This window comes from Myotis lucifugus, unplaced genomic scaffold (assembly GCF_000147115.1).
Source record: "Myotis lucifugus unplaced genomic scaffold, Myoluc2.0 scaffold_40, whole genome shotgun sequence".
Classification (NCBI taxonomy): Eukaryota; Metazoa; Chordata; class Mammalia; order Chiroptera; family Vespertilionidae; genus Myotis; species Myotis lucifugus.
This window is the reverse complement of record NW_005871088.1, coordinates 408428-551512: the sequence shown is the minus strand read 5'-3', so window position 1 is coordinate 551512 and position 143085 is coordinate 408428. Positions and strand designations below refer to the sequence as shown.

At 46.8% G+C, this 143085-nt stretch overlaps 4 protein-coding genes and 2 pseudogenes across 17 annotated transcripts in view; 2 read left to right on the top strand and 4 right to left on the bottom strand.

Moving 5' to 3' along the window:
- Positions 1–2861, bottom strand: part of HCFC1 (host cell factor C1) — a 24823-nt gene extending 21962 nt beyond the window's left edge. For 5 of the 7 annotated variants that reach the window (XM_014454861.2, XM_014454859.2, XM_014454860.2 and 2 more), the window contains exon 1: positions 1504–1696. In XM_014454861.2, the coding sequence (XP_014310347.1) occupies positions 1504–1696 (193 nt within the window). Of the gene's footprint in view, positions 1–1503 lie in introns of all 7 variants that reach the window. The other 2 variants (XM_023752998.1, XM_006087672.3) reach the window with 2 other exon arrangements.
- A 721-nt stretch (positions 2862–3582) lies between these two features.
- Positions 3583–9484, top strand: TMEM187 (transmembrane protein 187). 2 transcript variants are annotated; one of them, XM_006087671.3, is made up of 2 exons: positions 3583–3719; positions 8193–9484. In XM_006087671.3, the coding sequence occupies exon 2, from the start codon at positions 8439–8441 to the stop codon at positions 9237–9239; it is 801 nt and encodes a 266-aa protein (XP_006087733.1). In that variant the 5' UTR covers positions 3583–3719; positions 8193–8438; the 3' UTR covers positions 9240–9484. The 2 variants fall into 2 exon arrangements, with proteins under 2 accessions (XP_006087733.1, XP_014310368.1); XM_014454882.2 differs by lacking the exon at positions 3583–3719 and adding an exon at positions 7794–8015.
- Positions 9485–44748: 35264 nt separating this feature from the next.
- IRAK1 (interleukin 1 receptor associated kinase 1) lies at positions 44749–54739 on the bottom strand. 5 transcript variants are annotated; one of them, XM_006087670.3, is made up of 14 exons: positions 54550–54739; positions 54277–54444; positions 54041–54172; positions 53819–53922; positions 53460–53648; positions 53181–53245; positions 52898–53012; positions 51682–51800; positions 50979–51186; positions 50282–50347; positions 48432–48668; positions 46896–47316; positions 46250–46393; positions 44749–45856 (listed from the first exon to the last, which is right to left on the bottom strand). In XM_006087670.3, exons 1-14 carry the CDS (start codon positions 54683–54685, stop codon positions 45795–45797), a joined length of 2166 nt encoding a protein of 721 aa, XP_006087732.1. In that variant the 5' UTR covers positions 54686–54739; the 3' UTR covers positions 44749–45794. The 5 variants fall into 5 exon arrangements, with proteins under 5 accessions (XP_006087732.1, XP_014310357.1, XP_014310356.1 ...); XM_014454871.2 differs by having other exon boundaries at positions 51682–51767; XM_014454870.2 differs by having other exon boundaries at positions 53460–53645.
- A 4177-nt stretch (positions 54740–58916) lies between these two features.
- On the bottom strand, positions 58917–124640 carry MECP2 (methyl-CpG binding protein 2). Of its 3 annotated transcripts, XM_006087668.3 has the most exons (4): positions 124492–124640; positions 119650–119773; positions 70224–70568; positions 58925–68618 (listed from the first exon to the last, which is right to left on the bottom strand). In XM_006087668.3, exons 2-4 carry the CDS (start codon positions 119673–119675, stop codon positions 67532–67534), a joined length of 1458 nt encoding a protein of 485 aa, XP_006087730.1. In that variant the 5' UTR covers positions 119676–119773; positions 124492–124640; the 3' UTR covers positions 58925–67531. The 3 variants fall into 3 exon arrangements, with proteins under 3 accessions (XP_006087731.1, XP_006087730.1, XP_023608777.1); XM_006087669.3 differs by lacking the exons at positions 119650–119773; positions 124492–124640 and adding an exon at positions 88697–88950 and having other exon boundaries at positions 58917–68618; XM_023753009.1 differs by lacking the exon at positions 119650–119773.
- A 2312-nt stretch (positions 124641–126952) lies between these two features.
- Positions 126953–127625, bottom strand: LOC102425115 (annotated as a pseudogene).
- Positions 127624–130555, top strand: LOC102424795 (annotated as a pseudogene).
- The last annotated feature ends 12530 nt before the right edge of the window (positions 130556–143085 follow it).

Here is a 143085-nt window from a genome sequence, read left to right as displayed (position 1 = left end):
AAGCACCCAACCAAGAACCCAGCTCTAACCGTTGCCACTCCAACTTCTCCCTCCGGCTGCCAGCTCTCCACCCCAGGGCAACCTCAAAGCTGGAGGGGGCGCCACAACTCAAGGACCCTATACTTCTAGAGCCTGGGGGGAGGATGGATCTGGAGCACAAGGAGTTTTGCTAGATATGATAGCAAGACGAAAAGAGCTGGTAGATGGCCCTGGCCATGTCCCACCGGAACCCATCTACCTTCGGCTGCAGAGGGGAGCTCCCTAAAAGATATTGTCTGACGTAGGGGAGGGGGGCTTTCCCCTGCCCATCCAAGCCTTGGTCCCTCAGGCTCTCACCCAGAACACAACAGACACAGGCCCAATGTTCCCAGTGACAACGCCTCAAGCCCCTCCTTACGAGCAAGGGGAGGTGCTACGGGCCAGCAGCCATTCAACAGCCCACTCAGAATGAGGCAATAGGTGTGCAAACCAGGCCAAGTGGCCACCGTGGGGAGGGGGCTGCAGGAGGATGCAGCCAGGCCCTAGAGACCCAGCAAGGACACCAGGCAAAAGGCTGAAAGCCAGCCACAGGCCAGCATACCCAAAGACAGAAAAGAAGCCCAGTCCAGTGTTCTTTCGGCCACCCAATCCCGCACTCCCCCCCCCCCCCCCATAAAACTAGGCCTTGGGTTTGGGGGAAGCATGAACATGGGCAGGTAACCTCTTTCAACCTCAGGAAGAGGAGAGTCAGGTAAGGGACCACCTGAGCCCGCTGCGGGATCACTGGAATTCATCTTACATCGGAGGATCAAGAAAACCGGCAATTTGAAGACAAACATTGCAGAAGTGAATGCCAAGAGGGAGGCGGCAATGCTGCCTGATCTGTGGTTCCCCAAGGCTCCTGCACCATCTCAGGGAGGTTACCCACCAAACACACAAGCCCCCCACCCCCGCCCAAATCGGGATTAGGCTGCTGGACTATGCCCCTTTTCTCGAGACAGAACTCATCTGTAATCTAGAAGTTGTCATCTCTCCCGAATGAGCACTAGGGATGAATAGCTGAGCAGGCGCAGGAGGAAGGAGGGAGGGAAGGAGGGGGTGGGAATCAGCCTGCACCAAAGGGACGCATCCGCCAGCCCGCTCGCCCGGGTAACGGTGTATGTCTGAAGTCACCACCGCTGGCGACGCCCCCGCACCAGCCGGACTAGACGGTTCCTCTTCAATAATGAAAGCACCCCTCAAACACAGGAATCAGGGGGTGTAAGAACGGGGGAAAGAGCAGAGAAACGAGGCAGAGCAAAGGGTTGTGGAGGGAAGAAAGCAGGATCAGTGTGAAAGGAGAGGAATGGGAGAAGGGGGAGAAAAAGGAGGGGAAGAGAGAGAAGAGAGGTGTGGAAAAGGAAGGAAGTGATGGATGGAGGGAAGGAGAGGAGATGAAGGGAGGGAAAAGGAGGGAAAAGGAGGGAAAGGGAATAGATGGAAGGAGGGAAAGATCCCAGGACCGGGCGGGCTTTTTGCACTCACCCGTGTTGTACACGTGCAGTTCATCCACTATCCCCTCGTTGCCACCGCCGAACACCACGATGAGCTCCTTGATGGCCACGGCGCGGTGGCCGTGACGGGGTCGGGGCACTGGACCCGACCAGCCTACCACTCGCTTCCAGCGGGGCTGCAGGAGCACCGCTGCAGAGTTGGCGGGCGACACGGCCGAAGCCATAATTCCGGGAAAGGGCGCGATGGGGAAAAGTCACAGAGCGGGAAAGGAGCCCCCCAATACCTCCCACACACCCCCTTTCGTCTAAGGCAGCTCTCACGGAAAAGCAGTTCCTCACACAGCGGTGGACGGCTCCATGGAGGCCGCCATCTTAACTATCCTCCTTCCCTTCGGCTCTTTTCCTTCTTCTCTTTCACCCCGACTCTTAAAGAGCGTCCCGAAACAGTAGAGCGGCTAGGCCCGAGAAGCTTGAGGCATACGAGTCCAGCCGCTCTGACTACTTGCCCGGGAGCTCCTGCTTATAAGCTCGGGCGGGAGGACCTGGGAGCCGCCATCTTGAGCCGCCTCTCTCTCCTCCCTTCCTCAGTCGTAGCCCACACCCGCCGGAAATGGCGGAGCCCCGGCCCGGTTCCCACACCCCCCAAGTCCCCCGCACTGGCCGGCTTCCGGGGCGGGTGGATAGGAGCCACAAGCGCCGCGGTTGTCCCAGTCCCGCCGGTGCTCAGACCACAATTGTGGGAGCCGCCATCTTGAGACCGTCCCGTTTCCCCGCCCAGCGCTTAGTGCAGCCGCCGCTCCCAAAACAGTCTCGACACTCGTAAGGAATAGAGGCGCGCCGGAGGCCAGTGGAGCAAGCTCGAATTCTCGGGGATTGCTCAGAGGCTTGCGCCGTACGGCTTGTGAGGTCTTGAACCTCTCTCCTCAGTTCGCCTCAGCTGCTCAGGCTGCGCCTGCCGCCCTGGGAGCCGCCATCTTGAGATTAGCTCCCCCTTCTCCCCTATTCTCTTCTTCCTGGGTCAGTTCTTCCACTGCAAACAAAACGCAAGGCAGCGTCCGATCCTCGATTCCCACCTTATGACTCCTTCCCACAGGAGCCGCTTCAAAAGCCAGAGTTAGGCCCTGAAGTGACAACTGTACGGCATGAGGAGCGGTAACGGCAGGGTGCTCATGCCTCCTCCCTGGGAGCCGCCATCTTGTGTGAAGAAGTAACAACTAAACATGGCGGCTGCGACGGTCGGGCGAGGGGGCGGGGTCGGATGACGTCACTGCTCCCCCTCCCGCCTTCGCTCCGTTTCGCCTCTGGCTTTGCCTCTTAAAGGAGCCCCCGCGCTGCCCTGAGGCGAGGGTCTGGGGTCGCTGCGCGCTTATCTCGGGCTTAGGCTGCGCCCGGGTCAGGCGCAGGCGCGCCCATCCCCGCGGTACCCCTCCGTGCTCCTCCACGCCTCCGCCGTGGGAGCCGCCATCTTGCCACTTCCCCTCGCCCGGCTGTCCGCGGGCGTCAATAGCGACTTTCAGCACAAAACAAAGATGGCGGCTGCGGCATCTAGGGAATACCCGGATGAGAATGCTTCTGACGAGCTTGGCCCCGCCCCCCTTGGGAACTGTTCCCCGAGCCCTTGTAGGGACACACGCCCGAGGAATTGCCTTTATTTAACAGTGGGGACAAGACATTGGTTGCTGAGGGTAGCTGACGGAGACATTAGAGTCTCGCCTCGAGGCAGGCAGCGAACGTTTCGCCGCTCCGTACACCCAGCGTCCGCCGAAAAGGCAGCTCGAGCCCCATGCCGGGGGAGCTGGAGGCGGGGCGAGAGTGGGCGGTGACGCAGCCGGCTCCCAGGCTCCCAGGCCCGCCAGCTCCGCCCCCAGGAGCCGCCGCCGCTGCCGCTCGCTCCCCAACTAAATGAGCCGGGCCGCGCGCCAGGGCGCCGCTGCGCGCTGAGCAGCTCCCGGCCCAGCCGGCTGCAGGGCGGGCAGCCTGGCTGGCGGCGTTCGAGCCGAACGAGCGGGAGGGCGGGCGGGCGCGGGAGAGCTCAGTGCAGCCTCGCGTCACCTCGCGTCACCCCGCCCCGCCTGCTTCCCAGAGCGCCGCGCCCCGCCCCGCGCGCAGGCGCAAGCCCGCTTTTCGGGTCCGCCCTTTTTTTGAGATTTGAATTTCCCCCAGCAAAGTGAGGGAGACAAAGTACCCGGATGGTGATCGCTGGCCTTTTCGCGCCAGTACTGTGAGTTCTCACCACAACCTTGAGAGGTGGGTACTGACGTCGCCCCCCGGGTTCCAAATCCGTTACAAATCTTGCAAGAGGCCGCCTGGGTGTTGCACTGTCATGCTCACTGCTAGACTCAGGCTGTAGTGCAGGGGTCCTGCACAGGTGTCTGGGAACTTGCAGTGACAATAGATGATTTTTTCCACTTTCATCTTTATTTCCTCTTTATTTTCACCAGCCTCTAGCCGAAATTTGGCCTTTCCCGCAATTATGAATATAGGCCGCAGAGCATAAGAGCATTAGGCAGGTGACTGTCACCAATGAAAATGACAGAGCAGTCATTTCATATCTCATAGCTTTTGTTGTAGATATCCTGAAATTAAATGACAAGACATACTGGCAGGCAGAATAACTACTTTGAAATTACTGTAGTTATTCAATCTGCCTGGAGATCCTGGAATTTAACCTATTGGTAAAGAAGGACCCTATCTCACATTTTCAAAAATATTTTAGTGATTGTCTTTTAACATTCATTTTTTGTCCTAATCCTGTTTTTCTTTATACATTTGGAAGCATTTGTTTGAGAAAGGCCAAAGAGGCCTCACCTGTGTGGCGGTGCTACCAACTGCCCTAAATGACCTTGGCCATTCACCTCCCCTCTGGGGCCCTGAGTCCCTCCCCTGTGAAATAAGGAAGCCGAGCTGCTGGTTCCCAGGGGCCCTGCCCACACTCAGCGATTCTCTCCCCAGAGTTCAGGAAGCCCTGTGGTTGCTCCAGGCTCCTTGGGCCTTCTGGTGGTTCAGAGGGATCTCACCTTTTTTGGGGGTGTCCCACATTGCAGCCCTCGGGCTGGCGTCACCTTATCTGCAGAAAGGCAGCAAGGGTGATTAGGGTAGTCAGGAGCACAGGCAGCAGTTGTCAAATGCTACAGGCCAAAGAAGCCATCACTGAGACAGGTGATAGTTAGTGGCTTCTACTTAAATGCATATCACCCCAGGAAGCAGGAGAATGAATCTAAGGAACACGTGTTAGCCCCTTAGCCAGGAGATTGTCATGCTTTGCAGGACCCCCCAGAAGACCCCCAGAACAGGGAGCCGATGCTGGGGATCCTTCAGCCTTTGTGTGCCAGGCCCTGGGGGAATCTGTGAAGAACTGAGTGTCCTGTCACAAGGGTCATGGCAGTTGGAGGGTACAGAGAAGCTGGGCCATAACGCACCCAGCAGTGGTCTTCCTGATGGACTTGGGAATTTGGTTTGATGACATGTCACTTTCAGCTTGCACAAGGACTCAGGTGGACTCTGCCAGGTTGGCCCGAGAGAAGTCACTTTCCACCTCCTTCCTGGACCTCCTTCTCTATCAAATTGACAGTGTTTGACTCCTGTCCCTGGCTCTCCTCCATGCTGGCTGGCAGACAGGACGGTCAGGCTAGTTCGCGCTACATGGGGCCCTTAAGGCCTGACACTTCACACCAGGGAGCCAGGCCCCAGATGGGTGCAGGGAGGGACTTAGCTCCCGTCCCAGCCAGAATCGGGAGTGCTGAATGAAGAAGTGCCTGAGCCCGGCCGGTGTGGCTCAGTGGTTGAACGTTGACCTATCAGGGTTCGATTCCTGGTGAGGATACATGCCCAGGTTGCAGGCTCGATCTCCAGTGGGGGGTGTGCAAGGGGCAGCTGATTGATGATTCTCTCTCATCACTGATGTTTCCCTCTCTCTCTCCCTCTTCCTCCCTCTCTGAAATCAATAGATATATACTTTTTAAAAAAAGAAGTGCCTGAGCGAAGTTGGGGGTGTGAGCAGGCCAGGTGAGGTGCAGGAGGGAAGGAGCACCAGTCTCGTTCCAGCTGCAGGACAGACTGGGCCTAGAAAGCTCTCAGGGCTACATGGGGATGGCATTCTGATGTCTGGCCAAGACATTGGGTTGGGATTGTATGTGGAGTGATGAGCCAGGCACTGAAGGGTGTTGAGCAGGGGCTGACATGATCCGATTCAGGGGTATTTGAGGAAGATGCTGGGGACTGCTGTATGCAGACCACGTTAGTAGCCACCATCCTAAAAGTGGGAATCCCAGGGCAGGGGTGTCCAGGAGGCTCCTTAGCCAACAGTGCCACATGCTGAGATGGAGACTTGTGGTCCGCCAGGAGATGCAGAGTGAGGGTGAGGGCTTCCATTCACTTGTGGAAATGCTAGGCCGCATGGTCCTCCTTCAGAGAAGATCCCCAAGGCAGGACAAACAGGAGCAAGAAAGCTCAGCATGAGGCCCCCCAGGTCCCTCCCCAGAGCATGCAGGTGGGCCCCCCGGCCTGGCTGAGAAGTGAAGTGGCAAATAGGACCAATGAAAGAGTAAGGGGGAAAAGGAAAGGTGCTGGCTTGGTGCTTGAATTGAACTGAAATTGAGTGGGTCTTCACTAAGCACCGAAGAGAGAGCAAAGAATCAGCCCCTGTCCTACCCTTTCAGGGCCTAAACTGCAGGAAGGAGGATATATATTGTATCTGAAAAATAAATGGTGCTAAGCGGTCTGCATATATAACAACTCGCCTAATTTACACAAGGACTCTGCGGAGGTACTGGTACAGCCATGGGCAAACTACGGCCCGCGGGAGGACCAGAATGGTTAAGGAAAAAAAAAAAAAAAAAGACTGTACCCTTTTATGTAATGATGTTTACTTTGAATTTATATTAGTTCACACAAACACTCCATCCATGCTTTTGTTCCGGCCCTCCGGTCCAGTTTAAGAACCCATTGTGGCCCTCGAGTCAAAAAGTTTGCCCACCCCTGTACTGGTAGCATCCCCATTCTACAGGTATGCAAACTGAGGACCAGAATGGTTAAGGCCCAAGGTCACACACACAGTTAGCAGGTGGGGGATACAGACCTCTTTTCCATGCCTGTCTGCCTGCCTGTCTGCTGTCTTGGCTTTGAGTCATTTTTAGAGCACTGAACCTCTTCTTTCTTCCTTAATACATTTTTAGGCTACTAGGCCAATTCACCCGCAGCTGGCCCCAAAGCAGTTGACAGTCAATGAAAAGTCCACATTGTTTTTAAATTGTTTGCCTGCTAGCCCTCACCAAGGAGCTCAGTTGGTTAGAGCATCTTCCCCGTATGCTGAGGTTGAGGATTGGATCTTAGGATACACAAGAACCAACCAATGGGGAAGCAGGGGCAGGCTGAAGGGGACCAATGGGGGGGGGGCAGAGGGGGACATATTTAATACTTTCAACAATAAAGGTTTTTTAAAAGGAAAAAAAGAATCAACCAATGGCCTGACAGGCGTGGCTCCATGGTTGAATGTCAACCTATGAATCAGGATGTCACAGTTCGATTCCCAGTCAGGACACATGCCCGAGTTGTGGGCTTGATCCCCAGTGGTGGACATGCAGGAGGGAGCCTATCAATGATTCTGTCTTGTCATTGATGTTTCTATCTCTCTCCCTCTTCCTTCCTCTCTGAAATCAATAAAAATATATATTTTTTAAAAACAACCAATGAATGCATAAATAAGTGGAACAACAAATCAATGTTTCTCTCTCCCTTCCTCTCTCTAAAATCAATAAAAAATCAGTAAATAAATTATTTGCCTCTGTGATTGCAGGAAATGGAAAGTTGTATTGTGGGACAAGGAAAGAGGGTGATTTGTGGGCGAGTATAGCAACTCTGGGGAGGGCAGAAAGGTGAGCCAGGGTAGCAGGCCTGGAGGAGATATCCCTGTGCTGCCTGGCCTCACACCCAAGAAACAGAGGAGGCATGCTCATACTCGCCGCCTGCCTCCTCCAGCACCACACCATCTTGCCTGGGATTCCAGAGCTTAGACCACAGCTAATGGTCTCTTGTTCAGCTGGGTATTTGGCTAAAAGGGTTTGGGGGCTAGCCTGGAAACTTCCATATATATAACGTCTCGGAAGTGGGAAAACCCATTCTGAGTTGTAAGAACAGATCTAGGGATGTTGGTGTCTCTAAATACAGTGGCTCTAAGGGAACTAGGGCAAGGAGCAGGATTTTTTTAAAAAATATATTTTTATTGGTTTCAGAGAGGAAGGGAGAGGGAGAGAGAGAGAGAGAACCATCAATGATGAGAGAGAATCATTGATTAGCTGCCTCCTGCACGCCCCCTACTGGGGATCAAGCCCACAACCCGGGCATGTGCCCTTGACCGGAATCGAACCTGGGATCCTTCAGTCCATAGGCCGACACTCTATCCACTGAGCCAAACCAGCTAGGGCAGGAGCAGGATTTTTATAGTCCACAGATGAGAGAAGAACAGCATAGTTGTCAAGAGGCACAAAATGCCTTGGCAAAAGAAGATTCTAGAAGCCATGTGTAAGAAGGTGACATACTAGTACTGTAAGTATCATTTTCACTTTTACTTGTTTTATGGTGTGTGTGTATGTGTGTTTTTTGTGTTTGTTTTTTTTTTTCTAATGAAAACTGTTGGTGGATCCTGAGGCTGAGAGTCGGCAAGATGGAGGCTCTTCTTTGGATGGTTTTCTTTCTAACCACACTCTTTTTCTAACCACAAAGGAAAAAGGCAGAACGGTCCTCCGCGTGTGCCAGCCAATCAGCGGGACCCCCGCCTCCCCCGGCCTGCCACCGCCACTCCAGGGCAAGGTTGTAGCATCTGCGTCGGAAATCACGGGACGTCTTCCTGCTGGCTCAGCTGGGAGGCCCAGGAGTATTTTGCAAAAGCTGTTTATCTGAATTCTGAAAGGACAGTGAAGGCTGCCACTCTCTGAAGCTCTCTGCCCCAAGTCACAACTAGGCTTCCAGATGAATCCCAAGTCAGAGCAGGCCCTCTGCCACGTGGCCGTGGCCAGCTGCCTCTGCGTGGCCACCGTCTACATGGGCGTTTTTGAAAGCGTCTTTGTGGAAGTGGGCTATGAGCACTATGCAGAAGCCCCGGTAGCCGGCCTCCCCGCCTTCCTAGCCATGCCCTTCAACTCGCTCATTAACGTGGCCTACGTGCTCCTGGGAGTGCACTGGCTACGGAGAAATGTCAGTGCCCTGGGGCACCCCAGTGAGGTGCAGCGGGCTCGTTACCTGAAGGATGTCTTCGCGGGCATGGCTATGGTCTACGGCCCCGTGCAGTGGCTGCGGATTGGGCTGCAGACGCACCCGGCTGCTGTGCTGGACCAGTGGTTCACCTTGCCCATCTTTGCGTGGCCCGTGGCGTGGTGCCTCTACCTAGACAGGGGCTGGGAGCCCGGCCTGCTCCTCGCCATCGAGTGCCTCTCGCTGTCCAGTTATGGCCTTGCTCTGCTGCATCCCCGTGGGTTTGAGGTCGCCCTGGGTGTGCACATTGCTGCTGCCATGAGCCAGGCCCTGCGTGTCCACAGGCGCCACGGCAGCAGGTGCTCAGGGGTGTACTTGGTTCTGGGAGTGCTCTCCTGCCTGGGCTTTGTGGTCCTCAAGCTGTGTGACCATCAACTGGCCCGGTGGCATCTCTTCCAGCGGCTCACAGGCCATTTCTGGTCCAAAGTCTGTGATGTGCTTCAGTTCCACTTTGCATTCTTATTTCTGACCAATTTAAACACTTGCCGGCGACTCCCTCCTGAGGGGAAGATACAGTAAAGTGTGGAAAGAGGCTACGGACAGCCGCTGGCCCCAATGTCAGAATGGATGATCAGATGACATTTTGTCTTCAGTATTAAATTTCCTGGGCATGATAAGATATGATTATTACATGGGAGAATGTCCTTTCCTTCGAAGTTATGGGCTTCAATATTTAGGCGTGAAATGTTATTCCCTATTGCACTATCCTTGTAACTGCTCTGTAATTTGAAATTGTTCAAAATAAAATGTTGGGCACCCAGCCAGTGTGGCTCAGTGGTTGAGTGTTGACCTATGAACCAGGAGGTCACGGTTTGATTCCCGGTCAGGGCGCATGCCCGGGTTTCGGGCTCGATCCCCAGTGTGGGGCGTGCAGAAGGCAGCTGATCAATGATTCTCTCATCATTGATGTTTCTATCTCTTTTTCTATCTCTTTCTCCCCCTCCCTTCCTCTCTGATATGAATAAAAATATATTTAAAAAATAAAATAGCCCTAGCTGGTTTGGCTCAGTGGATAGAGCGTCTGCCTGTGGACTGAAGGGTCCCAGGTTCAATTCTGGTCAAGGGCACATGCCCCGGTTGTGGGCTCAATCCCCAGTAGGGGGCATGCAGGAGGCAGCCGATCATTGATTCTCTCTCATCATTGATGTTTCTATCTCTCCCTCTCCCTTGCTCTCTGATACCAATAAACATATATTTTAAAATTAAAAAATAAAATAGATAAATAAAATGTTGTGGATAATGACCCCCAAGAAATTCCTGATGCTTGCATTTGGAGAGAATGGTTGTTTGCAATGACTTCAGGATGTGGGTTACAGTGTGGGCTGGTGACAGTGGGGTAGGGTAGGCCAGGCAGCGGAGTTACCCGAGAGTGTCCCCAAGAGGTGAGGGTCAGGGAGAGTGAGTCACATGAAATACATGCCCAGCAGATTGATAGGGAAATCAGAAGGCCAGAGCACTAACTCACTGTGACATCTTAACTGCCAAGCTAACAGCAGGTCACATGGAAGCCACGTTACTCCGTAGCTTTTGTGGAACAAGGCAGGGTGCGGTGTGTTTAGATGAGGAAACACACAAATGTTAAAAGTGGAATTCTCAACAGAATGTTGCTTGGTGGGTCCACCCTCAGCCAGGGTGTGTCTTAGATGTCCTGAGAGCAGCGATTTTCAACCTTTTTCATCTCATGACATACATAAAGTAATTACTAAAAATCAGCACACCCCAAAATATATATATTTTTTGCCAATTTGACAAAATAGGTAGAATTTTTGATTCATTCACACCGGGCAGCTATTGTAGTGGCTGTTGTCATTTTTTAACTTGACAATGTAAGGGAAAAGCGGTCAGTGCCTCTGACAAAATAGTTTTAAAAATTATTACGGGCCCTAACCAGTTTGGCTCAGTGGATAGAGCGTCGGCCTGCGGACTGAAGGGTCCCAGGTTCGATTCCGGTCAAGGGCATGTACCTTGGTTGCGGGCACATCCCCAATAGGGGTGTGCAGGAGGCAGCTGATCGATGTTTCTCTCTCATCAATGTTTCTAACTCTCTATCCTTCTCCCTTCCTCTCTGTAAGAAAATCAATAAAATATATTTAAAAAAATTATTACGGGCCCAGCCGGCATGGCTCAGTGGTTGAACATCACCCTATGAACCAGGAGGTCACAAGTCAATTCCAGGTCAGGGCACATGCCCGGGTTGCAGGCTCGATCCCCAGTGTGAGGTGAGCAGGAGGCAGCTGATCCATGATTCTCTCTCATCATTGATGTTTCTATCTCTCCCTTTCCCTTCCTCTCTGAAGTCAATCAAAATATATTTTTTAAAAAGGTGAGGGCAGAGAAAGGATGCCCTGTCCCTGCCAAATGGCATCTCAGGACTGGTCATCCATGTGCTATTAGCTCAGTGCTCCCTGAGGCTTCTCTCCCTAGAGCCCCTCAGGTTGGCATGCGGACTGTTGCTATGACTACCGAGATGCTTTTGAAACTGAGTACTTGGGCCCGATGATCTCTCCTCGCTGGGCACATCTAAAACGGGTGGTGGGTCTCAACCAAGCTGTCACCTGAAAGAACCCAGCAGGTGCGAGCCTATGAGGGCTGCCTCTGCTTGGGTGCCAGCCAACCAGCCTCCACCCCACCCCAAAGGCCTGGGCAAATGGTCGGCCCGGCGCAGGACTTGGGAGCCCCAAGGCAAGGCATGCCAGCAGGTGAAGAGCAGGGGCAGCATTTGTTTGGGGAAACAGCCTTATTCCATTACAGTTGTCTCGAAAGCTCTCTGTGCCCTAGAAGAGGAAAAAGATCGTGGGCGTCTCCAGAGAGGTTGCCCTTATCTCAAAGAGGCCAGAGGGAGGGAGAGAGGATGTGCTTCCTTGGGTGGCTCAGTTAGAGATGAGGGTGGAGGAATGATGGGGGCGGGCTGTTCACCTAGCATCTGGGGGATTTCCCTCCTTTTGCTATTTCTCTCTCCGTCGCTGTTTCCTTGACTGGCAGAGTGGATCCACTGAGAATTGTTGGGACTTTGCAGCATAGTGTTGCTCATTCCACACGTTTGAAGCACAAGCACCAATGACTTCTTTTATTTCTACCAATACTTAATAAATGACCCTGAGAACCTCCTGGTTTTCATTCCACGCCTGTGTCAGGCTGGGTCCCCACAGGAAACAGGTGGTAGGCTCAGATTAGGGTGATCGAGGACGGTTTCAGGGAGAACTAGAGCACCACTGTGCCAGGGCGGGGCTGGGGGTGGGGGTGGGGGTGGGGGAGCCGCGGCGGGACTTCACCACTCGGCCTGGAGAGAACCCGGGGAAGGTGCCCTCCACCCAAAGGTCTTGCGGAAGAGACACCTGGAGCAGGCCGAGACCTCCAGAGGCCCAGCCCACTCTCCTGCAGGGGGCTCCCATCCAAGGTTGTCAGATGAAATGCAGGACGATGAATAATGTTCTAGTACCAGTATGTCTAAAATATCACATGAGCCCTAGCCGGTTTGGCTAAGTGGATAGAGTGTCAGCCTGCAGACTGAAGGTTCAGTTCTGGTCAAAGCCACATGCCTGGGTTGCGGGCTTGATCCCCAGTGTGGGGTGTGCAGGAGGCAGCCGATCAATGATTCTCTCTCATCATTGGTGTTTCTATTTTCCTCTCCCTTCCTCCCTGAAATCAATAAGAAAATATATATGTATAAAAAAACACACAAAATATCACATGAGATGCCCTGGCCGGTTTGGCTCAGTGGATAGTGTCAGACCTTCGACTGAAGGGTCCTGGGTTCGATTCTGGTCAAGGGCACGTAACTCAGTTGCAGGTTAGATCCCAGGCCCTGGGCAGGGTGTGTTGGGGAGGCAACCAATCGATGTGTCTCTCTCACATCAATGTTTCTCTCTGTCTCTTCCCCTCCCTTCCACTCTCTCTAAAAATCAATGGGAAAATATCCTCGGGTGAGGATTAACAAAACAAAAATATAAATAAACAAAATGTCTATCACATGAGATGTGCTTACCTTGAAAAATCCTTCATTGTTATCTGAAATTCAGATTGAACTGGGAATGTGTTTCTATTTGCTAAGTCAGATAACCCTCCATTGAACTGACCCAATTAAAGCCAGAGGCCTGGAACTTTCTCTTTCAGCCCCGTTTTTTTTATCAGTGCTTCTCAAAAAGTGTGGTCAGCATTAACCATGCAGCATCCTGATCCCCTCCAGCCTTGGATTCTGGGGCTGGGACCACAGACCGCCTTAGCCCTGCCCCCAGGGTTCCAGGGTGCCAGCAACGTTTGAGAGGCTGAAGGAAGAAGGCTGGTGGCTGTGCCCCCACCCGGCTGTGCTCTAAGAAGTCCTTCTTCTTGCCCCTCCCTGTTCCTTTATCCGTTGTTGTCACTATCATCATCTCCATCTTACACTCCCCACCACCCCTCAGCACAGCTGAGAAGCCAATAGGTACCAAACGGGCCCTCTCCCCACGTTTGGCCTAACGGTTTAGAGGTTCCAAAGCTGGGAGGAATCTTAGAAACCATCTGCGCCAACCCCCACATTTCACAGAAACTGAAACTCTAGAAGTTCGTCTTGCCTGCAAGTTGCAACACTGAGTATGAGAAACCCAGGCATCCCCTCCCGGCCCAAAGCCCTGTCCTGTCCACCTCTGTTGCTCTGCCTCTCCCTTGGCAGACCAGGGCCCGGAGATGTGCCCCCCAGTGAACCTAGTTGTGTTGGTTTTGCTCTGATTGTGTAGGTAACACAGGCTCATGGTGGGGGCGGGGGAGACAACGAGCCCCCTGGGAGGACTGTCAGGAATCTGGTGGCTCCACGACGGGGCATGTCTTCCCATGCACTTGCTCTCCCCACTCCACGGTGTTGGGCGCAGACGCTGCTCCAGGCCCCAGTGGGCTTCCGTGATGCCCCGACTACTTCACCCTGTCCTCCTCCAGCACACTGATTCCCTGCTAGATAATGCCCAGGTGCTCCCCAGCCAGTTTAGCTCAGTGGCTACAGCGTCAGCCCGTGGACTAAAAGGTCTTGGGTTCGATTCCCGTCAAGGACACATATCTCGGTTGCAGGCTGGGTCTCCTGCCTCAAGTCGGGGCACATACAGGAAGCAAGCAATCGATGTGTCTCTCTCACATCAATGTTTCTCTCTGTGTGTCTCTCCCCCTCCCTTCCACTGTCTCTAAAAAAAATCAATGAAAAAATATCCTCGGGTGAGGATGAACAAAAAATAAAAAGAAAAGAAAAAGAAAGTGCACAGGTGCCCCTCTGCACCCTGGAGCTCGTCTTTCTCTGGGTCAGTCTCAGGAGTGCGATTGAAGGGCACAGGGGCCCTGGCTGGTGTGGCTCAATTGGTTGGGCGTGGTCCTGTGCAACGAAAGGTTGCCGGCTGGATTCCCAGGCAGAGCACATGCCCACGTTTCAGGCTCCATCCCTGGTGGGAGGTGTGCAGGAGGCAGTCAATTGATGTTTCACGCTCACATGGATTTCTCTCCCTCCCTCTCCCTTTCTCTCTCTCTCTCTAAAAATCAATTTTTAAAAAGGGCACATGGGTTGCTTTTCCCACTGACCCTCATGATTCACATTTCTACCAGGGATGAGAGAAGACTCCCCGGGCCCCCACCCACCAGCAGGTGTTAGCTTTTTCATTTTGTGCCAATCTGATGGGAGTGAAACGAGATCTCATTGTGACTAAATCGTGCCTTCTCCACACACGTGCACATACACATTCACACACGTGCACTCACACGTGCACAACTTGGTGCTTGTGCATTTGTCTATTAGAAGTTTGTGTTTGTTCTGGAAGGTGCTTGTTTATATCCTTTGTGCAGAAGCCATTTTTATATTGTAAATATTAACCAGTCATCTGTCATACAGATGATAAATATGTTTTCTTAATCTATGGTTTGTCTTTTGGCTTTGTGGGTATCCTAAAGCAACGTGCTTGAAGACTGATGTAGTCACATAAGTCTATATGTCTTTTCTTCTTGTTTGTGTTAATCCTCACCTGCAGATATTTTCTCCATTGATTTTTTAGAGTAGAAGGGAGGGAGGGAGAGATAGAGAGAAACATCGACGTGAGAGAGAAAAGCCAATAGGTTGCCTCCTGCACAGGCCCCAACTGAGGCCAGGGATTGAACCTGCAACCCAGGTACATGCCCTTGATCAGGAATCAAACCCAAGACCCTTCCATGCCAGGGCGGCTGACACTAACCACTGAACAACACCACCAGGGCTTCTGGGTTTCTAGTCTTGCTTCTGGGTTTCTAGTCTTGCTTAAAACAGTTTTCTCATTGTCTAGATTTTACTTGTCTACACATTAGCCAGCTTTGTCAAATCTTAACATCTATAGCTGCTTCAGATCTTTTCATGATAACATTTTAATTATAAAAATATTGCCTCAGTTGCTTGGATGTCGTCCCGTGCACCAAAAGGTTGCTGGTTCAATTCCCAGTCAGAGCACATGCCCAGGTTGCAGCCCAGGTTGCAGGTTTGATCCCCAGTTGGGGTGCGTGCAGGAGGCAGCTGATCCTGTCGATGTCTCTCTCTCTCTCTCTCTTCCTCTCTCTCTCTCAAAACCAATTTTTAAAAAATTAAAAATATTAAAGACAATAATTATAAAAAACTAGTTAAAATTTACATCTATAATAATAAAAGCGTAATATGGTAATTAGACCGGATGACCTTCCAGACAAAGCTGGGGCTGGGGGAGAAGCCTGGGTCCCGGGTGCCTGCTGGCGGCCAGGGGGAAGTCCGGGTCCTGGGTGCCAGAGGGAAGCTGGTGCTGGCAGCTGGGGGAAGGAAGGCCTACTCTTGCACTAATTTTGTGCATCAGGCCTCTAGTTTAGAAACAAAACAGAGCAGCTGTCCTCGTTGTCAGCATGGTGGTTTGCCGAAGCTAGTTCACTGGCACACTTGTGATCATGTTTTGAGGAGGAAATTCGCAAACCCTGTGTGAGATGTTTCCTTGCACCGCAGAGAACAATGGATATTTTGTTTGTCTGCAGTTCAAGTTGGGCACATCCAACAGGCAAAGCACTTCCCTCTCACCTGTAAGGTCTCCATGAGTAAGAAATCTTTGGATAAATATCAACTAAGTGACCTGTGTCCTCAAGCGAGCCCCCAAATAGTCATGTGATCAGGGTAACCTCTTCCCCTGCTAAGTGGAGGCTTGGGGCCCATTTTTCTCAGCTCTAATATGTTTGTGCAATCCCCATGCCCGTGGCTAAGACAAGCAGGCTTCATCCTAGGTGCCCCTTGAGTCCCTGCTGCCTCTCTGGGAAGTGACTGGTGGCTGTTGGGCCGCATGGGCAGGCAGAGGATTGGCTGGTTGCCAGGGCCCGCTGTGAGTCCCGAGAGCTCCGTTGCAGCTTGGGCCACGGCAGCACAGCAGGTCCTTCTAACCATTTTCATGCTTTTCTAGCCTTTTTTTTTTTCCTGTTTCCCGCCTTTCGCTTTGATCTTTGCCTTCTGCTTCTCTTTAGAACTGCTGACTTCTGGTTTTACTTCTGCCTCTTCTTTCGCCGCCCCGCCCCGACTTCCACTGGGGCCCCCACCGGGGTGTCTGTCCCGCCACCTCTCAGCCAGCACAGGCCTCTTCCTCTGAAAGACACGAAACCTAACAGATTGAGCTGCAGTCCCCTCCCTGCCCTCCTGCCCCAGAGTTACAGCATCCAGAGTTGGGTGTATCTGACTCCCCTGCATGCTCTCATGCCTTTTTAAAAAAATACGTATTTTATTGATTTTCAGAGAGAGGGGAAGGGAGAGGGATAGAGAGAGAGAAACATCATCAATCGGCTGCCTCCTGCATGCCCCTACTGGGGATCGAGCCTGCAACCTCAGGCATGTGCCCTGACCGGGAATCAAACCAGTAACCTCCTGTTCCTGGGTCACAGCTCAACCACTGAGCCACACTGGCCGGGCTCTCATGCCTTTCTAATGAGTGGGCATATGCATCAGCCATATATACTACTGTTTTGCATGTGTTGTAACTTTCTATAAATGCACACGGTCCAGATCCTTCTCCCACTGGCTGCGGGATCTGATTGGTGAGCATTTTCCCCGGGTCTCCCGGGGTGCCCCTCTGGAGAGCGCCTCCTTTGGTGCTTGTTGTCCATGCCTCCCCTATGTGTGAGCACTTGGCAAGGGAATGTGCTTGCGTGCGGCACAGCTACACTTCAACTTGACTGGAAGCTGCCAAAGTGGTTGCTGAAATTACTGCCCACCTGAGCTTCCATGGTGCCATGGCCTTGCCAGTACTTGGTACTGTGAGGATCTACTGTCTGTCTATCTGATGGGGAATGAAGTAGAATTTCATTTCCTTCTTGTTTGCCTTTCCTGGTTTAAAAGTGAGGGTGCCTATGCCCTAGCTGGTTTTTCTCAGTGGATAGAGTGTTGGCCTGTGGACTGAAGGGTCCTGGGTTCGATTCCAGTCAAGGGCACATGCCCTGGTTGTGGGCTTGATCCCCGATGGGGGGCGTGCAGGAGGCAGCCGATCCATGATTCTCTCATCATTGATGTTTCTATCTCTCTCTCCCTCTCCCTTCCTCTCTGAAATCAATATATATATATATATATATATATATATATATATATATATATCTAGAGGGGCCTGGTGCACAAAAATTTGTGCACTTGGGGGGGGGTCCCTCAGCCCAGCCTGTGCCCATTCACAGTCCAGGACCCCTTAGGGGATATTCACCTGTCAACTTAGGCCCACTCCCCGGGGGATCAGGCCTAAGCTTGCAGTCAGACATCCTTCTGGCAGCCAGGGAGCCCTCAGGGGATGTCTGACTAAAGGCTTAGGCCCCCAAGGGATCGGGTCTAAACCGTTAGTTGGACATTCTTAGTGCTGCCACGGAGGTGGGAGAGGCTCCTGCCACCACCACTGTGCTGGCCAGCCATGAGCCAGCTTCTGGCTGAGTGGCACTCCCCATATGGAAGTGCACTGACCACCAGGGGGCAGCTCCTGCATTGAGCATCTGCCCCCTGGTGGCCAGTTCGCATCATAGCAACCGGTCATTCTGCTGTTCATTCAATGTGCATATTAGCCTTTTATTATTATTATATAGGATATCCCTATTTCCCCCTTTTGCCCCCTCTACCCAGCTCTTGCCCCCCACTTCTCTCTGGCCATCACCATACTGTTGTCTGTGTCCATGGGTTGTGCATATATTTTCTTAGGCTAATCCCTTCTTTAAATTCACTTCTTTAAATTTTTATTTTCAGATAAGTGCTTATAACTGCACTATTATATATTTTCTATTATATCATTTAGAATTAAGATATTTTTAAATTGAACCCTTGTAAATTTTAGCACAATTTAATAAATTATGCTAGAAGCAATTAGATTTTTCATGTAATGCATACACATTTCAATTAATATTTATTAATTTTTAATTTTTTAATATTTTAATTTGAAATAATCTCATACATGTAAAAAAACTATAAAATACTACAGCATATTATATGTACCCTTCACCCAATTTCTTAGGTGTTAATAATTTAAACATAACCATTATACAACTAACAAAGTTTGGAATATATTTTTCTTATAATCTCTTTAACGTTACTTAATCCATTTACTTTGTTTTTGTTAATCTTCACCCAAGGATATTTTTCCATTGAATTTTAGAGAGAGTCAAGGGAAAGGGAGAGACACATTGATTGGTTGCCTCCTGCACGTGCTCTGATAGGGACTGGGGATCAAGCCAGCAACTGAGGTACATGCCCTTGACTGGAATCGAACCTGGGACCCTTCAGTCCACGGGCTAATGCTCTATCCACTAAGCAAAACAGGCTGCAGCTTAATTCATTTACTTTTAATCTATATGTGTCTTTATATTTAAAGTGGGTTTTGTTTTTGATTCACCCTCATAATCTGTCTTTTAATTGGTGCATTTATGCCACTGACTTTCAGAGTGCTTTACTGATAGAGTTACTGCCATATCAGGCAGCTGCTGGGGCTTCTGGGGCAGGCCTGCCTTGCTGCCTGGACCCGCTGATGGGGTCCCGGGCGGCCGGCCTGCCCTGGATGGTGGCACTCTGGCCGTTCGCGCTGTCCCACCCTGCCTGCAGTATGCAAATTAGCCACCATCTTTGTTGGCGGTTAATTTGCATATCACACTGATTAGCCAATGGGAGGCGTAGCGAAGGTATGGTCAATTACCATGTTTGTCTATTATTCGATAGGATAGATATATATATATATATATATATATATATATATATATATATATAAAGTGAGGTTGCCTAAAAAAAGAAATAAACAGATTTACCATACTATCAAGGAATTCCACTCCTGGGTACATACCCAAAAAATGGAAGCAGGGGTTCTAAGAGATCTGTACACTCATGTACATAGCAGTATTATTTGCATTAGCCAAAAGGCCCATCGACAGAAAATGGATGGACAAAACAGGCTTAAAAGGAAGGAAATTCTGCCCTAGTCAGTTTGGCTTAGAGGATAGAGCACCCACCCATGGACTGAAGGGTCCTGGGTTAGGTTCTGGTCAAGGGCAAGTACCTTGGCCGGGCAGCCACATTTTTTTAAAGTCAACACTGATCTCTGGCCCGACAGGTGTGGCTCAGTGGTTGAGCGTCAATCTATGAACCAGGAAGTCATGGTTCAATTCCCGGTCAGGGCACATACCTTGGTTGTGGGCTCGATCCCCAGTGTGGGGCATGTAGGAGGCAGCCGATCAATGATTCTCTCTCATCATGGGTGTTCTATCTCTCTCCCTCTCCCTTCCGCTCTGAAATCAATAAAAATATATTTTAAAAAGAAAACAAAAAACAACCCAGAAAACAGTAACATTGATCTCTGCAATTCAGCAGGCCAGAGGCCTCGAGTGAGTTTCATAAGCTCTTCGTGCCTCAGTTTCCTCTCTCTTTCCCGGTACCTCTCCCCTGTGGTGTGGGTGGGTGTGAGGATTAGGCGGGGTAACCCATAAAGGCAGGTCATGCTCTTCATATAATAAGGTGTCAACTCTTCCCAGCCCCGCGCTGCATTATGGAGGAGGAGACACACCGTTTTGGGGACGAGCTAACCATGACTGAGGACTTACTGTCGAGGAAAGCAAGTTTAGAGAAGTTGAATGTGCTTCAAGTTCACTGAAGGTAGGAAGTGGCCAAGGTGGCCCTGGCCACTTCCCTCCCTTGCTCTTGGCTGCTACTTTGTTGTTTGTAACTGGAGCCCTCGCCACCCCGACTTGGGATCCAGCTTTCATTTTGAAATACATTTTAAAAATTGAGATATAGCCCTGGCTGGTTTGGCTCAGTGGATAGAGCGCCGGCCTGCGGACTGAAGGGTCCCAGGTTCGATTCCAGTCAAGGGTACCTGCCTGGGTTGTGGGCTCGATCCCCAGTAGGGGGTATGCAGGAGGCAACCGATCAATGATTCTCTCTCATCATTGATGTTTCTATCTCTCTCTCCCTCTCCCTTCCTCTCTGAAATCAATAAAAATACATTAAAAAAAGATAAAAAATTGAGATATAAATTACATAGCACAGTTTTACCCTGTTAAAGTGTACATTTCAGTAGATGTTAGTACATTCACAGGGCCGGGCCTCCTTCATCGCTACCTAATTCCAGAACATCTTCCTCAACCCAAAAAGAAACCCTGGGCCCATAAGCATTCAGTCCCCATCCCCCTCCCTGCAGCTCCTGGCACCCACTGATCCACTTTTCAAAAAAAATAGACTTTTAATTGATTGCAGAGAGGAAGGGAGAAGGAGAAAGATACAAACATCAATGATGAGAAAGAATCATTGATCAGCTGCCTCCTGCATGCCCCCTACTGGGGACGGAGCCCACAACCCAGGCATGTGCCCTGACCAGGAATCGAATCCTGACCTCCTGGTTCATAGACTGATGCCCAACCACGGGCCACACTGGCCTGGCTTGATTTTTTATTATAACCATTCTAGTGGGTATGAAGATGCTATCTTATTATGGTTTGAAAGTACATTCTTCATTTTCAAAAGTCTCTCATCAGGAATGCAATAGCACTTGCACTTGGATGTGTCACGGGTCAAGTGTACACATGGGAGGCCACTGTGCCCCACTCTTAGCTTCTCAGCTTCCGCAGAGAGCGCCCTGCCCTTGCCAGGCAAGCCGTTCAGAAATGTTTACCATCTGAAATTCTTCATTTTTGCTATTCAGATGGAGAAGACTGGTCATACCCAGTGCTGATTGTTCTTTATATTGTACAAAGCAAACAGATGGAGGAGCTGAGCCTGTGACACTGAAAACAACAAGCTGAGCCAGCCCCACTAGAAGCTTCTGCGGGGGCGGGGGGGGGGCAGACATAGCAAACAGATACCACCTCTGAGAGGACATCAGGTCAGGGAACTGTCAGAAGTGACAGAGATGCCCTAGCTGGTTTGGCTCAGTGGATAGAGCATCAGCCTGCGGACTGAAGGGTCCCAGGTTCAATTTCGGTCAAGGGCACATGCCGTCTTGATCCCCAGTAGGGGGCCGTGCAGGAGGCAGCCAATCAATGATTCTCTCTCATCATGGATGTTTCTCTCTCTCCCCCTTTCCCTTCCTCTCTGAGATGAATAAAAATATATTTAAAAAAAGAAGTGACAGAGATTGTCATATTGTATCAAAACCACAACCCCCGGGTATATGCTGTCTACTAGAGACACACCTAAAACATGTCTGCAGAAAGATTACACGTGAAAGAATGAGGGAAAAGGTATACTAGGCATCTACTCATCGAGAGGCATAGCTCTATTAATATCAGACTAAATAGACTTTGGGACAAAACAAAAACATTTTAAGAATAATATTAAAATAGGTTCAAAATGTACAAAACAAAAGTGGACAGAACTCCAGGGAGAAATAGACAAATCTAGCATCATAGAGGGACCTTATTATGGGCTCCCCGTGGAGGTATTAGATCAAGCAAATACAGTTCCGTGAAAATGTGAATGAGCCTGTGACTAAGCTCTCTGAGGGGCTGCTGTCCTCCCAGGGCACCCCATGTCCACAAGTGGCATCTAAAGACAGCCACCGCTGCTTTGACTCAGTAGATAGAGCACCGGCCTGTGGACCGAAGGTCCCAGGTTTGATTCTGGTCAAGGGCACATGCCCGAGTTTTGGGCTTGATTCCCAGTGGAGGGCATGCAGGAGGCAGCCAATCAATGAATCTCTCTCATCATTGATGTTTCTCTCTCTCCCTTCCCTTCCTCTCTGAAATCAATAAAAAGATATTTTTTAAAAACTCATAACAAATTAAAAATAATGGCAGCGCCCAGCCAGCATGGCTCAGTGGTTGAGTATTGACCTGTGAACCATGGTTCAATTCCTGGTCAGGGCATGTGCCCGGGTTGCAGACTCAATCCCCAGTGTGGGTGTGCAGGAGGCAGCTGATTGATTTCATCAATGCTTTCATCTCCCAGTCTCTCTCCCTTCCTCTCTCTCTAAAATAAAAAACATATATAAAAATACTTAGAACTACATTAATAAGAATAACTACATAAAACTGGTGGGTGATAGTGAAAGTGACACTTAAAGTGCCAGCTTTAGAGGTTCACATATTTGTTATTTTTTATTGAGCCAAAACGTATTAGATGTACACCTTGAACTTTCCCTATATTTAGTGGAGGTTCCATCAAACCAACCCCCAAAGATAAATAGTGTTCTGACCTCTATCACTACAGATGGGTTTTGTATGTTCTAGAACTTCATAGAAATTGCAGCATACAGCACATGTGTGTGACATTCATACACACATCGGCACATTCATTCTGTTTTATTACCAAGTAGCATTCCATGGTGCGGATATATAACAGCTTTGCTTTCGTGTGGGTATTTGCTTTGTTTCTAATATAAATAAAGGTGCTACAGACACTCAGGTACAAGCCTTTTTAGGTGAACACATGCATTCATTTCTCTTTGGTATACGCCTTGAAGTGGAATTGCTTGCTTAGGGCAGGCAAAGTTCAAGTTCATCAGACACCGCCCAACAGTTATTCAAAGTGGCTTGTCCCAGTTTACATTTCCCCTGGCTGCCCGTCCTCGTCAGCACTGGGTATGACCAGTCTCTTTAGCGTTAGTCATTCTGCTGTGTGTGTACAGCTATCTCATTGTGGTTTTTATCGTGCATTTCCCCATGACTAATGAGGTTGCACATCTCTTCGTCTGCATCTGTCCTAGTGGGGAGGGCAGGAGGCGGGCGGAAGAGTGGGAGGTGAGGGAGTGGGAGGAGGAGAGGGTGGAGGGAGGGGAGGAGTGGCAGGGTCCCGCAGGGAGAAACACTGGGGCCCCTTAAGGCTGGCTTCCTCACTCTTTTTTTTTTGTTGTTGTTGTTGTTGTTAATCCTCACCCAAGGGTATTTTCCCCTTGATTTTTAGAGAGAGTGGAAGGGAGGAGGAGAGAGCGAGCGAGCTGCGGAACACTGATGTGAGAGAGACACATCGATTCATTGCCTCCCACATGTACCCTGATCAGGGCTTGGATGGAGCCTGCAACTGAAGTATGTGCCCTTGACCGGAATTGAATCCAGGATCCTTTGGTCCGAAGGCCAACGCTCTATCCACTGAGCAAAACTGGTTAGGGCTGGCCACCTCACTCTTGAACCACTGTAACCCAAGGTGAGGTGGGTTCTGGGTCTGAGCGGTGGCCTTAAGTGACAGGCCGAGAGGGACCCTGACACTGCCATAATCTGAAGGGTTCTAAGGCACACACTGGGTCCCACAGTGGGGACTGCCCGCCAAAATTGATCCCTGAAGAAAGAGAACAGCTGAGCAGAGAAGGAAATGGGTTGTCCTGCCCCAGCCTCAGGCCTCAAATGAATTCTTTCTGGCCTTTCAGAAATCAAAGAAGTAAAGAAAAGCTTCTAAATGTGTTTCATGAAACCGGAAGAACCTTCTTCTCCTAGGAGAACATTAGTACCACAGAGACAGCTGCGTCCCAGTCGCTGCTCCATTCCGAGCCCAGAGGCACATCTGCTGCTTAGCAGGTACTCCTGGGCTGACGGACTGAATGAATCTGGTTTCCAGACTTGACAAAGATCACTCAGCCACACATGTTGTAATGTACCCCGTGAATCACAGAAGGACGCCTCAAGAAGTCGAATTAAAGAGTCATTTATTGCAATCCGGGACTATGAGGGGCCATTTTGCTTTCCCAAATCTCATAGTAATAAGATGGTCGAAAAACCAGACTTATATAGGCAAAAATCACAAAGGTATTGATTACATCCCAGGGTTTGGAATGAGGACCCTGGTTTGCACAAAGCAGTTACAGAAGCGAGATTGAGCCGATTAGTTATCTACAAAGATTAATTATAGTTTTGGGTCTTGGGACCACTGAGTTGCCAGGAACACATTATCTAGAGCCATCGAGGCAATTTAGAGTAATTGTGCTGTCCTGGTCTTGGGACCACTGAGTCAACTGGAACGCATCATCTGGAACCCTCAGGTCTTAGGATAATTGTGCTGTCCTGGTTCCCAGGTACAGAGGAATGTGCTTTCTAAAACCAGTAAGATGACAATCAATGGGATAGTCATTCAATCGAATGGGATGATTTATACAATTCAGAAAATCAAAATAACTTTTCTATTGTTAAACAAAGCAAATAAGTACAGAAGCCAAACAGCAGGGTTAAAGTTAATCTACAGTTTCTACCTGAGATGATTGCTACCATACTTCACACACACCCCGCAAAGAAAACTGCAGGTCATTATCACTGATAAATATCGACGAACATTTCGAACATTAAAAACTAGCCAGTTTGGCTCAGCAGATAGAGCGTTGGCCTGTGGACCAAAGGGTCCCGGGTTCTGGCCAAGGGCACGAACCTGGGTTGCAGGCTCCTCCTGGCCCAAGCCCTGGTTGGGGCTCCTGCAGGAGGCAACCAATCAATGTGTTACTCTCACGTCGATGTTTTTCTCTCTTTCCCTCTCTTACACTCTCCTTAAAAGTCAATGGAAAAATACCCTCAGGTGGGGATTAACAAGAAAAGAAAAACAAACAAACAAACAAAAATTAGTTAGCCCTGGCCTGTGTAGCTCAGTTGGTTGAGCATCCTCCTGTGCACCGAAAGGTCGCCGGTTTGATTCCTGGTCAGGGCACATACCCAGGTTGCAGGTTTCATCCCCGGTGGGGGTGCATGTGAAGACAACCAATTGATGTTTCCTCTCTCACATCAATGTTTCTCTCTCCCTCTCCCTCTAAAATCAATAAAAACATATTTTTTAAAAATTTGTGTAATCCAAAAGCAGATTAAGAAATTAACATACCATAGCTGAGTGGGGTTCATTCTGAAAGTGCCGAGATGACTCAATTAGGAAGTATGTCATTATAATTAGTAATATGAATGCGTCAAAGGAGGAAAAGATGACATCAGCAGACATCAAAAAGATCTTTGAACTTGGTGCTGAGTATCAGCTGGGAGCTCAGCTGGGGCTGAGGACAGAGGGCATTGGCCTCTGTGCACATGGGCCTCTTCATGTCACCTTCCTCACGGAGGGTGTCTAGTTCCAAGGGTGGACATCTCAAGAGAGGGACCTCACCTTGGAAGTTTAGACTAGTTCCCTTCTGCCACACACCATTGAGTCAAAGCAGTCACAGAGGCCCACCCAAGGTCAAGGGGACCCCACCTTTTGTTTAGATTGATTTCAGAGAGGAAGGGAGAGGGAGAGAATCATTGATCTGCTGCCTCCTGCACGCCCCCACTAGGGATCGAGTCCGAAACCTGGGCGTGTGCTCTTGATTGGAATCAAACCTGGGACCCTTCAGTCCACAGGCTGATGCTCTATCCACTGAGTCAAACTAGCTAGGGCATCTTTTTTGTTTTATTGATTTCAGAGAGGAAGGGAGAGGGACAGAGAGAGAGAGAAACATCAGTGATGAGAGAGAATCATTGATTGGTTGCCTCCTGCACGCCCCCCACTGGAGATTAAGCCCACAACCCAGACATGTGTCCTGACGGGGAATGGAACGGTGACCTCCTGGTTCATAGGTTGATGCTTAACCACTGAGCCGCGCTGGCCAGGTGGGACCCCACCTCTTGATGAGGGAGTGGAAATGTCTTGGAAGCACAAGGGGGATGGGAAATATTATCCCAGCCATTTTTAGAAAGTGAAATCTACAACAGATGATAGCTGCATGAGCTGATACTGTGTGTGTGTGTATATATATATATATATATCTCAAGCCAAAAGGCAGTATTATGCTTAAGGGTGAAGCCACAGGAGCATTTTCATTAGCTGAGAACAAGACCATAGTCCTATAATCATCACCATTATTGTTTAACATTGAAAATGAGAAATATTGCCTGCCTGGCTGGTGTGGCTCAGTGGTTGAGTGTTGACCCATGAACCTAACAGTTCGATTCCTAGTCAGGGCACATGCCCGGGTTGCGGGCTCGATCCCCAGTGTGGGGCGTGCAGGAGGCAGCTGATCAATGATTCTCTCTCATCATGGACGTTTCTATCGCTCTCTCCCTCTCTCTTCCTCTCTGAAATCAATAAAAATATATTAAAGAGAAATCCAAGGAATATGTGTTGGAAAAGACAAAATAAAGCTCTCATTATTTGTAAACGAGTTGATTGTACCACTGAAAAGTCCAAGAAAAACAACAGAAAGTCTTCTAAAAAAGAAACAAATGCAGTCCGTTGGCTGGTTACAAATTAACAGGGCACCAAACAATAGTGGGTTTCAGTGTAAAAACAAGTTAGAAAATGTAGCGGTTGGGGGGACATCTTCTGTGTCCATCTCCTGTGGTAATACCACCAACCATCCCCAGTGTGGGGCATGCAGGAGGCAGCCGATCAATGATTCTCTCTCATCGTTGATGTTTCTATCTCTTTCCCTCTCCCTTCCCCTCTGAAATCAATAAAAAAAAATATATTAAAAAAACACAAACCATCATTTCCTTGCTCTGCCAAAAGCTGGCCAAACAGGCTGTGCGCAGCTGGGCCCTCAGCTGCTGCCTCCAGCAGCCTCCAACCGCCAGCTCTGCCACTTCCAAGTTAGACAGGGACTAACGAGTCAAGCACCTCTGGCCTCCAGGAGTGATCCTCTGGGGGCACCCCTCCCTCCCTTGGCTTTGCAGAGGGCAAGTCCCTCCTCCCAAGAACTCCCCTCGAATGTTACATGTCATGTCTGGGCAGTACTTTGGCAGCTGGTGGGTTAGAAGGGCCAGTTCTGCGCCCCTCAGCGAGCCCTCCAGCGAGGCCGCTTCCTCCAGACAGCAGCTCAGACTGTGAGCTACTTGGGCAAGAACTGAAACCATAGCTTCTCACCCGCCTCTCTCGTCTCCCTGTAGTAGTAACAGGCTTTGCGTTGTCAGGAAATTCTTGTTTAGGAAGAGGAAGTTGCAAGTAACTTAATTGTTAATTTCAGGAACTCCTGAAAATCCATTTATCCAAACATTAGATTATTCAACTAGCCCCCCTCCTGGTAACAGCCCCCAGCTGAGAACAATAGCTCACTCAGCTGGGCTTTTAAGAGGGCTCTTTATTCCTCCAGGTCACCTTCAAAGCCCTCCCTTGAAGTACCACCCTTATTAGAAATACCCCACCCTTCCCAGAAGCTTCTAAGGCTCTGGTTGTGGCCTCCCTTTCAACAATGACCTTGGCTTTGCTTAACCAACAAGTCATCTTTTTTTAAAAAGAAATTTATCATTATTGATTTCAGAGAGAGGAAGGGAAAGGAGGAGAGAGAGAAAAACGTCCATGAGAGTCATTGATCGGCTGCCTCCTGCACACCCCACACTGGGGATCGAGCCCGCAACCCGGGTATATGCCCTGACTGGGAATTGAACCGTGACCTCCTGGTTCATAGGTGGACACTCAATCACTGAGCCACGCTGGCTGGGCAACAAGTCATCTTGGCGGTTTTAATGTTTAAATTAAAACCGTCCTTCTAAAAGTGTGGGTTAAGGAGAAAATTACTGGGTCTTACAGGGGAGTGAGAGCCAACAGTGGCCTAGGTGTCTTAGTTGTGAAATCTAAACCAACATCCTCTCCTATATTAAACTCACGGCAAGCCAACATGCCTTCCTGTCCCCATGATAAACAGTCTGGGACTGGGAATCCTTTCTCATCCTATTGTCAAACTGGGAACAGAGCAAAACAAAGTTAACTTCTGATGCCAGGACATACTTGCTCCTGGAAGGTAAGACTGTGCTCCAACACTTTGTGGATCATCATGTGGTTCTGTCCGAGCCTGGCCCAGGCTGTGTCCACCAAACCAAAGTGATGCCATCACTTCCGGCCTGACTTTGAGGTCCCACCTTGAAATTGCCACCAGCTCTAAAGATCTGTGCTTTTCTTCTCGCTTCCTTTGTGGTGGTGCTGCATTACAGTAAACTCAGCTTTGTCTGATCAACAGGTTTTTCTGGTGGTCATTTTGGGGAGTCTCCAGCCAACAGCTGCAATTGGGAAAACAGGGGGGAAGTCCCCCTTTATCACCTCTAGTGGCTCTGGTGGCTGCCCACACACACATCCTCAATGTAGGCTGTGTTCGGTTTCCAAGGTAATTAGCCAAAGATGCAGAAGAGTGTCCAAAGCCAGATGACCACACGGGGCAGGGGAAGATACAGCCCCCACCCCCCAACATGCCCCAGTCAAGCAAGGTCCCCGAGTCTGGGAAGAGCTCATCTGAGTTCCCCACCTTTCATGAATGCCTCTATGAAAGGCTAGAATTATAACCAGACAATCAATGGGTCCAGGCTGCCTGTCACTACTTGAGCCAATTCGGCAGAGACAGGGTTGAATCACAAATGAGCGTTTATTCCAATCCTGCCGGCAGTATGGGCGAGCAGCAGGTCACCCACAAAAATCTGCTCTGCCCCTCACCATAAGCCAGCTGCTTATATAGGGTAGGACAAGGATTACATGGGGAAGCAGGGACTACAGGCATGGGGAAGTAGGAGGCTGGGGTGGGACTCCACTGTCTAGACCACAAAGCTATTAATCTTTCCATGATAATAGGCAGTTCCGGAATGAGAATGGTTCCAAGGTTGAAGCCCAGGTCCAAGGTTGACTCTCAGGTGCAAGCTTGACTCCCAGGTCCTGGGGGCATACAATTCCCAGCCAGGTCAGAATGTCCTTACTTTAACCAACACAAGGCAATTATGGTTAACAGAGCAGGATTAACATTTCCCATGACCATACGGTAGCTGGTCCCCGATATTCTATTTTTGCCCCTAACAGAACGATGTGTTCAACCCAAGCCATGGGTTGCGCCTGTGCCGTTGCAGGGCCTCTGGCCCTATAGAGGCTCAGTGCTATGGCTGGCACTTCCATCTCATATGTGATTTTTGTTCTATTCAGTTTTCTTTTTGAGACACATTTGGAGATTTCTAATTCTCAAACAAAGTTGTTCATTTAATCTAGAATGTCAAACGTATTGGCATAAAGTTATATGTAGCATTCAGTCTTTTTCATTCTATTTTATTTATTTAAATATATTTTTTATTGATTTTTTTAGAGAGAGAGAGGGAGAGAGAGGGAGAGATAGAAACATCGATGAGAGAGAAACCCCATCAATCATCTGCTTCCTGCACGCCCCCTACCGGGGATTGAGCCTGCAACCCCGGCTTGTGCCCTGACTGGGAATCGAACCAGTGGCCTCTTGGTTCCTGGCTCGATGCTCAACCACACTGAGCTACACAGGCTAGGCTAGTCTTTTTCTTTCTTTCTTTCTTCCTTTCTTTCTTTCTTTCTTTCTTTCTTTCTTTCTTTCTTTCTTTCTTTCTTTCTTTTTCTTTTTAATTTCCTCCTTAACCCACACTTTATTTAAAAGGGCGGTTTTAAATGTCCAGTTGGACATTTTGCAGGCAGGGAGGAGGTGCTATCTTTTCCTTGCATGGCAGTTGGTGGGCTGTCTGATTTCCACTTATTGGAAGTGCTTGACATTTCCTCTGTGGCCCACAGCACAACATTTTCCTGAAAGTCTCATGCGTGTTTGGAAAGCATGAGTAACCTGTTTGTCCGGCACAGTTCTCTGTGCATACCTATCAGATCAATGTTGGTTTTTGCGTAAAATATTTAAACATTAAAAAAATAAACTATGCCCTGGCCGGTTTGGCTCAGTGGATAGAGTGTTGGCCTGTGAACTGAAGGGTCCCAGGTTCGATTCCGGTCAGGGGCACATGCCTGGGTTGTGGGCTTGATCCCCGGTGGGGGGCTTGTAGGAGGCAGCCGATCGATGATTCTCTCTCATCATTGATGTTTCTCTCTCTCTCTCCCTCTCCCTTCCTCTCTGAAATCAATAGAAATATGTATATTTTTAAAAAAAAAGATAAACTCATAACCGAAGAAAATAGGACTAGCTCTTAAAAATGATCTCGAAATGGGGAAACCCCTTTTAAGCCTGATATTGCAAGCCAGACGCCATAGAGTAAAAGATGAGTACATTTTTGCATGAATGATGTCAAAGATACATTAAAAACCAGCAGAGAATATCTATAGCACATACAGAGAGACCAAGGGTTACCCTCCCTCCTGAATTTGGAAAGAACTCTCCTCACCAATAAGAAAGAAACCCACAACCCAGTGGAAATCTGACCACAAATATGACTTGAGAGCTCACACAAAGAGAAACTCAAAAGGCCCGTGAAGACAATAAAGGAATATCTAATCTCACTCAGATGGGAAAAAATGGCAATAAAAAACAAGATGTGCTTTTTCGCTGATTACATTTGCAAAAGTGAAACTTTTGCCGCTGCTCAGTGTCCTGGAGGCTACTTTAGTTTTCATTTATCAAAATGTCCTAGCCATCCAGTTCCAACGGGGGTTTCGCTTAAAGATACCCTTGCTTCCATGTGCAAAAATGCACGTGCAAGGATGCAGGATTGTTCATTTTTATTTTATTTTTAAATATATTTTTAATGATTTCAGAGAGGAAGGAAGACGGAGGGAAAGACAGAAACATTCATGATGAGAGAGAATCATGGATCGGCTGCCTCCTGCACGCCCCACACTGGGGGATTGAGCCCACAACCCAGGCATGTGTCCTGACTGGGAATCGAACCCTGACCTCCTGGTTCATAGATTGATGCTCAACCACTGAGCCACGCAGGCCAGGCTGCAGGATTGTTTATGATGGCAAAAGCACAAACAGGAAAACTGGAAATAATCTAACTGACCCTCCACAGAGGACCAGTTAAGGAGCTTGAGAATATATTCATACAGTGTCTACTCTGCAGCTTTGCAGATGGAAAGTGAGGCTCATCTGTGCTAGGAGCAGCCTCCGTGTCGGGACCTAGGCCGGGCGCAAGGTGCAGGCAGGCGAACAGGGGTCTGAGTCACGAGAAGTGAACTGGAAGCCGCTGTGGGGAGGCGAGTTCAGGCTGGGAGGGTGGACCAAGGTTTTTCTTCCTCTGTACACTACCCTGCAGCACTGTTTGGATTTCTCTGTAATGATCAGGTAGTTGGAAAAGAAAAAGGTTGTTTTTTTTCAAAATCGGACTGTAAAGCAACATTCTGGCTAGAAAAACAAATATGGCCACATGGTGGCCAGGAATGGGAGTCCCTGTGATCCCAGGTTGGCCTCACTCCAGCCCGCTCACTGGTTGCCTTAGAAACAGGCTAAGAGAGGGGGAGTCGGGTATCTGGGGTGGCCATTAAGGCAGTGACTCAGCAGAAAAGCCAACCCCAGAGGGCGGTCTCCAGTCCCGCTTCACCTGCTTTCATTCTCATCCAGAGAAAACAACGGGGCGGGAGGGTTTCTGATGTCACATCTGCAATCTGCTGAGATGTTAAAAAAATGAAGGCGTAGGACAAGTGGGCCCCCGCTTCCAGTTTCTCACTAGCTCGGCATCGTTTCTCTGCATCTCCTGTCCCTGGGAGACTCCTTAACTCTGCTTTACCTAACATGCAGCCCCCACTTACGGTGCTCCCTTCTCGACCCTTCTGCCGCCTGCCTGCCCCTGTGAAGCAAGCTTCCTTTCACCAGTGCTTACTCAGGTTGCTACAGCAACCGGTGGCCTGGAGACCACAGGCATGGTTCTTGGAGATTTTTAGGAAAACACACACACACACACACACCACGACTGTGGTTCAAAAAATGGACTGAGACAAGAACTAAGGGACACAGGTTCGGTTTGGCTTCCTTCTGGCTTGCCCGGGCACAGATCTGTCTGAATGAGGGTGAACCACAGCAGAGTTCCCCATCTGGGTTCTGCGGAGTGACCCTGCTGTGTTGACAGAACTGAGGCAGGAGTGGAGGCTGGAGGGCGAGGCAGGGTGGGGTACCCACAGCCTTGACAGAGATGATGGTGGCTAGGGTGGGGCCTGTGGAGACGGTACCAGGCAAATGGGAGATATATACAACCTGGAAGATGATAAAATGTGTTGGTTATTTGGTGTTTCGGATGTGAGGGGATGGGAGGAGTCAAGAATAACTTCTGGAGACTTCTGATTCTGGCCGTGAGGATATATCAGACTCTCACTGAAAATGACTATTCAAGATGGACAAAATGGCCCGGCTGGTATGGCTCAGTGGTTGAGTGTTGACCTATGAACCAGAGGTCACAGTTCCATTCCTGGTCAGAGCACATCCCTGGGTTGTGGGCTTGATCCCCAGTGTAGGGTTGCAGGAGGAAGTCAATCAATGATTCTCATCATTGATGTCTCTCTCTTTCTCTCTCTCTTTCTCTCTCTCTCTCTCTCTCTCTCTCTCCCTCTGCCTTCCTCTTTGAAATCAATAAAAATATATATTTTAGCCCTAACTGGTTTGGCTCAGTGGATAGAGCACTGGTCTTTGGACTGAAGGGTCCCAGGTTCGATTCCGGTCAAGGGCATGTACCTTGGATGCAAGCACATCCCCAGTGGGAGATGTGCAGGAGGCAGCTGATCGATGTTTCTCTCTTATCGATGTTTCTAACTCTCTATCCCTCTCCCTTCCTCTCTGTAAAAAATCAATAAAATATACTAAAAAATAAAAAAATATATTAAAAAATATATATCCTTTGAGATTTAAAATATATGAAAAGAACAGTGTCAAAGGCAAGGTGGAGAGGTCAATGCCAGGATGCAGACCGAAATGTTAGGGTGACTCTAGAGCAGTGGTTCTCAACCTTCCTAATGCCGCGACCCTTTAATAGAGTTCCTCATGTTGTGGTGACCCCAATTTCATTGTTACAAATTGAACATAATTAAAGCACAGTGATTAATCACAAAAACAATATGTAATTATATATGTGTTTTCCGATGGTCTTAGGCGACCCCTGTGAAAGGGGTTGAGAACCGCTGCTCCAGAGCAATAACACAAGTGACACACTGGAAGAAGGTGAGAAAGGAAGGACGAAGAGCAGATGGGCCATCAGACAACAAATGGGCTCTTACACACACCAGGACGGGGAAGGGGAGTTACTGTTTAGTGGGCCGGATGATGCCGGATGATGAAAGAGGTTTGGGGTACAGGTAGTGGTGATTGGATGACACTGTGACTGTATCTACTGCCACTGAACTATACACAGATTCTTTTTCATCGTCCCTCTCCTGTCCTCTCTGATATCAATTAAAAATATTTTTTTAAAAAAGATGGACAAAGCCCTAGCTGGTTTGGCTCAGTGGATAGAGTGTCGGCCTGTGGATTGAAGGGTCCCGGATTCGATTCCAGTCAAGGGCACGTACCTCGGTTGCAGGCTCTTCTCCGGCCCAAGCCCTGGTCAAGGCGCATGCAGGAGGCAAGCAATCGATGTGTTTCTCTCACATCGATATTTCTCTCTGTCTTTTCCTCTCTCTTCCACTCTCTTTAAAAATAAATGAAAAAAATATCCTCGGGTGAGGATTTAAAAAAAAAAAGATGGACAAAATGTATTCTGTAATAAACCCTCTGAAGGAATTGGAGAACAAGCAGCAAAGGCATGACTCCAAGTGCTACAATCCTTGAGATAAGGGCCCACGTAAGAGGCGGAGGCGAGCACAGAGTCACCCTGGCTTGTCCCCAAGCAGCAGAGGAGAAAGGACAGAAGCAACGTTTAAAGAGATAGTGACTGAGAATTTTGCAAAGCTGACAAAAAGCCATGAAAGCCCAGATTCAAGAAGGTTACAAATATTAAGCAACATAGAGACAAAGTCAATCCCGTAAGTTACCATATGACCTAGCAATTCCACTCCTAGAGAGATTAAAACAAGGCCACACAAACACTGTTACACAAAAGTTCACAGTGGCACTATTCACTGTAGCTCCAAATGGAAACAGCCCAACTGTCCATGAACTGATGAAGGCATTTAAACAAAACGTGGTCTGTCCATACAATGGGATATTGTTCTGCCGTAAAACGGAACAGAGTACTGCCCCAGCTGGCGTGGCTCAGTGATTGAGCATGGACGTATGAACCGGGCGGTCACGGTTCCGTTCTGTCAGGGCTCCTGCCCAGGTTGCGGGCTCAATCCCAAGTGTGGGGCCTGCAGGAGGCAGCTGATCAATGATTCTGCCTTGATGACATACTATTATTTGATGTTTCTATCTCTCCCTCTCTCTGAAACCAATTATTATATATATATATTTTAAAAAGGAATGGAGTACTGACAGATACTACAACCTCCATGAACCTTGAAATCATTATGTTAAGGGAAAGAAATCAAACACCAAAGATCACATTTGAATGATCCCATTTGTATGAAATATTCAGAATCAGTAAAACCATAGAGACAGAAAGTAAGTTAGTAATTGCCTCAGGCTGGGAAGAGGACGGGAGGATGGGGAGTGACTGCTAATGGGCACAGTGTTTCCTAGCAGTGATAGAAATGCCCCGAAATAGGTCAGGATGGTGGTTGCACAACTCTGCAGCTATATGAAAAACCGTCGAATTGCATGTTTTAAACAGATGGACCTTAGGGGATGTGAATTATGTCTTAATAAAGCTGTGAAAAACTCTAGCACATTTGCGCCAGCCCTCTTAATAAACACAGGAAGGGGACATACATTTAAGGTGTTACTCAAAATATATGGACTTCTTTGGTGTCGAACCCATGGAGGGTACGGGTACTGTAGTCAAGACCAGGAAACAGCTGAAGATGGCTCATATTTGGTAATGTTTCTTGTAGTGATGTTATCCTCTGGTTATTTCCTTGACCCTATTTTCTGCCAAGAAATGAAGTAATTTGAGAAAGAAAAGGAAGGGAGGGAGGGATCCAAGATGGGAGAACATGGAGAGCACTAGAAAAGGCATATATGTGGGTAAATGTAACCAAAAATAGATATTTAAAGCAACACCAATAATATCTTTGGGGCCCGGCCGGTGTGGTTCAGTGGTTGTGCATCGACCCATGAACCAGGAGGTCACAGTTCGATTCCCTGTCAGAGCACATGCCCAGGTTGCGGGCTCGATCCCCAGTGGGGGGTGTGCAGGAGGCAGCTGATCAATGATTCGCTCTCATTATTATTATTATTTTTTCAAAATATATTTTATTGATTTTTCACAGAGAAGAAGGGAGAGAGATAGAGAGCCAGAAACATCGATGAGAGAGAAACATCGATCAGCTGCCTCCTGCACGCCCCCCAGTGGGGATGTGCCCGCAACCAAGGTACATGCCCCTGACCGGAATCGAACCCGGGACCCTTGAGTCCGAAGGCCGACGCTCTATCCACTGAGCCAAACCGGTTTGGCCGCTCTCATTATTGATGTTTCTCTCTCTCCCTCTTCCTTCCTCTCTGAAATCAATAAAAATGTATATATTTTTAAAAAGCCTTTGGGGTTTAAAATGTATGAAAAGAACAGTGTCAAAGTCAAGGGGGAGGGGTCAATGCCAGGATGCAGACCCAAATGTTAGGGTGACTCCAGAGCAATAACACAAGTGACACACTGGAAGAAGGTGAGAAAGGAAGGACGAAGAGCAGATGGGCCATCAGACAACAAATGGGCTCTTACACACACCAGGACGGGGAAGGGGAGTTACTGTTTAATGGGCCGGATGATGAAAGAGGTTTGGGGTACAGGTAGTGGTGATTGGATGACACTGTGACTGTATCACCTGCCACTGAACTATGCACAAATAGTTCAAATAATAGTATGTCATGTATATTTCACTACAATAAACACACACACACACACACACAAAACCATGTCAGCAAACACTTTTAAGCAAACACTTTTAAATGTAAATGGATAACCCACCTCCCAGCCAGTGTGGCTCAGTGGTTGAGCGTCGACCTATGAACCAGGAGGTCACAGTTCGATTCCCGGTCAGGGCACATGCCCGGGTTGCGGGCTTGATCCCTGGTGGAGGGTATGCAGGAGGCAGCCAATCAAGGATTCTCATCATTGATGTTTCTCTCTCTCTCTCTCCCCCTTCCTTCCTCTCTGAAATCAATAAAAATATATTAAAAAATAAAATAAAATGTAAATGGATAAATAATCATTGCCAGGCTGGATTAAAGGGAAAGCCCCCCCAAAAGATGCTGCTTAAAAGAGACACAATAGATATTCTAAATTTATTTATAGATTGATTTTAGAAAGGGAGGGAGAAAGAAACATTGATTTGTTGTTCCACATATTTATGCATTCATTGGTTGACTCTTGTATGTGCCCTGACCGGGCATGGAACCAGAAACCTTGGCCTGTCGGGATGATGTTCTAACAACCTGAGCTACTGGCCATGGCTGAGACACAATATATATTTTAAAAACAGCTTTATTGAGGTAGAGTTCGCATAAAATAAACTGCACATATTTAAAGCCTACATTTTGAAAGTTTTATCTGTGAAACTGGCACCACAATTGAATGAACACACCCATCACTCCCAAGGCTTTCCTTGAACCTCTGGCCCACCCGTCCCCAGCTACCCTTAGGCCGTCACTGATCAGCTTTCTCTAAGGAGAGCTAAGTCTGCATTTTCTAGAATTGTATGTAAATGAAGTCATCCCGCCCTTATGCCTTTTTCACTTTTTTTTTTTTTTGGTCTGGCTCCTTTTGGCCAGTGTAGTTATTCTGACTCCAATAGACTTTTGTTATTGTTGTTGTTGTTACTAAGTGGTCTTTCGATGTGTGAACACACCATTTGTTTATCCAGCCACCTGATGGCCATTTGGGTTGTTTTCACTGTCTGGCTATTGTGAATAGAGCTGCTGTGAACATTTGTGTACAAAACTTTGTGTGGAAGTATAAATCCATTCCTCTTGCATCGGAGTGGAGCACTTGTATCATAGTGTATGTCAGGGGTGGGGAATGTACAGCCTGAGGGCCGTATAAGGCCCAAGAAATCGTTTGGGCTGGCCCTGCCAAGCCATTAGGGGTGAGTTAATTAAATGTTTGACCAAATATAGCAGGGTAATTTAAAAAAAATATTTTTATTGATTTCAGAGAGGAAGGGAGAGGGAGAGACAGATAGAAACATCAATGATGAGAGAGAATCATGGATCTGCTGCCTCCTGCACGCCCCACAGTGGGGATTGAGCCCACAACCCAGGCATGTGCCCTGACCAGGAATGGAACTGTGACCTGGTTCATAGGCCGACACTCAACCACTGAGCCATGTAGGCTGGGCATACCAGGGTAATTTTTGTTGGGGCCAAGCTCCAGCAGGTCCAGGGGTTCCCAAAGGTGTGGACGGAGTCGGCGAAGAAGGAATGACACGAAGACAGCATTCAGGTGATCATCACAGCGAGGTTCTCTCTTTATTGTCCTATTACATCTATATTTATACTATTTGATCCCATAAGCATGCCTCTATAATCATATCATGGTATGTTTTGGGTCACGTTCTACAGTTCCTTGTTTCTTATCTGACCTTTGCCAAAAACCCTGTCTCTATCTAGTTCTGTTGATTTTAATCTTGTCTAGGTTAATCTCTGTGTTCCATTACAAGGGCTATTCCAAGATCACTGCTCTACTGATAGGCTACAAGGAAGTGACTGAAGGAGATTATCCTACCCAGTAAAGGTTAGTCCTCCCAGCCTGCTGCTTGCCTTCCCTGGGACTGCCCTGCGTCGGTGGATCTCCACGGGTATAGGCTTTGGTGCTTTCCCTGGTGGGCAGACCCCTGGGGATGTGGGCCCAACAAGTCCCAAATGTATTGCCAACAGTCTTAGTCCAAGTTCTTCAAAGTAGTACATGGTATTTCTGTAACACTAGGGGGATTTACTGATTTATTATCTTCCTTAGTCCTGTTAACCCCTAACCTGGGGAAACAACCTTTCTCGGGGAGGTGGTCCTGGTTAAAACACATAGCGCTTAAGAGGGGGAGCAAACATCTGTCATATACGCCAGGTCCCTTGAAACATAAGCTGTGCAGATGTTTCTTCCCTGCAGTGACTGTGTCAAGCAGCAAGGGTGGACCGGCTCCCGGCAAATTTTTAAGTGAATAATTTTGCATGGTCCGAGAATGATGTTATAAATATCCAAATGGCCCTTGGCAGAAAAAAGGTTCCCCACCCCTGGTGTAAGTGGATGATATTTTAAGACACTGCCAAACCATATTCCAAAGTGGAGGAACCATTTTACATTCCCACCAGCAGTGGATTAGAATTCCAATTGCTCCATCATTTATATGGAAATGCAAAGGACCTATAATAACTAAGACAATCTTGAAGAAGAACAAACTGTTGGAATTACTGCTAGCAGAAATTAAGCCTTACTCTAGCCCAGCTGGTGTGTCTCAGTGGTTGAGTGCCGACCTATGCACCAGGAGGTCACGGTTCCATTCCCAGTCAGGGCACGACGGGATGTTGGGCTTGATCCCCAGTGTGGGGTGTGCAGGAGGCAGCCAATAGATTTTCTGTCATCACTGATGTTTCTATTTCTCTCTCTTTCCTCTCCCTTCCTCTCTGAAATCAGTAAAAATATATTTAAAACAAAATAACAAAAAAACAAGACTTATTCTAAGACTACCGTAATTAAGCTAGTGTTGTATTTTCCAGGGACATACAGACTGATGTAACAGAACACAGGCCAGTCAAGAGATAGACGAGAAAGTCCCCACGTTGATTCAGTGGGGAAAGATTGTCTTTTTAGTAACTACTGTGGGATAAATTGGATGTCCATGTGGGATAAATTGGATGTTCATGTGGGAAAGCAGGACATTTTGATGCCTACCTACCACCAGAAACAAAAATCAATTTGAGATGTAGCATAGACCTAAATATGTTTTTTAAAAAAATATTACAGCTTTTTAAAAAATATGTTTTTATTGATTTCACAGAGGAAGGGAGAGGGAGAGATAGAAACATCAATGATGAGAGAATCACTGATCGGCTGCCTCCTGCACGCCTCCCACTGGGGATCAAGCCTGCAACCCCGGCATGTGCCCTGACCGGGAATTGAACAGTGACCTTCTGGTTCACAGGTCAATGTTCAACCACTGAGCCACGCCAGCCAGCTGGGCTAGACCTAAATATGAAAGGTAAAGCAACTAAGTCTCTAGAAGTCAAAGGAGAGTATCTTCATGACCTTGTGAAGTTCAAGAACATGTAAAACTAATCTCTGTGTCCCTGGTTCTCTTGCGTGAGGAACCTTTCCAGGGTGACAGAAATGCCCTTGTATTGGTTTTAAACATGTATACAAATTCTCTGGCACTCCTACCATCAAAAGCTGGACTGTAGCCCCAACTGGTTTGGCTTGGTAGAGTGTCGGCCCTCGGACCAAAGGGTCCAGGTTCGATTCTGGTCAAGGGCATGCACCTGAGTTGCAAGCCTGATCCCAGCCCAGGTCCCATCAATGTGTCTCTTTCACATTTGCCTCTCTCTCTCTCTCTCTCTCTCTCTCCCCTCCCTCCTTCTCTTCCTCTCTCTCTTCTCTCTCTCTCTCCCCTCCCTCCCTCTCTTCCTCTCTATCTCTCTCTCTCTCTCCCCTCCCTCCCTCTCTTCCTCTCTCTCTCTCTCTCTCTCTCCCCTCCCTCCTTCTCTTCCTCTCTCTCTCTCTCTCTCTCTCTCTCTCTCTCTCTTTCTCCCCTCCCTCCTTCTCTTCCTCTCTCTCTCTCTCAAAACAAAACAAACAAAAAAACAACAGAAGAAATATCCTCAGATGAGAATTAACACAAAAAAAGTCACTGAGCTATACATGTACAGTTTGTGTACTTTTCTGCCTTTAAGTTAAACCTCCTTAATGAATTCTATTTAAAAAGCCTACCTTTTGAGGTCTGGCTCGGGCAGCTGGGTGGGAAGGTGGTGGTAGGGCCACACAGAGACTGCAAACTTGTGGCAACTGGAAATCCCAAGTTCTCTTTTGTCAGTTAAGCTATGGCACCTGAGAGACATCAGCAGCCATGCCTGCGCAGGCATGTGGAAGTATGAAAAGCTCAGAGGGGAGTTCATTGTTGGACATGTTATTTGGGAATGGTCAATAGATAGATGGTCTTTAGAGCCATGAGAATGAGTGAGTTCACTACAAGCGTGAGTGGAGGTAGCAAAGAGGGTCCAGGGTGAGCCCTGAGGGACTCCTACCTTGTAGAGGTTGAGGAGAGGAGACAAGAGAGGGCATGTTGGGAAGGTTGCCAGAGGAGCGCAGTCAGAGGGGGTGTGGGCGCCAAGAGGCCCATAGGATGACGTCAGACAAGGGTCACTGGAACTGGCAACATGATCATTGGTGTCTTAGAAACCACTTTGGTGGAATGGTAGGGTCACAGCCAGATTAGAAGGGGTTGAAAAGAGAAGAAGTGAGGAAATAGGTAATTATTTTGAGAAGTTTGGCTATAAAGAGTAACATAGAATTAGCGTTGTGATTGGAGAGAGGTGTTGGGTCAAATGACCTCTTCAAGAATGGAACATATTTTGCCCTAACCTGTTTGGCTCAGTAGATAGAGCGTCGGCCTGCGGACTCAAGGGTCCCAGGTTCGATTCCGGTCAAGGGCATGTACCTTGGTTGCGGGCACATCCCCGGTAGGGGGTATGCAGGAGGCAGCTGATCGATGTTTCTCTCTCATCGATGTTTCTAACTCTCTATCCCTCTCCTTTTTTCTCTGTAAAAAATCAATAAAATATATTTTGAAAAGAAAAAAAGAATGGAACATATTTGATGAAAATAGATCCAGGAGCAAGGGGGGAATTGATCAGGCAGGAACAAGATGGGGTGACCTGAAGAGTGAAGAATTACAATGGAACCTTGGCTCTCAGACTTGATTTGTTCTGGAAGGCTTTTCGAGAAACGATTTGTTTGAAAACCAAATCATCTTTTCCCATTAGAAATAATGTAAATTGAATTAATTCCTTCCAGACCCCAAATGATTCCATTTTGACCTTTCTTATATACAGTTCATGTCTAATGTACTGTTTAATCTATAAACAAACACTTCTTTCCTTTTAAAAAAATTGGTTTTTATTGATTTCAGAGAGAGGAAGGGAGAGGGAGAAGAGAGAGAGATAGAAATATCAATGATAGGATAGAAACATGGATTGGCTGCCTCCTGCACATCCCCCACTGGGGATCAAGCCCGCAACCTGGGCATGTGCCCCAACCGGGAATCGAACTGTGACCTTCTGGTTCATAGGATGACACTCAACCACTGAGCCACGCCAGCTGGGCAGAAAGGGGGTTCTTGAGCAGAACCAGTTATTAGAGTGAATAAGCCAATAGTGGAGAAAAGGTAGAACATCATAAACACTTGATTAATCCAAAAGTAGTCAGGGAACAAAGGAAACAAGGAACAAAGAACAGATGGAACAAATGGAAAACAAATAGCATGATGGTAGACTTGAGCTCAACCATTACATGTAAATGGATTAAACAAACCAATTAAAGGCAGATATTATCAGACTGGTTCCAAAAGTAAGCTGAAACCATACGTTATCTTATAAAGTGCACTTTAAATATAAAGACACAGATAGGTTAAAAGAAGAGAAAAAATTATATGGCAAAACAAATTAAGTATAAAGAAGTTGGGCTGGCCCTGGCTGGTGTGGCTCAGTTGGTTGAGTCCCGTCTTGTGCACCAAAAGGTCACCAGTTCAATTCTGGGTCAGGGCACATACCTGGTTTGCGGTCAGGGTACATGCAGGAGGCAGGGAGGTAGCTGATCGATGTTTCTCTCTTGCATTGATGTTTCCCCCCCTCTCTCCCTTCCTCTCTCTCTAAAATCAATAAAAAATATAACATAAACTGATGAACAAAAACAGATCTAGAGACAGAGAAGCATCGATCAGACCGTCAACCTCAGAGGGAAGGTAGGGGAGGGTGGGGGTAAGGAGGAGAGATCAACCAAAGGACTTGTATGCATGCACATAGGCCTAACCAATGGACACAGACACCGGGGGGTGAGGGCATGAGTGGGGGGTGGGGGGGGGCAATGGGGCAATAAGGTCACATATGTAATACCTTAATCAATAAAGAAAATTAAAAAATATATATGTATTTAAAAAAAAGAAGCTGGAGTGACTATATTCATACCAGACAAAGCAGACATCGGAATATTACCAGAGATAAAGAGGGGGCATATCCAGATAATAAAAGGGTCAATTTCTCAAGAAAACTTAACAATCCTCAATGTGTATGCACCCAATGCAAAATAGATGCTGCAAAATCTGACAGAACTGAGAAGAGAAAGACGCATCCACCATTACAATTGGAGACTGTGATATTTCCTCTCAGTCTGCCAGAGAGAATTGACAGAAAATCAGCAAGGATACTGAAGACTTGAACAACGCTATCCACCACCTTGACCTAATTGATACTCCACCCAACTGCAAAATATATACTCTTAAAATATACATGGAACAGCCCTAGCCGTTTTGGCTCAGTGGATAGAGCGTTGGCCTGCAGACTGAAGGGTCCCAGGTTCGATTCCAGTCAAGGGCATGTACCTTGGTTGCAGGCTCCTCCCGGGCCCTGGTCAGGGTGCGTGCAGGAGGCAACAATCGATGGTTGCAGGAGGCAACCAATCAATGTGTTTCTCTCACATTGATGTTTTCCTCTCTCTTCCACTCTCTCTAAAAAGATTAATGGGAAAATATCCTCGGGTGAGGATTAACAACAACAACAACAACAAAATATATACGGAACATTCACCAAGCTAAGTCTCAATAATTTTAAAAGGAATAAAATCATAGAGAGTAAATTCTCTGACCACGATGGAATTAAAAACACATAACAAAAAGGTATCTGCAGAATCTCCAAATATTTGGGAACTCAATGTACTTCTATGTAAGACATTAGTTAAAGAAGTAATCGCAGGGGAAGAGAACATTATGAACTGAATGATAATTAAAACAGAACATATCCAAATAAGTAGAATTCAACTAAAGCTGTTCTCAAAGGGAATTTGTAGCTTTAATTGTTTATGTTAGAAAAAAAAAGGTTTAAAACCAATTATTTTAAGGTTACATTTTAAGAAGTTGGAAAAAGGTGAGCAAATGAAAACCAAAATAAGTTTTATTACTCCAAAGTAAGTAAAAGAAAGGGTAAAGAGTGGACATTAACAAAATAGAAAATGGGTAAATAATGGAGAAAAATCAATGAGACCAAAATTGGGTACTTTGAAAATATTTGATAAAATCGATAAGCTATCTAGGACAGCGATTTTCAACCAGTGTGCTGCCAAGAATTTTCAAAACATGCAGTACCTGACTATTTAGTCAGGGCACTGACCTCTTTTCCCTTAGACTGTCAAATGAAAACATGACAACAGCCAACACAATAGCTATTTAGTGTGAATGAATCAAAATCATACCTATTTTTTGTCAGTTTGGCAAAAAATATTTTTGGTGTGTTGCAGAATTTTAGTAATTAGTTTATGTGTGCCATGCGATGAAAAAGGTTGAAAATTGCTGATAGAGGATGATGAAAAAAAGGAAAGACACAAATTACCAATATCAGGAATGAAAGGGGATGTCACTATAGTACCTACAGGTGTAAAAGATGATAAGGGGGGGGATTACTAACTTTATAATTTAGATAAAATAGGCAAATTCCTGGAAAGACACAAATTACTAAAACTGACATATGAAGCAGAAAACCTGAATGGGCTGATAGATAATTAAAGAAATTGAATTTGTAATTTAAAATCTCCCACAAAGAAAACTCCAGGTCCAGAAGCTTTCACTGGTGAATCCATCAAACATTTAAAGAAATTAACACCAAGCATATACAAGCCCTTTAAGAAAATAAGAGAAGGGAACACTTTCGAATGTATTTTATGAAGCCTTGATACCAAAACCAGATGAAGATATTACCAGAAAACTACAGATCAATATCCTTCATGAACATAAATGCAAAAATTCTCGAGAGAGATTAGCAAACGAAATTTAGCAAGTGCTCTTTTTATCTAGGGAATGCAAAGTTGGTTTAATATTTAAAATCAATGGATGTGTTTCACATTGACAAAAGAAGTGTTTGACAATCCTACAGCTAGCATCATACTTAATGGGGAAAGATAACACTTTGCACCTACAATTGAGAACAAGGCAAGGATGTCTACTTTCACCACTTGTATTTAACATTTGATTAGAGGCTCTAGCTAGTGCTGGAAGGCAAGAAAAAGAACTAAAAGGCAGATTGGAAAGGAAGTGTTAAAACTGCCTTTATTTGCAGATGAAGTGATTGTGTACAGACTATCCCAAGGTATTTTACCAGAAAACTGCTAAAGCTAATTAAGTGAATTTAAGCAAGGTCACAGAATACAGAGCCAATAGATAAAACTCAATTGTTTTCCTATACATTATCAATAACCAATTAGAAAATGCTATCAAGGTACCATTTACAATAGTATTAAAACCCATAAACTAGCCCTAGTGGGTTTGGCTCAGTGGATAGAGCGTTGGCCTGCGGAATGAAGGGTCCCAGGTTCAATTCTGGTCAAGGGCACATGCCTGGGTTGCAGGTTGAATCCCCAGGAGGGGGCCATGTAGGAGGTAGCCGATCAATGATTCTCTCTCATCATTGGTGTTTCTATTTCTCCCTCTCTGAAATCAATAAAAACATATTTTTAAAAAACCCTATAAAATATATAGGGAAAATTTAACAACCCATGAGAGTACTGATGGGTAGTGGTGTTGTGGACCTGCCACCAGTATGATGACTTACTGGGAACAGAAATAAGAGCCTCCAGAGGATTTGGGGGGAGCGGGGGTCTGGTGTTTTGTGCTGGGCAGTCAGGAACCCTGAGTTGAAAAGCATTGGGAAAGCTTGAAGCTTTCAGTGCAATAAACTCCACCAGTACAACCAGAGATTGAAACGTAAGATTTTATTGCTGTAGTACAACTTGGACTTCACCGATGCCTAGCTTTGTGGGGCATGTAGTGTGTCATGACTGTGGACACAAAATCATTGTAAGCCTGTGCTACAGCCCTGGGCTACTTTTGACGACACTCCTTTTCATGAAACTTCACTTGCTTCTAAAACTGCGAGTCCCGTTTTCTTTTTCCTCTTTCTCTGTCTTGATCCCAACTTCTTGCTTTGGGGCTTCTGTCTGGGTAACACAGGACTCGGGCCTAAGCGAACCTTGAGAAGTGGCCCCTTTGTGACCATCAGCCTGGGCCTGATGCCGAGCCTGCAGCCTCTGGAGGCTGACTTGGTTTGGAGCCTGTCCGTAGCATCCAGGGGTGGCCTGGCTGGCAGGCAGTCATGTTAGGCTTGCTCCCAGCTCCTTGGAGAAGCCTACAGACACTGGCCTGATGTGGGCTGCTGGACTCTCTGGGGTATCTCAGAACCCTCACTTCTAGCTGGTGGACTGAACCATAGGGTAACCACACCTCACTTTTCCACGTCACAAGCAGCTGGGAGGGCCCAGAGTGGCCGCTTTCTCATAGGGCTTCAGCCAAGGACGAAGGGAAGGGCTACGGGCTGTTGCTGTTGGCCTGGGCTGCATAGGCCTTGCCCAGCCCTCAGGGGAGCCAGCTCCCCGCTGCCTCCCATTGTACCAGTGGTCCCACCCACTCTCCTCTGGCCTGGGCAGCCAGCAGCCTTCAGACATGCATTCCTCCCCCACACACCCCTCCCATGACAGTGGCTTTCCTCTCCCCCAAGTGCTGTGCTGAAGGCAGGCCTTTGAGATGTCCTGCCCTATGACGGCTTCCGGCAGCCGGCCCGGGTGGCTCTGAGTCTGGCCTGTGCCCACACCCCTACAGCACAGGGGCCACACCTGCTCTGCCCTGCGAGGCTGGGGCCCCATCCCTACTGCCCACAGGCTTCTGAGGGTTTGTGTGTGCTATGAGAACTTCCAACCATGAGAACTTTGACTTCCGGGTTTGGGGGATCTGTCTGGGTGAAGAGATCAGCTCTGAAAGTCATCACTCTCTTCCGGGCCCCGCCTGTTTCGGTGGTCCAGGCCCAAGCCTGCAGGGGGAGGAAATGCCAGTTAGTCAATGGGGGAGCCTCCTTGACTGCCACAGGGCTGGGCCATGGCTCCCCTCAGCTCCCAGGATGCTCTCTGGAATGAGGGGTTTCTATTCCTTGTTCAAATCGCACCTGCATGGAAAATGCTTGCTGGAAGCAAACGGGGGCACTGGCACCCCAGGGCTAAGGGAAGGTGCTGTTCCAGAAGAAAATGAGGGAGGCACAGGGCCAGGCTGGGCTTCCAGCCATTGTGAGACGGGGTGGGTGGCCTGCCTCCGCACTGGCCCACACCCTGGGGGGGCGGGGGCCTCATCGGTGCACCATCAGAAAGAACACTGCTGTTTGGGGCTGGCACGAGGCCGAGCGTCCAGCTGCAGAGTGAACACAGGGTACCTGGGAGGGAGCTGGACGACAGCAGCTGCAGGCTGTCTAGGACCCCGTCCTCATACAAGGCCAGCTTCTGCACCATCTTCTGTCGGGCTGGGTTGATGACAATCTGCGGTGGCTGCGATGATGCAGAACTGCCCAGGAGTGATCCTGGGGTAGAGAGAGAGCAATGTCTTAGCTTCAGGGGCTGTTGTCCCTAGGCACTCCTCACAGACACTTCAGTCTCTCAAGATTTCCCAGTCCCCAGCCTAGCTTCTGGCCCCTCAGGGCAGAAGTCCTGGGTGCCTCGAGGGCAGGGCCTAGGAGGGGCTGCCCCACGGCTCCCGGGCTCCCGCTCCCAGAGAGGCCAGGAGGCTGGTGGCCATGAACAGAGTCTTCCTTGTCCCCAGCTTTCAGGAAGTGAGCTCCTGGCTTCCTCTCACCACCTGGGGGGTATGGCCTGGGGAGATGACAGCACCGAGCTGTCCTGTGCGCCCCTTTCCAAGGCTGGGCAGGCCACCTGCCCTAAGACAGAGGCCTGGAGCTGGTTAGGGAGAGAGTGAGCTTATAGCAGGCCACAGTGGCCTCATCCCAGAGGCTGGGGGTGCAAGGTATGGGGATCGCTGCCAAAGGAGGCCCCTGGTCCCTATTCTGGGCACTTGTCCCCAGCTACCTTCCACAGCCGTGGGCCAGGGCTCTGGGCTGCTCCCCCATGACTCTCGGGCGGCACTCGCTTGAGTACAGCTGGCCTGCCCGAGGGGTGCAGGGGTCCACGTGGCGGCCCCCTGTGCAGGGCTGTCTGGCAGGGCTGGGCCCGGGGGGCAGCCTGCGGTCAGGTGCCAGGAATGCAGGGTGGCAGACACGCCAGACACACTCTCGTCACTCTCCACGGGCTGGTTGGGGCCTTTCTGGAGCCGCTCTGTCGCCGGGGCCGGGGTTCCTGAGGGCACTGCCAGGGGCTGCCAGGGACTGGCATTGCTGGTGGTGGACATGTAGGAGTTTTCCTGTGGGGAATGGGGGTTGCGGCCGGCAGCCTCTGCCTCCAGGGGCGGCCCTGCCACTGTGGCCTGAAGCTTCTCCAACCTCTCGTATACCTGTGAGGAGAAAGAGGGGTTCAGGGTGTGTGGTGGGTGGGCTCTCCCTTGCTCTTGGGCAGACCAGTTAGGCCATGATCAATGACAGCCCTCACGGGAGACGCTCAAACCGCAAGGCTGCTCCAGGGCATCTGTGACCTGCCTTGGGGCTTGGGCTGCCACCCCAGGCCCCACACAGCCGCTCTGGAGGCTGCGGGGCCCACTAAGATGGTATATCCTGCAGCTGGGAAAGCTCTGTCCCTTGTCCCCATGTCCCTGCCCCAAGGAGCGCTGAGTCACAGCCACCAAAGCTAAGGACTGAGAATGACTTCTCTCTTCTAGAAAGTGAATCTCGCTTGGCAGGCGTGGCTCAGGGGTTGAACGTCGACCTATGAACCAGGAGGTCATGGGTCCATTTCTGGTCAGGGCACATGCTTGTGGGGGGCGTGCAGGAAGCAGCTGATCAATTCTCATCATTGATGTTTCTTTTTTAAAAAAATTGATTTCAGAGAGGAAGGGAGAGGAGAGAGAGATAGAAACACCAACGGTGAGAATCACTGATTGGTTGCCTCTTGCACACCCCATGCTGGGGATCGAACCTGCAACCCAGGCATGTGCCCTTGACCGGAACTGAACCTGGGACCCTTCAGTTCACAGGCCAATGCTCTATCCACTGAGCCAAACCAGCTAGGGCTCATCATTGATGTTTCTATCTCTTTCTCCCTCTCCCTTCCTCTCTGAAATCAATAAAAATATATTTCAAAAAATGAACGTAAATCTCACTGCCCTGGTGCCCTCAAATGGGGCTTCTCTATTCTCAACTGTCAGAGGGAAAGAGGTGGAGGCCAGGGAAGGGACAGAAAAAGGCAGGTGCAGTGGTGCGGTACATCCAGAAGGGGGCACAACAAAAGCCCTTAGCCTCTATACACCAGGCAGGGTTCAGTGGAGCTCCTGCCACCCCAGGCAGAACCAACGGCTAAGTGAGAAATATATGGAGACTCGGTCTCCAGAAAGATGTCTGGCAGGTGCTGTTTGGCTCGCTCCGGGCAGTGCCAGGAATGTGGGGTTCCCAGCAGGCCACTGACCCCATGGGCAGGAGGTGCCTCAAATGCTTTCTGACCCCTCCCCTAGGATACCTGGGTCATGGGGGGTCTCCTCTTAGCCCGGCGGTGCAGGCAGCAGCAGGCCAGCTGGCCCAGGGCCAGGCCTAGCTCGGGTGGGCAGGGCCCAGGCCTGGGGTCCAGGTGCTTCTTGTAGATCTGGGAGGCGATTGGGGCAGCCCAGGCATCTGAGGCTAGACCCGCTTGGAGTGTGGTCTGGGTGCTTTTCAGGGCCACCCCGGCATCCTCAGCTTCCTCTTTAACCAGGTCTTTCTGTGGGACAGACACTGTGAGCATGGCCACTAGGGAGGCAGTGCCTTTGGCTGAATTCCCCAGGCCCGCGGTCACTGACTCCTGTGGTCTCGCTTTGGTTGGTTAAGCACCCACTGTATGCCCACAACTGCCCCAGGCCCTAGGGATACAGTGACAAACAGAACAGCCTGGGCCACCTTCACAGAGTGGACTTCCTAGAGGGGAGAGATGCCAACAACAAGCCTAGAAAAGCAATGGCGGCTCATGAGCAAGTGGCACCTGAGCTGGGCTCCGAAGGCATGGGTTAACCAGAGAGGGCAGAACCAAGAAGGGGGACATACCATGGAGAGACACCCCAGGACTGGAGGCCACTTTGAGTTCTGAGAGAGGAAGGACCAGGAGGAAGCACCTGAGTGGGGGGTGGCTTTTGAGGCCCTAGGACAGGCAGCAGGGAGACTAGAGGACAGAGAGAAGGCTGGGGGTGGTGGGACCCGGGGAGTTGAGGCTGCGTTCAGGCATCGGGCCTTCACCCCCAGTACAGTGGGAGAGCAAAGGTGCTTCCATGTTCTCTTTACATTTTCCCTCTTCCTACTGATTTTAGAGCAGGGGTGGGGAACCTTTTTTCTGGCAAGGGCCACTTGGATATTTTTAACATCCTTCTCAGGCCATACAAAATCATCAGCTTAACAATTAGCCGGCTGTATTTGGTCAAACATTTCATTAACTCACCCCTAATGCCTTGGCAGGGCCAGACCAAATGATTTCAAGGGCCTTATAAGGCCTGCGGGCTGGACATTCCCCACCCCTGTTTTAGAGAAAGAAGAAGAGAGGGAGGGAGAAGAGAAGGGAGGGGAGCAGGGGAGGGAGAGAGAGAGAGAAACATTGACCCGTTGTTCCAATTATTAATGCATTCATTAGTTGACTCCTGTAGGAGCCCAGACTGGGATCAAACCCACAACCTCCAACCAACTGAGCTACAGGGCCAGGGCTCTTTATATTTTTAAACGATTAATTTGGCCGCAGCACAGAGAACAAATAGAAAGGATCCAAAGAAGAACAAAGAAAGACCCCCTGAGGAGTTGGGGTGGTGATGACAATAGAGAGCAGCCCTAGTGGGATGTGCCGATGGGTGTGGAAGGTGAGGGAAGGAGGGCTCCCGTCTGGCTCTCTGGTTCCTGGCCCAGACTTGGCAATAGACAGAAACAGCCCCAAGCCAGGAGCAGAAGAAGCCGGAGGTACACCCGTTGGTAAAGTGCTGCTCGGGAATTAAGTCTGTTTCCGCATTGGTTCAGAAAGGGGTCCAGAAAGAGCAGGCATTTGCTGGGACGCCCCCTCCCCTCCCCCCAGCCCGGGTGGGGTCTGGAAAAGCACAGAGCATCTACAGAAGAAAGACAGGTTTCTCTTCAGCAAGGTAAAGGAAGCTGCCTGTGCCCTGCGTACTTTCAAAGGTGAGTCAGCAGCAGCAAAGGTTGGCTTCTGTGGTTGCATTCCAGAACATTCCACCCTCCAGGGCTGCACCTGTTGGTTGTCAGGAGCAGTGCCTCTCTGCCCCCCCCCCCCGCCCCACCTCCTTCCCTGTCTGCCCCTCATGCTTCCTGTTTGCCCCCTTCCCTCCCCTGCCTGAGGAGGCTCACCAAGTACTTGGTCTTGGCACCATGCATCTTCACAGCCCTCTGGCCAGCCAGGGTTTCCAGAACTACCTGGAGAGAGAGCAGGATGAAGGGCACAGCAGTGGCTTCTGGGATGGTGCCGCCCCAGGCCTTGGTGGGGAGGGCTACAAGGAGAGGTGGCTTGTGGGGTAGACATACTGGCGAGGCCCTTGGATGGGCCAATCAGGACCAGCACACTACAGGGACAGAGCTAGATGTCATGGGACTGAAGCTTTGACAGTACGGAGCACCAACTTAAAGAAAAAGAATGCAAAATGACAGCTCAGCAGGAGTAGCTCAGTGGTTGAGCGTAGACTTATGAACCAGGAGGTCACGGTTCTATTCCTGATCAGGGCATGTGCCCGAGTTTTGGGCTCGGACCCCAGTAGGGGGCGTGCAGGAGGCAGCGGATCAATGATTCTTATCATTGATGCTTCTCTTTCTCTCTCTCCCTTCCTCTCTGAAATCAATAAAAATTTATTTTAAAAAAGCAAAATGACAAATATGAAATGAGGTAACAGGGCCAAAGAAGGGGCCCACGCCAGGGAGGGAGGGGCCTGCAGCTGAAGCTCCGTTAGCTTCCTGCAGGTTGGCCTTGTCTCCACATGGAATTCTCCAGGCCCTTCTGCCTTGGCTGGCCTCAGCTGCCCCCCTCCAGCCAGCAGAGGGGGCCATGGCTCACCACGCCGAAGCTGAAGGTATCGGTGTCCACGGCCAGCCTCCCTGTCTTGATGTATTCCTCGGGCAGGTAGGCCAGGGTGCCGCGCACCGTCTGCGTCCGGGCCACGGTGCTGCTCTGACCAGGGTTGGCTGCTGCAAAACGGCTGAGACGGGCCAGGCCAAAGTCTCCCAGTTTGGGCATCAGTCTATCATCCAGAAGGACGTTGGAACTTAGGGGAGAAGGGAAAGTTGTGAGCTTGGCCCTGGTCTCAGCTCGCTCTACCCTCCCACACCTGCCTGGCCCTGATGTCATTGGACTCAAAGCCGCCAAACCGCACCGTGCCCACACAAAGCGGTTGGTACTCTCAGAACAATCCGCTACCTGGGGGTTGCAAGCGGCGCCCAGGGCACCCTTGCACAGTTCAGCCCCTGCACACCAGTGGGGGGCCGGTCCTTGGCTTTTGCTTCCACATCTGTCCCATGCCAGGCACTCAGTGACCCTGGCCCCCAGCTGTGATGTCCCAGGCCTCAGGGCTGCACCTTGTCCCCCGCTTCCACCTTGAGCAGGAGAGGGCAGGCCCATTTTCATGAGGGGCACTCGGGGCGGGGCTCCCCTGGACCACATTCCCTGCTGGTGGAAGGTTTGGGAGCATCATTGCCTTGCCATAGACTCCACTCCTGCAGCTCTCAGGGGACCCAGGGGCCTGGCTGTGTCCCCTCCTTACCTCTTGACATCTCCATGGATGAGGCTGGGGCTGTCTTGATGTAAAAACTGAATAGCCCGTGCTGTGCCCAGAAGGATGTTCAGGCGCTGAGGCCAGGAGAGAGGGGAGCAGGCCTGGGTCTAGGGCAGCAGAGGGAGCAAAGGGGCACGGGGGAGGCTGGGGGCCACCGTTCCTTAACCCCAACCCTCCCTCCACCTGTCACTGTGGGATCTGGACAAACACTTCACCCCATGAGCTACTTTACAAGGGAACTGAGACAAGCTATTCCACTGCTTTATTAAAGCACGCTGGGAAAGTGGCTAGGAACACGCTCTCTGTCAGCATACAATTCGGCGGTTCTCAGTTCCTGAAGTTCATTCATTTGTCTCAGGATGATCGGGACATCGTTGGAGGCTTTCTCTCCACTTCCCCCGACACAGTGTGCAGTTCACCCCTGTGTCTTGTGGGCACCTCACTGGACAGGGGCCCAAATGTGGGTCCAGAGAGTGCAGCCTGCTGCCCACTGCCCTCTTTCCTCAATGGCAATGCTGACAACACCCTTCAGCTACTCTGTTTGCAAAGAGGCGTGGCGTAGTGGTTGAGCGTCGACCTTTGAACCTGGAGGTCACATGCCTGGGTTTCGAGCTCAATCCCATGTGGGGCGTGCAGGAGGCAGCCGGTCAATGATTCTCTCTCATCATTGATGTTTCTCTCTCTCCCTCTCCCTTCCTCTCTGAAATCAATAGAAATCTATTTTTTTAAAAAGAGGAGAAGGTTGAGCCAGGTTCCTGTGAGTCAGTAACTCCCTTTTTTTTAAATTTTTTATAATATATTTTATTGATTTTTTACAGAGAGGAAGGGAGAGGGATAGAGTCAGAAACACCGATCAGCTGCCTCCTGCACATCTCCTACTGGGGATGCGCCTGCAACCCAGGTACATGCCCTTGACCGGAATCGAACCTGGGACCTTTCAGTCCACAGACCGACGCTCTATCCACTGAGCCAAACCGGTTTCGGCAGTAACTCCCTTTTGAGAGGCACCAAGGCCCAGCTCCCGGGCATACAGGAACAGTCAGGGAGAGGCCACGGAAAATGGTGACCCACCTTGGGCCAAAGACTGAGCCCAGGCCCTGCCTGCTGGTGGGACTCACTCATGGAGGCCGAGAGCCCGGGCCTCCTGCCCACTCTGCCCAGGTGCTGCAGCTCTGGGAAAGCGTGCCAGGCCAGGTGAGACTACCTGGAAGTGGAGGCGGTCTTCCAGGGAGCCGTTGGGCAGGAAGCCGTAGACAAGGCAGTAGTAGCCACTCTGAGCACAATAGCCAGCAAAGTCCACGATGTTTGGGTGACGAAACCTGCTTGGAAAAGTGGGGCCTGAGTGCTCTGGCCCCCAGCCTCCGTCTCGCTGTAGCGGGGGTGAGCAGTCCCTACTGGTCCCTCAGCCAGGCTGGGCCGGGCAGGTTTCCGTATCCAAGGGAGCTGGTCCCGTGGTGTGTGGTCCTGGAGGGCCGCCCCAGGCTCACCGTGACAGCTGCTCCACTTCGGTCAGGAAGCTCTGCTTCACAGTGGTCCACTCCAGGTCGGCCTCCTGTGCCCCCAGGGAAAATGGGGGCGGGGGGGGGGCGCAGCATGAATCTCTTATAGCCAAGGATTGATGGCCACTCCCAGTGCCATCTGTCCTGGGCCCAGAACAACCAAGGGGCTGGGGAATTGGAGGGCTGTGTGGGAAGCAGGGGGAAGATCAGAAAGGCGAGGGTTTGCTGTCAGCCTTCCAGGGCCCCTCGCCAGGATGCTACACCCACCTCCTTCAGCTTCTTCACAGCGTACACCGTGTTCCTCAGTACAGCCCGGTACACACATCCGAAGCCGCCCTCCCCGATCTTCAGCTCCTCTGAGAAGTTCTGGGTGCCCTGGGAAATCTCATGGAGGGGCCAGCAGAATGGAGAGGGGTGGTTCCCTTGCAGGAAGGACACGGGGTTCTCTGGCCTCTGCTGTGGAAAGAGACCCCAATCAGGTGACGTCCTGTCTCTTCCCCTCAGCCCTGGCCACAAGCTCCCCTGCACCACAGCTGCCTCCCAGCTGGACTGGCTGGGGCTCCCTGGTGTACCAAAGCCTGGGTTTCTTGTTCCTTGTCTGGAACCCTTCCGGGGGACCCACCTACCTTGGTAGAAGAAGAGTCTAGAGACTGTGGCGGTGGCTGGAGGGCAGCAGGGCTTGGGACAGGGCCACACTCAGGCCCAGAATGGGTCTGGAAGCCTGGAAAAGCTTCATAAAGATACCAGTGAGAAGCAGGTAGAGACCAGCGACAAGGTCTAGAGCCATGGCCACGGTCATGGTGTCCTTTCCCTCAGGTCTATCAAGCCCAACACCAGAGCTATCTTACCTGGGGAGAGTGCAGTTGAAACTGAGGACGGTAACTTCAGGGGGCTGGGGGCCTTGGCCTCAGAGGGTGCAGGGATGGAGCAGGTCCTTGGGGCCTTGGCGCTGGAGGGTGGGAGGGGGGCGGGAGGGTGCCCTGCGACGTTAAGGAAGGAAAGGCTGGTTAGGCCTTGGCAGGGGGAGGAGCCCCGTGAGAGGCCTCCAGCTCCGGGGTCCCGGGTCCCAGGGCTGCGTGCTCACAGGCCGTGATGATGTCCCTCGCACGGAGCAGCTGCAAGTGCGTGAGGATGTGCACGAGGTCGGCCACGCGGGCGTTTCGGTTGATCCAGGGCCACAGGACGCTGGCAGTGCGCTGCTCGGAGCGTTCGCACAGCCGGAGTTCGGTCTGGTCACGCACAATCAGGGCGGCTGCGGGACAGGGGGCATCAGGCCTGGGCGCAGGGGGCCGGGGCCGGCGCGCCCCCTGCCCCGCCCCCTCTCCCCTCCCGTCCCGTCCCGGCCGCTGCCACGTACCAAACTGGCACCAGTCGCTGGGCTCCAGGGCGTCCATCACTTTGTAGAAGCGGCACATGACCCAGGATGGCACCTCGTACAAGAAGTGTTGGGCGCCGGGGGCCGCGGGGTCCCCCGGACCCGGGCCCCCAGCCATGGCCGCCGCCGCCGCCGTCGCCAGGCCGGGGCCTCTTGGGGCCTCGGCCGGCCGGGTCCGCGGACACTGACTCACTTCCCCTTTAAGCCAGCCTCGTGCGACGCCCGTCCTGGCGGAAGGGGCGGTGCCCCGGGCGCCACCATCTTGCCCGCCGCCCTGATCGCGGCCGCCGCCGCCGCCGCTGCTGCCGCCCTCGGCCACACGGGGGCGCCGCACGCGGTTCCTTCCTGTGAAGGCAGCGCCACTGTGCGGGTTCAGATGGGCAGGATGGGCTTCCAGGAGGAGGGGCCATTGAGTGGGGCTCTGGGGGATGGACAGCGGTTCCCAGTACGGAGGACGGAGGCTGTGGCGAAGGCATGGGGCGTTCCAGAAAGGGCTGGAGCCGGGCCTTGTTGACAGTCACAGGGAGGTCCCATTGAGATGTTTTGGCTTTATTTGGGAGGCCTGGAGAGTCCTCAGAGATGCCGGCAGAACAGGGTCAGATGAGGGTTACATATACAAAGGCCCCCGGGCTGACTCCTGTCAGCTGGCCGAGTGGCTGGGTGCAGGGAGAACGTTCTGGAAACTTGTACAGCAGCCCGCCCGAACTCGGAGCATTTTCGCTCACCTCCTGTGCCCTGGATGCCATATTTCCCTCTCCTTCAGGAACCTGCACCAGCACGTGTTACCTCTTAGCAATATCTTCCACTTTTCCTTCCTTGCTGGCTCCTTCCTACCACCACATGAACTGTGTTTCTCTCTTTAAAAAAAAAAAGGATTTTAGTTCCTGCTGTCCCTTTGCCCTCTTGTCACGTTTTTGGCTCGGTTTGCACTCACTCCTGTGAGGATGGCTTCTCCCACCCTCTTTTCTGAAGCAGTGGATAGGCACCAAGCTCAGTCCCCAGCCTGTTTGACGTCTTGGCACATTGGTCTCTCTTGCCCGTTGCCACAATGCTCTGCAGCCTCCAACCCTCCACCCTGCACCATCAGCCACTGTTTTCCTGCTGTCTCCCTGAGCATCTCTGGAGTCCATCTCCTCCCCACCTGCCCACTGCCCTCACTACTACCTGGACAAACATGCTGGCTTCCTGGCTTCCCTGCCTGTCTCTCTACCCTGGTGTTCTTCCTCAGGCACAAATCAAGCCACAGAGCTTTCCTGCTTAAGACCTTTCTGTGCTTTCCGGAGCGCTTTGATGGGTCCCAGCTCTTCAGTGCAGCCTCCACCATTGTCACGATGTGGCCCCTACCCTCCCACCTCATGTCTAGCTCTCTGCACGTCAGCAGCCTTAAGCCATCCAGAACTCCTTAGGGTTCGGAGCATGTGCCAGGGATCCTGCAGAATTTGCACTTGCAGTTTCCTGGCCCTCATGTGCCAAGGTTGAGCTCAAACAGCTCCCAGGGTGGAAGTTAAGGTGAAAGCTCCCTAGGCCCGACAGAGCTGCCTGCAGCCTCTGCTGTGCCTGGCATCTAGGATGCATCTTTCTTGGGCCTCCCCCACCCCACTAGAGGGGGGGGAAACCCCCACAAGCAGCACCAGGTGTCTAAGTCTTCTTTTGCTTCTCCAGATAGATGAACGCTTACAAGGCAACAGGTCTCCTTCACTCACTATCCCCCTTGTCCTCTCGGTCCTGACCCCAGAGGGCTTTTCGCCTTCCCAGAGCCTTAGGGCTGTTTCCAGAAACTAGGTCCAGTGTGCAGCTCAGCGGTTGAGTGTTGAGCCAGGAACCCAGAGGTCACTGATTTGATTCCCAGTCAGGGCACATGCCTCGGTTGTGGGCTTGATCCCGTGTGGGGAGCGTGCAGGAGGCAGCCGATTAATGATGTTTCTCTCTCATGGATGTTTCTATCCCTCTCCTTTCCTCTCTCTCTAAAAAATCAATAAAAAATACATTAAAAAAACAAAACAGAAACCAGGTCCACCCAAATATGGGCCTCCATTGGAACCCCTTCCCAGAAGCCACAGCCACTCCCCAAAAGGCAGCCAGCCACACCCTGAGTATGGGAAATTATCATGCACACACACACCGAGCTCTAAGGGAACAGGCACTTGGTCCTACTTGCTCACTGCTGGACTGCAGCACCCGACAGGCCTGGCACACAAGAAACACTCAATACACACATGCTGAATTTCAACCCTTTGTTTTAACATTCAAGTCCAGGACTTTCCAATGCACCTTCTAATGGATATGTCCACATTTGCATGTGAAGCTGGACACTGAGCAGTTGTCCCCTCCAGCCCTGTACTTCCTGGTGAGGATGACTGTGGTGGGGCAGGTAGCTCCTGAGAGCCCACAGCCTTATGCGAAAGCCAACAAGCACAGGCAGGGTGTGATACCTGCCAACGCAATGACAGCGCCCCCTTTGGGCAGGGAGGCAGTTCAGCAGAGGCCGTGGGAAGGTCTCAGGTGATAGTGTTATACTGTATAGAATAGTAAGAAGCTGGGAAAATTCCAGAACAAGTGGAAGAGAGAAATTAAGACAGATAGTTAATCAACAGTTTGCAGCCACCTAGTAAATCCTATCTTCTCTAAACCAAAGATACGTAAGAGTAAATGGTTTGGCCTGGCTGGTGTGGCTCAGCGGTTGAGCATCAACCTATAAACCAGGAGGTAATGGTTCGATTTCAGTCAGGCCATGTGCCTTGGTTGTTGTCTTGATCCCCAGTGGGGTACGTGTGGGAGGCAGACGATCGATGATTCTCTCTCATCATTGGTGTTTCTCTCTTCCTCGTGTTAAAATCAATTTTAAAAAATGTTTTAAAAAAGAGTAAATGGCCCTAGCCAGTTTGGCTCAGTGGATAGAGCGTCAACCTGCAGACTGAAGGGTCCCGGGTTCGATTCCAGTCAAGGGCATGTACCTTGGTTGCAGACCCCCTGGTCGGGTATGTGCAGAAGGCAACCAATGGATGTGTCTCTCTCACATTGATGTTTCTCTCTCTCTCTGTCTCTCCTCCTCCCTTTCACTTTCTCTAAAAATCAATGGCAACATATCCTCAGGTAAGGATTAACAACAACAAAAAAAGAATAAATAGTTTGTACTTCTCCTCCCCAACCAGAGGGTATATAGCTTAAATCACCCTACTCAGGGAGAAGATAGAAATCCAATTAGTGCCATTTGCCAACCACACCCAAGGACAGACAAGAGAATAAATCTGTTTGGTACATCAGCATTAAGCTGATGAATAGTCTATTGATCTGCCCTTAAGACCTCCCCTAAACACCCAACCTTTAAAACCCCTGAAAATTAAGGTCCCAAAGCTCTCCCCCCAGGAAGCAAGCCCATGCTATTCTCTCCCCCCTCAGGCATGTATCCACTAAAGTCTAAGGGACCCCAGGATATTTTTGCTATGGAGAATACATTCTTGCTTGCTTTTCTACACGTAGTCTCTTGATTGAAATCTTTCCCTCAAGAAGACAAGAACAGCCCAGATGGTGTGGCTCAGTGGTTGAGCGTCAACCTATGAACCAGGAAGTCACAGTTCGATTCCTGGTCAGGGCACATGCCTGGTTGTGGGCTTGATCCCCAGTAGGGGTGTGCAGGAGGCAGCCAATCAATGATTCTCTCTCATCATTACTGTTTTGATCTCTCTCTCTCCCTCCCCTTTCCTCTCTGAAATCAATACAAATATATATAGAAAAAAAAGGAGACAAGAACCGAGGTCTTGTCTTCCTGATAACAGTAAGCACAGAAGGAGCCTGAGCTGGGGGGAGGGGGGAAGGGAGGTTGTATCTGCAGAAGCACCTCGGCACATGTAGACCTAAGAGGTGCCCCTACCGTGTGCTACTGTGCAGAAGGCCTGCAGCCCACCTGCCTCTGGGCCTAGGGCACAGTGGGCAGATTTGCACGCAGGAGCAGTGTGCCTGGAAAGTGTGGCCTCGGGGCACCCAAGGGGCGGCAGTGTATGGAACTGCAGTCCTGAAAGCGGTGGCTCTCCTCTGTGTTCAGGGACAACCAGACCGAATCAGGAGACACACCACCATGCTGTCCTGTGAGCTGTCAGATAATGAAAGCCCAGACCTTGAGTCACTTTCACAGAGAGATTTATCGAGAATGCTAACAGCAAAGGATACAGTACTTCCCAACAAAAGGTGCAAACGCGTCACTTAGAAAGGCATGCTGAGTAGTCTTTGCTTTCACACGTATTAAAAAACTTACAAAAATAAAATAAAACTGCGTGCTGCCCATCTTTTCAAATAGTAAAAGAACCTTATGAAAAAAATCACTTGATTTTACAACAAAAGACACAAACGGACATTTTTATGTAAATTTATAAGGCAAACTCTTTATATAATAAATAGGTTACAGGGATTCAGTGGGGGGGGGGGTGTTTTGAAACGTATACAGGTACATTCAGACAGGTTTACTGAAATGGTACAAATTTCCTTAATAAATTGCCTTTTGTTTTTAAATATATCAGTGCTTTCAGTCATTTGGCTATACACAAAGAACCTTTTTTTGAACACTACAAAAAAGCAATCAATATTTTTTTTGTTTTAAAACGACCTACTTATTTCCTAAAGTAATTGTCCCAAAACACAAAAACTGAAGGTGAATGCAATAGAGGGCTTTTAGAGACATCTCCAGCCAAGTCTGTCCTGGGCAGCTCCCCGCGCCCCTTGCCTACCTCTCCTGCCCTCAGCAGGGCTTCCCTCTGCACAGGGTGGCTGGCTTGTGTCACTGCAACTCGGGAGGGGGCAGCCACCCTGCCTGGTTCTTCCTGCTACTAAACCCCGTGTGTAGTGGTCACTACAATCGGCACTGTCATTGCCTTGCAGATGAAGGGCTGCCAGGCACTAAAGGAGCACACATCTGTCCCTGTTCTGTGAACCCAAAACAATGTCTGGTGGGAGTAACGGCTTCTCTGAGGAGGATCTGGTTTTGCCATGGAAAGGGAAGGGGGTTTCTCACATCCAAATTTTTTTTCTGGGAATCTGATGACAGCAAAGAGAGTGCACCCTCCCATCCCACCATCGTATCGCCCGGGGTGGTTGGGGATTGAGAGGTCACATTAGTGTGGTGCACTCCAGGTAAGGGGTGGGATGTGATGGAGGTGTCCTAAACGATAATGCCCTCTGCCTGGCCTGTCTAGAAAGAGCTGCGTCAGGTGAAGAGTGGCCAGTCCGCCCTGTCAACATATACCTGACCTGTGGTTACAGTGGAGATCTCCAGGGAGATGCCCACCTTTTGTCTGAGCCACTTGGTTCAGGCCCGCTTCAGGTTGGCCCTGCTCACACCCCACCTGGCTCCCCTCACAGGAACATAAACCTTGACTGTCCTTAAAAATATCAATGATGCTAATAATCTCGGGGAGGGGAGGGGAAGGCAAAAATGTCCACTGGGTGGAACAAGATCTGGTTTTGCTCGGAATTGGAAAATGGCAACAAATCAGCTATTCGGTCTGTTGGCTTAGGCTGAATTTCTTGGGTGGCTTCTGGCTGATCTGAGCAGGGGTCATCTCTTTGGGTCTCCCCTCCTGGGGAAATAGGACAGCCCCTCTCATCTCAGTCACCATCCCCTCCCTCTGAATTCTTTTGTTTGTAAAGAAAAGGTGTCTAGAAGCATTTGTCTCTGGAACAATTACTTTAAACATGGTTACAATACAAACTTCAGTTCAAACACAGAAGAGATTTACTTAGCAAAGTTCCTTTCACCCACCAATTACACAAATATAAGCCTCAACACCACAGTTAAGAGGACCAGTAGAGAGAACCTCATGTTTGGAACACAAAAGGGGAAATAAAAACCAAACCAAACCCAAACAGAAAACCCCCAGAAAAACGAGGGGAGGGTGAGGAGAGCTAACACAGCACACATTACAGTGTCCGGGTACACAGGAGCCCAGCGCGATAAAAGGGCTCGGCACACATTGAGTAACAGTCCTGGTGATATTTGGTCATATATTCATCAACTACTGACTCTGGAGCGGCTGTTATTGATTGAAGCAGTGACAAATCAAACGGAAAAGGAGGCCTTGGTAGCAAAGGAAGGAGCAGGCTTCAAGTTCTGCAAGCCTTGTGCACTCCACTGTCCAGCTCCCCAGAAACACTGAACTGGGCGGGCCCCGCTCCAGCCCGGCGGGGCGAGGTCACTGGGTGAGGCTAACTCGGGTGCTGATTTCACATTTCAGTCAGAAAGCATGCACGTGGACACATGCGGACACCCACCTGTTAGTGGCCAAGCATCGGTGGCAACGGCCTCCTCACCTCCTCGGCCCCATTCCAGGCTGCGTGGGCAAGGACGTCATGACCCACCGCTAATACTGAATGTGGGCTGGAGTGGGCCCAAGGCCAGGTCCTCCGAGGGGCCCGAGGGTAGCCCAGCCACACAAAGAGCCTATGAGTGTTTCTCTCTTGGATTCAGGCCTCAGAAGAAGTATTGACGCAGGAAGGGAAGCTTTTGGCCCTGGTGATTATAATGCTCTCTGCTTTGGAAGAACAAGTTTCTGGATTTTTTTGGTGTTTTTAATTACGTAAAAAAAAACCGATCAAAAAGAATTGTTACAGCTAAACTCTAGCAGATATTGCTCATTAAGAATTACAAAAGCAAATGCAATTACTCGCAGGATGTGGGAGAAGAGAAAGGGACATTTCTGGAGTCTTCGCTACCTCCTAGAGGGAGACTGGACTCTCTATGTGGTTCTGGGTCCCTGGCATTCTACCTGGTGCAGCTCACACGTTCAAGGACACGACAGGCCTTCTGTCTTCCCTCCAGACCCTGGACTCGGCAAAGTGGGAGCCCTACTGGTGGGGAGGCCTGCTGAGCTGACTCTCCACACATGATCACTCTGACCGGTCACTGGAAGGGGTAGGGGGATCAGGCCACCCCCATGGACTCCAGCTGCCCTACCCAGAGGTGGAAGAGGACCAGGCGGTGCCAACTACATTCTGGACTTCGCCAGGGCAAGGGAGCACTCTCGCACCCACACACTGAGGTGAACTGTCCTGCACCAGTATCCCCGGACCTCTCTCACAAGCACTGGAGAAACAGTGCAAAACCTGGGCGCTGCGTGGAGCCTCCTTAGCTTGGCACAGGGAAGCCCTTGAAAGAAGCGAGGAAAGACCATGGATCTGCTTGGACAGAAGAAGTGACCAGCAGACGGATTTGTCAGGTTTTTTTTTTGTTTGTTTTTGTTTTTATTTTCCCTTGTCCTATGCTACGGTTATCAGAAATATTGTAATTAAGCAACAGGTATTATTTTAACAGTGTGTGTGTGTGTGTGTGTGTGTGTGTAGCCACAAGCAAAATGAGTTTATAATTGTGCAATATACAGATATATATATAAAAATTCAACTGCTTTGTGTGTCTAATCGGTGCATTAAATAAAAGGGACAGAAAAACTAAAAGCAAAACTAAAAAGCAAAACAAAAGCCCAGAACAGAGAGGACCAAGCAGGCCTATGCTTATAGTCTATAAGATACTGGATATAATCAGGGTCACCAGGAAAAACAGCTTTGTCACTTGACACACAAACACTGCAGGGAGGGACTACCAGTGATAGGAGCCAAACCTCTTGGCCTTTTCATCTTATTTTCTCTCACTGCTGAGCAGGACCTGAGAAAAGGTAAGATAGAAGGGGGAGCTAGAGGAGCAAAGACAATTTGCAAGTTTCTAAAATGCTCTGAAACTCAAAGGCCTGATTTCCCCTGTGAGGGTCTCAGCTCTGCCAGGGGTGCGGACACCCATCCTCACACACAGCCTCCCCTTCTACCCCAGGGGCTCTCAAGGGTGAGGGGCGAGTGGGGCACACACCACAGTGAGTGCTCAGGCCTCTGTCCTCACCTCCGAGTTCAGAAGGGATGCCACTTCATCAGGCCCTAGACCCCAAGGAGAGCAGAGCAGGGAATGTCCTCAGGGGACAGGCTGTGCCACAGGCAGAGGCCAAGGGGGAGACATCACCCTTTCCTTTCTAGTTACCTGGGCCCTAGTTAGAACTCATTTTTTTTTCTTGACAAATCAGAGCTTTGGGTAGGCTCTATGGAGATGAGAACGAAGCAAGAAACAGGTGGTGCTGGGAATGAGACTGGTGTAGGCCTTCACGAGTCCCTGTGACCACTCCGCTTCCCACACCAAGAGCTGGGCTCCTGCAGCTTTGGGCCCAGGTGGGCCACTAACCTCCAGGCCACCCCAGAGGACAGAGCTGAAGCCAAGTCCTCAGGGATGCTACCCAAGGAGATATGGGTTCTCCAATGACAGAATGGCCCTGAGTCTCAGATCCAGTGGCTTGGGGCTGGAATCCCCTTTGCCTGCAGCGCTCACCACATATCAGGCCAAGCTCCAAGTATTTTTAGATCAGAATTTTCACAAAAGCTTGCTCTTATTTGTTCAGAAACATTAAAATGTATTCTTTTTGCCAAATATTTTCTAGGTTTTCCTTCTGAATTGTTGAGAGTGGGTTTCAGTGTTCACTTTTCCCCCCTAAAATATGTAACTTCAGACCCTGGGAGAGGCAGTATCCTAGCTATTTATAACAATTAGGCCTTTTCTAAAGATTGATCTAAAAGAGAAAGACACAAAAATGGAGACTCAACAAAGCCCTCCAGAGTGGACGGGCTCACTGACCAAGAGCAAAGATGGACCCTTGCAGAAAGCAGAGCAAGAGCAGGAATCCAACACAGCAGGGGCATGGCCACAGGCCTGGTAATGCTGTGCTTGTCCACACACCAGCAGCTGGCACTTGGGGGACTGGCTAGGCAAACACCCATTAGGCTTTCCACACAGCTTGCTTCCTGAGGTCTGGGCCACTGGTCCTAGACTTTGTGCGTGAAACTCGCATCAGGAAGCAATTCGGGGCAATGACACCAGCTAGGAATGGATGTACAAAGGTCTCCAAGAACCAGTACCTGTGACCTCCCCTGATCACGTCAGTCCAGAGGGCCGGTGGGAATGCTCCCCAAGATCCAGGCAGCCCCCTGGTGGGTTTAGTTCATAACCTTTGCTCCCTCCTGGGTTCAATCTGCTTATTAAGAGTTACTTAAAATCCAGAGGGCCTGTCAGCTAAGAAACTCCTTTCCCACCAAACATGGAAGCTTGTTTCTGGCTAGTACCCTTTCATGATGGCTGTCACGACAATGACAAGCTGGGCAGAGGAGCAGGCAACAACTTGGGGCTGTTGCAGGTCTCGCTGCCACTATTTTTGGCTCTAGCCTGAAATGATGCCACTGAAGACTGTTGCCCACACTTGCATGGGGTCTCAGTAGAAGCCAGGTGCTGGCTGTGGCCAGTGTCCCCAGGCCACCACCATGACTTTCACCTTCCAGGGAGCTGAGGGGCTGGCGTCCTTGGCTACTTTGGCACTGATGGACTGGGGACATGACATTCTTAGGTGTCTTCTATGCCAACAGAAGGACACTGCACTAGAGCCTGGTTGTGGCCCAGTTCCCCAGTTCACTTAAGTGTCAAAGCCAGCAATTCCACTGGTAAGGACAAGCTCACCAATGGGCAGACAAGTAGGGCAGGGCTGGGCCGGGCATTGTGGGAGGAGCTCAAGGACACACAGAATTCTGTCAAGAAAGGAGGTAGTAACTAACAACTAGAATGACGGTTGGGGAGACGGAACATGATTCTCTGTGACCTAGACCCATGGGGATCTGAAAGTTGTCGGTCAATTCCTGTATTCTTCACAGTCCCTAAAAGATGCACCCCCCCCCCCAACCTTCGTGGTGTTCAAGTACACACAAAATCAAGGTCACACCCCGAACTGGGCTGGACACAGCTGGTGAGAATTCCAGGGCTTAGGTTTTCCCTCCAAACTTCCATCCACCTGACTCTAGGAACAGGGGCGGCACGGCACGGGCCTCTGCCTGTCAGGGTGGCAAACCACCAAGGTGGCCTGTTTAAAGGTCACTCACTCATGATGCCCTTATTTGGGGAAGAAGAGGGAATATGGAAGGGGGAGAGAAAACCATAAGGAGCCTCAGGCACTGCCTGAAGCTCTGGAACTCTAGGGGAAGGAGCTGGGGAGTGAGGGGGCTGCAGGTCCGGCCGGACAGAAAGAAAACGACCCTTGAAATGCTGTGTTCTTGACCATCAATGCCCAGTCAGCCCCTGAATAACTGTCATGGGTGAAAGGGGGGCCTGGTGAGCCCCACACTCCTCTTCCCAGGACCAGATAAATGAGCTGATGGGGAGGCCAGCCAGCTCCTGACATTGGTCCCAGGAGCCACATTTCACTGGACTAGGTATATAACACATAAAAACCCGACCGACCAGAATGGACAGCGTCTCCATGACAAACTGGCTGAATGCCGCGCTCGCACGGATAGGTGTCTTTTGGGGATGCCAGGAGTGCAAGGCCACTGTGGGGTCAGGAGCCTTTTGTCCTTGGAGGAAGAGGGGTCCCGAAGGACTCACTCCCTCCTCCGACCCCTCTTCCCTCCTGGGGAGGAGTCAGAAGTGAAGCCCGGGTAATCGACAGCAGAGTGGGGTTGCTTGTGGGACTTGCTTTTGCAGCATAAGGAAATGGATACAAAAATGCTAGAAAGGCCAACTATGACTCTACGAACAGAATGGGCAAACTCCCTTGCTTCTAACCATTCCGGAAGAGACAGACATGGTTTTTTCTTAAGCTACTGATCGGAACTGTCAACTATGGTTCCTGATCACTAAGGACTGGCAAGGAAGTGCTAGACAGTTTCTAGGATGTTTCACTCCTTCATGGTTACACCAAAGTAAGGAAGCCAGGGGACAATAACTGAAATACACGAGACAACACGCACTTGACAGTTCATGGCAGCAGCTCACATGGGACGTGCTTGTGGGTATTTCTGGAAGCATAAGACTGCTGTCTCATTTGCTACTTTGATAAGGTACTTCTCAGTTGGACAGATTTAGATATAAGAGACATCTCTGTAAACACAGAAAAGGATATACCAATATGATGAAGATATGCAGCTAGATAAGGACTTCCTGAACAGAGAGGTTGAAAGGATGGGATCCCACAGCAAACCCAAGCCTCTAAGCCCCTACACCAGAACCCTGGCGTAGACGTGAAAATGTGTGCTACACTGGCCCCACCCAGTCACGAGTAAGCGAAAGCCAAATGTTTTCCATTTGAAAAGAACTTGTGGTTAACAGAGGAGCCTGGGTGGGCAGGGAGGGGGCGCCCTAGGCACTGGTCCCAGCTCAGGTCTGGGGGCATCTGCATTTGTTCTGGCTGCTGCCCTGCCACATTGCACTGCGCTAGCCAGGCCTGGCAGAGGCCAAGGTCATGGCTGGGCCGCGTGATGACTGTGGCAGACCACGGGGGCCCTCTGTTCTGCCCTCAGCTCCCAAATTCAAATCTGGTCTGATTCCTCCCACCCACTTCTCTCAAGTGGAAGGTTGAGGAGGCTCAGTGTCTTGATTCTGACTTAGGAGAGCAAGACCTTGCTGTTCTCTTGCCCTTCAGAGAGACTGAGGTGCTAGGGTCAGGTAGGCTCAGCAGAGCCCGGGGCTTCCTCAGGGCTCAGGATGGAGTGAGGCTGGGCTGGGGTTGGTGGCGGGAAGGCCAAGGGTGGGGTGAGTTCTGGGGGCATGAACTAAGCAGAATCAATTTGGGGTACAGCTGGGCACTGGAGCTGCTTGGAACAGAAGGGATGAATGAGGAGGAAGGAGGGGAAGAAATGAAAGGATGAAATGACAGAAGGCAGAAATGGGAGAGAAGAGAAAGCAGTCAGGAAGTCCTTATAAAATTGCAGCAAACACTTAGAGTTTCGGAGCTTCGTGGGAACCCTATGTGCTGAGCCCACTTTAAAACAAGCGCAGGTATCTACAGATCCAGGCAGTTCTAAACACCATCGCGTCTGGTGACTTGAGGGACAAAGTGCCACCAATTCAAGCCAGTTTGCTCTCAGAGCGTGTTTGTTTTGAAGTGGGAACATGAAGACTCAATAGTGCAAATAGTTCTAAGCTGTCCCTAAGGAGTAGAATTGGAAAGTTTTGGAAGAACATTCTCCCCTCCTTCCCCTTGGCCCCCACCCCACTGAGCCTCTAACTGCCAGTCACAGATTGCTCTGAGCAACTAAGGAGTCCCTCCTGCCCCGCTGTGCTCTGCTGGCCCGGAGCTGGGCCAACCTGCCTACACCTTGTCCTGCTGCCTCCATGGCCTCTCTCTAGTGCCATCCACTGGAGGCCGGCCCTGGGCCAGCCTCTCCTCTGGCTCAGGCAAGTCTACACCTAGCAGCTCGAAGGATGACTCCCCCTGAGCCATGCCAGACTGGAGTGAACAGGTGCTACTTTCCTGTCCTGTGAAATGTCCTTGTCAGTTTTGGATTGGGGCTGGAGTGGGGCCAGATTTGTGCCACCACGAGTGGGATCACACGGGCTGTAGCCACTGGCCATCTCCAACTTCTTCTCTAAAGAATACAACTGTCTCTCCTGCCTCACACCTCCTTGGCCCAACTTGGGTGAGAGTGGGGGAGGTGGGGAAGCTGGGGCAGGGTGGGGGGAGAGGAGAGCTGAGACTGGGGCACCAATGGCACCGAAAATGGAGTGTCCTCTTAAGTGCTCTCTGTCCTTAGCGACCACACGAGGGGAGGTCTGGGTGGGAGGGGAGGTGCAGGCATACCCTAAGAAGCCTGGTCAACAGCTTGTCTGGTCAGTAGTATCTGCAGCAAGCCTTGTTGAAGGAGCCTAGATTAGAAAAGTGCAAAGCTACTTCTGGCCCTGGTTAGGTCTTCAACCTGACTGTGCTTGTCGGTAAGAAAAACATCCCCAATGCTCCAACTACTCCCACCCTGAAGCCACGAAACTCTAAGTTTACTGAAAGAAAAAAAAATATTTTTTATTTCAGTTAATCGGGAAGCTTTGTCAGAGCCCTACCCATAAGGAGAAGAGACAACAGCTGCCTTTATTCTTGTTGGTTTGCTTTGCAATCCACTCTGTGTAAAGTCAGCTAACTCTCTCGGTCACGGGCGTCCGGCTGTCCACAGGCTCCTCTCTGTTTGGCCTTGGCATGGAGGATGAAACAATGTCTTTGCGCTCTCCCTCCCCTCGGTGTTTGTACTTTTCTGCGGCCGTGGTGGTGGTGGTTGCGACCGTGGGCTGAGTCTTAGCTGGCTCCTTGGGGCAGCCGTCGCTCTCCAGCGAGCCTCCTCTCGGCATCTTCTCCTCTTTGCAGACGCTGCTGCTCAAGTCCTGGGGCTCAGGGGGGCTGGCGGGGTCCTCGGAGCTCTGGGGCTCGGGCGGGGGCGGGGGCGGGGGCGGGAGCAGCGGTGTGGGTGCCTTCTGGGGCTCTGAGTGGTGGTGGTGGTGGTGGTGCTCCTTCTTGGGGGGTGAGGAGGCACTGCTGCTGCGCCCTTTAGGGCTGCTCTCCTTGCTTTTCCGCCCCGGGCTCTTGCAGGTCTTCAGTCCCTTCCCACTCTTCTCACCGAGGGTGGACACCAGCAGGGGCTTCACCACCTCCTTCACCTCAATGCTGACTGTCTCTCGGGTCTTACGCTTCTTGATGGGGAGCACGGTCTCTTGCACAGACCGGATGGATGACTCCTTCACGGCTTTCTTCTTGGCCTCAGCGGCAGCAGCTGCCACCACACTGCCTGGCTTTCGGCCCCGTTTCTTGGGAATGGCCTGGGGGTCAGCTTCGGCTTTTCGCTTCCTGCCAGGGCGTTTGATCACCATGACCTGGGCTGATGTGGTAGCCCCAGCCCCTTCGGCCTTGCTTCCTGGCGAAGTTTGAAAAGGCATCTTGACGAGCAGCTTCCCGGGACTTTTCTCCAGGACCCTTTTCACCTGCACGCCCTCTGATGCTGTTGCCTTGGGTCTCGCGGTGCCACTCCCTTTGGGGCGTCCCCGACCTCTGCCAGTTCCTGGAGCTTTGGGAGATTTGGGCTTCTTAGGTGGTTTCTGCTCTCGCCGGGAGGGGCTCCCTCTCCCAGTTACCGTGAAGTCAAAATCATTAGGGTCCAGGGAGGTGTCGCCTACCTTTTCGAAGTACGCAATCAACTCCACTTTAGATCGAAAGGCTTTTCCCTGGGGACTGTGGGAACAAGTGGAGAGACACAAAAAGTGATTAGAAGCTTCCACAGCAATGCTGGAGATAGGGCAGAGCAGAAGGTAGTGACGAACTTTAACAGAAGAGGTTCTGCAGCTGATGTACCTGATGATACTACTGAGCCAGAGTCACATTTAAGAAAACCCAAGATGAGCTAAAACTTGAGGGGCACGGCCGTGGTTATACATGAAGCAATCAGGTCGCCGGGCAGTGGTGGGCATCTATACGGCCTGCTCCTATACCAGAATAGCTTGGTGCTAGCTGCTCCACAGCTGCCACCAGCATGTCACTGAGGCCCCTTCTGAACCCCGAAGTGGTCTGACCTGGGGACCCTGCCTAGCCATTAGGCCAGGGCCCATTCTTGCTGGCTGGTGCCCGGGCATGACCTGCCAGTACAGCACCCTGTCTGAATCTGGGCATGCTGTTTAGCACTTCTGGGAATTGGTTTCCTCATATGTCAATAGGATAATGCTTTGCTCAGTCTTCTCAGACTTGCTGGGGCCAAACAAGGTTGCAAATGTCCGTAAATGTCCTTTGAAAACTAACCATTTTGGGATTGTCTAAGGGGCTGAGCTGAAATGTACTTATTCACTCCTCTTGAAGCTCAGGCTTGGAAGTTACTGTTTTAATAGAAAACACCCAGAAAGGACCTGGCCAGTGTGGCTCAGTTGGCTGGAGCATCATCCTATACATTGAAAGGTAGTGGGTTTGATTCCTGGACAGAGCACATTCCCAGGTTGCGGGTTTGATCCTATGGTCAGGACGTGTGTGGGAAGCAACTGATCAATGTTCCTCTCTCATATCAGTGTCTTTCTCTCTTTTCCCCCATCTCTTGCCTCCCTCCCTTCCCCTCTCTAAGATCAAAACAAACAAACAAAAACATCCGGTGACCCTCCCCCAAGGCTGGACAAATGCAAAAGGGACAGTTGAAAAGGCACATGGGGCCTATCTGTGTCTTTCCTCAGAGGCCCTGTCCGAGAGCCCACCTTTCCCAGCACAATTCACAGAGTGTACTGAGCTCTACGACTCCTCTATTTTATTTTTTCTGGTTCATGAAGCAATGTTACAGAACAACTCTCCCAGAAAGAAGATGAGGGTAACAGGTTCTGAGAAGAGCCTCTCAGCTGGATGCTCTCCAGCTGAGAAATGGCAGGAACCCCAGGGAACTCTGCTTGCCTCCTGAGCCCAGGCTACTACATATGGCAGATCCTGTGGCCTCAGCACTTCCCAGGTGACGTCTCCTGGCATTCTCATCCTGACCCCGGGTAGGTCCTCCTGCTATTCCATCTTCAAACAAGGCCTCGAGGGCTGGCAGGGTAAATCACACTCTGTTAGCCTGTGCATGTTTCACTCAGGGCAGTGACTTCCATACAGTCATTCCAAGCATACCTTGTCGTGCCTGCAAGCAGTGCTCATTACTGAAGCCACCTTACTTAACCCAGATGGGGTTATGCACACACATTTTCTTGGTCAACTAGCAGCAACTAGCTCCTACTTTAAGGGACCCCCATTAGTTTTCAGCACCTGTCCCCAACTTCCCACCTACCCAGGGCTCCCAGCTCTGTAGAGGCAGGAGTTGCCCTTACTTACTTGATCAAATACACATCATACTTCCCAGCGGAGCGGCCAGATTTCCTTTGCTTAAGCTTCCGGGTCCAACCTTCAGGCAGAGTGGGGTCATCATACATGGGTCCCCGGTCGCGAATGATAGAGCGCCGCTGTTTGGGGGAGGCAGAAGCTTCCGGGACGGCTGGGGCTGAGCCTGACCCTTCCGAGGTCTCCGCTTTGCCTGCCTCTGCTGGTTCAGCAGAGTGGTGGGCTGGCGGCTGCAGGGGCTCATGCTTGCTTTCTTCTTTCTTATCCTTCTTCACCTTTTTAAACTTCAGGGGTTTGTCCTTGAGGCCCTGGAGGTCCTGGTCTTCTGACTTTTCTTCCCTGAAGTGTTAAACAAGTATGTAAGTATCACAGAGGACACACCAGTTTGCAGAAAAAGTGAGCATCGGAAGGCTCAAGCCGGGGCTGCCCTGCTGGTGGCTCACTCAGGTCTTGATATTCTTCCCTTCACAGATTTCTTTAGGGGCTTTGGGCTGCTAGTGGTGGTGGCCAACTGCACTCTACCTGCACTGTGGCCACCCTGAGTCCCATTCCTGGTGTGCAGGAAAGTGGCCTGCACAGGTGGCATTTTTCTGAGAGAAACACTATGTGGCTTCTCTGCATGCTGCCTTGGCAGAGGCCACTTTATGAGCTGCACCTGAGGGCTGACTTGACCACTGGGATAGGGAGCTGTCAGCCCAAAAGGGGGTGGAGCTCCTTTTCACAAAGGCCGGGCTTGGGTGCTACTATAGCTTCTGTATTTTGGGTTTTCTCAAATGTGTACTCAACAAAGAACTGCTGTGGGGCACAGTACAACTTGCTGACAGGCACACAGCGCAGCACTGCACAAAGAGCATACAGGTTTGGAGCCAGCCAACCTGAGCTCAAATCCTGACTTTGCTATTTCCAAACACAGACCTGAGCAGGCTTGTTTCCTCATCTCAACGATGGGTACCAACACCCCAGAGGAAGAAAAGTCACAAAGGCATTATATAAATCCTGGCTAACCTGGGCAACCAGAAACCGCTGCACAGGGTCCTGGCATAAGAAAAGTGACCCCAGGTCAGGTAAGCCTTGATCACCAGACCCTCCCTTACAACGCAAGGCAATAGCACAGCCTTGTTGGTGAAAGGAAAGAGCAAGGAGAAAGGCACAGAGGAGCATTCCCCATTTTTCACACTGACAGAGCAGCGCCTTCCCTACACTTCAGTTCCATCGGGTAGGGCCCCTTCCTTGTATACTTCAGAAATGCTTACTTGAGGCCCTGGACTCTAGGATCAGAGTCTGACCATGATGCTCTCATGGCCGGGCTAAGAGGACAAGAACACAACTGGGGCCAGGGAAGGCTTAGGAAGAATTGTGGGCTCAGAATTAGCCATCTGCTAGTCCCTCAGTTGGCAGCTCATTATGGAAAAGGGCAAGACTATTCCTGTCCTCTGCCCTGTCTTATATAGCTCATGTGGCACCGATCACTGTCCCGTGGCTCGTCTATCCCAAGTGATGTCCCTTCCTGTCCACACTGTGGAGACGTCAATGAAGGCACTGTGGCGTGCACTCGAAATGACTCGAATGATGTGGGTAAGTCACTGAAAGCAGGTTAGCACCAGGACTCACTGGGTGCCATGAAGACATGGCTTCTCTGAACAGCTCAGGTCAGGTGTGGGGACGGATCGTGGTGAGGGTGTGTCCCAGCCCTCCTCAGGCTTACTGAGTTTCCTGGATCTTCTTCAGAAGTTTAGGGTCCCAAGCTTGGCTGTCAGTGTCACCCAGATTCAGCCCTTGGCTCACGGGAGACCTTTTCTTGCTGTAAAAGTGGGGTCCCTAACCTGTTCCAGCAGAGCTTATTTTTCAATGCTCCCAGTCTTAGGGAGAAGGAAAACTGCCAGGAGCAAAGTGGTGAATAGACTGGAACCACCACTTCCAAATAGTTCACAGTGCACTGCTCAAGTCCAGGGCTGCTCCCGGAGTCAGAGAGAAACACCGCACCAATGGAAAAGGTCTGCTTTCCTCAGAACTCTCATTTGTATTCCCTCAATACTTTCACCACCATAAGGTCAAGTACAAACCATATCACCCAGGAATGCCTCTTAGATACCATCAAGGGTGTTGACGCAATCCCTTCTAGAAATCTACCCTGAAGAGACACCTTCAGAAAGTCAAAACAACAGAGGATGATGTTATTTACAACAGCATTGTTTTTACTAGCCCGGGACTGTGGACAACTCAGACAGCCGTCACCAGGGACCTGCTGACTAGATGACAGCAGGCCCGCACCATGGAGAGTGCCCAAAACCACTGGGGAGTGATCCCTAGAATCTACTGTAAGGTAAAAAATGTATACCGCAGGCTGCCTTTTGTGTGAGATAGAAGGGGACTTTAGGAAGCACACAGCAGAAACTAACAACAGCCGAGGCCTCTCTGGGTATGCCAGAGCATAATTTCAACTTCTGAATCAGGTAAAAGTTTACATAACGCCAAATAAAATGAAAACAAAAGGTAACAAAATGTCACGACACTGTATATAAACATAAACTATTAATTATATCAAATTGATGACATACCACAGGAAAAAAAATGATTTCAAATACTTTTGTCCCCCGTGCTCTGTATGTCCTTGGTGGGACATATTCTAAGGCCAACAATGGCACCCCAGGGGCAGGGAACAAGCCTAGTGCCCATGGAAGGGGACCAGGCTGGCCCCTAGGAGAATGAAAAGGACACAGGCACTGAGTGGAAGGGTTCCTTGTCTTGTGCAATGCTGTGACCAGGTGAGTGTTCAAAAGAATGAACTGATTAGAACACAATGAAGAAAATAATCCATGTGATGATATTAGGGGAGAAAAGAGAGAAAGACCTAAATGAAGTGTAAGGGATAGTCATGCGGCCATGTGGGGAAAAGGCTCCAGACAGTGGAGACATGGAGGGACATGGCGGGCTCTGTTGGATTTTATTCCAAGTGTGATGGAAAGCTTTGAGCAGGGGGCAGGGACAAGGGCTCTTGAAAGGATCACTCTAAACGGACTACTGGAGACCTAAGAGGAAAGCAGGGAGGGGCCCTGAGAAGCCTTTTGCAGTTGTCTTGGTGTGGCCCAGGATGGGGACAGCAGAGGATTGGGGACAAGATCAGGAAGTGAAGCAACACTGCTGGCTGATGGACTGGTGTGGGGGTGAGGGACGAGTTAAGGACCTCGGCAAAGCCTTGAGGGTGGAGTTCAAGAAGAGGAGAACATACATCTTTGGCTACAAAGGTGGGATATCCAGCTGTGCCCAAACTCTGATTAAATGAACTATTTGTTTTTTAAGTTTTTATTGTGATAAAATGTACATAACATAAAATTTATGTTTTTAATAGTTCCTAAGTGTACAATAATGAACTGTTTTGTTATTAAATATTTCTTTAAAATATATTTTTATTGATTTCAGAGAGGAAGGGAGAGGGGGAGAGATAGAAACATTAATGATGTGAGAGAATCACTGATTGGCCCCACGCTGGGGATCGAGCCTGCAACACAGGCATGTGCCCTGACTGGGAATTGAACCGTGACTTCCTGGTCCAGAGGTCAGCACTCAACCACTGAGCCATGACGGCCAGGCACTGTTAAATATTTTTAATTGATTTTTAGAGAGAGAGAGGAAGGGAGTGGGGAGAGAGAGGAACATCAATCGGCTGCCTCCTGCACACTCTATACCAGGGATGGAGCCTGCAACCTGGGCATGTGCCTTGACTGGGAACCAAACTGGCAACCTTTCGGTGCACAGGACGATGCCTAACCAACTGAGCCACACCAGCCAGGGCAATAAATGAACTTTAATAGCACTGACGATGATGGGGAATAAAAGGACCTTTAACTCTATCTGTAATATTCTAATTCTTTAAATTGAAATTACTCAAAACTACTATGACAATATGGTGATTTTCAATTCTGAGCATTAAGGGATACACAGGTGTTTGGTACTTAAAAACAAGTAACAAAAGCCCTAAAGCCTAGAAGCCATTATGCTGGGTGTGGAGGTAAAAATGATGCAAAACAGGTAATCCAAATGAGTTTACCCCTGGCTCAGATGCCTGCTCGGTCCCAGGGTGACCTTGAAGGAGGCCTGGCAACTCCCTAAGCACCCCTCCCACACACACACACCAGGATGTTATGGGGTTTGCTGAAGCATACACTTTTTCAAAGAAACCAAATAGCCCTCTTCATCCTCCCTCTAATCACAGCATATATATGTGCATGTGTGTGTGTGTGTGTGTATGTACGCATGCACATACACACACATAATCCTGAGTAGGAGGAGAACTGAGCACCTAGTTCACAAGTTCATATATTTTAGAAAAATCACCTATTCAATTCTTCAGTGTCACAGATAGAAAAAAAAAGGAAGTACAACCAGACAAGGGAACTTGTCTGAGGTCACAGTTGAGCCAATGTGTTTTCATTGATACCCTTGACCTGAACCAGACTGCTAAGAGCTGAGATGCCAGAGCAGGATTAGCATAATTCTTTGGTCTTCTAGAGCTCCAAGTTTAGTGTGTGTGTGTGTGTGTGTGTGGGAGGGACGGGGGGAGACAGACAAAGAGGTAACAAAGAAATAATGACATCCTCCCCTGTTCCAGGCAGAGGGGAAACCCAGAGATGGGGATTCCTGGAAGAGGAAGTTCTGAGCTTGGTTTTTAAGATTCATGACGAGTTTCACGGGCTGGTCAGGAGGGCTCAAGGCAAGCCAGGTCAGATGAGCAGAGGCAGCAAATCAATAGTCCCTCCTGTCCTCACTATGATGCCCGGGACAGGAATAGCATTTAATAGTCACATGCCAAGTGGCAATTGCAACTCAGATACTGTGGTACCTTTCCTTCTTCTTTTTTTTTTTAATACATTTTATTGATTTTTTTACAGAGTGGAAGGAAGAGGGATAGAGAATTAGAAACATCAAAGAGAGAGAAACCTCAATCAGCTGCCTCCTGCACACCCCCTACTGGGGATGTGCCCACAACCAAGGTATATGCCCTTGACCGGAATCGAACCCGGGACCCATAGTCACATGCCAAGTGGCAATCGCAACTCAGATACTGTGGTACCTTTCCTTCTTCTTTTAAAAAAATATATTTTTATTGATTTCAGAGAGGAAGGGAGAGGGGGGAGAGAGAGAGAAACATCAATGATGAGAGAGAATCTTTGATTGGCTGCCTCCTGCACAACCCCTACTGGGGATTGAGCCTGTAACCGGGGCATGTGCCCTTGACTGGAATTAAACCCAGGACCCTTCTGTCCGCAGGCTGAGGCTCTATCCACTGAGCCAAACCAGCTAGGGCCCTTTCCTTTTTTTGATGGCTGTATCCCTGGGGCCATTAGCTTTGAGGAGCAGGGGCTAGCTTAGCACCCAAAGCAAGCAGGCTCTCAGTGACCAAATAATGAATTTCGGCACTACCAGTAGCCTGGTGATCACTGGTGGTTTGGGGTTAGCAGGAGACGAGGCTGGGGCACTCACTGAGGGCCTTGGTGTCATGCTTGCCCAAGAGCACAGTGATATCTACAGTGATGGGGAGGGAGGGCTCACGAGGGCAGCAGTATGGGAGATGGCTGCACTGGGAGGATGGGTCCCAGGCTTCTACAGATTGGATTCCAGCAATGAGGTGGTCAGATCCACAAACACTCCTTCTAAAACTACCAAAAAGGCTGGACTGAACATCTAGAAGATGCTATAGAAGACAGTGTTTAAAAACACTTACCTACACTCACAAGCTGGCAAGAAATGAAGGAATACATAGGCTAAAGAATAAGGGAAGGAAAGGAAGGTGTCCTGTTTGTTGAAGAAATCTGGCAAGTGCCCCTTAACAAGAGATCAATCTGAGCACTACTGACTGTGGCCAGCCTGCAGAAGTGCTGTGAAGAGTAGGAGCATGGGCACCATCCCATCTTGCAGGAAGGGGGAACTGAGGCCATGAAGAAACAGCCAGAAGAGTCCAAAGGGTCCGCTCCACACAACAATGGGCCTGGACTCTTCAAAATGGTCTGTGGCATGAAAAAAAGGGGGGGGGGCTGAGGACTGGTTCTGTTTAAAGGAGACCGAAGAGACAGAACAATCAAAAGCAACATGCAGCCCTATCTGGTTTGGTTCAGTGGATAGAGCGTCAGCCTGCGGACTGAAGGGTCCCAGGTTCGATTCCGGTGAAGGGCATGTACCTTGGTTGTGGGCACATCCCTAGTGGGAGGTGTGCAGGAGGCAGCTGACCGATGTTTCTCTCTCATTGATGTTTCTAACTCTATCCCTCTCCCTTCCTCTCTGTAAAAAACAAATAAAATATATTGAAAAAAAAAAGCAACATGCAATCCTAGACTGGCTCCTGGGTTTGAAGGTGCTAAAAGAGGCAGTAATGAGGCATTTGGGGAATGCAAATATGGTTCCATGTTAGCTCAAAGTGAAATGCCCTGAATGTCATAACTACATCCTGTGCTCTTAGGAAAGCCATGCTAAGTACTTAGGAGTGCAATGTTACGATGACTAACCCTCCAATGGTAAAGGGTTCAGGGAAAACATATGTTTAAAAGGGAGATGACATCAATATAACTGGAAGTTGTGCTGGTTGACAGTAATATTTTGAAGCAGTTTCAGGAAAGCTTTCTAACAATTAAAGAGAAAGCCTTCACGTTACACAAGTACATTAAGAGAAAAAGCTGGAAACATTGCAGAAGTACCTTCTTTTAGTGGCTCAAAGAACATCTTCCACAGTGTTATGTTCTATATGGTGAAGCTGTATGAATGAAGATATCAAGGTATTTCTCTGTGTTTAAAATAAAATCACTGCTGAAGGAAGCCTTGCTTAGGACCTGACTTTTTAAAAAATATATTTTTGTTGATTTCAGAGAGGAAGGGAGAGGGAGAGAGAGAAACATCAATGATGAGAGAGAATTATTGATCGGCTGCCTCCTGCACGCTCCACACTGGGGATTGAGCCTGCAACCAAGGCATGTGTCCTGACCAGGAATCGAACCGTGACCTCCTGGTTCATAGGTCAACGCTCAACCACTGAGCCAGGCAGACAGGGCAGGACCTGACTTTTATTGTCAATGAAACAACTCATCTGTGCATTGTGTGGGAGGAAGCACAAGTCGGGGTTATGGTGAAAAATGTTTGGCTAATGGAGATGTTGGGTACAAATGCCAACAGAGACTTCAATGGCGTGGTGTTCTGTTTTTTTATACAGAATTGTCACTGGTTTTGTTAGTGAACTCTGGGTACCAAATCTCCTAGAGTTGGCATGGTCTACCCTACCTATTTTTCCCTTAACAACTATATTTTATTGTGTGATTTGTAGAACACAAGATTTTTCTCCCCCAGGAATGCATATATCGCATTTAAGCAGAAAGGTCTTCACAAATCTTAAATATCTATGAAGCATGAGAGAAGGCTCTTGGTAATAAAACACCACTCAGTGATTCTGCTGCTACATTAGACGAAATTCTTCCTTAGAGTTGCAGAAATCTTGTTTGGGGGCCAAATCATTTTTTTAAAAAATATATTTTATTGATTTTTTACAGAGAGGAAGGGAGAGAGATAGAGAGTTAGAAACATCGATGAGAGAGAAACATCGATCAGCTGCCTCCTGCACATCTCCCACTGGGGATGTGCCCGCAACCAAGGTACATGCCCTTGACCGGAATCGAACCTGGGACCCTTCAGTCCGCAGGCCGATGCTCTATCCACTGAGCTAAACCGGTTTTGGCGGGGCCAAATCATTTTATCTCAAGGGGTCTGATGGTGAGAACTGCCTGTATTTTAATAATGAAAGTAACCTACAGTAATCCTGCAGAAGGTAGCCTTGGGAGGCTGTACCTGGTGCTCATTTGACCCAAGCCTACTGTACATTACAGGGGAGCAAGCAACCAACAGCTGGCAGGTACAGCTGGCCAGACAACTATGGGAGGACAGACTACTCAATCCCCAAGGCATTCAGATTAAAAAAAGGGGGGGCTTAAAAGCCAGGTGAAAGCAGCAGCTGAAAGTTTTTCACTTGAAAAACTAGATTCCAATCTAGCCCCTCCCCGAGTGAGCTTCATATAAATTTTCAGAGCCCCAGCAATATCCTGACCTTTCCCAATTTCAGTCATGTTTGTATCATGCCAATTCCAGATGTTATTTCTCAGCACCTTTCATTTCCAGTCATCTATCTCATGGAGCTGCATCGAGAGCCCAAGAACCACAACAAGGTTATGACTACAGGGCAGGTCAGTGGCCACTTCCCCAAGTCATGGTCAGGCACAGAGGAGGAGAAATGAACTCCTACAGTGGCTGCTTCCATCCTGAAGTGTCATTCACTTGGTGCTTCCAATTCTTTCTACTTCCAATATGAGCTGCACAATCTCAGAATCAAGGAAGCTGCTCTGCACAAATCAATAAAGGCAGTGGCACTTTGAGAAGCCAGCTTCAGTCCCTTTAAAGATTTGCGAGAAATCAAACTCCACTGACAGAGTCTCAGTGGTCTTTTTTTTTCCCCTCAGTGGTCTTCAGGAACAAAAGAGGGGATGGTGCTTCAGCCTGCAGGCTACAGTGGTAGAACCTGAAATTCAGTGGCCCTGCTCTGAATTCAGTGTACTTTTTAATACCCCAATTTTAGAAGACGCAAGAAACTGTCTACATTTTAAAAGCTAAATAAAACACAGTTTTTGCCACCCAAAGGTAGGTCCCTCCCCAAATGAAGGCAACCAGCGCCATACGGTAAGTTTCATTTTTATACTATGAGTCCACCACACACGGGGAAAGATAAGCAGGTTTAAACAAACAGTGCTGATGTGGAGAATAGTCAGGCAGTTCCTCAAAAGGTTACACACAGAGTTTCCATATGAACAAACAATTTCATTCCTAGATATAGACTCAAGAGAACTGAAAACAGGGACTGGAACAGATGGATACTTGCATGTCAATATTCAGAAAGGAATGATATACAGTAGCCAAAAGGTAGAAATGACCCAAGTGTACATGGACAGATAAATGGAGAAACAAATGTGGTCTATCTATGCAATGGAATATAATTCAATCATAAAAAAGGAAATTCTGACACATGCTACAACATGGATAATTACTGGGAGACTTTATGCTCAGTGAAATAAGCCCTTCACAAAAAGACATATTGAATAATTCCATTTATATGAAATGTCCAGAACAGGAAAATCCACACAGACAGAAAGTATATTAGTCATTGCCAGGGACTAGGGGTAGGAGATAACACGGAGTGACTGCTAGCGGGGTACAGGGTTTTGTAGGGGTGATGAAAATGTTCTGGAACTAGATAGAGGTGATACTTGCACAGCATTGTGAATGTATTAAATGCCACTGAACTGTACATTTTAAATGGATGAATTTCATGGTGTGTGAATTATTTTTTAAAAATATGTCTTCATTTATTATATATAGAGAGAGGAACGGAGATGGAGAGAGAGAAACATTGATCAGCTGCCTCCTGCATGTCCCCCACTGGGGATCGAACCTGCAACCTCTGGTTACATGAGATGCTGCTCAACCAACTGAGTCATACAGGCCAGGGCTCATGGTATGTGAATTATACCTAAATTTTTGTAATACTCCACTAAAACGACAGTTGACTTCACCAATTACCCTAAACCATAAAGGTAGGTTCTATGATTCCCATGCAGTACTCAGAACCCACAGCTGGCTCCAAGCGAGCCTGTCTGGTTGCAGGCACAGAGCCCAGGCAAGCAGCTCTGTCATTTATCCCAGAGAAAGAGCCAAGCCCAGCATGGGGACCTAGGGTGACACGTGCTAGACTGGACCAAGCCCAGGACATGGTAACAATGCCAGTCAGAAAGGAATTTAGCTCAAGAAGTTTAATGACAAGGCATTTAGCCAAGTTGAAGGTTGTTGGCTAAATTTTCTGAGGGCATTTGATCAATTTTTTTTATTGTGGTAAAACACACATAACATAAAATTTACCATTAGCAGCACTTAATACTTCACAATGTCGTGCAACCATCACCACGACCTAGTTTCAGAACAGTTCATCACCCATGGAGGAAACCCCAATTCCATTAAGCAGTCATTCCCCCAGTTCCCCGTACTCCCAGCCCCTGGCAACTACTAATCTCTTTTCTATCTCTATGGATTTGCCACTTCTGGACATTTCATATAAATGGAATCATACACTATGTGGCTTTTTGTGATGGGCTCCTTTCACTCAGCATGTTTTCAAGGTTCATCCATGTTGTAGTATGTATGAGAACATCATCCCTTCTTGTGGTTGAATAACATTCCATTATATGGAAATACCACTTTTTTATCCAGTCTTCTGCTGATGAACAACTGGGTTGTTTCCTATGAACATTTGTGTACAAGATTTTGCACAGATGTATGTTTTCAATTCTCTTGGGTCTATACCTAGAGTGGAATTGCTGGGTCATAGGGGAACTCCATGTTTACCTTTTTGAGGAACTGCCAGATTGTTTCCCATGAGGTTTCCTTTGGGGGTGATGAAAATGTTCTGGAACTAGATAGGAGTAAAATGGGGCAGCAGGAACTGCTTTCACTCTGGAATGCTTAGCAGACAGGGGCAAGCTTTAAACAGAAGTCATTACAGCAAGAATGCTGGGAACAGTGCGGGGGTGTTTCATTTCACCTACTCACTCATTTAATAGCTAACATTACTAGAGCACCTTCTAGGTACCATGCAGGAGATGTGCTAGAGCCAGGGGTGTTACAGCAAGACACGCTTTCTACCTGCATCCATTTCTTCTTTCTCCTGGTCACTCTTCTAGGGCAGATAGTCAATAATGAAATCGTAACTATTTAGATTAATGTTGTGAAAGGGGAGATACTAAAAGCTAGGGGAACCCAATAAGGAGCCAGGCAAAAGCCCCAGAATATGGATGTGATCGTGACACTGTGACCTGAGGATGTGGGACCACTGTGGGTGGAGGAAGGATCAGGCCCAAAGCTGATAAAGTCGTGGATCACAACTGAAACCCAAGCAGGGTGGCTTCCCCAGCTGCCCCACAAAGGCTTGTATTGTTAGACTTTGCTTTCCATTCTCTAGCCTCCCCTCATAGCAACTTCTCTTCCATCATGTTCCCCACTGCCGTGAGCACACCCTTCAGCATGCTCATGGAGATTCTCTGTCCCCATGACAAATATCTAGTCTTCAAGGTCCCAACAGCTGGTCTCCATAGGCACTTACATGTGCCTGCCTTTTTGGTCCCCAGAAATGCATTCCCACCGCTGATCCTCCCTCGCACCATTTTCTGTTGACACCGTTTTCTTCTTACCTTTGTATTCTTTTATGTAAACAAATTTTACAGATGTTTATCAAGTGTCAGCTGCTTTTGCTAAAGAACAGAATATTTGCCAAAATAAAATTTTAATACAGAGGCAACATATTTGGGGGGTGGGTGGAGGAAGGGGCAGAAAGGAGATCTCCAGTAACAGAAGAGAGAACTCTGCATAAGAGTCAGCTTACTTGGTCTGAATATCTCATAACTAACTTGAAGTGAATGGCCTTGTTTTCATTATTGTGCCTTTTACTAGCATAGGTCACCCCACATCTGCATGCCTGATAAGCTTTTGTTTTCTGATGATATCTGAGCCCATTGAAATGATCAACAAAACAGAAAACAGGGAAAATCTCTCTACCAGTGTTGGCAAACAAGAAGGGTGCCACCAATGACTGAGGCACTTTTTGAGAAACTGCTGTAAGATATGGTGCGGTAGGAGTCAATGTTAGAGAAGTTCTGCTCTCACAGTTCGACCACACTAAAACATTGGGGGGCCGGAGGACCCGCTAGGGAGGTCTAGGAATAAGACTCCTAACAGAGCCCTAGGAAATCTTCAAGGTCAGAACAACAGGACCTCGGAGCCAGGCTGACTGAAGTGCAATTTGCTGGTGGCAAATGAAGGGCCTGGAGCCTGATAGTGCCATACATGGAAAGGATGGTGACAGGCTGAGGGGTTCCCCTGGGCACTGCTGAGAGCAGGGGAGGGGCAGAGAAGGGTTGTGGCGCTCCAGTGACTCTGCACTGCTGGAACACCCAGAAAGAGATACACAGATATGGATCCCACTTGTCTCAGCAACCTCCACAGTAGCATCCTGGGGATCCATTCTACCCCCAACCCAGCTTCTGACAACAGGGTTCTAAGCCATTAGGAAGCAGCAGGCAAACAGCAGGGACTAGGTCTCTGTCCCATAAACAACTCCGGGGACTGGCTAAAAAAGTAGTAACACGCTTGGTGACAAGACAAATACAAACATATCAGTTACTTGTCTGTGTACAAACACTAATTGGGTAGAAAATACAACAGGAAGATTGTCCTTCCAGTCAAGATCCCAATGGAATTCCCTTTGGAAACTGACATTTACCTAGAATAAGTATCTGTGAACGGCCAAAGAAAATATGTGAATTGCTTCTTATGGTCAGTGCATCCAACACCACACAACACACACAACAAACTTGATTTCACATGGATCAGAGACTTAGAATCAAATGACAGGTTACAACTTCCCACAGAATTGCTCTCCTTATCTCTCTCTATATAAAAGCCTAAGCGACCACTGCAACTGAAACAACCAAACCAGGCTGTCAGGGGGTTAGTGAGGGCTGACCAAATGACTGAGCAGCAGGCTGCGTGGGGCGACCAGGCTGGCAGGGGGGGCAGTGAGGGCCGACCAAACGACCGAACAGCAGGCTGCATGGGGTGACCAGGCTGGCAGGGGGGCAGTTGGGGGTGACCAGGCTGGTGAGGGGGGCAGTTAGGAGCGACCAGGCCAGCAGGGAGGCAGTTGGGGGTGACCAGGCCAGCAGTGGGGGCAGTTAGGGGTGATCAGGCAGGCAGGCAGGCAGGTGAGCAATTAGAAGCCAGTGGTCCCAGATTGTGAGAGGGATGTCTGACTGCCGGGTTAGGCCCAATCCCGGCAGTCGAACATCCCCCGAGGGGTCCCGGATTGGAGAGGGTGCAAGCTGGGCCGAGGGGACCCCCCCCTTCCCATGCACAAATTTCTTGCACCGGGCCTCTAGTCCCTAATAAAATAAGAAATAAAACGAAGGTGGGGAGGAGGAATGTGAAGGGAAGAATTCATCACACATAGGAAGGGGTATAAAATCGAACTCAGTACATTTCAAAACCCAGCAGCCTAGAAAAGGATTCCAAAGGACAAAGCAGCAACAAGACTGAGCTCCTGTCCTTGCCTCATCCCCAGAAGCCATGCTAGGGAGTCAACAACACCCCGAGACCTCTAAGCCAACAAGCTGGAAAGAAGCAACTGGGTGGGAATCAGTAACTTTTTCCTTTTTGGCCTAGGAACTACTGCAGCTCCTAACTGGGAGGTGCGGGACAAACGGGTCAAGTGCCTGTGAGCCAGGCTGGCTCTGGGGGAAGCAACTGCTCTTGGGTACACACGGACTCAGGGAACCACCTGGAGCCTGAGGTATCCCCATTCCGCACCCCTACAGGAATGGCATACATGTCCTTCAAGCAGCTGGAGTGAGCCTTTGTGTAAGACATTTAGCACAATTCTTAGGACAGAGAGAAGAATCTAGATACTGCCAAAGACTATCCCTCACTACAGCACCCGCAGTGTGCAGCTTCTCTCTCACCACAGGATAAAGAGCTCACCATAGCCCAGGGGGGAGAAGCAGTGAGAGCCGATGCCAAGAGTCTGGGAAGAGAGGGCCAAGAATTTCCCCTCTGTACCAAAGCAAACAGAATGACTGCATGGAGCCATCCAAGCCTGAGCCCAGATGACAGGACATGACATGGTAACTCTGCAAACATATTATGGCCAGAAGGGGAAAAAAAGGAGACAGGGAAGGAGATGGCTCAGGAAAGGCAAAGTCCTCCACAGGGAAGAGAAGGAAAGCCCCCACCACTTTATAAGAACATGTTCTCAATAGAAGTTCAAAGATGAGATGATAAAACAGTAAGGTGAAAGGGCAAATTCCCAACCTAGAGAAACAAACTGCAGACCAAATCCCTTCATTATGGAACTCATAAATACATTTTAAAAGAGCATAAAACAGAATATACATAACTGAAAATCAAATCAAACAAACAGTGAATGCAGATGAAAAAATAAAAAGCAATTAGAGCCAAGCTAATAGCATCAGAAAAAAGGCAAAGCCAATCTAACAGAAGGATAACTTGTATCCCCGTGGTAGGAGACCTCCAAAACAGAACAGATACCATCAAAGATATTTTATAAGAGAACTGACCTGAAACGAAGACCAGCTGCATATGCAGCATGAAAATGTGATAAAGAACACTCAACAGTGACACTCTGGTCAACTTCCTCAACTTCAAGGATAAAAAAAGAATTCTTCAGGCACCCTGAGGGAAAAAGCAAATGACTTCCCAGGGGGCAAATGACTTCCCAGGGGGGGAAACATCAGAAGACCAGAAGTAAGATAGTTCAGTGCAGTGGTAAGGAACACACGAACACACACACACAACACACACACACACACACACACACACGGTCAGAGGTGAGGCCTGAGAGATGGGCAGTGGCCTAATGCCTGAGTGAGGCCTCCCTGAAGTGAATCTGAACCCAGATCTGAAGGAAGTGAGGGATGAGGGAGGAGGTCATATAAAGAGGGGCCTAGGCATAAGGAGCAGCAAGAGCCAAGGCCCTAACCCCAGGTACAATCTGGCATTTTCCAAAAGCAAGAGCGAGGGGATGGAGCAACATGATCAAGGTAGAGAAAATGCACTCAAAATGAGCCCAGTTGGCATGGCTCAGTGGTTCAGTGTCGATCTATGAACCAGGAGGTCACAGTTCGATTCCTGGTCAGGGCATATGCTTGGGTTGTGGGCTCGATCCCCAGTAGGGGGCATGCAGGAGGCAGCCGATCAATGATTTTCTTTCATCATTGATGTTTCTATCTCTTTCTCCCTCTCCTTTCCTCTCCGAAATCAATAAAAATTTTTTTAAAAAAAATGAGCCCTAACTGATTTGGCTGAGTGGATAGAGCGTCGGCCTGCGGACTGAAAGGTCCCAGGTTCGATTCCGTCAAGGGCATGTACCTTGGTTGCGGGCACATCCCCAATAGGGGGTGTGCAAGAGGCAGTTAATTGATGTTTCTCTCTCATCGATGTTTCAAACTCTCTATTCTTCTCCCTTCCTCTCTGTAAAAAATCCTATCTGTCCAGATTATTGGCGGCAAGCAATGGAGATCAACTCTAGCTGATTTAAAGACAAGGACTTGATTAAAAGGCTATTGGAAGATAGAAGGTGGTGATGTTTGCACAATATGAATGTACGAAACTGTACACTTAAAAATGGTAAATTTTATGTTATATGTATTTTACCATAACAACAAATTGGGGGAAAAGGATTACTGGGTGGCCAGAGAATCCCTAGTGTTGGAGGAACAAGTTTTGAGCTAAGTTGGCTGGGAATATTCCAAATCCTGCTGCCAGGCTGGCACAGGGCAGCCAGCACTGCCTCTGCCATCCTGCAGGGGCAGCAATGGCCACAGGCCACTGGGGTCCTTCCTGCAGCCCTGACACTGAGCAAGGACTTCTCTTGCTGCCCACCCTTCTTTCCCCAGGCAGGTAGGTCTGAGTGGTAGAGCCTGGGCACATGCCCATACCCTCCTGTAGGGCTCAGGTCTTTTAAAAAAAAATCTTTTAAATGTTTTTACTGATTTCAGAGAGAGGAAGGGAGAGTGCTAGAGAGATAGAAACATCAATGATGAGAGAGAATCATGGACTGGCTCCCTCTTGCTCACTCCCTACTGGGGATGGAGCCTGCAACCTGGGCATGTACCATGACTGAGGATTAAACCGTGACATCCTGGGTCATGGGTAGATGCTCAACCACTGAGCTACACTGGCCAGACTGAGGCTTTTTTTTTTGGGTAAAGGACCAGAGAGCAACTATTTTCTGTTTTGCTATCTGGTGCCCTGCAGGTCACACGGTCCTTGTCACAACCACTCAAACTGCGGTGCAGTGGGGAGAAAGCACAGGCAATGCTTAAAGTAAGGGGTGGGGCGGGACTGCAATAAATTTTGTTTTACAAAAACAGGTAGTGGGCCAGATTTGGTTTTGGGATGTAGTTTGCTGATAGCTGCCCCAGCTGAAAGGGAACCTAGGAAGAGACTACAGTCAGAGGTCACTTGGCCTCCCATCAAACTCATAAGGTAAGATGATTCCTTCAAACACAGAATGGGGCTCAGATGTGAGATAAGGTGGCCAAGGAAAATACAATCGACTATGCCATTGATGCTGTACAAGGTGAGGTCCCGGAAGAGACACAAGGTTTCCGGGAGGGAATAACCATGTCAAAAGGAGGACCTGCCAATGGCCACAGCAATGTGGACATCCACTGGGGGCTGAGACTGTTCTGTGGAATGTGGGGAAGAAAGCCTCTGTGGAGTGGGGCTGAGCAAGAGTGGGAGGTGAGGCAATGGGATGGTGAGTAGCCAACTCTTGAAGAGCATGGCCAATGGGGGAACAGAGAACAGGGCAGGAGCGGAGGAGGCAGCACTCAGTGAAGATATGAAATTCTAAAACATGTTTGCAGGGTGATGGGCATGATTCATGAGAGGAGTGAAAACTGACAGAGTCCCAAGGAACACAGAACCTGAGAGCTAGGAGCACAGGAAGTCTTTGTCACTAGCAGAGCTATTACAGCTCCGTGGGTGGAACAGTTTCCAGTGATGACAAAGTCCAGGCTGTGACAGTGGCAGTGGGTGGCTGAGGTCACAGGAGCAGAGGTGGTCAAAGAGATGGGGAGCCAGGTGTTATGAGGGCCATCTATGCGCACACTTAAGTCACCTGTGGGATGGAAAGGACTGGGTCAGAGAGACAAAGACTGTGGGTCTGGCACTGAATCCTCAATGGAGGGGGGACTGTTTGGGGCGGTGAGCAAGCCTATGACAGGGAGTGTGTGGGCTTGGAAAGCTGAGTGGAATGAACATCTCAGCATGCTTTAAAATATATATTTGATTTCAGAGAGAAAGTGAGAGGGAGAAAGCGATAGAAACATCAATGATGAGAGAGAATCATTGATAGGTTGCCTCTTGCATGTCCCCTACTAGGGACTGAGCCCGCAACCTGGGCATGTACCCTGACCAGGAATCGAACTGTGACCTCTTAGTTCATAGGTCGATGCTCAACCATTGAGCCACGCCAGCCGGGCTCAGCATGCTTTTTTAAAAATATGGTTGATTTTAGAGAGGGAGGAAGGGGGAGGAGAGAAGAGGAGGGAGAGAGATAGAGACACATTGATGTGAGAAACATTGAGAGGTTGCCTCTGAGACCAGGAATTGAACCCGCAACCTAGGTATGTGCCCTGACCGAGAATCAAACCCGTGACCAGTGGGATACACAGACCATGCTCCAACCAACTGAGCCACCCAGCCAGAGCTCAGCATGCTTTCTTGACAGTATGTATCATGAATGGGGAAGAAACAGCTTCTCCTCTTGCCTGGGGTACATGGGCCATGACAGTTAATAGGCTGCTCTCTTGGTATGAAGTGGGAGCAAGAGAGGAGGGATCTAACCCGGATGGGGCCTGGGGGCTTGGGAAAGCCTTTCTGCAGGAAGAGATACCTGAGCTGGGTCTTCAAGAATAAATAGGAGGAGGAAATGCAGCAGGGAAAACATGGATAGAGAGCAGTTCTGTGTGGCTGAGGGGTACACCTATGAGAAAAGGGGAGGCAACAGGAGCCAGAAAGAGGCATGGGTCACATTAGGGGCCTCAACACCATTTGAAGACATGGGTGCCACTCTCAGGTTTAAAGCAAGGGAGTGATATTTGACTCCAGGGACTGCATGGAAGACAGAAACGTGTAGGAGAGTTAGTAAGTTATTGTAGGAGTCCTAGAGAGAGATGAGTGCTTGAACCAGGTGAGTGGAGGAGGGATGAAAAGAGAAGTTGGAGAAATAAAGAAACACATGGCAGGGCTGTCTGGCTCCTGGGATGTGGGCAGTGATGGGCAGGTCAGGAGACTCGGGTTCTCAGCGTGCATGACTGGTGCTGCTATCAAGTGTGACACAGAGCAGAGGACATGGGGTTTGGCTGATAGGTCTTTTGATCTAACCACCTTATATAGGGAGAGGCAGGGATGTGGTAAGGCAAGCAGTGAGTTGAGAACGGGAGGGAGAAAAAAGGACAAAAACCTTCAAATTTTACCTTGCACGGTAAAATCTGACTAAACTGTACATACACCCCATGAGCCTTTTTTCTGACATGAAGCAAAAACAAGTTCTATTTCCTTCATACTTCATTTTAGTGCTCTCTGTCGCCACCTAATGGGATGTCAGCTGAAACCCAAAGATTCACCTGGGGACTGTCAGGTGGGCAACAGAAGGCTCCTGAGAGAGTAGCCGCCCAGGTTGGGCAGGCGTACGGGACAGTGCCCGGGTGGAGCTAACTTTAGACATCTGACAACACCTCTAGGGTCCACGGGACTATCTTATGGAAGATCAGAGGTACCTGAGGCTAACAGAGACATTCACTTGTTAGTACCTTGTTCAACATAAGGTTATTTTCCACAGATGTGCTTCAACCTTTACTTCTCTGTACTCTCAGGATCAACCATCAAACTGAGCCATGCTCCGGGAACCAGTGTGTAGATGTGCATGAAACTGTTATATGGTGGGACAAAAATTCCAGGACACTTGAGCCTCGTTGAGCTCAGTTTTTGGTTCTAGTATTTAACGTGTCACCTCTAGGTCTAGATGGACTTACTCCTTGCTGCTGCCTTCTTCCCACAGTCCCGCATACCTACAAATGTTATTCACTTGAATAGGAAGTGTAATAAAGGCCATTTTACTGTTACCAGAGGTAACAAGGGGAAGCTGTAGTGGACGAGCAGAGGCAGTCACTGCTCTCAGTGGCTTCAGCCGAGCAGGGGGCACACGCAGCGATAGTAACTTCACCGTCATCTGGGACTGCTTGGAGAGAAGTCCACAGGAGCCTCAATGCAGGACACAGAGCCCAGTGCAGGGGAGGGGACAAAGAGATGAGGGCCAAAGAGTATGACCTGGTTTAACTCCCCTTTTAGCCAGTGAAGAGCTGCAAGAAGGAAATCAACATTTTCACATGCCAAGGAAAGGCACTAAGGTAAATGCTTGAGTCTGGTTAAGTTCTCACCTGCGGAGTTTGTGTAAGGATGAGTCTGCCTCTTGAGCTGGTGTGGATTCCATGAGTGGATCCTGATCAGGCAGGCAAACAGCAGCTCGTCCAGAACCACTGCACGTGGAAGGACAGAGTAGAGAAGCGATCCTAGGGGCTGACCAACGGGGAGATGGAGATCATGAATATAAACTGCTCTTTTGGAAAGTTTGGCACAGAGAAGATGCAGGGCATCCAGAGGTAAGGGGTAGGCAGCCAACAGAAGGCCAAGATAGAAGATATGCTAAATTTGCAATGGAATTTAAGGTACATTTAAAAGGACGTTTACTGTTTTCATAACATGGATATATTAGTCTGTTTGGGCTGCCGTAACTAAATATCACAGACTGAGTGGGTTAAACATTATAAATTTATTTCTCACAGCTCTAAGGCAGGAAGTCCAAGAGAAAGGTGCCGGCAGATTTGATGTTTGGTGGACCCTCTTTACTGGCTTGCAGCCAGCTGCCTTCTCACTGTGTACTCATGGCACATTAACAGACAGCAAGCGAGCTCTGTGTTGTTTCTTCTTATAAGGACACTAATTCCATGATTAGTTCCACCCTCATGACCTCATATAACTTTAATTACCTTCCAAAGGTCCCGTCTCCAAATATTATCCCATTGGGAGTTTGGGTATCAACTTGTGAATTTGAGGGGAACATAAACACTTTAGTCCCTAACAATGTTCTATTATTAAATGAAAAATATAACTGCAGGGTACGGCACTACATATACTATGTGATACCAAGTAAAATTTAATCCAAAAGATGATAGTATAACAATTTGAATTTATTTAATGCTAAACTGTATACTTAAATGGTTAAGAAGGTAAATTTATGTTATGTGTATCTTACCACAATTTAAAAAAATCAATCTAAGAGGAGGCAAGAAAGAAAGAAAAGGAAATGTAGAAAAACTGGAATGCACAAAATGAAGTGGTATAAACAAATATAAATGCATCAGTAATTAAATACATGTCAATGGATGAAAGACAGAATGGATTTTTTAAAAAATCTAGCTATTTATCACTTTTCAAGAGTTACATCTAACGCATAAAGACACAAAAGGGAGGAAAATGAAAAGAGGCAGTGCTGACCAAAAACACAGGTAGTGCAGTGCTATTATTATCCAACAAAGTAAAATTGAAAGCAAAAGCACTGTTAATTATAAAGATGGTTACTTCATAATGCCAAAAGTTCAATTTACCAGGAAAATAATATAGCTCCTAAAAGGCCTTAAAATAAATAATAAAGGCAAAATTAACAAAGCCCACGGAGAAACTGATGTGACCATCAACATGCCAGGAGACTCTGACAAATGTTCCCCAGCCATGGGCAAATCAAGCAGACAAAAATAACAGTAGAAGAGACGATGGACAAGACGAGGTGATGAGCTGCAGGCTTCTGCATCCCTGCCTGGCAGCTGTATGCTCTATTCAAGCAGTCATGCACTTGTCAACAAGTTGCGAGGGCTGGTGTCACACATACCAAGTCCTCAGACTATAGTGCAGTTTAGCTAGAACTTGAGTTTTTAAAACAGGAACTAGAAAAAGACCACAAAGCCATGTGCTTAGAAATTTAAAAAATACATTTTTAAATAATTTGTGGTTCAAAGAGAGAATCATAAAGGAAATAATAAAAACCCTTTAAGCTGACTTAAAGTGGTAGTACTACACATAAGAAAACTTTCTGGATGCAGCTGAAATAGTTTGAGGGTCAGCTTTAAATGCTTATATTTGAAAAGAAGGCTGGAAATTAATGAGCTAAGTTTACAATTTGAGAAGAAAAAGGCCCGGCCGGTGTTGCTCAGTGGTTGCATTGACCTATGAACCAGGAGGTCATGTTTCGATTCCCCGTCAGGGCACAGCTCCAGGGTGGGGGCTCAGTCCCAAGTGTGGGGAATGCAGGAGGCAGCCGATTAATGATTCTCTGTCATCATTGATGTTTCTATCCCTCTCTCTCCCTTCCTCTCTGAAATCAATAAAAATATTTTTTAAAGAAAGAAGAAAAAGAAAACCAGAGAACATACCCCAAGAAAGTAGAAGATATAATACAGATAAAAGTAGAATTTAACAAACTAGAAAGCAGACATAGAGTAATACAGGACAATAATGCCCAAAAGTTCACTCTTAAAAGATAATAAAACTGACAAAGTTCTACTAAGACAAGGAAAAAAGGGAGAAGGTGCAAGCAAAGAATTCTAGAATGAAAAAGGAGACATAAATACAGATATTACAGAGGTTTGCAAAAAAGAGATACAACTTCATGCTAATGAATTTAGTAACATAGACAAAATGGACAAAAATATACCTGACCCGAGCAGTGCAGGGAAAATAAAAATAGGTTTCCAAGTGTGTGTACATGCACGTGCACAGAACATGTCAAAAACATACAAAGGATCCTGGAAGCAGCTGTACCCTAAAGAGGGGCTTGGGTGGTAGCAGGGACACTCACAGACCAATCATTACTCTAGAGTTTGCACTTCCTGAGTTGTGAACTGTGTGGTGAGTCACCTGCTCAACAGTGGATCCACATGTGCCCGTAGACAAGGAAAGGCCTCACCTGGTTGCATGTGCAGGCTGGCTCAGTAGGTGGGGAGCAAGCTGTGCAGCAGGAGCAGATCCCAGTATTAGCTGGCACTAGGTATTTTCTTTCTGTCTTTTTAATCTTTACAAATTTGGTAGGTGATAATGGCATCATCTTTGTTTTCATTTGTGTCTCTTTGATTATCACTGAGGCAGAACTCTTTTCCTACATCTTCATTAGCCACCTGTATCTCTTCTTTTATGAATTTCTTGTTCATTAGTGGTGACTAATGGTAAGTCAGTAATAAACACTGTTGCATTCATGTTTAGACTAAAAAGGAAATTTAAAAATCTGCACAAATATACTCACAATAAGTGATTGTTGAATAGCCCAAGATAACTGTCCCAACTGCTGGGTTAGAGGCACTTAATTAAGCCTAAGATGAGTCGTTGAATGGTGATATGAGCTGAATTGTTTTCCCCAATCCAAACACTTCAAACTCGCCCAAATCCCATGGAATTACACCCAAGCATGCATTCATTCATTCACAGAACAGCCTCTGTTTGCCAAGCACTGTGCTTTGATGAGAGGCCAGGGTCTGTTGGAGAGCCTCGTTCAATGGGCACCAGCGGCACTTCCCACCCTTCTTTACCCCCTTTCCAGGGGGCCATTTTAGCTGTTATCAGTACTGCTAAATTACTAGCCCATTATTCAAATGATATAGGACCAATCCAAAAGCTCAGACCAGGACATTTTCCCAATACTTTCACAATCACTGCTTTACATACAGTCTCACTGAATGCTCAGCAACATATTAAAGTAGTTAACCAAAGGCAATACAGGCTCAAGGACAGAAAAAGCACTTGACAACTAGTAGGTATAAAAGCTGAGATTTAATCCTGAGGGCAACATGGCTCAAAAAGCCTATGCTCCTCTTCTACCCTGAGATAAAAATTTGAAAGCATGTTTTTTTCCTTGCCCATACATCAAGGACCTGGGTTGCAAGCAACAGAAACCAACTCCAGCTAACTGCAATTACAAATGAGTTTTGTTTTTTGTGCAGATCTGGAGATGGAGAGAAGACTAAGCCCAGAAAAGTGTTTTCATAACTGAAAACTAAGCTCAGAAAAGCAGCCACACAACTGAAAACACAGCCAAGGTGCACTAAAGGGACTATCTGGTTGGGAAACCCATCCTGGGCATCACCAGATCATCTCTGGACATTAGCCACCACTGCTTGCTTTCTTATGCATACCAGTAAGAAGAAACTGTCCCTGGAAGTTGCTTTCCCTTCCTGGGTTCAAGAACCACAGGCTAGCGAACAGATCTGAACCCCATCTTGCATCCAGAACCATCAGAGAGAAATAAATGATTGCTTTGTTATAGTCACTATTTGTTCCTCAGTTAAAAAAAAAAGATAGATGTGGAAATGGAAATGGAAATGATTGAATGGTCTGTAGGGTAAGCTGGCAAGTCCCTATTGCCCGTTCCCCATGCTCTCCTTCTTTCTACCTGGAGAGGAGGATGCAATGGCTAGAGCTACAAGTGCCATCTTGTAACTATAGGCAACCTTGAAAATGGAAGTCTCTTGCTCAGGGTGATGGAGGAAGAAGATTGAAGGGTTCTGGATCCCAGATACTGACAGAACCACTGCAGTGGCCATGGACAGCCTGCCTCCAGACTTCAGGGCACATGAGAGAAGAGGACACCACAAATCTCCAGTCCCATATTTAGGCTTTCTTAAGTAGAAGCCAGGGTCCACCTGTCTCTTACCTAAGATCCACACAATGTGGGTTTCTTTTCCAAAATTGTAAAAAAATTGTTGACAGTATTACAGATGTCCCCCATATCCCCTTCCTTTGCCTTCCCCTACCCCCAGGCCCCGCCCTACCCCAGGCCTTCACCACACTATTGTCTGTGTCCATAGACTATGCATATCCTATATAATAAAAGCCTAATATGCTAAGTATCCAGTCGTTGGTTGTCCGTTTAACCAATCAAAGCATAATATACTAATGATATGCTAAGGCCACTCAACCACTAGCTATGATGTGCACTGACCACTAGGGGGCAGTCAACCAGTTGCTATGACATGCACTGAACACCAACTCCGATTGGTAGGTTAGTTTGCTGCTGGGGTCCCGCTGATCAGGACTGAGTGAGACGGGCCGGACATGCCCTGGAGCCCTACCGCAGTCCCTCCCTAGCTGGCCAATCTCCTGCATTCCTCCCCGGCCCTGATTGTGCACCGGTGGGGTCCCTCAGCCTGGCCTGCACCCTCTCGAAATCTGGGACCCTTTCGGGGGATGTCAGGGAGCCGGTTTTGGCCTGATCCTGCAGGCCAGGCCAAGGGGGCCTATTGGTGCACGAATTCGTGCACCGGGCCTCTACTATACATATAAGCTCTTTGGTTAATCTCTTCCCATCCCTGCTCCCTGCTCCCCTCTGAGATCTGTCAGTCTGTTCCATGCATCCATGCATCTCGACCTATTTTGTTCATCAGTTTACTGTGTTCATTAGATTCCACATATAAGTGAGAGTACATGATAGTTGTCTTTCTCTGACTGGCTTATTTCACTTAGCCTAATACTCTATAGGTCTTTTACATCCTTGGTTAAGTTTATTCCTAGGTATCTTATTTTTGTTGTAATGGTAAATGGAATTGTTTTTTTTTATTTCTCTTTCTGAGAGTTTATTATTGGTGTATAAACATGCCATTGCTTTCTAGATGTAAATTTTGTATCCTGCTACTTTCCCGTATTCATTTATTAAATCTAGTAGTTTTTTGGTGGAGTCTTTAGGGGTTTCTGTGTACAATACCATGTTATCTGTGAATAATGACAGTTTTACTTCCTCCTTTCCAATTGGATGCCTTTTATTTTTTCTTCTTGTCTGATTGCTGTGTCTAGGACTTCCAGAACTATGTTGAATAAGAGTGGTGAAAGAGGACATCCCTGTCTTATTTCTGTTCTTAAGGGAAACATTTTTAGTTTTTGCCCATTGATTATGATGTTGGCTATAGGTTTGCCATAAATGGCCTTTTTAAAAAATCATTTGTGCGCGTTTATTCCAATACTGCTGGCAGTATGGGAGAGCAGCAGGTCATCCACAAAAATCTGCTCTTCAGCCCCCCATAAGCCAGCTGCTTATATAGGGTAGGACAAGGATTACATGGGGAAGCAGGGACTATAGGCATGGGGAAGTAGGAGGCTGGGGTGGGACTCCATTGTCTGGGCAACAAGGTTGTTAATCTTTCTAAATGGCCTTTTTAAGAAAGTATATTTTTATTGATTTCAGAGAGAGAGGGAGAGATAGAAACACCAATAATGAGAGAGAACCACTGATTGGCTGTCTCCTGCATACCCCACACTGGGGATCGAGCCCACAACCTGGGCATGTGCCCTGACCGAGAACCAAACTGTGACATCTTGGTTCTTAGGTTGACACTCAACCACTGAGCCACACTGGCTGGGCAATATGGCCTTTTTTATGTTGAGGTATATCCCACTATTTCAACTCTGCTGAGAGTTTTCATCAAAAATGGGTGCTGGATTTTTATCAAATGCTTTTTCTGTGTCTACTGATAGGATCATGTGATTTTATCTTTTTAAAAAAAAATATTTTATTGATTTTTTAGAGAGGAAGGGAGAGGGATAGAGAGTTAGAAACATTGATGATCGAGAAACATCGATCAGCTGCCTCCTGTACACCCCCTACTGGGGATGTGCCCGAAGCCAAGGTACATGCCCTTGACGGGAATCGAACCTGGGACCCTCCAGTCCACAGGCCGACGCTCTATCCACTGTGCCAAACCGGTTAGGGCAATCCTTCATTTTTTTATGTGATGTCTCACATTTATTGATTTGTGAATATTGTACCAGCCTTGCATCTCCAGAATAAATCTGCGTGATTCTTTTAACACAGAAAAAGTATCAAGGTGCTTAGAAGCAAAACAAAAAGAAGAGGCACAACAAAATGTTCATGATAAACCATATGTAAGCTTTACTCACTACACAGTTTTTTCACTAAGTTATCACAATCACTGTAACTCAAGCTACTGAAAAATGACAAAATAAATTCTGAAATTCTTTCTTCCTATTTCTGTTGGCTAAAAATGCAGCCTTTGAGTTGTTTATAAGTGAATACAAGAGACAAAAATAAACCTATATAATTCAGAATGTACTGAGGACAACACAAATGCCTTCTATGTGATAAGCTCCCAGCATTATTTATTCAAAGAAAACTTGCCTCACTGCAAAAATATGTAAAACTTAAAAATAAAACAATTAACAACACAACACACCACCTCCTACAATACCAGAATGCTTTCCTTTCCTTCATAGTATGGGTGTCATAACCTGACCAGAACAAAACAAAACACTGTCTGAACTGCTGAGACTCAGAAAGTTCACTTAACTGGCCAGAGCATTTTGCTCTTCCTAACTACAGCTGCCAAGCAGGGAGACAAGTGGCTCAAGCCTGCTGAGTGAACCTGGAAGAACCAGGTCCAGAAAGTCATGTCGTGAGCCAGAAACCCTGCCCCTTCCTGGTCCCAGGAGAAACTCCATCAGCTACTCATGCCAGATGCCATACTATGGCAAGGGAAGGCCGTCAGAAGTTGCATCGGGTCTCTGTTCCAGAAGCTCATAACCCACTAGGGAAAGAGCAACATGTGAGAAAACCATTGTCCTTTCTGGCTACAGGGGCTGCACCAGATGTCTGTAGGGGTCACTAAGGGCCCAAGGGCAGAGTCAGGCCTGGGAGCTGGGGTGGGCAGTGTCAGCCTCTTCTCAGGAATCAGTTCCTGAGGTTTCATCCAGTCAGGCGGAAAACCACAAAGACCACTCTCATGGGTACTTCAAGCAACACATCTGTTGGCAAAACACAAATGTTGTTACACAAATACCAAGCCACAGATTGGAAAGGCACCTGACAGCCTTTAAATTCATTTCTCCTGTTTTTCAAAGCTGCATTGGGAAATCGTGCTATTAAATTGTACACTTATAAAGGATGTACGTTTAAAATGTGGGGCAAACTGTGGAGGTGCTATTTAGACTCTCATCAGTTTATTCCATGTTTTTTGATAAACGCAAATCCCCCAAAAGTAATTCAAACTTTAACCCCACATATCTGCCCCTTATGTGTACCTTCTGACTCCAGACTGCAGGTTTGATTAACCCACAAACAATACTGTTCCTTTTGGCCACACAGAAGCTAATGGATCAATAGCAGAGCAGGATGCAGTCTACTCTGCCCCTGTTAGCATAAGATAAAATCTTAGGACAAGGTCCCACTTCAGAATTCACTCATCCATCCATCCATTCATCCGCCATGCCAACTTTAGGTGCTGGAGATAGAGCAGACAAGAGGTGAAAAAAATATCTTCCTTCATGGGGCTTAGATTCTCGTGGAAGGGAGAGAGGGAAAGGGAGGGAGGGAGGGAGGGAGGGAACACAAATAAAACCAATGAATAAAACAGCATATAGCAGATGATGAGAAGTGCTAGGCCAGGCAGGGGGAAGTGGTGGGGTAGAAGCAGGCATCAATCTTCAGGGAGGGCCACACTTGAGCAGACTTGAAGGAGACCCAAAAGGGCCCTGCCTGGGGCAAGAATGTCCCTAACAGAGGGAAGGACCCTGAGGCCAAGACCTTGAGGCAAGGGTGTACCTGGAGGTTCCAGGAAAAAGCAAGAAGGCCAGGGAGACCTCAGTGGGTGACAGGAGAGTAGCAGGAGAGGTGACTACAATGAGCCTTGTAGACCACTCTAAGGACTTTGGCTTTGACTCTGAGCAACAGGGGAGCCAACTGGAGGGTCCTGAAGAGAAGAGAATCACGTTCTAGCCCAAATATTGCAGGATTGAACAGAGACACAGGGAGCAAGGGCAGAGGCACGCTGGGTGCTTGGACCAGGATGCGACCAATGGAGATAGGGACACCTTTTAGGGAGAATGAACAAGGTTTCTGGATAAATGAATGTGGTGTGACCGAAAAGCATTCTGGGTAACCAGCAGCAGGTTTCTGGCCTAAGGAGTAGGAAGATGGAGTTGCTGTTTAATGAGAAGTGGAAGACCAGGGAAGGAGAAGGTGTGGGGGTTTGGGAGCTCAGGTTTGACATCTCTGCTCAGTTGGAGGAGCCCATTAGAAGCTGAGCAGAGATGTTAAGTCAGCACTGGGAGCACAGGTGGACCTGGTCAGCATGTAGACAAATTTGGTAGCCAGTGGTTTGCAGATGGAATAGAGAGACATGGGGCTGGATAAGATCACCTTGGATGTTAGGGTGGAGAAGTCTGAACCCGAGGCCCTCCAATACCATGTGGGGCACTGAGGAAGATCCAGACTCCATTCTAGGTACCTCTGTGAATACAGTGAACAATCCTGTCCTATAGAGTTCTGCCCCAGCAGGGACGACACAGTTAAGATAAACATGATTAGTCACCTATTTTGTTAGAAAGGGACTGAAACTGTGGTTTTGGGGGAAAATAGGGCATTCTGGGTAGGCCACACTGAGAAGATACACACTGGTGCAAAGGGACAGACTCATATGGATACCGGGATCACTGATACTGATAGGTTGGGGAAGAGAAAAAGTGACAACTGGCCTCCAGGTTTAACAACACAAAGGTCATCATTCGTATCAGCAAAGGACTGAGTAGAGAGGGCTCAAGAGAGCATATGGTGCCAAAACCGGTTTGGCTCAGTGGATAGAGCGTCGGCTTGCGGACTGAAAGGTCCCAGGTTCGATTCCGGTCAAGGGCATGTACCTGGGTTGCGGGCACATCCCCAGTAGGAGATGTGCAGGAGGCAGCTGATCGATGTTTCTCTCTCATCGATGTTTCTAACTCTCTATCTCTCTCCCTTCCTCTCTGTAAAATATCAATAAAATATATATTTTTTTAAAAAAGAGAGAGCATATGGAGAGACGTAGTGGAGTCTTGCTGGAAGAGGGAGGCAGAGAAGATGGAAGGGTGGTGGGGCCAAGAGAAGCTTCTGTCAAGGTGGGAGAGATAACAGCAGGCTTTTAGGGGGATAGGAAGGACCCAACTTTGAGGGAGAAATCTCTAATGCAAGAAAGGGCTGGAGAGATGGCTCAGAACAGGAGCAGGAGTAAGGGCCCAGGAGAGCACTGGGGAGAAGGAATGGGGGCAGATGCTAGTAAGGAGATACAGGGCCTGCAGATGTTCTCTTCAGATTGCTTCCCTGCCTCTTTGGGAACTAAGAAATGAGATTATCGGCTGCAAGATGGTGCGATAGCTGATGAGGAGGGTGGTAGAAGCAAGGAGAGATTGGGAAATTGCAGTATGATGGCTGGGCAGTGTGAAGTTCTCCTGAAGTGGATGTGAACTTGAAATGAGAACAGTCAGGGGGCCACATTCAGCTGTATAGCAGAACAGGTATGGGGCAGATGGATGACTGAATTTCAGCAGGCGTGGGGCTTCGCTGGTTGAATATGACAAAGCAAGAAAGTGGTGAGGCTTGGAGGTGGTATGCCAGGAAGCATTAGGACTGCCTGGGAAAGAGATGAGGGTACGAGGGGAGCAAGGACCAGAGAGAAGACAGAACCATCAATGGTGTTTGAGTGCCATTGAAGGCAAAGGATTATGGAGTTGGGTATAGAGGCTATGAGCTGAACACATAGGAGAACTCTTATTTTGCAGATGATAACAATGACTAGGGCTAAATTTTCTGGCACCAGCACCAGCCATTGTAAAAGTTGTTTGACTTTGAGAAAGAATGAATAAGATGTGGCTATTCTTTGGGAAAAAAAAACACAACCACATATTTTTATTGATCTCAGAGAGGAAAGGGCGAGGGAGGGAGAGAGAAAGAAACATCAATGAGAGAGAGAGAGAAACATCAATGATGAGAGAGAGTCACCTATCGGCTGCTTCCTGCACATCCCACACCAGTGATTGAGCCCACAACCTGGGCATGTGCCCTGATCGGGAATCGAACCGTGACCTTCTGGTTCATAGATTGAGGCTCAACCAATGAGCCACATCGGCCAGGCAAGAATATTTTGCTTATTTCACTTAGCAAAATAATCTCAGGTCCATCCAGGCTGTCTGTCACAAAAGGTAAGATTTCCTTCTTCCTCTTTTTTTTCTTTTTAACAGCCAAGTAAGGGAACACTTCATTTTAACTATACAAACTTTCCAGTGAATAATGAGAGTTGTCCTATTACCGCTGCCAGATTGTGACAACCAGACGAGTTATGTGGGTCCTAAGTAGAAGACTACTTAGGACAAGATGAGCATCTCATTAAGTCTACTGTGAACTCCTTTAGCTGAACTACTGTGGTCATGCCACACAGAATAGGACCGAATTGCCACTGCCCATCAACTTATAGCTCGGATTCCACTGAAAACAACCATTCGGTGGGAATCCTGGCCTTCCCTGGGCCCTTTTATCCTAGAGATGGACAGGCTTCTATAGTGGATTCAATGGTAGCCCCAACAAGGTATGTATATGTCTTAACCATCAGATCTATGAATGCAACTTTATTTGAAAAAGGGGTCTTTGCAGATGCAATTAAGTGAAGAATTACAAAATGAGACCATTTAAACTTAGGGTGAGAAGACACACTAGAGAAGGCCAACTGAAGATGGAAGCAGAGATTGGGGTGATGTAACCACAAGCCAGGAATGTCTAGGATTGCCAGGCAGCTGCCAGCTGCTAAAGTGGCAAGGAAGGATTCTTTGCTAGAGCCTCAGGAGTGAGTGGGCCCTGTGACACCTGGATTTTGGACATCTGGCATCCAGCACTGTGTAAGAATATGCTGCTGTCCCTGTTGCAGCTGTCACATAAACTCACCAGCTTCTACTTGAGCTCTGATTCTCACTAGACTCCTGAGCTTTAACAAAGGATCCATGTGCCTTCTATCCTCTGGCTTTTACCAAAGAGGAAGTGCCTACCCCAAGCCCGCCCTTAGGTGGTCACTCTTAATGCACGGACTCTACTCTGCAACTTCATAGGGCCCCGTGTCTCCTCTTCCTTTTTTCCTCCTTGTGCAAACACACTCTCATAGCCACCCATCTGAAAAAGATCCTCTGCAACCCCACATCACCTTTGACCCCACCCCCATTTTTCTGGTCCTCATTACAGCAAAACTTTTCAAAAAGAGTTGTCTATAACCAGTCTCCATTTCTTCACCTCCCACTTACCCATTTATAACCTAACTCTTCAAACCTCAAAGAAACAAAGTACACAGATGTATAAAGAGGAAGAAATATCCCACAGAGATGACAGTAGGAGGGGACCTGTGAACAGATGAGATGTATTTCACAAATTTCTAGATGCTGGACGTAAGAGGAACATGTTGACTAACAGAATAGAGCAGAATGCACTACACAGGAGCTACAAAGGAGATGAGAACACCAAAGAGGTTCTTAGATCAGAGCAGACTGGGGGCAAGCAGTGCCCCTCAAACTCTCTCATGTCATACTAGTCACCTGGTGGGCGTTGCTGACCATCATATTCTGACCCAGTAGGTTTGGGATGGGCACTTCCAGCAAGCTCCCAGGTGAAGCTGATGGTACTAGGGCTAGTCAATGGAGCACACTCTGAGTGGTAAGGTGCCACTTCCTCCCACGGGCAAGAAACCAAAGGATCTTTTCTCAATCAATGGCTGGAACTTTCTCTTCCTCCCAAGACTCCTGGTGTGGCTGGGAGCAAGCAGCCCAGGTGAAGTCCACCTCTTTCTGGTGTCTGAGGGCTGACCCCTGTCTTATTCCCCGCAAAGCCAAGTCTGATGGTCAACCTGCTGTATCCTGTTCCTCACATAACTCCTACTTCAAACCTCCGCTCTGGGGAGGGACCCTGCAGAAAATGGGCAACTCCATCAGAGCAGGAGCAGTGTGCCAGATAACCAGGCCTCTTGTCTCCAACCCAAACAGCTCTTCAAAATCAGGGGAAGAGACCCAGCAACATGGAAGAAAAACAAATTCTGTCCATGGAGTAGAAATTCTAGAAGATAATACAGCCATAAAACCAGAACAAAAACGTCCAGAACAAGAAAGAAACAGACAGATAATAAAAGAATTCAGAGATTTAAAACGGGTTAGTTACAAATACAAAGAAACAGTGTGGCACTGTTTACAATAGGAAAAGACTGAAAGGGACCAAAATGTCCATCCTCAGGGAGCTGCTTGACTAAAGCATGGTTGATCTATACAACAGTCTATGCAGCAGGAACAAAAAAAAAAAATGAAGAAGGGAAAGTTCTACACTGCCATAATAAGGAGTGTATCTATGCTGATATGGAGTGACCTTCAGGACAGACGAAGTGAGAATAAACTTCGATGTAAACAAGATGTAAGCCTGACCACGTGGCTCAATGGCTGAGCATCAACCTATGAACCAGGAAGTCAAGGTTTGATTCCTGGTCAGGGCACATGCCCAGGTTGCGGGCTCAATCCCCAGTGGGGAAGCAGGGGGGGGGGGAGTGCAGGAGGCAGCCAATCAATGATTCTCTCTCATCATTGATATTTCTATCTCTCTCTCCCTTCCTTGCTGAAATCAATAATATATTAAAACAACCAACAACAACAACAACACCAACACAAGATGCAAAACAGTATATCCAGCATTCTAACTTTGTGTGTAAGAAAGGAGAAATAGAATTACTGGCTTATCGTTGCAAGAGGAAACCATAGAAGGATGAGCAAGAAACCAATAAAAATAGTCACCTATAAAGGAGTGAGGGAAATAGGATCAAGGGGATAGAGATGGAAATGTGACTTCTGAGTATACCTTTCTATTTTGGCTTGGTGTTGTTTTTGTTTTTGTTTTTTAATTCAAGCCTATTATACTAGACATCAAATTACATTTCAATAAATATAATCAGGACAAGTATAACAAAAGATAATTACAAAAACCATACAGGTTTACATGTACATAAAATGTGTGTATAGGGTATTAATATAAATAAACATTACCACAATCATAACTTTTTGTTATTCCACTAATATAAAGAATCACTACTATAATCATAACTTTCTGTTATTCCACAAACTAAACAAAGATCAGTTAGTAGCAATTCCCTGTATTACATTAGGCATGATTTCTGAACCATTAAATACTTTATGTAGCCCCAAAATAGGGATAAAAAGCAAACCATAAAATAACAAATAAATCTAACTATATATCAAATCAATAACATAACCAGACAGAAAAGGATTATTCCAAGTGACTTTTCCCCAACATATTGTAAAGAAAAATTCAAACATACAGAATAATTGAACAAACTGTATAAGAATACCCACATACTCATCACCTAGATTCTACCATTGTTGACATCATTCATCCATCCATTAATTCTTCTTATTCTTTTTTTTAAAGTATATTTTATTGATTTTTTTACAGAGAGGAAGGGAGAAGGAGAGGGATAGAGAGTTAGGAACATCGATGAGAGAGAAACATCGATACAGCTGCTTCCTGCACACTCCCTACTGGGGATGTGCCAGCAACCAAGGTACATGCCCTTGACCAGAATCGAACCTGGGACCCTTGAGTCCGCAGGCCGACGCTCTATCCACTGAGCCAAACCGGTCAGGGCAATTCTTCTTATTCTTGATGCATTTCAAAGTTCATACACCAGTACACTTACACTACTGCATGCATATCATTAATTAGAGTTGAAAATTCATGTCCTTTTTTCAGGTAAAATTTACATCCACTAAAATGACAAATCTTAAGTGTATAATTTGATGAGTTCTGTCAACTGCATGCACCTGTATAAGCTAAACCCTGATATCAAGATAGATGTCACCACAGCCACATTAAGTTCCCTGGTACCACTTCCTAGTCAGCCCCACCTCACATCCCCAACAACATTTGGTGTTGTTAGTTTTGGCTATTGTGGTGGGTGTGTACTATTATTTCATTGTGCTTTAATTTGTATTTCTTTGATGACTAATGTTGAACACTTCCTCATGAGTATATTGGTCATAATTCAGAGGCCATAATTTGTGAAGTATCTATTAAAATCTTTTCACCTTTTAAAAATAGGTTGTCTTTTTACTATTGAGTTGTAGGAGTTCTTTATATATTCTGATACAAGTCCTTTGTCAGATATGACTTGTCTCAACTATTTTCTCAGTGACTTTTCGTTTTCTTTTTTATATGTTTTTATTGATTTTTAGAGAGAGAGGAAGGGAGAGAGAGAGAAAAACATCGTTCAGTTGCCTTCCGCATGCACCCCTATCGGGGATTGAGCCAGCAATCTGGGCATATGCCCTGACTGGGAATCAAACTGGCAATCTTCCCATGCACGGAACGACACCCAAACAACTGAGCCACACCAAGGCTTAAATTAATTTTTATGTATGTAATGAAATAGTGTTGTGTATTAAATTGTGTCTTCCTCAAAAAAGATACGTCCTAATTCAGTACCTATAAATGTGACTTTATTGGGAAATGAGGTCCTTGCAGATGCAATTAACTAAGATGAGTTTAACCTGGAGTAGGGCGGGCCCATATTCCAATATGACTGGTGTCCTTATAAGAAGACAGCTATGTGAAAACAGACACACACAGAGAATGCCACATGATGAGGAAGGCAGATACTAGAATGATGAAGCCACAAGTCAAGAAACACCAAGATTGTTAGCAAACCACCAGAAACTAGGAAGAGGCAAGAAAGGATTCCCCTTGACCGGAATCGAACCCAGGACCCTTTAGTCTGTGGGCCGATGCTTTACCCACTGAGCCAAACTGGTTAGGGCCAACAGCAAATATTTTGCCACCATTTGAGGTGCTCATTATACCAACTCCTTACTCTAGAATTTGGTAATTAATTTAGTAATTAAAGGCAAAGATTTAGCATTTATACTGCCTTTTTAGAAGGAAAAATAGTTCCTCCTTACCTAATGAAGGAAAGTTCTTTACTGAATGCCAATATTAGAAGTAGAAGAGATGACAGAATTAGAAAACCCATCATTTTGTAACACCAATGTAGTAACAGCTGCAGGCAAGGATCATCAATGAATGCTAAAATCATTAGGTGAATGGCTGTTGGGCAACAGGATCTTCATATGGTGCCAAAGCATCACACCACAGATTACTTATCAATTACAATAGGAAAACTATATATCCGCAATGGAGAAATTTGGCAGTAACCTCCTTCTTCAACCAAGTGGTGAAATGTTGCATCAAGAACCACAGGAGAACCAATCAGTCTGATGCTAATACAAAATATTCTTACCCCAAATGTTTACCTAAACAAACCCGCAGATATAACCTCTCATTTACAATTAATGTAAGGAATAATCAGGAAAAGAAATACATCTAAAATGTGGGCCTTCTGTAAGACAACTGGGCTGGTACTTCATAAAGTCAATGTCACAGGTGGACTGGAGGTAGGGAGGCTGTTCTTGTTAGAAGAGACAAAAGAAGCATATGCAAATGCAAGGTATAAATCTTAATTGGTTACTGCCTGTCCACACCCCCCCCAAAAAAAACCCCCCACTGAAACACACCACAGCTATAAAAGACACTTGGGGTAAATTACAATTTGGAATGGCTGTCTGATAACATTAGAGAATTACTGTTAATTTTCCGAGATCTGCTTGAGACATTATGCTTATATTGGAAAATGTCCTGTTTTTCAGATGTTTGCTGAAGTACTCAGGGATGAAATGCCATGCTGTCTGCGAATTCCTTTCAAATGGTCAGCAAAAGGATATAAAAATACACATAGCAATGCAAACCAAGCAAATATGTCAAAATGTCAACAATTGATTCTATGCAGTGGACACACAGGCTTCGCAATAAGTTAGAAAATAAAAAGATTGGGCTGAAATAAAGAATTTAACAGAAAAGGTAGAAAATAAAGTCTAGGAGATATTAGAAAATCCAAAGCAAAAATTAATAAATGCAAAACATGAGGGAAGATCAAGACAGAGGACCAATGTAAGAAGTCCAAAATTAAGCGAACAGGAGTCTCCATAAGAAAGAAAATAAAAGAATGGAAGCTAACATATTTTAAAAAAGACTTGACAATAGACAAAAGTATTCTCCAGGGAAGAAGCGAGTAAAGAAAACCACCTACAAAAGAACCACAACTAGTTTGTTTCATTAGTGACTCTGCATGCTAGAAGACAATGGTAGCAATGCCTTCAAAGTTAGGAGGGAAAATAACTTTTTTTTTCTTTTCTAATATTGTCTTTATTTATTTAAAAAATATTTATGGTTGAAAGTATTACATATGCCCCCTTTTTCCCCCATTGACCCCTTCTAGCCCATCTCCCCCCCCCACCTCCAGGCCTTCACCACCCTACTGTCTGTGTCTAAGGGTTCTGCATATACAAGTTCTTTGGTTGATTTCTTCCCTCCTGCCCACCCATTCCGGTCTTCCTTCTGAGATTCGACAGCCTGTTTGTTCCATGCTTTGATGTCTCTGGATCTATTTTGTTCAACAGTTTATTTTGTTCATTAGATTCCACATATGAATGAGATCATGTGATACTTGTCTTCCTCTGACTGGCTTATTTCGCTTAGCATAATACTCTCCAGGTCCAGAATGGAAAATAACTTTTAACCTTGGAATCCTATTCTTAGCTAATCAAGTAGAAGAGCAAAAGAAAGGCATTTTAGACATGCAGTTACTCAGAAGACATGTCTGTTATAATGCTTTTGGGCGCAAGTAAGAGAAAAGCAAATTCTAAATAGCTTACAAAATTCAAAAGTGTATTCTTTCACATAACTGGAAGCCCAGAGCTGGGGCAGGCCCCAGGTCCCTCCTGTCTCTCTACTCCATCATCCTTGGTGAGGAAGTGCTGTCCTCAGGCTTGGTCCCTCAGTCTGAGGTTACAGAGTTGCCAGCAGAACCTTCCTTGTTTACATACAGTGAGGGAAATAAGTCTCCTCTGAACATGCCACTGAAGCCCCTCCCTTCAGTCTGAGTGGACCAACTGAGATCTCAGGTCCAACCTTAATCAATAACAGTTCCTTGCCAAGGGAATGCAATGTGTGGAATGACTTCAGGATCCTTGCTGGAGTTGGGAATAATGTGGAAAGGTAAGTAATACCAGGGTTTTATAGAAACTGGATATGGGTAAGCAACAGTGTCCATTTCAGTTTACTACCCATGCACCCTCTCTAAGGAAGTTATTTAAAGGTGTATTCCAGAAAACAAGGAGTAAACCAAGTAAAAGATATGGATTTTGCGAAACAGTAGTTCAAACCCCAGAGCTCAGAGAAGGGAAGATCCAGGTGGCAGTGTGTACAACCTTACAAAGCAAGTACTTGTCCAGATTGCAGGCCAATAGAGAGCTCTGAGAGGAAGGCCTTTAATGGTGAGAAATGCAGAACTGCAGGCAAGAAATAGCATGGCTGAGAGGATTTTTATGAGATCAGGAAATAGTAGTAAACGAAAGTGAAAAACAATCAGAAGCAGTGGGAAAAACAAAGAACTGTACAAGAAAGCCAAGATCCAAATATAAAGCAAGAATTTTAAGCAGGTGGTAGAGTCTAAGAAAGGGAGATTGTGATTCTAGACCAGGGGTGGGCAAACTTTTTGACTCGAGGACCACAATGGGTTCTTAAACTGGACCGGAGGGCCGGAACAAAAGCATGGATGGAGTGTTTGTGTGAACTAATATAAATTCAAAGTAAACATCATTACATAAAAGGGTACAGTCTTTTTTTTTTTTTTTTTTTTTTTTTTTAGTTTTATTCATTTCAAATGGGCCGGATCCGGCCGCGGGCTGTAGTTTGCCCACGGCTGTTCTAGACCTATAAAGAAATGTAATCTTCACGTTCATTACTAAGCCTTATGGTGAACAGTAGTTACATATGTGTAATAATGTCAATGATGTTGACTTGCTTTCAACTTTAGAATTACCTATGACCCTGGATGTGGTTGCAGGGCAGGGCATAAACTTACAATTGTAAGAATGGAACTGATCAAGTATAGCTTTTAGGAGGTAGAAGTGGGGGGACATGTAGAAGGAAAATCGGGTAATTAATATCCTCATCTTATACATACAGAGGGAAGTGCCATATGGACTAAAATAGATGGAACAGGAACCACTGTTTAAAGTTATAGAGAAAATGTAAAAAAAAAGTTACAGAGAAAATGTTTATTATGAATCTCAACCTCTTTCATTAATCCTCACCAGAGGATATTTTTCCCATCGATTTTTAGAGAAAGTGGGAGGAAGAGAGACAGAGAAGGAGAGAAACGTCGATGTGAGAGAGACACATCTATTGGCTGCCTCTCAAATTCACTCCGACTGGGGTTGGGGATTTAGCCTGCAACCAAGGAATGTGCCCTTGACCAGAATCGGATCCGCAACCCTTCAGTCTGCGGGCTGACGCTTTAACCATTGAACAAAACTGGTCAGGGCGGTCATCCTCTTTCACTTCAGGGAGCTAATATAATCCCCCAAAGTTGGCAAGTGAAGAAAAATGTATAAGCATATAATTTAGTTTTGAAGGTAACCATCAAAGAAACTAAAAGTAGAAAACGGTTAAAAGCTGTCATCTCTGGGTCATGGAACAGGAATGGGAAGGGGTAGATCAGTGGTTCCCAAACTTATTTGGCCTACCGTCCCCTTTCCAGAAAAAATATTACTCAGTGCCCCCTGGAAATTAATTTTTTTAAAAAAATTAAATCTTTATTGTTCAGATTATTACATTTGTTCCTCTTTTTTCCCCCCCATAACTCCCCTCCTCCCAGTTCCCGCCCCACCCTCCGCCCTCACTCCCCACCCACTGTCCTCATCCATAGGTGCACGATTTTTGTCCAGTCTCTTCCCGCATCTCCCACTCCCCTTTCCCCCCCAAGAATAGTCAGTCCATTCCCTTTCTATGTCCCTGATTCTATTATAAATATTACTCAGTGCCCCCTGGAAATTAATTTTTTAAAAAATTTTAATAGCAATTAAACAGAAAGATATATGCCCCCAAATGCACCTGTGGCCATCACCGCCCCCCTGGATCGCTGCAGCGCCCACCAGAGGGCGGTAGCGCCCACTTTGGGAATCACTGGGGTAGACTGTTATTTTCACCATAACCTCTTTTGAGAGAGGTTATGTTGTTATTGAGTGGCTGTAATATTTTGATAAAAACTCAAAATCTAAACCTAACCCTCAATAGTTTCCTACTACTCTGACATTAACATAAAAAATCCCGCACCAAGCCTGTCAACCTTTCTGCCTGCATCTGTCACCCCCCCCCCCCCAAAATCCTGCTCTGCTCCAGCCACACAGGGCTTAAGAGCCTCTGATGGCCAAGCTCCTGCCAGGCTTGAGGGGAGAGGGTGCTTCACACATGCATTTCTCCTTTGGAAAAAAGCTCTCATCCACTCTGCACCTTGCCCAACACTTCTGTCTCCCCTTGATTTCCAGCTTTGGCACTGCCTCCTTATCCCTCCCAAGGCTGGGCTGTTCCTCCATTACACATGATCACAGTGAGCACCGTGTATTTTTCCTTCAGAGTACTTAACCCACTGTAATGACATAATTACTTGTGAAATATTTAAAGTCTGTCTCTCCTGCCAAACTTAGGCTCCATGAGGAAAGGCACCACTAATCTCAGTGCCTGGGGTACCATACACACCTGACTCTGTCATGGAACGAATGGCTGATGACAGCCTGATAAACTGCAGATCCCTTGGCATGGAGCAGCAAGGAACTCAGTACTCAAACTGAACTGTATTGGCCAGATGAAAAAGTTACTAAATGTGGAACAATCCCATCATTTAGAATTGAGTTTCATTTTAACAAATAACCTTATGAAATGTGTGTAGGTGAGGAAGCTGTTCAATATATCACCCAAAGTCCTGCTGCATCCATCTGAGAGGTGACCTGTGGCTTGGATGGAGGTCTTAGAAGTAGAGATGGTTCTGGAGTACCTTTTGAATGTAAAGCCCCACAGGACTTGCTGGTGAATTAGAGGAAGGTGAAGGAAAGAGCAGAATCAAGGACAACTACTAGAATTTTTTATTGGTAACTGGGTGGATATTGATGTTGTTTACTGAGACAGAAAAGACAGGAGGTGAAGTAGATTTAAATGGCGGGGGAGAAGCAAGAGTTCTGTTTGGGACTTGTTAAGTCTGAGATGTCTATGAGCAACTCAAGTGGAAATACTGAAGAGGCCATCCAATGTGGGGCTTAAGAGGGAGGTTAGAGATGCAGGCACAGAGTGAAATCATCAGCACACAACTGTACCTGTCATTCAGAGCAATGAAAACACAGACACAATGGAAATGCCTCTAATTAAGTCAAGGCATTACTATCAATGAAATGTCAAGTGGTCATTAAAAATGATGGTGTAAAGAAAGACATTATCCAGATGTTAGCTATCTGTAGATAGCAGATTTATGAGCAATTCTTAATGTTCCTCTTCCTACATTTTCTAAAAATTTGTTTTCATCATGTATTACTTTTGTAATTAGAACATACAACTAAGTTATTTTCCTTTTAGGGAAAAGTGATGATACAAGCCTATTTTTACTGACATGGACAGATACAACATATCACTGAGGAAAGAAGGCAAGTTACAACTGCACATACTATATGATCCCATTTATCTAAAACAATATGCATACTAAGAATTCTTAAGCAGTTTTAGTTGCATTACATTTTACATAATATCTGTAAAAAAAACAAACATGTTCATAAAAATGTTTGATACAATAATTGGAACTAAGCTTTAAATGTCATCTTATCTCCCTTTATTGCACCTGTGCTTTAGGGATTTCCTTGGTCTCTTTATCCCCCACATACTGACTACTCAGTGCTGGCTGTTCTTCTATTTGTAGTTGCATGGTATAATGTACACAAAAGGTGTTTTTTAAAAAACAATGTATTTTTTATTGATTTTAGAGAGGAAGGGACAGGGATAGAGATAGAAACATCAATCGGCTGCCTCCTGCATGCCCCCACTGTGGATTGAGCCCGCAACGTGGGCATGTGCCCTGACAGGAAATCAAACTGTGATATCCTGGTTCATAGGTCAACACTCAACCACTGAGCTACACCAGCCGGGCACAATAGGCATTCTTAATCTTTTTCTGCCATGATCCCGTTGGCCCTCTGGAACCCCCTCCTGAAGAATCTATTATTTTTTAAAATATATTTTTATTGATTTCAGAGAGGAAAGGAGAGGGAGAGAGAAACATCCATCATGAGAGAGAACCATTGATTGGCTGCCTCCTGCATGCCCCGCACTGGGGATCAAGCCCGCAACCTGGGCATGCGCCCTTGACTGGAACTGAATCCGGGATCCTTCAGTCTGCAGGCCGATGCTCTATCCACTGAGCCAAACTGGCTACGGCAAGAATGTTTTGAAATGCATAAAATAAAATGCAGAAAAATTTATTAACAACATCCTTTGAGAACTGGAGCTAGAGTAATATGGGCTTCTTTAGTAAACCATTAAATATCCAGATCTAGAGGTGGATCAAACTACCCAAAGTTTGAAGGAGTGATGAGCACAAATGATATTTCAAAACATCTGCAACTATAATACGATAGCATCTTTGATCTCTATTGGTGACAAAGTCACAGGTACTCCTAACACTACCATAGTCTGTTGCCTACAGTCACCACTGAAGGAAATCTGAATTTTCAGTGAGAGGTTGGTGAAAATAAAGATGGAATGTTTTTCCCATTCAAGGTCACAGAACCCCTGAATTCTCAGAGCCCTCGGTCTAGAAAGATACACACCAAATAGTAACAGCAGTTTTCTCTGCATGGAATTTCCAGAGTAATTTCCATATGCATCTACTTTTTTTTTTTTACAATGTTTTACTTGTGTAATTAAAAAAATAAATACCATATTCTGCTTGCTTGCTTTGTCTTAACCCGGAAGAGTGACTAAGAAATTTTATACAGTTGCTTACAAGCTACATTAACGGTTTTTTAATAGGGTGATACCACTGAAAGAAGACTTTCAACCTTTCCTAACCACTTAGGTATTGAGGACTTTAATCATTCCCATGTTCTTACAAATCTAGAAAAAAATTCACTAGAATTATTTACTCTAGAGTTAAAAGGAACAAAAAGACAAACTGTCACAACTGCAGACGTATGTCTATTTTTTTTTGCCAAGTGCAATTCCCAAAACAGCTGAAAATATTAGAGCAAATTAGTACTTAATATGGACTAATACCTTCTGTTGTTTACAAAAAACACGAAAACCAGAAACACACGAAAATTTATATTTAAAAAACAAGTTAGTAAATACGCATAAATTTAAAATACAACCTGACAAAGTAATGTCAAAACTTGACCTGGCTGGTGTGACTCAGTTGGTTGAGCACTGTCCCATGCACCGACAGGTTGCCGGTTCAATTCCCGGTCAGGGCACGTGGCCAGGTTGCGGGCTCAATCCCTGGTCAGGGTGCATGCAGAAGGCAACCAATTGATGTTTCTCTCTCACATTGATGTTTCTTTCTCTCCCTTCCTCTCTCTCTAAAAATCAATAAAAACGTATTTAAAAACAAAACAAAAACTTAACTACCACTAGAAGTCTCAGAAAAACCAAAATGCTTTAAATATTTTAAAAAATAACTCACACATACAAAATCAGTTCATGCTTAAAAATGCTCAAGTTCATATTTTAGCAGTAATGTGCACTGTTGCAAAGGAGATTAAAACAAAGAGAAATGTGCATATCTTAGAAGCCGGCTTTGCTTTCTTTCAAATCTAAAAATAAAACCTTTAAACTGTCCTATTAATAAGTCTAGAAAATGGATGCCTTTTTTGAGGAAAGCTTTAACAAACACAGAAATAAAAATATCTTCTCGGTTAATAGGACCAAAGGATGTAAACATAAACCAGATGTCAATCCTCATTTCTCTACAATTCCATTCAGGGCTCTGGTGGGGCTTCTGCTATAAAGATGTTTCTACAGCACAAGGAGGCATACTAAATGAATGTGTGCATAGAGCAACATGGACCAGGCTCAAAAGCTAAGTATTAGTGAAAAGAATAACTTGCAAAATGTTACATCTACAATACCACCCTGTAAATTTGCAAAAACACTTTCGAATGTTATATATTGGTTATGTGTAACAGCATAAAGCTTTCATGGAGCGTGGAGACTATCCCCATCATCTTTGGGGAACAGGCTACCTTGGGGAGGCAGGGCAGCAAGTGTAACCACAGGCTGGGATTTTGCAGGAGTTGTCACATTTGAGTTTCATAAAAGGAGGCTGATGTAAATTGGACAAACTGTTAATATTTCTAAGGTCCAAGTGAAAAGTACCCGAGTAGCTACCACTTTGAGGTCCTGCAGGATAGCAGGACTTCAAAGGCAGGCACACGGACGGGCAACGAGGAAGGCTCCGATCACATCTCCTTAGTCCATGCTCACAGGGATTACAGTGGGCCATCCACAATGGCTTGTCAGGGCGGACCTGATCCCTGACAAGCCAGGGGCAAGCTTGTTTACACACTGCTTCCTTCACGATGAAAGTCTTGGGTAAAAAAATTTTTTTTCAAAAAACAACAACAGAAGAACTAAGCGTGAGTTTGGTACCATAGTTGACTCACACATCATACAAGCTCTTGCCCTCTCAGTATTGAAGATCAGAAAACAAAGTGTGTCGAAGAAGGGAAAGCCTTCTTTTCAAGAGTCTTCCAGGGTCTCCTGGGGGAGAAGTGGAGAGATGGAAAGTTCCATGAAGGGACCTGGAGTGGGAACCCTCAGGGCCTGATGGGTGGGTGGGATGTCAGTTCAGGGCAGATGGCCTCCAGAGCACTGAGGGGTGGAAAGGGGACATGATGGATGGCCAGAGGGCCTCACATTACCTTCTGAGGCTTGGGAACATCTTCAAGTATGATGCAGCTTGGAAGGAAAGCTGAGACTATTCAGCACAGTTGTAAGGCTGTCTGATTTCCTACCAGCACACTGCAAACAGAACCACTCCCAACCCACAGCTTGACTTGCTTTGCCTGTCTCATTCACCTCCACACTCCAAACTCCTCAGACCCAGCCAAACAGTTCTCTCTGGCCCAAGCCTCCATATATACTGGTCTCTCCTCCACCTGGAACTAAGCTAATGTCTTGGGGGTCACTTTTCAAAGAAGTAACTTCCCTCACCCCACTCCCATGTACCCTTGATTTAGCAATATCTATCAAAGTTTAAAATGCATATACCTTTGATGCAGCAAGTCCCATCTCTAGGAATTTCTCCTATACATATACTTGCTATAAGCAATATGGTATATGTACAAGACTATTCACTACAGCATTAATAAAGTTAAAAACACTGGAAACAAAAAATATCCACCAATAGAAAACTAGTTAAATTATAGTGCATCCATACAATGGACTACTAAACCAACCCTTTTAAAAAGAATGATACGAGCCCTGGCCAGTGTGCTCAGTGGTTGGAGCATCAGACCACACACTGAAGGGTCACAGGTTGCAGGTTCTCATTCTGCAGTGCTCATTCTGGAAGATTCAAGAAAATAGTGGATCTTCACAAAAGTAGGTTTTAGATAATCTAGGAGGGAATTTACAGGCCGAGTACAAGAGGCAACCAATCAATATCTCTCTCTCACATCAGTGTTTCTTTCTCTTCTGGTTTCTCTCTCTTTCTCTTTCTTCCCCTCCCTCCCTTCCATTCTCTCTAAAAATCAATGGAAAAAAATCCTTGGGTGAGGATTTAAAAAAAAAAAAAAGAAAGAGAATGATATGGGTGTATAGGAACTGATACCAAACAATCTCCAAGATACATTAACTAAAAAAAGCAATCGCAAATGTGCACAGTATTTATAGTGTAAACACACACACCCAAAATATATACATAAACACATACCTGTCTATATATATAAAAGGTTAATATGCAAAGTGTCCCCGCAGGAGTTTGACCAGGAGTTCTATCGCTTGCTATGACATGTGCTGACCACCAGGGGGCAGTGCAGAACGAAGGAAGGCCCCAGCTGGCAGTCGGAAGGCCCCAATTGGCCCTGATTGCTGGCCAGGCCTAGGGACCCTACCCGTGCATGAATTTCGTGCACCAGGCCTCTAGTATAATATATATAATAATAAGGTATCCAACTTCATAGAGACAAAGTATAAGGGTGATTGCCTGGAGCAGGGGGAGGAGGGAGGAATGGGGACTGATGGTTTAATGGGGACAGTTTCACTTTTGCAAGATGAAAAGGGTTCTGGAGATGCATATTGGTGATGGCTGCACAACGAGAATGTACTTAAGATCACTAAATTGTACACTTAAAATGTATAAAATGGTAAATTTGATATTACGTATTATACCACAATTTAAAAGCCACACACACACACACACACACACACACACACACACACAAATAGAACTGGTAATGATGGCTGCCTCCAGGGACAGAAATGGATATCCAGGGACCGGATGGCAAGATCTTTTTTTTTTTTTTTAAATGGTGTTGGTGTTTATCTCTTTTTAAAAATATATATATTTTTATTGATTTCAGAGAGGAAGGGAGAGGGAGAAAGAGATAGAAACATCAATGATGAGAGAGAATCATTGATTGGCTGCCTCCTGCATGCCCCGCACTGGGGATCAAGCCTGCAACCGGACCTTTCAGTCCATAGACCTACGCTCTAGCCCAGCCGTGGGCAAACTTTGGCCTGCGGGCCGGATCCGGCCCATTTGAAATGAATAAAACTAAAAAAAAAAAAAAAGACCGTACCCTTTTATGTAATGATGTTTACTTTGAATTTGTATTAGTTCACACAAACACTCCATCGGTGCTTTTGTTCCAGCCCTCCGGTCCAGTTTAAGAACCCATTGTGGCCCTCAAGTCAAAAAGTTTGCCCACCCCTGCTCTAGCCACTAAGCCAAACCAGCTAGGGCAGCAAGATCTTTTATCATATAACCTTTAATACCACGTTTTTCATTCTGTACTATATACCCAACTATTCAAAAAATCATTTTTAAAAAACTCAGCCTTATATAAGAAGCCTTTTCCTTCATCATTTATATACCCTTTTATTTATTTATTTATTTATTTAAATATATTTCATTGATTTTTTACAGAGAGTAAGGGAGAGGGATAGAGAGTTAGAAACATTGATGAGCGAGAAACATCGATCAGCTGCCTCCTGATTACCCCCTACTCAGGATGTGCCCGCAGCCAAGGTACATGCCCTTGACTGGAATCGAACCTGGGACCCTTCAGTCTGCAGCCCAACGCTCTATCCACTGAGCCAAACCGGTTAGGGCTATACCCTTCTTAAATAAAAAATATTTTCAATACAAATCAGGATTTCACTTCGGTTTTGTGGGTATTTATTAGATTTAAATAAAGCAAGTTGTAAAAAATTACACTTGTTCTCCTAAGATTATATTCACCAAAAGGCTGTCTTTATATTTATCAGCCTCTACAGGAAAGCTTCAAAATCATCATAGAAGAAAATTACCATTTTTATCAGTACGTAACTTTTATTCTATCATAACAATCAAGCTCGCTGAATATAGAACTGTTTCAACAGCAAAAAGCCCTCATCATAATTCAAGACAAAAATCACCCTGCAATTACATGAGTTATAAAACAAACTATGCTTTATGTTGCAGTCTACCCTAAAGCTAAAACTTGTATGTCAGAATCATACACACACACACACAAGCACAGCCTCTGAATTTCCTCCTAGATGATCTAAAACCTACTTTTGTGAAGATCCACTATTTTCTTGAATCTTCCAGAATGAGTGCTGCAGCCAGTCAAGAAGGCAGCACTTGCAGGATCCAGTACCACCCCTGGCTCAAAGCAGGGGCTCAAATATTTGTTGGGTGAATGAATAAATGATTATCCGCTGACAGGCTTGCCACCAAGCCTCACAAAGAAAAAATTCAGAAATAAAAAAGTAAAAGATACTTTGTTCACTTGAAGTCAGCACATGATAAAGGTGAAGACTATATTACTGGTTCACCAAATAACTATGACATAACTGGCTAAGTGGGCTCTATACCTCATCCTATCCTAAAGTTAAATACAAATTGTTATTTTTAAAAACCATACAAAAAACATAGGACAACTTACCTATAAGATCCTTTTGTACAGATCAAATATGCATGTGTGAATACAGCATATCAAGCTTTTTTAAAAATCAAGAAAATGTTTTTATTGATGCTAGAGAAAGAGGAAGGGAAATGGGGTGGGGGAGAGATCTCAGGGGACCAAACCTGCAACCCAGACATGTCCCCTGACTGAGGATCGAACCGGCAACCTTTTGGTGCATGGGACAATACACAATCAACTGAGTTACACTGGCCAGGGCTCAAGTTTTTTATGAAGAAAGATAATATAGATGAATATTGATGTGTTCAATAGTAGGAAAGGATTTCTAAGTATAAAGTAAAAGGAGAAATCATAACAGAAATCTTATATATCAAAAAGACAAGCAGAATCAAAAGATATATGATAAAGTAGGAAAAAATATCTGCATGATGGAAGAGAATTAATATCCTTAATACATTGAGAGTTTCTACAAATTGACTTAAAAATATCTCAATGGAAGAATGAGTGCAGAACACGAACAGGCAATTCACAAAGACCAAATACAAATGACCAATGATTACTGAGGTTCAGCCTCAGTTAATAACCCAAAGAGCAAAAATTTAAATGATGGCTAGCCAATCCTGGGAGGGTATGGGGAAGTGGCACTTTCTCGGACTATCATGGGAACTGGAATAGCCATTTAGGAAGATAATGTGGTGGTACCGACCAGCAAGTTCAAGTCTAAGCAGTTGTTCTTCAAAAAGACTGACAGCCCTGACCAGTTTGGCTCAGTGGATAGAGCGTCGGCCTGCGGACTCAAGGGTCCCAGGTTGATTCCGGTCAAGGGCATGTACCCTTGGTTGCGGGCACATCCCCAGTAGGGGGTGTGCAGGAGGCAGCTGATCGATGTTTCTCTCTCATCGATGTTTCTAACTCTCTATTCTCCTCTCTTCCTCTCTGTGAAAAATCAATAAAATATATTTAAAAAAGACTGACATATGAGTAAGTTGAATCCAGTAGTATCTTTAATAGGAAACCATTGGGAAAACCAATAGGGGGACAATGCATGACAGAAAGTTAGTATCAGACTATAGTGCTATTTAACAAAAATGAGGCAGAGAGATAAATATGTACAATACTAACCTCATTTTGTTAAAACACAAAAGGTGCATATTTGTATAGCCTGAGAAGAAGATTCAGAAGGATCTACGTTAAGCTATTAACATGGTTACTCTGGGTAGCAGGCACATAGAGTAACAGAAAGCTTTCATTTTTTACTTGATATACTTTAAAATGTATGTATCCATAAAAGTATGTATTCTTTTTATAGCTTCTTTAAAAAGAAGAAAATTAGTAAGATACAAGCACTCATCTACTAAAGACAGGTTCTGTCCTTTGAGTATTCCCTTCAAAGTTCCTTGATGCTCACTCAAATCGCTGTCTTTCCCATTCATAATAAGAGATATTTTTAAAAGATCTCTTCCTTTCTATACTTTTTAGAAGAAATTGTAGAGTCATCACTGCATGTTTTATAAAATCCAGAAGAAACCCATTTACCGCCCATATTACATTTAGTCCACACAATTTCTGAGACAATGCACAAAGCGCCAGCCACACAACTCCCACCAGCATAAATACATGGAGTACAAAGAATGTCCTGTCAGCAGGGCCCAAGGCATACCCCACAGCAAAGGGGAATGACAATTTGAGTCATAGGATCAGGAGTCAAAACCAAATTTGGGACTTGGCAGCAGTGTGATGCTCTTCCCTTCCCTTCCACACCTTCTTTTCTCCTCTGCCCAAACACTGCCCCTCACATAGTCTCTAAACAGGCTAAGATGTCCACACAGCTTTAGACTGAGATGTCAGAAACCACTAGAGACACAACAAAGTGCTACTTGGGAGTCTCAGCTGGAATCACAGTGGTAGCATATGTGTAAACTCACATTTTTTTCTTAAGAAAAGAAATGGAAAAAAATCAACTAGAATGTTTTGCCTTACCACATGGAATGTTTAAAATCCAGGTGTCAAAACATCAAATGTGGAGTGGCCACGGATTTTTAAAAAGCTTGAGATACTGAGCCTGACAACTGAGAAATTAAGGAACCACTCATTTTTACAAAACTTAAGTCCACACAAGGGCATCAAAGTAGCCAAAAGTGTGGCTGACAGAGCACCCGAGTGTCAGACCTCCAACAGCTTGGATCCCCAGCTTTTCAAAAAGCATTCATTCTGCTCTAGAGTCTCAAGAGCCAGACATGTGTCTGAGTGTTCTCTTTAGTTCCCATGGAAGGAGTGTGGCAAGTACATGCCATTAGCCATGGGCTCCACTGTGACAGCTTTCAGGAGGCTATCCTTCCAGGGGACCATACACCAGTTCCTGTATCCGAAAATACATTACCACTGCTCACTAATGTTGACCAGAAGTCATTTACCCAAAACCAAAGCAAACAAAGCACCATGCTGAAGACCACTGGGCAACAGCAGCAGCGGCAGGTGAAAAGCTCAGTCAAAGTGCTCTCAGCTCAGCTGACCTGCCTCAAGGTGAACTGAAGTTGCAGATCACCAGTTCCGGCTCTAATCTGACGCCCGCCCCCAGATCACGCTGTGGCTACCAAGTAACCCTACCCAAACTGACCTTTCAGGGCTCAGGGAAGTGACTTTTTTTTATTATATGGCACAGTTTGGCACAGTTATGTCTTTTGTCTTTGGGGTACTTTTATACTGTCCAAGAGTAGTATATCTTATTTTTTTCCTTGTTTTTATTATTTTTTTAAAAACAGATGGCCAAACCAGGACATATACTAAAAAAAAAAAAAGGAAGGTTACTTACCTGAGCCCTAACATTCCAGCTACCATGGAATCCTGTTGGAGCTGGTCTACAGAAGCAAGATGTATTCTGGGGAGTCACATGTCACATCAAAGCAGGAACTGGTGAGTCTGTATTTTTATGGAGCCTAAAACAAAGAAAATCGTAAGTTGAAAGCCCCCATTGTGCTGCACGACCTTTTTCCCAGGGCTATTTGTGACATTTTGAAGATAAACATATAGACAAAGTACTATGCTATTTCCCAGCTTACCTAGCTAGAAACAAAGGATAAACTGCAAATTACTGGCACATAAAACACGGTGCTAAAATAAAGGAAAGATTCATGCGTTAGAATCGACACTATCACAGATCTTGTCACTTCTGAAGGACACTTCGACACTATAAAGCATATCATTAGTGATGATCTCTGGTAAGTATTTCTTATACCATGTCATACAGAAACACTCGGGGATAGAATGCATGTTCAAGAGAACATGCAACATTAATATCTCATCCTCAAAAGAACACGTGAAACCCAGAGGCAAAGTCTCCCTTCGTTTTCAAGCAGCTGAAGCTGCAACAAGTTGCTGTAACATCATGTAATTGGGGCTGTCACCCTAAGAGAAAAAAGCAGCATCAATGGAAACCAAGTGCCCTGGGGGATCTAAAGCCAACCTCCAAAATACACAAGTCTGACTCAGAGCAATCACTTTTTAAAAGCCTCTCGGATCAGTAAATTGCAATGTTCAACAAGCTGAGTTATTAGTTTGACAGTTTCTCTTTTGCTCTTGAACACATGTTCAAAAAAGGACTTTTGTCATCACATTTTTATCATTAAGATAACCATCATTTCCTTGTTAAAACCTAAACTGGCCCATATTAGCTAATCTTGGATACCTCGCCGGCCCAAAAGTAGCACTTTCATCTTTACGCTAAAAAAAGCCTAGTGTGTACAGCTTAGAGAGACTATTCACACAATTACCTGTGTAATCAAACGCAGAGGAAGGGCAACACAAACCAAGTCTTTTACTTACGGCTGGTCTGTAACTACCAGGATGGTTCCTAAAATTATCTATTGAGGTGCAGTGAGGCCTTACAATTCTCTTAAACAGTCGAGTCATAGAATGCTTTGAAATCCCCAAAGTCGAGGTAACAGTATTACTCAGTTAGCTATATAATAAAAATCAAACTGGTATCCTGGCTGGGAGGCCCTGGAAAAGCCACAATTTCTCACAGCCACAATTGTTTTTCTACTTATACACTGAGGGAGCTGGACTAGGTTCCTTCCAGCTTTGAAAGTTTAAGATCTTTAATTAACCGAAGATTTCATGGGGGAAATAAAAGAGCCAGCAGATGAGAGCAGTTAGGTGAAAACCCAATAAAGCAGTGATTTGCAGGTCCATATATATAACACCCCCAGCTCTTAGGCAAGGAAGACAAGTGACCGCTTCCTCAGGCTTGCTCCCGAGAGTCCAGACTTCTGCAGTAACAGCAAAACAGCTACAGTGAGAACACATCCATATGCCAGCAGACCCAACACAAGTGTGCCTTGAAAAAGCTATAAAGGCCAAGGCTTTATTCTCTAACAGAATAGCCACTTCGCCCTTTGAGTGGGGATGCCCTGCCCACCCCCAAATTCCCATTTCCGGTCAGGTCCCCTACACACCATACCTACCATCAAAGTGGTGGAACCAAGTTTTTAAGCAATGACATTAAAGTCAAGTTTTCAATAGGTAAAGGTTCCTTGCAAGAGAAAGGCAGAAGAGAGCAGGTAAAGGCAGAGAAGCACAACCTTTGTGTGAGTGAGCCCAAATAAGAGGAACCCATTTACGTCTGTCGTAACCAAAACAAGGTAGAAGCACAGTGGTGACAATGGCAGTTTGCCTGAACAGGGCTGGTACGGAAGCATTGAGGACAAGGTCCTTCCATTGGAGCGGCAATAATGCTCTACCCAAGAAAAAAGATTGTGCCTGTCGGCCACAGGAGGCTGGTCTCATGTCACCATAACAGAGGGCAGTGAATACAAGGAAGTGTCCTGCCAAACTCCCTGAAACTTGTCTCCATTCTAGGACTGTTCTTTACCCCCGTTCGTTTAAAACACTAGTTACTACAAACGTCAAATATCTTCTGTGATTCTCCCCTCCTCGCAGATACTCAGGCAACCTGCCAGCAAACTGCTCTTAACCATTTAAATATTTCCACTGATATTCACCTTTATAAAAGATTACTAGTTTCAGGACACAACATTTATCATGCAAATAGTCCCAGGCAGGTACATTAGCGGTGGAAACCGGCCTTGAGACCGGGACTAAAAATTTTACCTCTGCTCTTCTTTATTCTAAGTTAAAGAAGCGAGCTTCTCACTCCATCTCTATGTGGGGGAAGGAATATTTGGGTGGGGGCAACATAATGCTGCAGTCATCTAGCCAGTTTTGTCAAACACCACAGCTTGCCTCCCCCGCCCCCACTAGATTCAGCCACTCAGAGGCAGGGCAGACAGGGAAACAATGACTCTGGTTAGAAACTGCAAATAGAATGCAAAAATTGTATTTTAACCCCTCCAATACAAAAACAGTAGGGTTTGACTGCATCATGCTCTGTCAGGTGCAACAAAGTACTCTAGGTTTAAAGCATTCCAGGCAAATTTGTAACAACAAGAAATAGGACAGTGTGATAAGCCAGTACTAGCAAGCAAGCCGTCAAGCTGTTAGGACATGCTGACTTCAGATGCCACCAGGAACTTTGCAGAGAAACTATATTCTGGACGCTGCCTGTGCTGTTTTAAAGGGCTGGGGGTATAACAAACAACTAGCTGGAGCGCATATGAGGAGGCAAACACATTGCCAACAATGGCAAAACAAAGCAGAGCCCTTGTCCTGTCACATCTCAGGTTTAGAAGTGCATACTTTGGAATCTTTGTCAAGTGAGGCTTGTGTGTCTGTGTGCGTGGACAGTATGTACCTCAGTGATCAGCCACCTAGCTAACATGCTACAAATGGGTGCTCTGTGGCGACTTACTTAATCAACTGTACTTGTACTAGATTGATGTGCCCTTTAAAAGGAAGTGTTTCCTAGGCTTCCTGACTAGGATTTTAAGTAGAAGTCCTAAAAAATCCCATTTCCCTGAATCCCAGAGGGAAATTCCCAAAAGACCTAAAAATCCAGACCCTGCATTTTTCATAAGGATCCAGCATATTTCAAAAGACCCAAGAGATCAGCTCAATCTTGTTATTAACTGGTCACTGAGATCCAGTTGAAAAGTCCAGCCACAAAACCCAAATTTCCCCTCTAGAGTAATAAATTCACCTATTAACAGCGAATTTTACTACCAAGGTCCGACTATGCTTCGTTTTTCTACTACGCCTACAACTTGTGAGAGTTCTACAAAGTCTAAGCCACTTAGCAACACACACGGTTTGGCTCCACGATCACCAACCACCCCCTTAATTTGATCCTATCATCTCATTATTTAGGATAGCGATCCCACACAGCAGACACAACGTGTGAACACAGCAGACACAACATGTGAATAGCTCTGCAAAGCCCATTCCTGTTCCTGGAAAAATAACCAGAAGCACACATCTGCCTGACCATGAGTCAGGAATATCAATGTTGTGGTGGAGCCCATTTCTGCTGGGACCAATCCACACCGAACACACAACAGAAGCGACTGCCACAGATATTCAAGAGCAAGCTTCCCCCTCTCGGGTCCATACTTAGCAATGTCATACACGGTCTCCTCTGTAAGAGCACTCTTTTAAGACTCTTCACAATGACCTCTTAAGTCTTCAGTGCAAAGCCACAGACACATTGCCACGCCACGTAAAAGTCACCTGAGTTTCAGTTTGGGTGATTCAGTCATAACCACACTAGAAAGAAAATAAACTTTCAGGGACAAGTGACAGGAACCACAGCGATGAGATGAACTTGCCCCATCTGGTATTGGTGATCTTCGCGATCCAAGACTATGGGAGCCCGTTACAGACTATGTCCCATTCCACTTATGTAACTGGAAGATCGCCGGCGAAGGGGGGAGGATGGAAGGGCACTCATATTCTGAGGCCACAGCATCCCCAAAGACCCCGGGGGCGCGCTTCCACAGAAGAGCCTCAGGTGCTGCCGGACACGCAATCCCCTACCCACGGCTCCTGATGGGAACTAGAACAGCCTCTTTAGGATGAGTTGTGGGACCAGGAGCACCATATCCAGTTCCTTTTGTGGGTTGACAATAATTCGCACCTACTTGTTCCTGCTAGATAGGAAAGGAGATGGTGGACGACTCGCTCGCAACGGGGGCAGAAATTCATGGAATGGGCGAGAAGGAGGGGGAGGCAAAGCCTGGAGATGGGGGTGAGAGCGCAGGAGCCCTTGTGGCGCACTCTCTCGACAGGAGACGGACTGCGCACGCGCGCCGGTGGGGGGGGGCGAGTAACGGGAGAGGGGGCGCGCGAGGAAGGGAGAGGGGAGAGCGCGAGGAAGGGAGAGGCCGGGGCCGCGGGCGCGCGACGGCGCCGCGGGCCCGAAGCCCCTAGAAGGGCACGACGCACACGCAGCCGGACAAGTGAAGCTCTGGCGAAAGAGGCGCCCAAGGGGCTCGGGGCCGGGATGCGCGCCGACGGCGGGAGGAAGCGGGACGCCAGGCGAAGGCGGCCCTGGGAGGCCGCGTCGAGGACGGACACCCGCGAGTGTGGGTGACGGGCCGGGGGGAGCCGTCACCGGCGGCGGCGGGAGGGGGAGGGTAGAGAGGAGGGACGCCATCCGCCAGCCGTGTCGCCGACCCCGCGGGCCCCTCCCGCGCCACGTCCCGCCCCTACCCCCCGCCCCTCGGCAAGGGTCCCCGCCCGCGGCTGCGGCGGTCCCACTCACAGTCTCTCCTCCTCGCCTCCTCCTCCTCCTCCGCTTGGCGCGGCAGCGGCGGCGGCGGCCATTTTCCGGACGGCTTTACCACAGCCCTCTCTCCGAGAGGAGGGAGCGCGCGCCTCCGACGCCGGGACCCCGCACGGCCGACGTCGCGCCCCGCCCTCCCGGCCGGCATGCGCGCAGCTGCACCTGCGCGCCTGCGTCCCGCCCCTCGGCCCCCGCAGCGAGCCCGCCCGCAATTGGGTGCGATGGCCGGGGTGGGGCGGAGCCTCAGCGGCGACGCAACCAATTGGCGGGAGTTTGTGTCCATTCTGACCAGGGAAAAGGGGGCGGGTACCCTGTCCAGCTGCCTATTGGCTGCCATTGGCCATCATTTGGTGAAAAGAGGTGGCTTCGGCACGAAGGGGCTGGTTTAGTGGGCGGAATTTGAATATTAAGGATTAATGGGCCCTTGCGGATGCTGGGGCAATTGAGGGCCTAGGCTCCAGACTCCTGGTTGCGCGGCCCTCCCTGGCTATTGACATGCTGTCCACAAATGCACCAAGTACGCTGCAATAAGTGTTCCATTGCATCCACTTTTCCTAAATACCATTACCTTCAGTAGAAGCAGCAAAGTTGCCTGCCCTGGACCCTGATGTTGTTCCAGCCAAGGGATCTTGATTTAATAGGCACATTGCATTCTTTCATCTGAGCCTGCCATAAATCACATTCTCATTGAGGCAGGGAATAAGCTGACAACAAATCACAGCCTTGGCCTTGGTGAAACACTCTCATGGGGGAAGAGGGTACGTGCCAAGCTGCATGACACTTGTCATTGTTGGATCAGATGGTTTGGTGGAGGTGTGAAGAAGGAACAGTGGGATTGCAGGAGAACAGACTAAGCTCTGCCTGGAGCAGAAAGGGAAGACTTCCTAGAAGAGGTGATTTGGGAGCTAAGATCCAGCCATTCTGTTTTGTAAAAATATTTAGGAGTGTGAGAAAAGTTTTAACCAATGGAGTGTTCGGGACAAGACTGCTTGTCAAAGCGACCTTACTCTGATTCCAGCCAACACCCAACTCATCCAGTGCTCCTTGTGCTAGTTCTATGATTAATGAGGAACCCTCTGATTCTGAGTTGGCTCCAACCCATTCATTTATTAAACAGCCAGGCACTGTTCCAGGCTCTGAATGCACAATACTGAACAAGACAGGAAACTAACATTATATGGAAGATTCATACTAAACATATAAATAAGTGTATATTATAATGTCACATAGTGATAAGGGCTTTGAGATAGATAAAACAAGGGTGCAGGGGATGTTATTTAGATATCCAGCCATAGCTGGTTTGGCTCAGTGGATAGAGCGTTGGCCTGCGGACTAAAGGGTCCCAGGTTCTATTCTGGTCAAGGACTGCAGGCTCGATCCCCAGTAGGGGGTGTGCATGAGGCAGCTGATCAATGATTTTCTCTCATCATTAATGTTTCTATCTCTTGCTCCCTCTCCCTTCCTCTCTGAAATCAATAAAAATATATTTAAAAATATTATAGATATCCACAGACTTTTGCCCTCATTTTATTCTCCCATATGGATATCTGGGGAGACAACATTTCAGTCATGTTGGGGGCTAACAAGGAAGCTTATATGGCTAGAGAGGGGTGGGGTGTGCAATTGGAGAGGAAGCTGGAGCAACCATGGGAACTGGGAGCTTATTCTGAGATGAGAAACCCCTGGGGAATTTTGAACTTGGAGCTGACATTATCAGATCTATGCCATAAGTGCAGCATGGAGAACTACCTGTGCTAGGACAACAGTAGGAGCAAGAGCCCAGTCAGGGGTTCTGACAACAGACTAGGAAAGGTGATGGTGGCTTTAATTAGGGTGGTAGCAGTGGAGGTTCTGAGAAGCTGTGAGATTCAAGGTATATTTTTAAAATCAAGCAGAAAAGATTGGCTGTTGGGTATAAAGAAAGAGAAGAAACAAGGATAATTCCTGAGTTTTTGGCCTGAGCAATTGAGTAAAGGTATGCCTTTCACCACGATGTGCAAGTGGAGATGTTGAGTAGGTGGTTGGGTCAACAAGCAGTCAACAAGTCAACAAACTGAACACCCAACTCGAGAAGCTATAAAAGGAAAAGCATAGTAAACCTAGAAAAAGTAGGAGAAAAATAGGATGAACAGAAATTGATGAAGCAGAAACAAGTGATAGAGAGAATTGAGAACATCAAAAGTTGATTCTTTGAAAAGCTGAAAAACAAAAGCCAACCATTTAAAAAGCTAGATATAAGGAGAGAAGAGAGAAGTCAATTATGTATATTAGAAATGAAAAGGGGACATAGCCTACAGATACAATAGATTATACAATAGATGATTGATAACACAAATATGTTTTTTTGGGGGGGTACCAAATTAGTAGTATTTGTAGGAATGGTACAAATGAAAGACGTGAATGAATGATTTGGTACAAGTTATAGAAAAGATAAAGATAACTATGACACGCATGTACTACTTTGGTGACCAGGGAAGTCAACCCCGTGGCTATTACCACTCTCTCCCAGGGTGTGCTTGTCAAAGAGAAACTCTGCCATGCCAGTTTGAGGAGCCCTCGACCTGCTCAAGTTGGTTACGTGGTCACCCAATTCTTTCACCTGTTCATTCAGGTAGTGAGTCTTAATGAAGTCACACAAATGAGGGTCATTTTTAAAAATTTCTTTATTGATTAAGGTATTACATAGGTGTCCTTATCTCCCCATTCCCCCCCCCCACTCATGCCAAATGAGGGTCATTTTTGTCAGTGGCCAGTTTGTACAAGTCCAGTAGTGACTGACTCATGCTTTTTTCCAAGTGCAATGCACACTCCATTGCATTCAGCCCATTCTCCCAGTCATCACAGTCTGGTTTTTTGATATCCCGAAGGAAGATTCGGCCACCTTGTTGGTTCTGCAGCTTCATCAATTTCTCAGCACGTTCCCTCTCCTCATGAGATGGTGAAGAAAATATTTGGCAAAAGTTCTTCAAAGCCACATCACCACAGTCAAAGTAGTAAGACATGGACAGGTAGACATAGGAAGCACAGAGCTCCAGGTGGATCTGGCAGTTGACGGTGGCCTCCGAGTTCTGGTGGTAGTTCTGGCACACCTGCGAGGTGGACCCAGTCTTCATGGAGACTCTGCTGCACCGCGCTAGAGCGGTGGCAGAGGGCGGGCACTCTCAGGAGGTGGCGGAAGGCTGGATTTGGGCAGCTGGCTGGGATGGATCAAGCTCTGGGTGCTCTGGGTTCCGCCCAAGCACTGTTGAATCAGGAAACCACGGCGACTCTCCACAATGATTGTCCAGATACGTTTTTAAAGGCTATTATGCACAACTGTATGTCAGTAAATTGGAAAACATAAGCACAAGGTATAGATTTCTAGAAAAGGCACAGCTTACCAAAACTGATTCTAGAAACAGAAAACCTGGATAGACCCTCTATAACCACAAAAAATATGGACTATATATTTTTAAAATCCACTTCCCAAAAAGAACAAGCTCAGAGAGCTTTATAGATGAGTTCTACCAAATCTTTAATGAGTGGGCAATTCCAATCATAGGAAAGAAAGAAGTCTCTTGAAACTTTTATGAGACCAATATAACTATTATAATGATCCAATGAAAGTATGACACAGGATGTGGAAATAGGGGTAAAAATCCTAGAAAATTAAATCCAGCAATATGTAATGATATGTCATAACCAAGTTGAGTTTTACCCTAAGAATGCAAGGATGGTTTAAAATTAGAAAATCAAAGTTAAGAGATTTAAGGGGAACAAATTATGTGATTATTCCAATCAATGCAGAAAATGGACCTGGTAAAATTCAACACCTACTTATGATTAAAAAAACCAACAACAAGTGCTAGCCAGCATGGCTCAGTGGATAGAGCATCAACCTGGGACCTGAAGGTCCCAGGTTCGATTCCAGTCAAGGGCATGTACCTCGGTTGCAGGCTCCTCCCCGGCCCGGGGGTGGGGGGCCTGGTTGGGGAGCGTGCAGGAGGCAACCAATCAATGTATTTCTCTCACATCGATATTTCTCTCTCTTTCCCTCTTTCTTCCACTCTCTCTAAAAATCAATGGAAAAATATTCTTGGACGAGGTTTCAAAAAACACACACACACAAAGAACCAACAACAACAACTTAGAGAACTATGAATAGAGTGGAACTTCCCTAATCTAATCAAAGGTATCTATAAAAAGACTTAGAGCAAACATCATATTTAATGGTATCAAGTGGAAAGAAAGCAAGAAACAGAACAAGATCTACAGTACAACATCATTCATGTAAAATAAAACACATATGTGCTTTACCTCCCACTCTCTTTTAACTTTCATCCTTGGAGTTTCACCTTGAGGAGAAAGACCCATTAACCCCAAGTTGATTTTCTGGTTTTTAGAATGCAGAGATGGAAATCCAGCTAGTAATTAAAAGCTGGAAAAAGAAATGGGGGAGGAAAGATTCAACTCACTCTAATTACAAAAATTATAAAACAGTTGGGAATAAACTTAATAAGAAAAGCTAAAATGTCTATTAAAAAACTCTAAAACTTTACTGAAAACACAAAAGAAGACCTAAAAAAAGAAAAGAAACTACTAAAGGAAGAGTCTACAATAATAAAGATGTCAATTCTTCATAAATTAATCTGAAAATTCTTTGCCTGAGTAAAAATCCAGGAGTTTTTATAGACTGTAACAAGTTAATGCTAGACCCAGAAGAGTAAGTATACAAGACTAGAAGTCAAGATATTTTTGAAAGAGAAAACCAATGAAGAGGGTCTTGCTAAAAAAATCTTTAGTTTGAATAAATAAGAGTTAAATGATACAATTTCACCCTTTCCATCAGTAGGAAAATAAATAGAGTTTAAAGCATTTGCTAGTAGAATAAAAAATGGGTTACTTAAAAAATGGGACTATAACATTTTAAAAATGGCTCTCCTTAAAAATGGGACTATAGAAGATAAAATCCAGGAAAATGTCATAGAGATAGCAATTGTCAGAAAACCAACAACCACAAGGGTTTTATGGATATGGCAGATAGAGTGCAAATTTCTACTCCATCTGTCTAAAAATTCCTTGAACTGATAGAAAATATACATTTTTTTGCCCAGTTGGTGTGGTCAGTGGTTGAGCATTGACCTATGAACCAGGTCACGGTTCGATTTCCGATCAGGGCATTTGCCTGGGTTGTGGACACAGTCCCAGTGTGGGGCATGCAGGAAACAGCCGATCAATGATTCTCTCTCAACATTGATGTTTCTATCTCTCTCCCTATCTCTTCTTCTCTCTAAAATCAATAAACATATATATATTTTTTAAAAAATCTCAGGTCCTACCTGAAGCCTAGACTTGAGACATGCCCTGGGACTGAACCCTTGGTTTCACCAGCTTCAAACCCTTACCAGCCACACTTGAGATGGTTTTGGTGTTTAATGCTGGCCAAGGCCATAGGACTATCAACAGAGATCCACTGAAATCCATCCTGTCAGGAAGTGACCAGCAAACACTGATGTTACATCTGTCTCAATATGGCATTATCAAGTGCATGATCTGATTTTCTGGCGAGATGTGAAGGTTTGCCTTTGGCACCATGCTGGTCATGCTGCCTTCCCTGGCAGCTTTCAGTGTCATCAGTGTGATTTCTTACCGCATCCTGGCTCTTCTCTCTGTCACCATCAGCTTCAGGGTCTACAAGTTTGCCATCCAAGCTGTACAGAATTCAGAAGAAGGCCATCCATTCAAAGCTTTCCATAATTACGTGGATGCTGCTGGGGTGCACATCAACAGGATCCTGAATCTCATTCTTTTTTCTTTCTGGTAGAAGATCTGGTTGACTCTTTAAAGCTGGCTGTCTTAATGTGACTGATAACCTTTGTTGGTGCCATTTTCAATGAAATCACCCTTCTGATTCTTGCTGAAGTGCTCATTTTCATGTTTCGATTGTCTGTGAGAAGTACAAGACCCAGATTGATCACTATGTTGGCATCGCTCATGGTGAGACCAAGTCGACTATTGAAAAATCCAAGCAAAACTACCTGGAATTGTTAGTTTTGCAGAATAAGTTACATGGAAACCAGAAATGCCACAGTTACTAAAACGTCATTTAATCGTCATAATGTTGTTACCTGTACTCTGAAGGAACGTGCTCAATGTCAGCTTGAGCCTGCATTCCAAGTTTGTTTGTTTGTTTAATTTGGTGTTTTCCCCTCCTTTTTCTTTACCTGCAGTATGAAGCACAACTCCTAAAACACACACACACACACACATACACACACACCCCTCATATCTTAGAACCCAAAAGAATAAAGACAGAATCAGTTTAATAGGATAAATCAATACCTTAATAGTCGTGGAGCTTATATGTGTATTGTGAAAAGGGAAAGATTGAAGTAAAGGAGAAAATGAAAAATAAAACACACCTCTTGGGTTCTTCTATTTAATTTTCCAGGACTAGCCTGGCTGGCATGGCTCAGTGGTTGAATGTTGACATATGAACCAGGAGGCCACAGTTTGATTCCCAGGCAGGGCACATGCCCGGGTTACAGGCTCAACCCCCAGTGCGGGGTATGCAGGAGACAGCCAATCAGTCCCTTCTGCTCTAATATATATATATATATATATATATATATATATATATATATATATATAAAGGTTAATATATATATATATATATATATATATAAAGGTTAATATGCTAAGTGTCCATCTGACCGTCTGACCAGTTGCTATGATGCTCACTGAGTGTGCTAGCCATATACAAAGAAACGGCACTGCGGACCTGGCACCAACAAAGCAACACTTGGCTTCCCCCAAGTGGGACACAGGCCCCGCCACCACCCTGGAGTGATACCCCAAAAATTAGGGTATAACTAATTAGAATGCAGAGATGGAATTGAGTGTGTTATTCAAACTTACAAAGAACTAAAGATAGTATGAATATCCAATATGAGAGGAGGGACGCCACCCGCCGCCGCTGCTGTCATGGAATTTGACCCCATGGCACAAAATGCAGCCCACAGCCCAGCCCAGCCAGAAACGGGTCTCTGTGGGTGCCAGGTAATATTGTCACATAGCAATGCCCAGCTTCCTCTCCCTGGCGACTAGGCTCCTTGGAGTTTCTTCAGCCCAGGAACATGACTTGCTTTATAGCCAGGTGCAAACAGTCTACACTTTAACCAAATGTCTGTGAAGCATTTTCTGTGTCTCATCTCATTTGATCCTCACAGAAGTCCTGGAGTAGATAGATAGGAGACTCGGTAGAATCCTATTTTCTTTTCATTAGCCAGAAAACAGAGAGTTAGAAACCTTAGAAACTTGACCTGACTTAAAAGAGGTAAGAAATGGTGGACCTTGAAAATGACTTCAGGTTTTCTCACTGTGCATAATATAGTCAAACTGCTGCAGTTAAATATTTTACCCTTTGTTCTCCCTGCATGATCTACAATAATAATCTGCTTCATGTTGATATTTACTGTGTTGCTGACAATTACGTGAAAGAGAAGTTGGGGTGCTTCACTGAGATGGAAAAAGTTTTGCTAAATCAGAAACAGGTCTAATAAAGTAAGTCTATTCTATATATATAAAAGGCTAAGTTGACTTGCGCATGTGCGATACATATAAAGCTCTCACTGGCACCAATCACATGTGTGTGTTTTGATCTGTCACTGTCGATCATAATTTGGTTGTTGTTGTTGACATTCTGAAGCCAAAAGAAAGCGGCATCATTGACAGAATATATCTGAAGACCAGCTATTGGTACAATGTACCTCTGAAGCTGAAAGAAAGCGACATCATTGTTGACAGCGTATGTCTGAAGAACAATCATTGACAAGTACTACCAATACTGGTAGGAACTGCCTTCATAGCAAAAATGAAGTAAATGAGGATGCAATTACCGAACACAGTTGTGGTAGAATGACTGTTAGATGTCAATTTGCCTATCCCTAAATTTCTCCAATGAAAACCCATCTGATGGAAAATTTACTCGATGTTGTAGCAAAGGCAAAGTTTGTCCAAATGATATAAATTTTCCAGAATACCCAGCATATTTTTAAAAATTAATGATAAACAAAGATTCTGACAGTACAAATTTCATGGAAAACATTTGTTGTTATATCATGTTGTTATTGTTTATTTATTAATCAATTTATATATTATTTTCATGTACATTTTATTAGTTTTCTTTCATCTCTGACAGTTCTATTACAAAAGGCAAATAGCTATATTAAAATATTTCTTCTAATTAATTTCCTTTCAATGTGCACGAATCTGTGCATTGGGCCACTAGTAAAAATAAATTTAGCCCTGACCGGTTTGGCTCAGCGGATAGAACGTTGGCCTGCGGACTCAAGGGTCCCAGGTTTGATTCTGGTCAAGGGCATGTACCTGGGTTGCGGGCACCTCCCCAGTGAGGAGTGTGCAGGAGGCAGCTGATCGATGTTTCTCTCTCATCGATGTTTCTAACTCTCTATCCCTCTTCCCTTCCTCTCTGTAAAAAATCAATAAAATATATTTTAAAAAAAATAAAATTTAAAATTTTTTTTCAAGGACGAGTCTTACATACCTTCCCATCATAACTTTGTCCTCATTTAAAAATTTTTTAAAATTTATTTTAGAGAGGAAGGGATAGGGAGAAAGAAATGTCAATCTATTGCCTCCCATACACACCCAGACGGGATTGAATCCGAAAGCTGAGTATGTGCCCTGACTGGGAATCAAACCTGTGACCCTTTGGTGCACAGGATGATGCTCTCCAGTGGTCGGCAAACTCATTAGTCAACAGAGCCAAATATCAACAGTACTTCTTCAAAATAGACTCGCCCAGGCCGAAAACCGACTTCTGCACATGGGCCACAAAGTTTCAATCGTACTGTATGCGCGCCTGCACGTGGTATTTTGTGGAAGAGCCACACTCAAGGGGCCAAAGAGCCACATGTGGCTCTCGAGCCGCAGTTTGCTGACGACAGCTCTAACCAATTGAGCCACACTGGCCACACTGCTCTTATTTTTAAGTTAAGAAATAATAGTTAACTTATGAAGAAATTATCTCAGTGGGATTCCTTCCCATGGTTTGTGTTGTTTAGCAGTCCTTGATCCCATCTTCCTGCCCCACAATGTGAGCAGCTACTAGTCATATTCCTCTTTTTTGCTTATTGATGTAACTCTCAATTCTCTGAATAACTTATAGGTGATAGTAATAATTTCTGGTTCCCAGAATGCCATCTGATAGCCAAGAATGGAAACAGAAAGTGGGACTAGAGAAGGAGTCATCAGGAGCATTGCTGTGACCATTGCTCCCTCTCCCACTCATCCTCAGGAAAGGAAAGGCTCTGCCATTGGGGAAGGTGGTGTCTGTGTCATTTTGGAGACCAGTTCTGGGCTTTAGTTTGAAAACTCATTCCTGAATGTTCTTTCCTCCCTCTTTCCTATCCACCTCACCTCAAGTATGGTTGTTTCTTGTTATGAAATAAGTGTCTGTAACTGCTGTACACTGATGTAATCTTGTTAGAGGGCACAAACAAACAAACAAACATGAAAACAATCGGCACTCTCCAAAATGTAGAAATCCTGCAGTTCAATCTCTGGCAACAATACAATAAAATTAAAACTTAGGAACAAAAGAATGGGCAAAAGTAAAATAAAACAAACAAAAAACCCATTCTCTATTTGGAAGTTTTAAAACAGGCTTCAAGCCTGGCCTGTGTAGCTTAGTGGTTGAGCATCTACCTATGAACCAGGAGGTCAAGGTTCGATTCCTGGTCAGGGCACATGCCCAGGTTGTGGGCTCGATCCCCAGTGTGGGGGGTGCAAGAGGCAGTCGATCAATGATTCTCTCTCATTATTGATGTTTCTCTCTCTCTCTCTCTCTCTCTCTCTCTCTCTTTCTCCCCCCTTCCTCTCTGCAATCAATAAAAATATATTTGAAAAATAAAACAAGCTTCAAAATAACCCTTTGGTTAAAGAGGAAACAAAAACTTAAATTATAAACCCTTCAGAAATGACTGACAATGAGAGCCCTACATATTCAAATCTATGCTATGTGGCCAAAGAGGTAATCTAGGAAAAGTAATAGCCTTAAATACATTTATTAGAAATAAAAAGATAGATGAGAAATGAATTGATTCTGATATATCATGCTTGCACACAGACATACACAAAGGGTTTTCCTTCTTTACCCTTAGAAGCTCACTACAAGAAAAGTATTGAGGGATAGAAAGAAATAAACCCAACAAAGTGAAGAGAACATGATGAGGATGAGAGGTTATCCTTAATGGATACATTTCAACAATGTTTTTGGAAAACAGATGGGAATTAGTTGATGAATAAAATAGGCAGGAAAAATCCAGCCTAGAATATTTGACAAGGGAACTAGAGAAGGTGGGAGCCAATTTGCCAGATATAAACCAGAGAGTAGGCTCAGAATCAGCATGCATATGGTGGAAGGAAATAGAATTAAGTGGGACTGAACATTTGGGGATTGATTGAAGACCCCAATACAGAATGACTGTACTAGTTGGAACCTCCTCTCCTCCAACAGACAGCTGAGCTTGCAGCTGGTGCAGGACTGCAGTGAAAATACCTGAAAATTCTCTAAAGAAATTGAATGACATGTCTGTAGAGAGCTAGGGCTTCCAGCATGGATGTTGGCAACCCCTGGACAATTTTCTCCTTATTGTAGTATCTGTGGGATGTGCACTCTGTTCCTCAGCTCCCTACCCTACAAAGAAGAGTCAAAGCAGGAAAACAGGTGTATTTGTCCTAAAGCAGATTAAATTCACAATAGTTACCCAGTCCATCTTTATTAAATACTAGAGGCCCAGTGCACGAATTCGTGCACAGGTGGGGTCCAGCCGCCCTACCCTGATCGGGGCCCACTGGGCAGGCTGGTCACGGGGAGGTGCCTCGGGTGGTTGGCCGGCCACCCCCACCCCTGGTCGAACTCCCGGTTGAGGTGACAATTTGCATATTAGCCTTTTATTATATAAGATAAACTAACCACTAAGGATCATCAGAAATTTGAATAAGGCCCTCAACATTGAAAATAGTCAAATATAAACTAGAGGGGGAAAATGAACTTGGAGGAATCCCAAAAAATGCAGGGAACATATGGGAAAACACATTTTAATTTACTTAGCTTATTCCAAGAACTAAGAAAATATTGCATTCACAAGACAAGAACAGAATATTATGTAAAAGGAGTAGAGAACAAGAAAGAATTATTGGAAATTAAATGTGACTATTGAAATTCAAATTTCAATAGAAATACTGAAAGATAAAAGTGAAGAAGTCTCCTAGAAAACAGAACTAAACAATATAGATAAAAAATACTAGTATAAGAAAAAATATTAGGACTTTGAAGAGTAGTCTAAGAAGTCCAGAACGCAACTAACAAGAGTTCTTGAGATTAAACCCAGAAAAGGGAATAGGAATCAGAATAAATAGCATCAGACTTCATAACAACACTGGATGATAAAAGATAATGCAGTAACAATTAAAAAGAGATAATATAACAATGTTTTCAAACTTCTAAGAGAAAATGACTTGCAATTTAGAATTTTACACCAGCCAAAATACCCATCGAGTGTGATAATGGAATGAAAATATTTTTAGATATGCAAGAACTAAGAAAATTTACCTCTCAAATATACTTTCTTAGGAAGCTACTTGAGGATGTCCTCCAGCAAAATAAGGGTGTAAGCCAAGAAAAAGGAAGATATGGGATCCACAACATAGTGGATCTAATCCAGGAGAGCAGTGACAGGAAATAACAGGAATGCCAACTGGGCAGAAGGCCTGATTGGCAATCAGGCTTGATTGGCAATCAGTCCAGAATGGCAGGTTCTAGGAGAGAAGACTCCAAGAATTTTTTTTTAAAAGTCTGAGTGTATGTGAATTAAACATATTAAATGGTGTGATTGTGAGTTTGAAGAAAATTTAATATGATGGCAATCAGTATAAGAAAATAAGGAGGACAATTAGAAACAGCAGAGGAAAAAGAACTGGACAAGAAAGTTATAATCAAAGTAAAAAGCAAAGCAAAATATATCATAACTTTACAAACCGATGATGTGTAAAAGATAATCCATTGGACCTTAATGCTAAGAAAAATCTCTTTTCAAATTAGACTTGTAAAAAGAAAATGTAATCCCAACACACCTCTTCTTGATCTGGCATTACAAAATATCTACATGAACATCATAATGTTAATTTTTGTCTTTGGTTTTCAACTTTTAGAGTCAACCTATGCACAAAACATAGAGGGACATGTTTTGTTACAGATGGGACACAGTCCTCTTCCCCTTATATGTAGTAAAGGGTTAACTCAGCAGGCCTGGGTGTTCCTGAGGGTGGTCTTGGGAACTCCTTACACACCATATTGGATATTCATACTATCTTTAGTTCTTTGTAAGTTTGAATAACACACTCAAACCTCTTGTTCCATTAGCTTTCAATAGTAATGTATTTTTGACAACTTGGTATCAGGAACACTTTACTTTGTCATTGTCAGAATTAACATTTACATCCCGTCCTGATAAAGATAAAAAGATAGTCATCAAGGGAGAGGTGGGAGAGTGGAGACAGGGGGAAAAAGGCATATTGGAGTTTGAAGGGGTTCAATAAATGATATCCATGTTCTCCCTGAGTGTCATGAAATTTGACAATATGATTCTAAGGTTCATCAGAGTGAAAATGCCCACAGACTGAAGGGTCCCAGGTTCGATTCCGGACAAGGGCAAATACCTCGACTGCAGGCTCCATCCTGGCCCTGGTCAGGGCGCATGCGGGAGGCAACCAATTGATGTGTCTCTCTCACATCAATGTCTCTCTCTCTGTGTTTCTCCCCCTCCCTTCTCCTCTCTCTAAAAATCAATGGAAAAATATCCTCGGGTGAGGATTAACACAAAACATAAAAAAAGAATATGTTGACTCAAGGGAAGACTTGCCTTACCAGATATCCAAAGACATTCTGAAATAACATCGATGAAAATAGTGCAGCTTTGGTTCCGAAAGAGACAAATGGTCAATGAAACAGAGTAGAGTCTTGAGGTCCAGATACAGTCCGGGTAGATCCCCCTTCTGCCTTGGTGGTAGAGCCCTGGTTATATTTTGGCTCCCGCTGTTTTCTTGTGCAATTTAGGAAGAAATCCTGCTGTGGTGAACTGTGGTGACTGGTGACCTAGTTCTGGCCAATGAGAAGTTCAGGCAAATCCTCCAGGGGCTTCTGGGAAGCTGCAGCCCTTCTGCTCCTCCTGGACTGGGTTGGGTCTGAAGGTGACATTTGAAACAGTGGCAGTAGCTTAATCAGGCATCAGGGGTCTCTTTATGAGAACTTTCTCAGTGGTTAAGGGTTCCCCTGCCATAACTACTTTTTCTGTTGATCACAAGTTGCTTGTGACCCCGGTGGAGGGAGGAGGCTTAAGGCCACTTCTACGAGGTCTTGGGAGATTAGAGACTTCATCTGTATTTGTTATTTCCCAGGTTGGGATTTTAATTTTGTGTTATTTCCCCCCTTTCTTAGGTTGGCTATCGTTTTATCTTCTTATCTTGTTTTGGGGTTCTCAAATAACTAGTTTTAGGGTTGATTTATTACTTCTCTGGTTTCTCGGTGTTCCAACTAGTTACTTTCTGTCCTCATCCTTCCTGTTTATTAGATGTTGTGAATTTTTCTTTGACTTTTTTTTTTAAATTTTTTATTTATTTATTTTTAATATATTTTATTGATTTTTTACAGAGAGGAAGAGAGAGGGATAGAGAGTTAGAAACATCGATGAGAGAGAACCATCGATCAGCTGCCTCTTGCACACCTCCTACTGGGGATGTGCCCGCAAGCAAGGTACATGCCCTTGGCTGGAATCGAACCTGGGACCTTTCAGTCCACAGGCCGATGCTCTATCCACTGAGCCAAACTGGTCAGGGCGACTTTTTCTTTGTTTAAAAAAAATGTTAATCACCTTTATTTATTTATTTTTTGTTTGTTTGTTTTTGTTAATCCTCGCCCGAGGATATTTTTCCATTGATTTTTAGGGAAAGTGGGAGAGAGAGGGAAAGACAGAGAGAAACATCGATGTGAGAGAAACACATCGATTGGTTGCCTCCTGCAGCAGTCCTGATCAGGGTCCGGGCCGGCCAGGGAGGAGCCTGCAACCAAGGTACATGCCCTGGACCGGAATTGAACCCAGGATCCTTTGGTCCGCAGGCTGATGCTCTATCCACTGAGCCAAACCGGCTAGGGTATCTTTGACTTTTTCTTACCAAATATTTTTTAAAGGGCATTCTAAATTCTAAAGGTGGGCTTTCCTTTTCTTTTCGATTTTTTGTTATTAACATTCTAATCCAAGAATGCATTCTGTATTATTTTCTTTTCTATTTTTTGAAATTTCTTGAGGACCCTTTCCGGCTTAATATATGGTCAGTGGTTCATTCATCACTCGCCCCTGCCATTATGCCCAGCATGGGATGTTCCTTATTGTGGTCTCAGATTAGCTCTTTTATCCATTAGGGTCCTCCCAGGAAAACAGAAAACACTTCAATTTAGGGCATTGAATGCCAGGAAAGGGGCACCTAGGACTATTGGGAGGTTGAGGGGGGGGGATAGTGGGGCAGCTTGGGGACCATGAGCAGGAAGTTGCTGCCACCCATAGGCTGGAGGGACACAGGGGGGAGACCTAGAATCATGAAGGCCTCTCAGTGGGAGCTGCAGCTGCTGTCCCTGGGGCAGGGAGGGAGAGAGGCAATACCCTGGCTGTTCCTCTCCTTCACTCTCTATCTCTTGTACCTGACTCTCACTGTCAATCCCAGCCTGCAACCAGCTGAGCCAGGAGCCTGGGAAGGCAGGTAGAAGGCCTCACGCTGCAGGGTGAGGGAAAGGTGAGCAATGGATCTGAGGGCAAACAGGCCTGGGGCAGGCCCATTGGTGAACTCTCTACTTTAAAGAACTAGGAAAGCCCAGTTGGCGTGGCTCAGTGGTTGAGTGTCGACCTATGAACCTGGAGATCACGGTTTGATTCTGGTCAGGGCACACGCTCAGGTTGCAGGCTCGATCCCCAGTGTGGGGTGTGCAGGAGGCAGCTGATCAATGACTCTCATGGTTGATGTTTCTCTCTCTCCCTTCCTCTCTGAAATCAATAAAAAAATATTTTTTTGAAAAGACTAGGAAATCAGCCAGCTTATTCTTCTTGCCCCCTCCCCTCCTTCCCTGTCCTCTGCTCCTCCAAACTGCTGTTTATAGAATTATTTTTATATCTTCTAGTGGTTTAATTTAAACCTTTAACTAATATATTTAAAACTTTATTACCTGATGGATCAGCATTAGACAATACCTATTGATAAGAACAATTTTTATTCAAAGATCCGGAAATCATCCCGCTTGAACTTTCTCTCCCCTCTTCTCCCTCCATCCCCGATTTCATTCTGTGAATTATTGTTTCCGTATCCTCACAGTCCCGGAATTTCCATTCCCTTTTGGAAACGCTCCACAGATGCTTGGCTTCCTTACAGTTCTCTATGTTCATAGACTTAACGCTGACCGTCCACGCTTCAGAACGTTGTTGCTCCGTGTGTCTGGGTTTACTCCACTTTGTCATCAAGCATTTTGGCACAGGTTTCAGAATGTTTCCTTTCAGAGAATTACTCATTTCCAAAATGGGAGGATTCCACCTGAACCCGTCACTGAAGACAGCCCGCAGCCTACTTATACCCTGTGGGCCTGCCACCCCAAGCCGAGGCTCACCGGTTTGTCCCTTAGATGTGCTCTCAGCAGTCTTCTTCCTGAATCCATGGAAAAAGCAATAGTAGTGTCTGCCAAAGAAGAATAGTAAATGGCACCCCCAAAGTATCATTTTATGTCTATAAAGAGAGCACTTGACAATAAAGAAGTCACTGTAATAAATCTTTTTTTTTTCATTTAAAAAATTGATTTCAGAGAGGAAGGGAAAGGGAGGGAAGAGAGAAACATCAGTGATGAGAGAATCACTGATTGGCTGCATCCTGCAGGCCTCCCACTGGGGATCGAGCCCACCACCCAGGCATGTGCCCTGACCAGGAATCGAACCGTGACCTCCTGGTTCATGGGTCGATGCTCAACCACCGAGCCACGACGGCCAGCTGTAATGAATCTTTATGAACTGGGCAGTGTTTCACTGAAGCTGAGAAATCACAATGTGCTAGAAATATGTGAAGAAGAAATGGGCAGAAATTCAACAGTCTTATTCTTGGGACAAAACAAAGAGAAGGAGACAAGTTGGTGTTTTATGGGATGACCAGTCAGGGGCAGGCGCAAGAGGAGACAGAGCACAGGGTTGGGAAAGGAAAGTTTATTATGCTAGAGACCGGAGGCATATCATGCAGGGCCACGCAGGGAAGCTCCCGGGGGTCAGGAGGTGAGGAACAAGGAGAAGGTTCAGGCCAGAACCTTTATTGGAGTTTCCATGGGAAAGGCATGCACGACAGAGAGAACGGTTTAGGATTGGCTGGTTTGAATGGTCTCCGCAGACTTTGGGCTATAATCGTGTCTCTAGTGGCATGGCACCTGGCAGTGAGATGATTAAAGTGGAAGAATATTGCCTCCTGGGCTGTGGGGCCCTTAGAGGAGGTATGGCACTGCGTTGGTCAGTTTGCATATCAAAGGCATGCTCCTGAGCTGCCCCTTTGCTATTTGCTATCTTGGAGAATTGGCTAATCTCACTCTGTAGGGAGCGGCTGTAGGGTCAAGCCTCAGACTGACCTGTGGCAGAGCCACAGACAAGTCCCAGCTTGGAGGGCAGAGCCCTCCTAGCACAATTAAGCTTGACTTTATAGTCCTCCCTTGTTCCTAGGAAGCTAATGGGCTGTGGGAGGTGCAGCAAGTGCTGCCAAAACAAGGCTTGAGTACTGACACAGATTTGAAACTCGTAAGAACATTGTAAACACGTTGACCACTTCCCTTGTTTTGCTTTGTGTGATCTGACTATAAAATAAAGCTTTGGCTTACAGGCTGGGTCACTGTGTCCTCATCCAGTCACAGTGATCCCACCTGGCCTCAACTGTATTCTCTTGTCTGTCTTCTTTAATCCTTCACCGCCCCTCCTCAGGTTCACCCCTGGCCGTGCCGGCCACAGTTCACACTCCAGCCGGGAAGATATTTTTAAGATGTTAAACATCATAATATACAAAACACATAAAAATACAGTTGGCTAAAATGGTAATCCATGACATTGGTTTTCTAAGTATCAAACTGTGTGTACTACAGAGAATACATGTGTTTTGTTTTGTTTAAATATATTTTTACTGATTTCAGAGAGGAGCGGAGAGGGAGAGGGAGAGAGAGATTGAAACATCAATGGTGAGAGAGAATCATTGATCTGCTGCCTCCTGCATGTCCCACACAGGGGATTGAGCCCGCAACCTGGGCATGTGCCCTGACTTCGAATTGAACTGTGACCTCCTGGTTCATAATAGGTCGATGCTCAACCACTGAGCTACCTGGCTGGGCTACATGTGTTGTTGTTTTTTTAGTTCCAATGAGAGATTTACAAAAAGTGATCATAGATTACACTGCAAAGGGAATTGGAATTGATCAGTTGCTAAAGTGTCCCAGGCTCAGCGAAGCCCTTCCTATTCACACACCTAAAATAGCAGCTGACACTACTGCTCTGTGCCACTCTACACCTTGGCTCTGCCTCCCTTCGGGGCACCTCTCTCTAATGTTGCAGATTCTAGGTGCATGTTAGCTTTTGCCTCCTATGCTGAGAGGTGAGCGCCACGAGGGCAGGGCTGCACCTTGTTTTCTGCTCTATCCGGTGTTTAAAAGGTGCTTGGCTTATTGTCAGCACTCAGATGTCAGTTGATCTAATGGATAAATTCCCCAAAGACACTTGCACCTCTATTGCCTTTGTTATCAGTGTCAAGAAGGAAATGGTGTCTGTCAGATTTCTTCACTGTTCTAGATCAAGTCTAGAATGATGGGCAGTAGGAGGATTGCAAGTTTAAACAGGGTGACAGGGAAGGCCCAATTCATAGAGATGCACGAGAAAAATGATGAACGTAAAACCTGAGTGGTAGGTAAGGAGAGAGCAACCTCATGACTGTAGGGTCCAGGCTCTCTAGACAAGAGAAGCTTAGACAGACTTTCTGGGTAATGGTCTGGCCTCAGGAAGTTCCATTCTGGGGAAGCCAGTGGGCAAGGTCACAAGACTGCTGGGAAACAGGGCTCCCCAGTGGGGTATCTGGCAGGGCTGGGATGGGGACAAGGGACCACATGTGTCTGTCTTTTGTTTCACACTTTTCCAATCCAGACTGGCTGCCCCCAAGCCTGGGACGTGGAGTCAGGCCAGACCCTCCTTTTGGGTGGGTCCTTCCCCTCTGTCCTCTGTTGGAGTTTGTGTCCCTGTAGCCCTGTGTCCCTCTATCATTTTTTCCTCACAGTTCAGGGGAGGGGGATGTATTTTCCAGCCTCTTCCAGAGAAAGTGTGCAAGGGAGAGAAATTTTTGAGAACTTGCATGTCTGAGAAATTCTCCATTCTGCCTTTGGATATCAGTGATAATTTGGCTACTTATAGAATTCTAGGTTGGAAATTTTTTCCCTCCAGCAACTAGAAGGAATTGCTGCATTAA

Bases quoted from the DNA above. Each gene is read 5' to 3' on its own strand.
- MECP2 (XM_023753009.1), bottom strand. From the start codon at position 124,553: ATGGCCGCCGCCGCCGCTGCCGCGCCAAGCGGAGGAGGAGGAGGAGGC. The intron at 70,569-124,491 runs GTGAGTGGGACC...TTAACACTTCAG, and splicing joins GGAGGCGAGGAGGAGAGACT to GGAAGAAAAGTCAGAAGACC. The intron at 68,619-70,223 runs GTAAGTAAGGGC...TTGTTCCCACAG, and splicing joins TATGATGTGTATTTGATCAA to TCCCCAGGGAAAAGCCTTTC.
- TMEM187 (XM_006087671.3), top strand. From the start codon at position 8,439: ATGAATCCCAAGTCAGAGCAGGCCCTCTGCCACGTGGCCGTGGCCAGC.
- IRAK1 (XM_006087670.3), bottom strand. From the start codon at position 54,685: ATGGCTGGGGGCCCGGGTCCGGGGGACCCCGCGGCCCCCGGCGCCCAA. The intron at 53,923-54,040 runs GTAAGATAGCTC...ATCTTTATGAAG, and splicing joins TTCAACTGCACTCTCCCCAG to CTTTTCCAGGCTTCCAGACC. The intron at 46,394-46,895 runs GTAGCTGGGGAC...TCTCTACCCCAG, and splicing joins CTGGCCCACGGCTGTGGAAG to GATCACTCCTGGGCAGTTCT.